The sequence below is a fragment of the Macrobrachium nipponense genome, chromosome 44 (genome assembly GCF_015104395.2).
Source record: "Macrobrachium nipponense isolate FS-2020 chromosome 44, ASM1510439v2, whole genome shotgun sequence".
Taxonomy (NCBI): Eukaryota; Metazoa; Arthropoda; class Malacostraca; order Decapoda; family Palaemonidae; genus Macrobrachium; species Macrobrachium nipponense.
This window is the reverse complement of record NC_087221.1, coordinates 33760892-33888531: the sequence shown is the minus strand read 5'-3', so window position 1 is coordinate 33888531 and position 127640 is coordinate 33760892. Positions and strand designations below refer to the sequence as shown.

The 127640-nt window shown below is 40.9% G+C and overlaps 4 protein-coding genes across 5 annotated transcripts; 3 read left to right on the top strand and 1 right to left on the bottom strand.

Moving 5' to 3' along the window:
* Positions 1-7153: 7153 nt before the first annotated feature.
* LOC135204165 (ribonuclease kappa-like) lies at positions 7154-19149 on the top strand. Its single transcript, XM_064234208.1, is given in 4 exon segments — positions 7154-7347; positions 10525-10587; positions 10589-10648; positions 19054-19149. Coding segments are annotated over 4 exon segments (288 nt in total). The 5' UTR covers positions 7154-7278.
* A 292-nt stretch (positions 19150-19441) lies between these two features.
* On the bottom strand, positions 19442-45211 carry LOC135204164 (ATP-dependent RNA helicase DHX33-like). 2 transcript variants are annotated; one of them, XM_064234206.1, is made up of 5 exons: positions 45058-45211; positions 25667-27226; positions 25264-25428; positions 23458-23594; positions 19442-20558 (listed from the first exon to the last, which is right to left on the bottom strand). In XM_064234206.1, the coding sequence occupies exons 2-5, from the start codon at positions 27221-27223 to the stop codon at positions 20306-20308; spliced, it is 2112 nt and encodes a 703-aa protein (XP_064090276.1). In that variant the 5' UTR covers positions 27224-27226; positions 45058-45211; the 3' UTR covers positions 19442-20305. The 2 variants fall into 2 exon arrangements, with proteins under 2 accessions (XP_064090276.1, XP_064090277.1); XM_064234207.1 differs by lacking the exon at positions 45058-45211 and adding an exon at positions 44964-44983.
* Positions 45212-46364: 1153 nt separating this feature from the next.
* LOC135204162 (translation initiation factor eIF2B subunit beta-like) lies at positions 46365-77918 on the top strand. The gene is made up of 8 exons (XM_064234205.1): positions 46365-46521; positions 58216-58302; positions 58849-58945; positions 60214-60428; positions 61576-61732; positions 67807-68001; positions 75978-76156; positions 77505-77918. Exons 1-8 carry the CDS (start codon positions 46487-46489, stop codon positions 77575-77577), a joined length of 1038 nt encoding a protein of 345 aa, XP_064090275.1. The 5' UTR covers positions 46365-46486; the 3' UTR covers positions 77578-77918.
* Positions 77919-104770: 26852 nt separating this feature from the next.
* Positions 104771-108594, top strand: LOC135203959 (golgin subfamily A member 6-like protein 25). The gene is made up of 5 exons (XM_064233888.1): positions 104771-105204; positions 106050-106353; positions 106567-107278; positions 107319-107652; positions 107874-108594. The coding sequence occupies exons 1-5, from the start codon at positions 104771-104773 to the stop codon at positions 108592-108594; spliced, it is 2505 nt and encodes an 834-aa protein (XP_064089958.1).
* The last annotated feature ends 19046 nt before the right edge of the window (positions 108595-127640 follow it).

The window sequence follows — 127640 nt, the reverse complement described above, 5'->3', positions numbered from 1 at the left end:
TATGGTAACACTACGCCCTGGGCTTTAGATAGTTACGCTATGTGTAAATTTTGGGTAAATGAAAGGATATCTGGGTGAACATTTGCAACTGAAAAGTGTTTTAATAATTTACTGTGTGTGAATTACACCGTTGATATTCGAAGTAGGATATTGTTATTATTGTTGAATGTAACTATCTAAAGCCCGGGACGCAGTGTTGCCATACGCAAACACCACAGGCGGGTAGACAGATGGAAAAAAAACCGAGTATAGATTCAAATTCTCTTATGAATAACGAAGGCAGAAGAGGCAGAGTGTCAAAGCGGGCATTACGAACGTCCTCTCCATATCGAAGTCTGAAAGCTGCAAGAAGGGGACATACAGAAAGGCGAAAAGAAAGGGGTAAAACTGCGAGAAAAGAAGAATGTTTCGTTGCAGAGTGAATATCTGTCGGTTGAAGAATAAGCGTGGAGGTGCATCGTAAAGGAGTTGAGTCAAGCAAGGAGGGGCATTATTATTATTATCAGGGGCGTAACTAGGTGACAATGGGCCCGTGGCATTTTCTTACAATGGGCCCCCATTACCTAAAAAAAAAATATATATATGCATATATATATATATATATATATATATATATATATATATAATATTATGGGAGAGAGAGTAGAGAGATTGATTTGATATATCGTAGAACTGGTAGGCATAAGAATTAAAATATAATATGCAGGCATTGAAATATAATTACTAATAGTTAATACATACATAGCTTAGAAAAAAACATCTAAATTATATATTCTCAATAATGAATCAGATGAATCCCCTTATGTAGGCCTATGCGGCCGTTACATTATTGCATAATTACGATGCCTATAAAATAAAAATAAACAGAACTTGGTCCAAAACATCTATACCATCATTAAATAAACAAATATACCTTATACCTTCTAGAATTCTTTCTTCCTTGCTTTCATCTCTGCAAATCTGTCAATGACTTTACTTATGTTCAATTTACGTGCAGTTCCTTGTTCAACTGATGGAAGAGCTAGTCCTTCTAATCTTTCCTGTGCCATTGTACTTCGCAAATAGTCTTTAACAAGCTTTAGTTTGGAGAATGAACGCTCTGCACTCGCAGTTGTGACTGGAATAGTTAAAAACAATAGCATTGCAGTGAAAACCTCAGGGAAACTGGCTGAAATATAATGATTTTCTATGATCAACATATTAGCAAGGTCCTTAATACTTTGCTTATTTCTCCCTTCAGAGCAGATCTCATACTGGGAATTTCCTGTGAATGTTTCTGACACATCGTTGTGGTATTTTTTCACAAATCATTAAAATATAACGGTAAGCAGTAGCCTACATTTTTTTTTTTTACGGCCATGGGCCCATATCCCTTGGGTCCCTTGGGCCCCTTTCTGTGACTCTACGTCCATGGGCCCCTTTAATCATTATAGGCCCTGGGCCCGTGGCAGTTTGCCACCTCTGCCACCCTATTGTTACGCCTCTGATTATTATTATTATTATTTTTTTTTTTTTTTTCTTTTTTTTTTTTGCTTTATCACAGTCCTCCAATTCGACTGGGTGGTATTTATAGTGTGGGGTTCCGAGTTGCATCCTGCCTCCTTAGGAGTCCATCACTTTCCTTACTATGTGCGCCGTTTCTAGGATCACACTCTTCTGCATGAGTCCTGGAGCTACTTCTGCCTCTAGTTTTTCTAGATTCCTTTTCAGGGATCTTGGGATCGTGCCTAGTGCTCCTATGATTATGGGTACAATTTCCACTGGCATATCCCATATCCTTCTTATTTCTATTTTCAGATCTTGATACTTATCCATTTTTTCCCTCTCTTTCTTTTCAACTCTGGTGTCCCATGGTATTGCGACATCAATGAGGGATACTTTCTTCTTGACTTTGTCAATCAACGTCACGTCTGGTCTATTTGCACGTATCACCCTATCTGTTCTGATACCATAGTCCCAGAGGATCTTTGCCTGATCGTTTTCTATCACTCCCTTAGTTTGGTGCTCGTACCACTTATTAGTGCAAGGTACCTGATGTTTCTTGCACAAGCTCCAGTGGAGGGCTTTTGCCACTGAATCATGCCTCTTTTTGTACTGGTTCTGTGCAAGTGCCGGGCATTCGCTTGCTATGTGGTTTATGGTTTCATTTTTCGTATTGCACTTCCTACATATGGGAGAGATGTTATTTCCGTCTATCGTTCTTTGAACATATCTGGTTCTTAGAGCCTGATCTTGTGCCGCTGTTATCATTCCTTCAGTTTCCTTCTTTAGCTCTCCCCTCCGTAGCCATTGCCAGTGTCATTGCTGGCTAGTTCTTTAGTCTGTCTCATGTATTGTCCTTGCATTGGTTTGTTGTGCCAGTCCTCTGTTCTGTTTGTCATTGTCCTGTCTCTGTATATTTCTGGGTCTTCGTCTACTTTTATTATTCCTTCTTCCCATGCACTCTTTAGCCACTCGTCTTCACTGGTTTTCAGATATTGCCCCAGTGCTCTGTTCTCGATGTTGATGCAGTCCTCTATGTTTAGTAGTCTTCTCCCTCCTTCCTTTCGTGTTATGTATAGTCTGTCCGTATTTTCTCTTGGGTGTAGTGCTTTGTGTATTGTCATATGTTTCTTGGTTTTCTGATCTATGCTGCGGAGTTCTGCCTTCGTCCACTCCACTATTCCTGTGCTGTATCTGATTACTGGCACTGCCCATGTGTTTATGGCTTTTATCATATTTCCGGCGTTGAGTTTTGACTTGAGTATCGCCTTGAGTCTTTGCATATATTCTTTCCTGATCGTGTCCTACATCTGTTGGTGTTTTATATCCCCTCCTTCCATTATTCCCAGGTATTTGTATCCAGTCTCATCTATGTGTTTGATGTTGCTCCCATCTGGTAGCTTTATCCCTTCAGTTCTCGTTACTTTGCCTTTTTGTATGTTGACTAAGGCGCATTTTTCTATTCCAAACTCCATCCTGATGTCCCCAGATACAATCCATACAGTCTGGATTAGGGTATCTATTTCCTTGATGCCCTTACCATACAGCTTGATGTCGTCCATGAACATCAGATGGTTGATTTTGTTGCCTCTTTTCTTGATTTGGTACACGGCATCCATCTTCTGTAATACTTTTGTCATGGGAATCATGGCTACTACGAAGAGTAGTGGGGACAGTGAGTCGCCCTGGAAAATCCCTCTTCTGATATTAACCTCTGCTAGTCTTATTCCTGAGCTTGTAAGTATTATTCCAGTTGCGCATTGTATTTTTGAGGAAGCTGATGGTGTTTTCCTCTGCCCCATATATTTTCAGGCATTCTATTAGCCATGTGTGTGGTATCATGTCGAAGGCTTTCTTATAGCCTATCCATGCCATGCTTAGGTTGGTTTTCCTTCTCCTACTGTTCTTCATTACCATTTTGTCTATCAGGAGCTGGTCTTTTGTGCCCCTACACTTCCTTTTGCAGCCTTTCTGTTGGTGAGGGATAGTGTTTGTGTCCGCTAGGTAGTTGTATAGCCTTTCACTGATGATACCCGTTAGTAACTTCCACATTATGGTAGGCAGGTGATAGGCCTGTAGTTACTGGCTATATTTCCCTTACTCTTGTCTTTTTGTACTAAGGATGTTCTTCCTGTGGTCATCCATTTGGGTGCATGGTGATTTGAGATACAATGCTGGAGTTGTTTTGCTATTCGTGGGTGTTGGGCCTTGAAGTTTTTGAGCCAGTATCCATGGACTTCATCGGGACCTGGGGCTTTCCAGTTTGGCATTTTCTTTAGTTGGTGTCTGACTGTGTCTGTCGTGATCTCTGTGAATCTTTGTTTTATTCTCCCTGTTTCTTCTTCCTTGACTTCCTGGAGCCATGTTGCATGTTTGTTGTGTGATACCGGATTGCTCCATATGTTTTCCCAGAGTCTCTTACTTGGTTCGGCTTCAGGAATTTCTTGGTGGTTGTCTTCCCTCTTAGTTGGTTGTATAGTCTTTTCTGGTTGGTTCCGAATAGTTTGTTCTGTTGGTATCCCTTATTCCTATTCATGTACCGTTGGATCTTATGTGCTTTGGCCTTAAGCCTCTGTTTTACATCTTCTATTGTGTTGTTTAGTCCCCTCTCTTGTACTTTGTATTTTTCGTTGAGTTCCTCCCTTGTTTTCTTGCTTCTTAGCCTTTTTTCTGCCATCTCTTTCAGTTGACACAAGTCTTATCTCATCACCATGATTTGCTTTTCCAGGCGCCTTTTCCAAGGTGGTTGCTGTTTTGGTTTCTGTTGGGTTGGTTGTGCTGGTAGTGTTGGTGTTCGAATCCCCATCAGTTCTGCTACTAATCTTGCTCCTGCATATGCCAAGTTATTTGTTTCTGTGATACTGGTGGTGTGCATTATGCCCACTATTTCATTGACCTCACTTGTTTTCTCCCTTAATTTCTTGGTGTTGTAGGCTTTCATGGAGGGGATCTTTGTTCTTTCTGTATCTGGCTCCATCCATTGTCTAATCTTTTCTACCCATTCCGTCCTCTCTGTTACTTCTTCGGTGTTTCTTCGTGTGTCGTTGTTTGATATCTCATCATCCCTGTCGTCTTCTGTGGTATCGTCTCTCAGTTCATCTTCGTGTAATTCGTTGTCGTGTGACATTTCCCTTTCCAGGTCTTCTCTTTCTGTTGGGAAGAGCCGGTTCTTTTTCTTTATGTTCCTTACTTGGTCTGCCAGCCTCTGCTCTGTTTTGGGGTGTTATTCCTCTCATTCCAGATGTTGACCAACCTTCTTCTATATCCTCTCTCCGTCGGGTTGCTACTGATGTAGCATCTCCATATTTCCTAATTTTCTTCTCTTGTCCATTTCTTCCTTTGGTTTGCTTCTATAGCTCCAATCTCAGGCTGTTGGTTACTGTAATTGTGGTGGTCAGTTGCTGGATGACGACCTCCAAGTACCTGACCGTTTCCCCCTTCAATTGGGTTGAATACCTGGCTGCCGGACGAAGCTCCTCTGTTGCCAGAGGTTCCATTTACGTCGTTGTCGTTTATTCCTTCATTTCTTAACATCATTGCTGAGTTTTGCTATTTAACCCATAGCTGGACCCTACCCCATCAGGGATAGGTACTCATTTACAGCTGAGTCGACTGAGGAAATTATGGTAAAGATCCTTTCCCAAGGAATCAACGCCGAGGAGAGCGGTCACCCATCCAACGACTGACCAGCCTCATTGACGACCTAACCCACTCTGCCACGGCGCCACATATTATTATTATTATTAATTATTATTTTTTTTTTTTTTTTTTTTTTTTTTTTTTGCTCTATCACAGTCCTCCAATTCGACTGGGTGGTATTTATAGTGTGGGGTTCCGGGTTGCATCCTGCCTCCTTAGGAGTCCATCACTTTTCTTACTATGTGTGCCGTTTCTAGGATCACACTCTTCTGCATGAGGCCCGGAGCTACTTCAGCCTCTAGTTTTTCTAGATTCCTTTTCAGGGATCTTGGGATTCGTGCCTAGTGCTCCTATGATTATGGGTACGATTTCCACTGGCATATCCCATATCCTTCTTATTTCTATTTTCAGATCTTGATACTTATCCATTTTTTCCCTCTCTTTTCTCTTCAAACTCTGGTGTCCCATGGTATTGCGACGTCCAATGAGTGATACTTTCTTCTTGACTTTGTCAATCATTATTATTATTATTATTATTATTATTATTATTATTATTTATTATTATTATTATTATTATTATGTTCAGAAGATGAACCCTGTTCATATAGAACAAGTCCACAAGCGTCAGTGATTTGAGATTTAGCAGAGAATGTGGAATACGAGAAGAGTGTACAAGGAAACAAACTATTGAACGCATAAATGAATGGTTTAGATACGTATCGTTACCAGAATTGCAACGTATTTGTTCAAATCTCGCGGATTCAAACATGGTCGTTTGGTTTAGATGCAAGCGTATGAAAGAAAGCCTCTTTTTGTTTAAGCTTAGGAAACCAATGCAGATAAAAAAAAGATCTAAATCTCTCCGTCTGTGTGAAAAAGAATGAATAGATAAAGAGAATTTTGTCAATATCGCTGACAGATGAGTCTTCTTTTAAAACAGAAGAGTGATTAAAGGGTTCAGGAAACGGAAGGCAAACATATTAACATTGTAGTTATGAATAATATGGAGAACTGAGCGGTCTGACTTTCGAAATAGGGATGTTCGCATAGTATCAATGACGACTGGAATTATGACGTACAAAACTTGCCCCTGGAAAGGCAGCATGCTACTAAGCACTGAAAATGAAGTATATTTTTGAAAATTTGCTAAGTAAAAGGAGAATAAAGACCTTTGCAGGACTGATGGATTGGAAAAATTGCTGGTACAAATTACATACATTCCACGGGATTGTGTGCAAAAATGGCGACTTTATCTGTTGAGATGAAGTAGAAATACATGGGTGAGTATTTGTTAACATGCTTCATTACTGATAAAATCAGATAGAAAATTAATTTTAAACACATTAACACACACATTATGTGCTATTAAGTCATTACCGTGGACGATCTCTCTTATTAGAATTAGTTTTAACTTAAAAACTTGTGCCAAGCAAAATTACAAAACACCTTCAAAAGGTGTCATTTTAAACTTATATGCAAGCACAAATATTGAAGGCACTTTATCCTAATGAATAGTCACTATAAGAAATTAATATAATGTTTTGTTCTGTTTTGAAGATAAACCTTTGGTTGATCGTGTTGCTTTTACGTAGACGAGTAAGTCTTGCTTATTTTTATTTTTTCTCGCAGCTTGATTCCTGTGCGGTTATCTAGTCTCCTTAGGTATATGTTTATTTCCACCTGTCTGGGGAGTCCCTGCTCAGTTTTAAGAGTGGTTAGGTGCTGCTTTCTGAATAAAGAAAATGTCAATTGCTTTCACGCTTTCCATTTCGTGCGTCACTCATTCGAGATATGCCTTGGGGCACCTTTGGTACCAGACGACCTACAGAAAAAATGAAGAAGAACTGTCAGGTGACATCTGTGTATGAAATGCTTATGTAGCAAAACTACTTTTAAAATGAATATCTTATTTGTGTATGACTGTTGACCTTTGTACTTCTTATTTTTCGATATAAGGTATTAATTATGATGTAATGTATGAAAACAGGCTGTGTTTGTTCTCAATTTTAGGGGTAATTCTTCAGCGACTGTAGATTTTGTCCTGATCACAACCAAAACAAAACAGTGGTCACGGGATATGTTCGCTCAGCTGATTGCTGTGGAAGTATAGATTCGGGGAAAGTCTTGAAACTAGTGTCTAGTATCTCTACTTTCAGAATGAAGTTTTGTGGACCAAAGTGTTCGTTATGCTGTACTATTTTAAGTGTCTGGGCCATTGTCCAGTTGGTAAGTAGCCAAGACTAGTTATTAAATTATAAGTTACTCGTACTGTAGCTTAGTTCAGCAACTAGGTACCTTCGTAATATTCTTAGTCTACTGTGTTACTTTACGTCTAAGGTAATGTAATAATTCAGGAACCGTATATTTTTATGACAGGTTGTAATGTGTTTTAGACATTTTGGCCATTTTTATCAGTGCAAACCCCACTTTTCTGGACCTTGCACTCAAACCTGACCAACAACTTACCTAAGTCACTAAGGTACAGGGATGTAACCTAATGTAGGGTGGTGGGTTTTTATCTGGCCAGGGGCTCTGCTCCCCCTTAAACTTATCGATAAGCTGATTCACAGTGAAATGTGCTTAAATTTTGTACCCCTTCCATTTTTGGTAATTCTAAGCCCTCATTCCGCGGTAAAGTAGACTATGGCAGTTGACGTTTTCCATGTTATTTTACCTACTGAACAAGAATTTAAAGTAATATTTATTCGGACGACTGTAATTAACCCCCAGGGGCCAGTACTAAACACGGCGAAATACATTGAACGCCCCAATCCCTAGTGGATGTCGTATCCGCGGTTACGTTCCTTGCAGTCCGTGCAGACTGCTTCTGTAGAATTACCCTGCAAGAAACATAACCGCGGATACGACATCCACTAGGGATTGGGGCGTCCAATGTATTACGCCGTGTTTAGTACTGGCCCCTGGGGGTTAATTACAGTCGTCCGAATAAATATTACTTTAAATTCTTGTTCAGTAAGTAAAATAACGTAGGAAAATGTCAACTGCCATAGTCTACTTTACCGTGGAATGAGGGCTTAGAATTACCCCATTTTTTACTGTGAGTACCTAGGGTAAAAAACCGCATGGTACAGCATGTACGATCAATGTGTACAACCCCAAGAAAAGTACATTATAACGCGTCCTGACACCGGAGTAGAGGTCTTTAGCTCAGTTTCTCACCATGTCAGGACGCGTTATAATGTACTTTTTTGGGGTTGTACACATTGATCGTACATGGTCCACCCCTGTACCGTGCGGTTTTTTACCCTATAGTGCCTCCTCCTTTGTAAAACATTTTAACAAGAGCAAAAGATAACCTAGTTACTAGTATGAGGATAAAAACCTATATATCTTTATGTTGATATACTTTCGTGGAACAGGGACCATTTGAAACTTGGAAAAATCTTTTGAGTTGTGGTCTCAACCAGTAGGCTTATGCATAGACACATTAGCCCTCAGTATGCACATCGTTGTGTGTCATTTAACTTCATGATATATTACCTACCTATTAGCCTAGCCTAGTTATAACCTTGAAATCTAGAATTAGGGGTCAGTTATGGGTACTCAATGGAAGCTGGAGTACCAAAAGCCTTGTATATAATTGTTGGTTGTTTAAAGTGCATCCTGAATACAGTAGTGGTAGGAAAAATTAAGTCTTTGCCAAACACACCTGTTTAATGTTCAGGCTGACTATTTTCTGTTTGATGCATTTTTTACCATTATAATTGAAGCAAACCACAGTTTTGTATTATACTGTGTTTGTCAATTTCATACCATATTTTATGAATATATAATATAATTTTTGATTGGTTGTCTAGTATTTTATGCACAGTTTTGTATTATACTGTGTTTGTAATTTCATACCATATTATATGAATATATAATATAATTTTTTATTGGTTGTCTAGTATTTTATGCATTGTTAACCATTATTATTGGTGCAAACCACTTGTATTTTGCTTCCCCAGCACCTTATATATAAAAGTTACTGTGGTATCCAGTGGGTAACTATTGTTTTCTTTTTATGGAAAAACCAAAAACAAGTAGATTGCACTAGTGAGAATGGTGTAACATGTAACATACGTAAATCACAGGATAAGTTGCCAGAAAAATATATGGTTTATGTCTATCTTCTAATCAGTTGAAATCTTAGGATACATCAAAACCTTCCTTACCTTAACCTAACCTAGGGCACCCACACTGAGAAAGTCAGAGGGTGGATTCTTGCCTCCCCTCTTTGGTATTGCATAGTATAGTTAGCATTTTCCTTACTTTTTGTTATGAGTTTTCTTAGAGGGCACACTTTTGTTCTTTTTTCTAGTCCTGTTAGTTGTTCCTCTTGCATTATTCCCAGTAATTTATCAATGAAAAGGATTGCCTCCAGGTGGAGAAGCAGTTTATCCACATATGCTCATCATTAGCAGTACTTAGTAAAGGCAAGAGGTGTTAAGCTGAATTGGCCTATACGTATCAGGTATTAAGAAAATTTGGGAAGTCAGAGAACATCGTAGTGCCTGTAGAGTTGAGATTCTATTGTTTCATCTAGGTCATTGCCTTCAGACTAATACCAGTCTCTGTATTCCCTCTTGTTTAATAGTTTGATTAAATTAAGTTCAGCCTCTACCTTGCAATTAGTTCAAAGATTTAGTGAAGTAATTTCATATTGCTATACATGCTCATGAGGCATAAGATGTCTTGTTATATGTCCTGAATTATATTACCTTCATAGTAATTACAGATTTATATTGCTTTATATCCACTTTTTCCTATGATTGTCTCACTAGGTGGCCTCAATATTTGTTGTCTGATGTGTTATTGTATACTGGCCACTACTCTGAAGTCTCTTCCGTCTTTTCAGCTAATCATGTAATATCTAGCAGGCCACCATATCCCACACACAGTATATTTTGTGGACGTCACTAATACATTAACTGCTTCTGTATTGGCTGCTCCATTTTTTACGTGATTTCTGCTATCTTAACCTTTAATGAGGCACATCTGTTACTTCCTTTGATATTGGACCCCTACTTTTTTCACAGTCTTTGCTAGATAAGAGCTTCAAGATGCCTGTCTCCAATGCCATTTCATGATAAGAATAACGTAATGAGGGGCTTCATAACTTCTTGTAATGTCTTCAATTTGTCATAAGGACGCTGTAGCTTAGAACACAACTCTGATCTGTGATCTAATAGCATAACTAGTGGTGACAGTGAAATTCCTTAAATTTTGGATGTTGCTTATCCAGTATGTCATAAAATTCATACATGATTCTTGTTACAAGGCTGTAAAATTATCACAAGAGTTGGAAACAATAAATGGAAGGAAATTATAATAATGTTTTATTTGATTATCTATTTTGTGACTAATATTTCAAGTTTTTTTTTTTTTTTTTCATTTTTTCAGGGATTTATGGCCTTGTTCTTTGGTATTAGATCACCAGCATTCATTGAAGACTTGTCCATTCCTGGAAGAAGCAGAACATGACCCCAAATCATTCCTAGAGGCTATGGATAAATCTTATTATCAGGTAAGAGCTGTAGATAAAGACATGGATGAAACCAAATTTTTAACAATTGAAATTGGCTTGGCCAGTTATTTTCTTCAAGACACTTCTCCAGTGAATTCTAAGTTACCTCCTTTCATGTCTCCTCAACATTCTTGATATAATTAAGAATGATCGTTGCATTCTAAAAGGTTTATCAAGCATTTTTATTATTTTCTAAATTTCCTTACATCAAATGCAGTCAGGTACTGCAGTAAAATTTGCTTGAACTTCACTTTGAGTAGTAACCTGATGCACAATTATTATTATTCATAATATACTTACGTACATTCTTGAGGTTATTATTCATATTGAGTTTATGTGTATATTTAAAAGAAACAAGCCAAAAGGCCATAAACTTTCATATTACAATTCCTCAGAATAGAATACCCATTTGGGAAGAAAATAAAAAGAAATGAAAGATAAAAAGGAATGGAAATACAGATATACTATGTATACATACACATTAAGTAACATCAGTTAAAACCATGCAATGCATTTAATGTAATACACAATAATAAATCAGTAACAAATTAATATACTAATTCCTGCATATCAGAAATAACGAGAAACACTCCATTATTATGCAACTGAATAGAATTTATTTTACTTGCCATACTCTGGAAGCATAGTACAATATTTACTCCTTTTTCTGTACATATCAGACAATACGTACCGATTGGTTTTCCCTGTCTTTGCCAAAATCCCAACCTGTAGTTATAAAATGCATTATGATTAATGACCACTCCACAGATGGTCTCAAGCCAATGAAAATTAGGTGATTAAGTTTGTTAGATAGGTCATAGGGTACTTGTAAAAAAATTAATACGCAATGCCAAATCTAAAAGTGAATTCTTAATTATCATCATTCGGAGGATGAACCCTGTTCATATAGAACAACCCCACGGACCATTGACTTGAAATTCAAGCTTCCAAAGAATATGGAGTTCATTTGAAAGGAGTAACAGAAGATAATAGGAAATACTGAAAGAAGAGATCAGTTATTAGAAAAGAAAAAATAAATTAAACTTTTGAATATCATTAGATCACAAATAGTTCTTTTCTGTAGGATGAGCTTATGGAAAAAATGTTTAGGTGTCTTGAAAATTCTGTACAGTGATGATGATCTGGCATAGTCCACATCCTACTGGTAATACCATTGCTTGGGCTTCTTTATATCACATGATCCAGCACAAGTAATGGCTTACCTTATTAAATCATGCCATGAAAAGGACAATGGTATGCATTGCCACTGGCTGATTTGTAGGGCTGGTTTAAAATTATTTTTATAGTTACTGATTTGCATAAATATTAATTTTCATACAATCAACTTACCTGTTCAGATATATACCATAGCTAACGACTCCGTCGTCCCCGACAGAAATTCAAATTTCGCGCCACTCGCTACAGGTAGGTCAGGTGATCTACCGGCCTGCCCTGGTGGCAGGACTAGGAACCATCCCCGTTTTCTATCATATTTTCTCTGTCGCCGGTGGTATCAACATTGTTGTTATTACCTCCTGACTTAGATTCATTTTTCAACATTTGATCAACGTTTCGGCTTTTGGTGACGTATTTGGATCGTGTTTTGGCATTCGCTACTGTGGACTGTGTTTGGAATAACTCTTTTGGATTTTTCTCAGTATGTCTGATTCTAATGTGAGTGTGAGAATGTGTGTGAATGTAGGCTGCAGGGTGAGGATACCGAAAGCTTCGGTTGATCCTCTCACTGTATGCCGTAAATGTAGGGGGGTTCAGTGTTTCTGCTATTAACACTTGTAAGGAATGCGAGGGTTTGAATGCAGAAGAGTGGAAGACTTTGACTTTGCTTATTTGAAGAAGTTAGAGAGGGATAGAGTTAGACGACTAAAAGGTGTGAGTTCAAGGCCTATTGAGCCTTTCACGGATAATTCTACAACCCTACTACTGTAGATTCTCCCTATAGATCTCATTCTCAGAGTGTCTTTTCGGATTCGGCATCGGAAATCGCCAATCTGAAAGCGACTATTAGAGACATGAAGTCCAAGATGGCTGACTCGAAAGGTAAGCTAGTGATAGTGAACATTTTAGTGAAGTGAGTCCTATCAGTGTTGTGGAGGGGGCGTTTGATCGTCCCTGCGGCGCTCCCAGCCTAGACCTCTTCCAAGCTCCCATGCCCAGGAGGAGAAGGAAGTCGAAAGCCTTAAGGAGGTCGGTGTGGGGAATCCCCAACGAAAAAATCAGACGTCCCTTCAGACTAGCTCTGCTTCATGGCAGCCAGCTCAAGGGGTCGCTATAGGAAAAGCGTTCCTTCGCGAGTGTCTCTGTCCTAAAACTCCCTCTCCCTCACCTAAACGAGGGTGGAAGGAGTCGAACTTATCGAGACCGCTGAAGCGTCATATGAAGCAAGACATTGATTCGAGCCCAGAGCGCTTCTCGGATGACGCCCCGTCTGCTATTAAGAAGGCGAAGGTGGCGTCAGCGTCACCTGACGCTTATGAGGAAGTTACCCCATCATGCTTCTTCCCCGAGTGATGACGAGAGGCGTCATGCACTAGACGTGGGAGAAGCGTCAAGAAAGATAATTATGGCGGTTCAGGAACAAACTGTCATCTCTTGTGGGAGTTTTAGCGCCCGTCGGAAGGACGTGACGCTTCCAATTAGAAGTCTCGTCCTCTCTCACTGCTCGAAGAGAGAGTGTTGTAAGACAAGAAAAACGAAAGACGTCTTTTAGAAGTGAAGCGTCATTTCAAGCGAATCTGAGACGTGACGCTCCATCCAAGATTGTGACGCCGAGTAGGACGCCCTTAGAGAGCGGAGCGTCTTCCATACGCGAAACGTCATCAAGACGTCAACAAGAGACGTCATACATGACGCTCGGAGACGGGAAGCGTCCATACAAGACGTCTTCTACAGTGCAAGAGAAGCCGCAGGTTGTGACGCCTTCCAAGTCTATTCAAAACGGGGAAAAGGAAAGAGTGTCATTCCCTTAGCCCCTCTCCTATCAGGAGTTTGTTCTCCTCCAGAAGAGGAAAGTTCAGAAAGGAGAACGGAAACTCAGATATATCCCGAGTTGGAGGAAAACTCGGATGATGACGATCATGGAAGAGAGGCTTGTCCAACTATAAGGTGTTGACTACCCCTGCTTCTTGAGGAATACGGAGACGAGTTGACTCCGGCTGGCTCCTCCTTCTCCACGCTCGCTCTTTTCTAGTGCGAAGGCGAAGAAGCCCTCGTCTTTTCTGAAGATGAAGCCCATCATCTCGATGAACGGGCCGGGCTTTACACGCCTTAGACTCCTGGATGAAGTCGAGAAAGACTTAGTCAGGACAGTATTTTGCATGCCTCCAGCAAGGTTAGCTGGGAAAAGAGGCATATGGTACAAGACGGGGGAGAATATGGGTATCGCTCTCTCCCTTCTACAACAGAGGCAGATTTTTCGACGTTAGTTGACGCTTCAAGGCGTCCAAGTCTCAATTCTGCTCGAATTACATGGAGTATTTCAGAACTGGATCATCTCCTCAAGGGACTCTTCCATGTATTGGAAGTCTTCAACTTCTTGGATTGGTTCCCTTGGGGTGATGTCCAAGAAAGCTCATGATTCAGAGGGAATCGAACTGAAGCCCTGTTTTATGCATTTTGTCTTGCATCGACAAACCGCGGTACAGGATGGATCTTTTGAAGTCTCTTCATTATTTGGAGCAGGTCTTTTAAAGAAAAGGTGGACGGTGTATTGGCGCCTTCTTAACAAAGGCAGTCTCGCATGCTCAGAGGGCAGCTCTACTGTATGCACCTCTGTCTGACTATTTGTTCCCTTCTCAGATAGTGAAGGACGTGGCTCACTCTTTAACTGAGAAGGCGACGCAGGATCTTCTGACGCAGTCGGCTAGGAAGAAGAAACCTGCTTTAGTTTCTGACAAGAAAGAACCCAGCACTTCTATGCAGCCCTTTCGAGGTGGTCCGATCTCCAGACCTCCCGCAAGAAGGAAGGCTCCAGAGAAGAGAGGTAGGTCCGCCTTTCGTCCCTTTAAAAAGGGAAAATGAAAAATTTCTCCTCCACAAGCACCAGTAGGTGCCAGGCACCTGCGACGCTCCCAGGCCTAGACCTCTTCCAAGCTCACGAGCTCAGAGGAGAAGGAAAGTCGAAAGCCTTAAGGAGGTTGTGGGGAATCCCCAACGGTCAGACGTCCCTTCAGCTAGCTCTGCTTCGTTGCAGGCGGCTCAAGGGCACTATAGAAAAAGCGTCCTTCGCGAGGGTTTCTCGTCCTCTCCCTCTCCCTCACCTAAACGAGGGTGGAAGGAATCGAACTTGTCGAGACCGCTGGAGCGTCATATGACGCCTGACATGGATTCTAGTCCAGAGCGTTTCTCAGATGACTCTCCGTCTTTTAGCAAGAAAGCGAAGGGGGCGTCAGCGTCACCTGAAGTGTACGCGGAAGTATCTTTTCCTTCTTCCCCACCGAGTGATGACGAAAGACGTCATGCACTGGACGTGGGAGAAGCGTCAAGAAAAATCATTATAGCAGTTCAAGAGCAACTGTCATCTCGAGTGGGAGTTTTAGCGCAACGTCGGAAGGACGTGACGCTTACCAATTAAGAAGTCTCTCCTCTCTTACCTGTTCAACGACAAGCGTCATACAGACGGGGGAAACGGCTAAACGTCTTACAGAAGCGTCTAGTGCGAGAGCGAGAACAGGTGCTTACGAGAGCTTCGTAACGCCAGAGAGACGTAAGACGTCTTTTAGACGCGAAGCGTCATTGGAAAACGGAGCATAGACATGACGCTCCGTCCAACCATTATGACGCCAAGTAGGACGCCTTTGGAGAGCGGAGCGTCTCCAAGCGCGAAGCGTCATCGAGACATCAGCAAAAGACGTCCATCCATGACGCTTGGCAAACGAGAAGCGTCATGTAAGCATGAAGAGTCTTCTAAAAAATTCTAGAGAAGCCGAAGCTTATGACGCCTTCCAAGTTGTCTCCGCAAGAAGAAGAATGTTCGGAAAGGAGAGCGGAGACGCTTTTAGATCCCGAGTTAGAGGAAACTCTCGATGACGAATATAGTGGAAGAGAAGGTCTGTCTAACTAGAAGGTGTTGACTACCCTTCTTCTTGAGGAGTACGGAGACGAGTTGACGCCCAACACCACCGCACTTGCCTACATTCGGAAACAGGGAGGGACGCACTCCTCGTTCCTTTACGAGCTTACGAGAGACCTATTACTGAGACGTCTCACAGGAACATCTCCCTGATGACAAGGTTCGTACAGGGAGTAAGGAATGTGAGGGCGGACAGGCTCAGCAGGAGGAACCAGGTCCTTCATACAGAATGGACTCTACACGAGGAAGTGTGTCTCGATCTCTGGTCTCTGTGGGGAACTCCTCATGTGGAGTTCTTCGCAACATTCAATGTTTCAAAAAAGGTCCCAGTGTTTTGCTCGGTCGTGGAAGATCCAAGAGCACTTATGGTAGATGCCTTCCTGCTAATTGGTCTCGAGTAGACGTTTATGCTTTTCCCCCATTCAAAATCCTGGGGTTAGTAATGAAAAAGTTTGTGGCGTCAAAGGAGACGAGGATGACGTTAATAGCCCCCTTTTGGCCGGCCCAGGAATGGTTCACGGAGGTGGTAGAGTGGATCATAGACTTTCCAAGATCCCTACCAGGAAGGACGGATCTTCTCATACAACCGCACTTCAAGAGGTACCATCAAACCTCTCCGCTCTCGCTCTGACTGCCTTTCGACTATCGAAAGACTTGTCAGAGCGAGAGGCTTTTCTCGCGAAGTAGCAAGCGCGATCGCGAGAGCACGCAGAACCTCCACTACGAAAGTATACCAATCGAAGTGGGAGGTATTTAGAAGGAGGTGTAGATCCAAGAATTTGTCCTCCTCCACTACCTCTATGCGGAAATTTGCGGATTTCCTGCTATTCCTGAGAGAAAAAATCTCATCTAGCCGTATCCACAATAAAGGGATAGAAGTATGCTCTCGGCTGTATTCAGGAACAGAGGATTAGATCGGGCAGATAATGAAGATCTCCACGATCTCATAAGGTCTTTTGAGACTTCAAAGTCTAAGGAACCAGTACCTCCGAACTGGAACCTAGACGTAGTTCTAAAGTATCTGTCATCGGAAAGATTCGAACCTCCTCATCGGGCATCGTTTAGAGACATTACCCGAAAATGCCTATTCCTATTATCTTTAGCTACGGCAAAGAGAAATTAGTGAATTGCATGCTCTTGCAGGATGAAGTTAGGATTCAAGGAAGACTCAGCGGATATTTGCTCGTTTAAGTTTAACGACCCTGTTTTTAGCGGGAAAACGAGAATCCTACGAATTCCTGGCCTAAGTCATTCGAAGTCAAAGGCATGTCGAGTCTCGTAGGCAGAGAAACAGAGAGGTCTCTCTGCCCTGTTAGAGCTCTGAAGTTTCTACCTTCAGAGAAAGCATCAAATGGGAGGCTCTAGACAAGGTCTTTGGTGCGCGGTAAAAGACCCCACAAGACTGATGTCCAAGAATGCGCTGGCATTCGTTGTAAGAAACGTCATTACAGACACTCATAAGGCCTGTCCTGACGAACAGTTACAACTGTTGAGAGTAAAAGCTCATGAAGTGAGAGCTATAACGACGTCTCTCCTCGTTTCATAAGAATATGTCGTTAAAAAACATAATAGATACGACATTTTGGAGATGCAACTCAGTATTTGCATCTCATTACTTGAAAGACGTGCGTTTGTGACATATGAGAAGTGTTTTTCTCTAGGTCTTTCGTATCGGCCGGATACGATTCTGGGTACGGGAGCCGACACCAATCCTTAAAATGTATATACTTTTCTTCTTTTTGGATATGGTCGAGTCTCTTCGAACAATAGAGGACTTAGGCTAGCACGGGCGGCCGTCTATGTTGTTCAGTAAGAGAATTCTTGTCATATCCAATTAGTTGAGTATAATTTTTTTTTGAAAATTATGTATGTGTGCGTAGTGTTTTGAGTTACGATTGTTGTGACGAGTTCGGCGGGGGATAACTCTTAAACAATCTGTAGTTCTAACATATGGTTAGGATCAGGTGGTCGGGATTGGTTGTGTGCTCCTTCATAAGGTGTATTGTCATATAAGTGGATCAGCACCCATTGACAAAGTCCTTTTAGGCTCTGCCGAGTAAGTGGGTAAGACCCCATCGGCAGACCCACAAGAACTCTTGCCATAGATCATATATCTCGCTAAAGTTTCTTGAGGTGATGCAGACTACTGGCAAACACCCACGAAGTCTACCACCTATCAGGTAGGAATCAAGGTTTTTATTTATACCTACAACATATGTTGTTTACCTGTCTATTCCATATAGAAGCTGTCTCTTACCCTCCACGAAGGGTGCCATCAGCTATGTATATATGACAGGTAAGTTGATTGTATGAAAAATGATATTAAAGTTTCATACATACTTACCTGGCAGATATATACAATTAAAGGCCCACCCAGCCTCCCGCAAGGAGGCAGACAGGTGGAAGAGAGAAAATATGATAGAAAACGGGGATGGTTCCTAGTCCTGCCACCCAGGGCAGGCCGGTAGATCACCTGACCTACCTGTAGCGAGTGGCGCGAAATTTGAATTTCTGTCGGGGACGACGGAAGTCTTAGCTATGTATATATCTGCCAGGTAAGTATGTATGAAACTTTATTGTAACATAACAATATCATTTTGCTTATTCAAGCAACAGTTCTTGGACTCCATTTGCTTAAAGTGTGTTATGTAATGTGATATATATGGAGGTAATTTTATATACTCGATATTCAACTTTACAATATGTACATTATATTTACTAATATGTACACTGTTTTATTTATGGCTTAACTCTAACTGGATGAGATGGTAAGTTAGTATCTTGACAGTGTTTTCAGTAGTTAGTTATTCATTTGAGTGTTTACAGTAATTATTTACCAGGATCTTCTTAATAGTTACTCATTCTTTCCCTAATTATACATTATCAGTTAAACTAATGAATTTTAATTCACTTCAATAAGAAGAATTCAATAACTTTTCATATTGAACTATAGAGTAATTTAAATTATTCCAAAAGGGCAGTGCCTTCATTCTATACTGAATTTCCTTTGAAATTTTACTGGTTTTTAAAATTTCTTAATGTCAGTAATGCCAGATGTTTGCACGTAAAATAGTGTTTATTTAGGTGGTTCGTATCGTTCTCTTACATTTATGGAAAATAATTCAAGGCAAATGCAGTATGCCATTTTGTAACTAGTAATTTTTGTATAATTTTGTAATAGAAAATTTTTTATTCAAGGCAGTCATTGCCTTCTTTTAATTTTCTTTTATAATAAATTTTTTAACCAGGTATGTAAAAAACAGTATTTTGAAACCAGCTGGTGTTCCAGATATAACTAATTTCCTGTCTTCCACAGATTGCAACAAATTGTGGGATTGCTGCTGGATTGTATGGTGTCACTTTGCTAGTCATCAGGAATGGCAGTCGGTATCTTAATAGCAAGAAAGCGTAAATTTTTCAATGATGCCTTAATAGGTCTTAATAGGGACTGGACTCGTTGGTTAATGCTATTTATTTTTGTCTCTTTAAATTATATTTGCCAGTAGTAGTCAGAATCCCTGAAATGTGGCAAATGTTGGAATTTCAGGTTTATGTACAGTTATACAGATTTAATTAAAGGCTACAAATTTTGATGGCAAACATTTGAGTTTGCATGAAATGGTTGAACAATTTAAGCACCAGTTTTACTCGTCTATTAAGGGCTACAAATGTAAGTCTTTTCTTACATACAATTACCAAGAATGGTTGTGTTTTGAATAATAGCCAAATCATAATTTCTAAGTTTAAAAGAACTTTAATTAGGGACAACTGCAAAAATATTTAGTTTATAAACATGATTTCCACCTGTTTTTCGGTGTTATGTTAATGGTGATGTATATACATTTAAGTTTAGGAACATATAAGGTTTTAAATGTTATGAAAATTCTGGGAATGTTTGCTTACCATGATTGGAGTAAAATACATTTTAATGAGCTGCATATATGTTTATACATATATTAGCACCTTTTTACATTCCTGTTATATATATGTAAAGTTTTATAACTCATGGCTTAGGCAAAATAGAAATCTAAACAGCAATACTTGTTGTTTCAAATCCTTAAACATTTTTGCCTCGTTGAACTGGACCTCTACGTACTTTGCATTCATCATACCTGAGTAAATTATCTTGAAATACGGCAGTTTTACTGCAGTATTACATGAATTTATTTGTTGCAGGAATGGCTTTTAGTCTTGATAAATACATTATTGGTACAGTTTGGTATACGTGGATATACCAAGAATGATCACTATGAAACAAACGATGAGGTATGTAAGTACTGTGTACACAGCATACTATTTTATCATTTTACAAATGAAATACTGCTGATAAAAAATATTAGAAAAAGTTATTGCACTGCTGAATGGAACCTATGCATAATTTAATATACCTCAATGTGAACATAAAAACATTTGGTGCAAACAGGATTGCCTGCAATTCATGAAAATATGAATGTTAATTTCATATAAATATAGTACAATGTATTTACACCTACAAAATATAGCCATTTATAAAAATATAAATCTATCAAAGATAATAACAGCAACAGTGCTAAATAATTAACAAGGCGTTATTTTTTCATGTGCCTCTTTCTGAAATAGTCAGGTGCAACCTCATAAAGCCAGTCGGCATCCACTGTTGAGTTGATGTGCATGTACGCTTTTCCAGTATGAACCAGTTCAGTGAAGAGCACATAAGCTGGTTTCCCTCCAAACAAGACAGAAGCTGGATGAATCGCACATTCTTGTTTGGTACTGAGAGTTAAGTACTTTCCATCCAACTGCAACTCTGCAACACTGGTAAATAAACCTGCTACCAAACACCTGTGTGAAAAAATTTACTTCTATGAGCAAAATTAACATGAAAAACTACATTATATTTAGCTGTATGGATTTCTGATAAAGAAATGTTATCTTACCCTGCTGAAACCGTTATGAAAGATTACCTACTATTAATGGGTAACAATTCATGAATCAATGTTAAAAATATTAGTTATGCTGAATGCTTAGGTTCACAAAATAACTTAAAATATTTGACAATAGAAGATATGATAATTGCCCTTCTACATCACACACAATGTGATGAATACCTAGTAAAATTGTTAAATGCTACATAACATGAAATAGCATAACTTGTCTGGTAACCACTAATAACAAGAGACAAACTTCTGCCTTTACTTTTTTTTCTATACTTATTCATAAATCTTCTTGTTCTGGTGTTAATACATATCTTACCCAAGACGTTCATACCAGCTAGTTATCACTAATGCAGGATATGCAACCATTCTGAGATAGAAGCCAAAAGGGTTGCTTAGAAACAGAACAACATTCAGCAGAATCAAGTCCCTAAAATACATAAGAGATCCTACATAATTATAGTAACTGCAATACAGCTAGTAGTAGGTTACAACCATCAGTTTGATTCTTATATGAAACATAACATACCTAATTCTCCTAAGTAGCAAATAAGCATTCACACTGTTGTGTTTTAGATTCAATAACGTAGAGTGGATTTTGAGTTTTCTGATGCCCATTCCTTTTTACTGTTTTTATTTTATTTGCAAACAAGATAGGTGTTCACTTCCCCACTTTGTTATATTTATGGCTCCAAAAGAGAAGCAGGGTATTTTGTGGCAGACACTTCATTCAGAAAAGAAAACAGCTACTGTGACATCTGAAAGAATGTGGAAAGATAAGGGAAATATAAGACAAAATGTGTTAGTTGTAAGATTCTGTTACCAAAAACAGAATTAGCATATTTTTTGTATCAGGTATGGATAAAGTACATTTAAAAAAAAGAGAATGTAAGTTTCAAGTCTTTATATCTGATTATTTTTGCTGAAGTGAAAAGGAAGTTGTATCAATTTTTTGTTTGCTGAAATGAAAAGGAAGTTGTATAGACAGTTCAATGCAAAGGTAGGTGATGAGAGTGAGGGAGTAAAATTGGCTGGAAGAAAAAATCAGTCATTTTATTATATGGGGGAATAAAAGAATTGTGAGAGGAATGAATGTTTATATTCTGATTAAAACTAAGTAAGATGAAGCGTATTATGGAAAGAGCCTGGAGTGGGCACAGTATATACCTATACACTTGAAGAGTTGACAATTCACCATCTTCTAAGCTTTACAGAAAAGGTCTTCAGTGTTCTAAGTTAATGCAATTCATAGTATAGCCATCAAGGTAATAATGCCTTATATTAACAGAAAAATACACAGTAGTACCTCAGAATACAAAATTAATCCATTCCAAGGCGGCCTTCGTAACCTGATTTTTTCGTATCTTGAACCACATTTTACATGTAAATTGCCTAATTCGTTCCAAGCCCTACAAAAACACCCCAGTAAATTATTTCCAGGTTTACAACACATGTTCTAGGGTTATTTATACATACTTGAGTAATATTCAATTGCATGTAATGTTCAACCCCATTTTTACTGCATATATGTATTAGGACTTTAGCATATGTCCCTTAGCAATAAGCCTAGCCTATGTTAGCAGTTGCTACTGTAGCCTAGTCTATGATTCTGACATCTAAACCTAAGAAGCTAAAAGCTTAGAATATGCCAATAAAATGTATAAATAATCAGTATGTACTCATTTCAAATAATTATTAATTAATCATTAACTATAATACACAAACAAACAAAATAAGCTTTCAACCTTTTGTTCACATTCAGCACTACGAGTACCGAACGATCGCCAAGCAACCACTTTTACCTAGCACACAGTTTAGTAATCATAAATTTTCATTATCTCTCTTCAACTACTGAAACTACCAAACAGTATAATAACCATTCATTTCTATTCTTTATTCTATCCTTACCTAATGGAGATACCGAGTTACTGACAGCTATAATGAAACATATAATATTAAAACAGAAGAAGAATTCTAGAAAATATTTGTTGGCTTCAATGATAGCAGTCTGATTTATTTTATATTTTATGATATCTAATTCCAATTTTTTTATTAAATGTACTGCATGTACCCATTTCAAATAATTATTAAGTAACCATTAACTATAATAAACAAACAAACGAAAAAAAAGCTTCCAACCCCTTTTGTTTACATTCACAATATGAGTAGCGAACGATCGCCAAGCAACCACTTTTACCTAGCACACAGTGATCATAAATTTTCATTATCTCTCTTCCACTACTGAAACTACCAAACAGTATAATAACCATTCATTTCTATTCTTTATTCTATCTTTACCTAATGTTTTTTTTTCATTAAATGTATTGCATGAATAAGTTTTTCAATTTACAGCATCCTTTTACCAATAGAATACATAGAGCACATGGGGTAGATGCTGACCAATAGGAGAGCAGGATCTTACGGCGGTGACTAGCATCAGAACCAATGGAAGAGCGGGAGGATGGTGGCGAGTCTACTCAGTTGGCGGTGCTCGAGTTTTAAAATTGTTCTCGGTGGTCCGGGCGAATCTTGGTACTTTACAATAACAACCTTTCGTAACCTGAACTATTTTCGTATGTAGAGCCAAAAAAATATTTGTATTTGCTTTCGTAACCTGAATTTTTCATAAGCTGGGACTTTCGTAAGTTGAGGTATCACTGTACATACTTTAAATAACATGATGCCACTGGCTGAACTATGCCTTACCTTTGCCACCCCCTTGTTGATAAAATGTTACAATGATATTGTTAAAAAGCACTAATAACTAATATGCAACATAATACCATAAATAAATTACTATACAGTACCTGCGAACTGGTTCCAAGTTTTGCTGACAGGAAATAATTGGAATATTACATCTCTGACAGACTTGCACTAGCTGTTTGCGAACCTCCACAGCATAAGTCAGATTTCGAAAATTCAAAAAATTTTCATGGCACCACATCTGGAAAAAACAAGAGCACTTTTGAGTTTACTTACTTCAAATACTTTAACAAATGGCCACTACTACAAAGCAATATAACAAAGTCATTCATGATTAAATATGGAGTATTAAACATGGTGAAACAATTTTACAGTGCATTTGAATTTTCCTTATTTCAGTATTATAACAACAACAATATCAACATGCTATACGTAAGTTCTATATATTCAAGTCATTTGATATCTTTTAGTCTATTAAAGTTTAAACTGTTAGTGTGTGTGTGTGTGTGTGTAAAATCATCAAATAATAATATACATTGCATTTGAGAACACAATGTTGGTTCTTTCAAGTGTGTGTGTGTGTGTGTTTCATTTATTTTTTTTTTTGCTCTTGGGAAAACAATGTTGGTTCTTTCAAAGTTTTTTTTTTGTCTTCTTTTTCAAAGAAACATCTGCGAGAATTAGACCAAAGAATCATCCTTATAGAGCTTGACAAAATGGCTTGTTATTAAATAAGAGGTGATTACCAAAATGGTTTTTATTACATGAGTGGTGAAAACTGGAGTAAAATTAAAGAAATTTGACAGTTAAGCATGAAGATGCCTAAGGGAACAGATAAAAAGAAAAAGGCAGAATATAATCCAGCTGGATTTCAAATCATAGAATCTTGGATTAAATTACCTGGAGATTTCTATTCTGTCCTCATACCATGTAAATCTCTTTAGTTATACTAGTCTTAGTTCTTCAAAAATTAACTTTTATAAAGTTCCAACGATTCCTCCAATCTACCATTTTCAAATCTGAGAATCTATGATTATCTGACTCGATACTCCTCCATTTTATCTCTATGCCATGTAATTATGAAGTAGTTCCAACCATTCCTCCAATCTACCATTTTCAAATCCAAGAATCTATGATTAACTGACTTCGATACTACTATTCCATTTTATCTCTATGCCATGTAATTCTCTTTACTTCTGTACCAGTCTTGGTGCCTTAAAAAAATAACTTTTACAAAGTGAAGTTTTAGCCATTCCTACCATCTACCAATTTTCTTGCCTTTCTATTGCTTCAAAAATTTCATACTCCTTTTACTTTATATAAACTGGTGACAAAAGCTACCACTAACATTCACCTATAACTTTCTGATGCTTAAGAAAATGCAGATCACATGTTCGTTAACACACATAAAAGTTCTTTTTGAGGTAGAGAGGAAGGAAGCAGAGATGGGACATGTGTGGTGGATGACAGGATATGCTCAACCCAGGAAGAAACAAGTGGTTAACACTCATCTTCAAATGGAACATTGCTGTAAACATAAAACAAGTTCTTTCAGATAGTTCCCTAGAAATGATCTAAAGAGCAAAAAATAGACTGATATTCTTGTCAATTATATCATGAATATATCTGCATTAAAAGTAGAGAATTTCATACCATACTTACATTCCTCTGACTTTAAAGTTTCATAAGTTTTCCCTCTTCTTTAAAAGTTTAATCACTGCAGATAAAATTAGTAAAGAAAACTCTTCAAGAAATTTAAGTATAAATGGAAACTAAGACTAGACATATCCAAATATACTACTCATAATTCTTCCACATCTCCATTCACTTTGTTGGTTCAATATAAATAAAAATATTCTTAAATTGAGATATTATGGATCAGATAATTTCCCCAACATTTATATCCTCACCTTGCTTTCCTTTGCACTTTTAAAAGCTCGGAATATCTTCAGCAACGTGATGTGGTCTCCTTCCACAGAAGAAAACTTCTGACGAACTTTCGCTGCAAGATCCTTCTTCCCACTTGGATTGACAAATATTGTTTCACTTGACAATACAGCTATAATGGTCAGTATCTGAACCATAATAATGAAAAAGGAGAATACTGTCAATCTACCTTGGTAAAATTACACAGGTAAGAATTACAATATAATAATTAAAACAATAAAACCCATAAACAGAAGTTCAAAACAGCTTACTGGTATGTAAAACTAAATACTGTAATGCTTATTGGAAGGTGATGACTTGCGCTATAATAATAATGCCAATCAAACAAAAAACAAACAAAATTAAAATCAAACAAATTGAACTAACCTCATCTGTACATCCATACTCTGGACCACTAAGAATCGTCTTTGCATATCGAGGTTCAAGGGGAAATTGTGCCATTCGTCTCCCTATTGGTGTAAGTTCCAAGGCAGGAGAAGTAATGACACCACCAATCAATGCTAATTGTTCAATGGCTTGTTTTACACTATCTATACTAGGTTTGTCTATAAAGTCAAAATTCATAACATTTTTCACACCAATTGCCAGCAACTGCAGTATAACACTAGCCAAATTTGTTCTCAGTATTTCAGGAACAGGATTGATGGGCATAGCTTTGAACTCTTCTTGTGTATAGCCTCGATAACAGAATCCCTCAGCTTCCCGCCCTGCTCGACCAGTTCTCTGCCATGCTTGTGCTTGAGATATTTTTTTAATTTTGAGAGCATCAAAGCCACTACTTGCATTATAGGAACGAATTTTTGCTCTACCTGAATCCACAACATATTTAATGCCTGGTATTGTTATAGATGTTTCAGCAATATTTGTACTAATAATAACCTTCCTTTCTCCTTGAGCGGTCTCTCGAAAAACGTCTAACTGTTGATGTGATGGAAGAGCTGCGTACAGTGGATAAACTCTTAATTTAGGATATTCCAAAAGGCTGGGGTCTTTTGCAATTTGTTTCAAGCTATAGACAACTGAATCAATTTCTTCCTGACCTGTTAAAAAGACTAAAATGTCATGCTGTGCTGGCGCTTCCTTGTGGATTTGAAAGATGGTACTCATGCAGGTCATTACATAATCGTCTTGTTTTTGCCTGGCATAATACATTTCAATTGGATACTGCCGCCCCTCTAAGTATAAAACTGGAGCTTTGTTAAAATATGTGCTAAAATGATCAACATCCATTGTTGCAGACATGATGATAATTTTCAGAGGTTCCTTCCCTTGGACCTTTCGAGATCTCTGGGCATCTTTCACAATACCAAACAACACATCAGTACTTACAGTACGTTCATGAGCCTCATCTAGAATAACCCAGCTATATTTGGACATCAGAGGGTCAGATATTGCTTCCCTCAGTAACATTCCATCTGTCACATACTTCAGTTTTGTTGATGGTGATACTGCCTCCTCAAATCGGACAGAGTAGCCAACTAAACCACCCAACTGGGTATCCATTTCTTCTGCTACTCTCTTGGCTATACTGATAGCTGCAACACGTCTGGGTTGGGTGATACAAATTGCACCCTTCCGATCCCATCTTTCTTCATGAATGTATTGGGGAATCTGAGTTGTTTTGCCACTTCCTGTTTCACCAATGACAATGACACTTTCGCTCTTTTTCAGCTCCTCAAGCAATTTTGAACGGGCTGGAAAGATTGGAAGTGAATGTCTCTGCTTTAAGATCTTCTTCATCTGATCTGGACTTTTGACAGGACTTTTAACACCAGCCTGATTTGGACTTGAACCATTCTGCCACTTATTTTTACCAAAACCATTATTATTCTTCAGAGGAGATTGGGAGCTAGCACCTGCAGAATGCAATGCAAAACTCTCACTCTTTGCTTTCTTCAAAGGAGGCTCTTGGAAGCCTGCCATGTTCTGCAATAAAATGGGCAATGTTAGTTAACCTTAAGCAGACATAATTTGCTTGATACATGTTAATAAAATATATGGTGCACACATAGCAAAATGTTCTCAGTGGTTTGAAATTACCTTTAATATCTCATAGTAAATAAATATATATAGTCTTACATACACTTATTCCAGACACTGATTATGCATGAGGCAAATACCAAACATGCAATAGAGTGACTACTTAATAATTAGCAGTAGCCCATAAAGCTCACAAATAACAGCATGAATATGGTACAGCAACACTACTGCAATCATGATCCTCACACTCAAATAGTATATATCTCCTGGTAACATTGGACATGAATTAGAATTCTCACAATATGGAACACATTACACAGAGGTCTCTAAAAGGATCTTAAAAAATTTCAAATAAGGACCATCGTGAGGAAATTCTAATTCTCATAAGATATTTTCATGAATAGATCACAACAGCAATTTCAAGATTATGATGATATAAAAGTTGTATATATACTGCTATTTGTTATAACATGGAACATAAATTTCTTTTGGTCACTGTTAAAAATTATGCATACTTAGCCCATTTTTGGAAGAACATAAAGGAATTTACAATTAAAGACATTTCTAGTGTATGTACCAATCACATTCACAGAAATCTGCAATAGCCTGCCAAGAAAGTTAAGCCATAAATAATGTAAGGTGGACTATGTCATATTGTGATTGGATCTTCCATAGGACTTATTAGTTTAAGGCATAAAAATATGACATTGGCTAACTCACCAACTTGCATAGCCTAGGCCTACCTTCTGGCTTGCACCACAAGCAATGCTCAAAATCAACAGATTTTTTATAATTATGATATTGTAATGATACAATTAAGTTTGTTCATACTTACCTGGCAGATATATATAGCTGTATTTTCCGAAGTCCGACAGAAATTAAAAAACTTACGACACACGTAGTGGGAGTCAGGTGGTTAGTACCATTCCCGCCGCCTGGGAAGGCGGGGGTATCAGGAATCATTCCCATTTTCTATTCATAATTTTTATTTCCACTGTCTCCTGAGGGAGGTGGGTGGGTACTTAATTATATATATCTGCCCAGGTAAGTATGAACAAAACTTAATTTGGTATCATTACAATATCATTTTTGTTCATGAAACTTACCTGTCAGATATATATATAGCTGAATCCCACCTTTGGTGGTGGGAGTAGACAGAATAGAAGATTTTAGGAAATATATATATGCAGATAAATGATATCTTGATTCCTTACCTGTTAGCATAGCTGACTTCGTGGTTACTGCCGCGTAAGTCTGCTTGTGCTATTAGAGTTGCCAGCGAGGTAGAGACCTATATAGCTGGTGCACTCAAGATGATCTGTCAACGGGGGGGCGTGACCACGATGTGACTAGACCATTGACCATACAATGAGGGCAACGAAGTAAAAAACCACCTGGCCTAGTCTACCAAAGGTATACCACTAAACTAGACTAAAGAAGGGAGATCCGCCTCGGGCGGTCAACCCCACAACCAAAAAACACACACAATTAAAAGCTCATCTAACCACTAAAGGAAAGGATGAGTGCTACCTTGCCCCTAAAACAGTGTCTGCAGCGACGTATGGTCCAAGCGACGAGCAATGTTCGTATGTCGCTTTCACCTCCCGCAGGTAGTGTGAAGCGAACACCGAGGTTGCTCCGCCAATATGTGGGGCACTCAAAATGTTCACCTGAGTGCCATATTTCTGTGAAAGGAAAGCATCGAGGTCGAAATAGCCAGTCACCTCGTGGGCAAAAATTCACTTTCAAAAGCTTCATGTCACTATCACTACATGTGGAATGAGCTTCCTTAATGGTGTCTCTCAAGAAGAAAGAAAGCGCGTTCTTTGACATGGGAAGATCGGGCTTCTTAACCGAGCACCACAAGTTGCCCGAAGGTCCTCTACAGTCCTTCGTTCTGTCTAAATAGAATTTGAGAGCCCTGACAGGGCACAGGACTCTCTCTGGCTCATTACCCACGATCTCTGTCAAACCCTTGATTTCAAATGTCTGGGCCAAGGGTTGGACGGGTTTTCGTTCTTTGCTAAGAACATAGGGCTTAAAGAACAAACCGCATCAGAGTTCTTAAACCCAACATACTTGCTTATAGCCTGGATCTCACTAACTCTCTTCGCCCGTCGCCAGAGCAGTAGAAAAAGTGTCTTCCTTGTAGGTTTCTAAGCGAAAGAACTAAGTTGAGAGGTTCAAAATTACTGGACATCAAAAACTTTAGAACAATGTCTAAATTCCAAGAAGGGACTCTTGGTTGAGGTACCTTCGAAGTCTCGAAAGACTTAAGAAGATCATGAAGGTCTCTGTTGTTGGCTAAGTCCAGTCCTCTATGCCTAAAGACTACAGAAAGCACACTTCTGTAGCCTTTTATCGTAGGCACCGCTAAGCGAACTTCATTTCTCAAGTAGAGAAGGAAGTCTGCGATCTGGCTCACAGAGGTAGAGGTGGATTGGAGGAAATGTCTTTCTTCCTGCACCAGCTCCGGAAAACAGCCCACTTGGATTGGGGTATACGGCAATAGAAGAAAGGTCTTCTTGCCGTTGCGATTGCTTTCGCCACTGGTCTTGAAAAACCCCTCGCTCTGGCCAACTTCTGGATAGTCCTGAACGCAGTCAGACTCAGAGCGGGGAGGTTTTTGTGATACCTCTCGAAGTGGGGCTGTTTGAGTAGATCTATCCTTGGAGCAGAGTCCTCGGAAAGTCTACAAGAAAGGACATGACCTCTGTGAACCAGTCGGTCGCTGGCCAGAAGGGGGCGATGAGAGTCATCCTCGTTCCCTCTGATGCCGCGAATTTTCTTATTACTTCCCCTAGGATCTTGAACGGGGGAAAGGCATATACGTCTAGTCCCGTCCAGTCCCAAAGAAGGCGTTCTACTGCTACTGCTCCCTGGGTCTAGAACTGGTGAGCAGTACAGCGGGAGTCTCGTTGTCCTGGAAGTTGCGAAGATGTCTACGAGAGGACATCCCCATAACTTCCACAACCTCTGGCATATTTCCTGATGAAGGATCCACTCGTCGGCAAAGGAAGTTGAACCTTGTCGACTGAGCAGATCGCACGGACGTTTTCTACCCGATATGAATCTCGTCAGTATAGAGACGTCGTGTGCCTTCGCCCATAACAGGATCTCCTTTGCAAGGAAGAACAGGGATCGAGAGTGGGTTCCTCCCTGTTTCCTGAGGTATGCCAGGGCTGTGGTGTTGTCCGAGTTGATCTGCACCACATTGCCGGAGACTTCGTTTTCTGAAAGAACTGGAGCGCCAGATGAACTGCTGCCAGCTCCTTGAGGTTTATGTGCCAGGACACCTGTTCCCCCCTCTCCAGGTGCCTGACACTTCCTTCCCCCCAGTGTTGCTCCCCACCCGTGGAAGACGCGTCGGAAAACAACACTAGGTCGGGGTTCTGAAGCTTGAGGGAAAGACCCTCTGCGAGCTTCAAAGGGTCGGTCCACCATCTTAGGTGTTCCTTTACCTCTTCTGATAACACCAGAATCGAATCCAAAGTGTTTTGGTGCTTCCAATTGTCGGCAAGGAAGAATTGAAGAGGTCTGAGGTGCAACCTTCCTAGGGAAACAAACTTCTCCAGTGAGGAAAGTGGTCCCAGCAGACTCATCCATTCCCTCACCGAGCATGATTTTCCTTCCCCAGAAAGGTGAAACTTTGCTTAGGCAATCTAGTTGTAGCCCTGGGACGGAAAAAGCCCGAAAAGAAACCACTGAGTCCATCTGAATCCCCAGATAGACTAAAGACTGAGAAGGGGTCAGATGTGGACTTTTCGAGGGTTCACCAGAAGCCCAGGGACTTCGTTAACGACAAAGTCGTGTGAAGGTCCTCCAGACACCGGTCTTTCGAGGAGGCTCGTACGAGCCAGTCGTCCAGGTAGAGAGAGATCCTGACATGGAAAGATGAAGCCACCTCGCAATGTTCTTCATCAGTAGGGTGAATACCATGGGAGCAGTGCTGAGTCCAAAGCAGAGAGCCCTGAATTGAAACACTTTTCCTTTCAGGACAAACCGCCAGGTATTTCCTGACTGGGGGTGGATGGGGACGTGGAAATACGCGTCCTGGAGATCTAAGTGCCAAAAAAAAAAAAAAGCCATCCAATCCCCCGGTCTCAAGGCTCCCATCACTGACTGAGGTGTCTCCCATCGTGAAACCTCTGGCTGGAATGACAAAGAGGTTCAGGTTGCTGACATCGAGTACCGGTCGCCATTCCCCCGCACTGCTTTGGCACCAGGAACAGTCTGTTGTAAAATCCGGGGGAATTCAAGTCGGAGACCTGTCCAAATAACGGCGTGTTTCACGATCATCTGATCTAACAGATCGTAAAGCACTTGTTGCTTTTCTTTTTCCCCGATAGGAAGGAGACATGTCCCTGGGTGTCGTAGACAGCGGGGGTGGTTTCAGGAACGGGATCCGGTAACCCTTCTTTAAGATGTCCACGGACCATTTGTCCGCACCTCTCTCTTTCCCCAGGCTTGCGCAAAAAGCTGAAGCCTGGCTCCACCGGTGACTGAAGGACTTCTGCTTCACTTACTTGTTCTTGGCCAGTGCCGTGGCTCTGCCTCTGGAAGTGCCTCTTCCTCGAGGGGCTGGTCTCGAGGAAGAACTACCTCGAAAGGGCTTCGATTTCTTGAGAATCGAAACTCCCGAGGACGAAGGAACCGCAGGTCTCCTGAAGATTGTGCGAGGAGATCTTGCGTGGCCTTCTCCTGTAGACTGGTCGCAATGTCTTTTTACCATAGCTTGGGGGAAGAGATGATCCGAAAAAGGAGCGAAGAGCAAGTCTGCTTTCTGTGACGGAGAAACAGATTTCGCTGTAAAATTGCAAAACAGGGATCTCTTCTTCCAAGAGCCCTGTGCAAAAGTGAGCTGTAAGCTCCTCCGAAACCATCTCTGACGGCTTGTCCATGCACGACATTACGTGGACAGCTCCCCCAGGACTAATCGAGTCGGAACTCCTAGACTTGGCATCCAGAACCTCCCAAACACCAATCTAGAAAGTTGAAGACCTCTAACGTCCGAAAGAGGCCTTTAAGGTGGTAGTCCATTTCCGTAGTAGACCATGAACTTTCGAAGAGGACAGGTGAGACCTCCTCGAGGCATCCACAATGCTGGCGAAGTCTCCTTGGTTGGGCTGACGAGGGAAGTCTAATACCTACGTCTTCTCCCGTCTCATACCAAATGCCAGCCTTCCCACTAAGTCTCGAAGGTGGCAGGGCAAAAAGAAGTCTTTCCCTGAGACTTCCTTTTCTCCATCCAGTCATGGACCTTACGAAGAGCCCTCTTAGTTGAAAGGGACTTCTTCATCCTGACGAATGCCGAGACCTTGTTGATCTTGGACGAAGAAAGTTGTGAAGGAGGAGAGCGAGGAGCTTCCGGGTGAAACGTCTCTCCAAACTCTGATTGAAGAAGGCGGGTCAAAACCTGGTAGTCGGAAGAGACTGCCGAAAAAACCAAAGGTTTCTCATCATCCACTGCAACCGAAGCGTCACTAACCTCTGCTTCCGACACAGGTGAAGTTGGAGGCAAATAGGCTGGACCAAGACTAACTGGTCTAAGTTTCCACGAGGCGCGTTGCTGTGAAGTGGAAGGTAAAGCTGACTCATTAATAGAAACTCCGGTCGTATCTCTAAGACCTGGAGCAACTTGCAAAGTCTCATCACAAACAGGTGGGAGGCGACGAAACTCCACATCTTCGTCCACCCGAGCGTCCGCTGGCGCACACCTGGCGTCCACTGGCGCACCCTGGCATCCACTGGGCGCATACCTGGCGTCCACTGGCGCACGCCTGGCTGCAACTAGCGCGGGATTGGCGTCCACTCGCGCGCTGCTGGCGTCCGCTGGAGGCGCACGCTTGGCGTCCACTGGCGTGCGAATGACATTTACTAAGGCGCGCTAACATCTCGTGGGGGGCGCGCTCTGCTTTCCGCCTGGTGCACTCTTAGATGCCACTGGCGTTCGCTTGGCTTCCGACCGAGCGTCAGGAACGTGGGAACTTGCACGAGTGTTCACGCAAGTATCGAGCTCTCGCACCGCAAGCTTACGAGCGGGTAATACCGCTTCATGCGCCGAGCGAGCAAAAATCCTCTTCACCTCTCCAGAGAGCCGCTGGGGAGTCGCACGAACTCTAGCAGGCGAAGAAAGTGGAGAGATAGACGAGCGAGGAGAGGGAGAGGGAGACCTTCTAGATCTCTTCACAGGCAGACGGTCTCCTTTCTCCTGGGACGTGGTTGCGTCCCTTCTTAGCAAGAGCATCAGCAAGCTGTTGCTGCAAAGAGCGCAGGATCTTCTCAGTAGGAGAGGATTCCTTGTCAGGTGACGGGCTGATCCTGTGAGAAGGCGAGGGGCGAGGGGACGCCTTCTTCCTTCTCCCAGAAACTGCCGTAGCACGCGCTCGAGAGCGACTGGGGGGGCGCTCAACAAAGTCATCATCCGATGAACTCCTTACGCTTCTTCTGTGGCGGGAAGGCTGCGAACACACTCTCAGGCGATGATCGCCTCTCGAGAGCCAAAACTGGACGGTGAAGCGTCACGGATCACCAAAACGCTCCTTTTTCAGCGGGCGTGAAATAGAATGAGAGCTCCACCCTTTGTGCGGGAGGAAGCCTCTGAAGAAGAGAAACACTCTTTCAGGAGGCGTGCACGCTCCTTGGCAGTCTGTGTAACGTCAACAGATACTGCCGAAGGCACGTCAGATCGGTGGGCGTTCCCCGTAACTCCCTCCTGCGGCTTTCGACATGCCCTCTCCCTGAAACCTGGGAGTCCGTCCCCCCCCGGCAGCAGGATCCCCCCCCTAGGCCCCCTAGAGGCGAAATGGGGCCGATCTGACGCACCCCCTCCACCGAACGAAGGAGCCCTGTCACTGCACTTTGCACCTTCACTTTTGCCTTCTAAGGCGAGCACTTTAGATTCTAAATTACGAATCGACTCTAAGATAAGTGTAAGGGTATTACCCTCTACAGACACTGTTTCAGGGCCCGAAGGCAACACTACAGGGTTAGGAGTAGTGATTAAAGGAGGGTTAGTAGGAGAAACATGATATTGTTAAACTACAATAAAGTTTTGTACATACTTACCTGGCAGATATATACTTAGCTATAGTCTCCGACGTTCCCGACAGAATTTCAAATCTCGCGGCACACGCGACAGGTAGGTCAGGTGGTCTACCTTACCCGCCGCCTGCTGGCGGATGTACGAACCACTCCCGTAAGCTTGTCAGATTTTTCTCTTCCACCTGTCTCCTGAGGGGAGGCTGGGTGGGCCATTAATCGTATATATCTGCCAGGTAAGTATGTACAAAACTTTATTGTAGTTTAACAATATCATTTTTGTACATGAACTTCCCTGACAGATATATACTTAGCTGATTGGCACCCTTGGTGGAGGGTAAGAGACAGCTCAATAATACAGGTAAGACGGGAAACAACTAATGTTGTAGGATATAAAAACCTTGGTTCTCACCTTTTCAGGATGAAGACTTCATAGATACTATCTCTGAGTCTGCATTGCCTGGAGAGCTACAGCTAGGACGTGACCTGATGCTGAAAGACTCTCGGATCTACCACTGGGATATGTGATCCCCTATTGTGGTAGAATCCAAGTCGGATGCTGTTAGAGGGACCTTGTTCCGCTTACCTAACAGATCCTTACCACTACCTCTGCAAGGAGCCAAAACCCACCAGACCACCTAACCAAAATACAAAGGGTTAATATTACGACAAAAAGAGGTGCCTCCTGCAACCTCTTTCAGACAACCAAAAACAACAATATAAAATATAGGTAACATAATAAAAAATTTACACAGGATAAGTTTCAGCTCCCTGCCCCAGCACCGAATCCGCCGATACGAAAGGACCAAGGCGAAGCATTTATCATATGTGATTTTTTAACTATCACCGTAGGTGGTTAGGTAGTGGTTTGCGAAAACCGATTGGCATCTCCAAAAAGTCGCCTCCATCAAGTTCCGCACAGACATATTTTTTCTGAATGCAAGCGAAGTTGCGATGGCTCTCACCTCGTGAGCTTTCACTTTCAGTAGTCTAAAAATGATCCTTCCTTACCAGGCTAACATGGGCCTTCCTCCTAATAAGGCTTCTCAGAAAAAAGGAAAGAGCATTCTTCGACATGGGCCGAGTGGGGGTCCTTTACGGAGCACCAAAGCACATCTTGATTAGCCTTAAGTGTTCCTTCCTCTTAAGGAAATACTTCTAATTCTCATAGGGCAAAAGAGTTCTTTTCAGGCTCTTCCCTACTAGAAAAGATAAACTACGAACTTCAAAGCTCCTGGGCCAAGGGCGTGATGGGTTTTTCATTCTTTGCCAGGAAACTTGGAAGAAATGAACACACCATAGAATCTTCCTTAAACCCTACATTGCCCTCAATAGCTTGGAGCTCACTCACTCTCTTAGCTGTAGCTAGGGCCAAAAGGAAGATAGCCTTCTTCGTCAAATCCTTGAAAGAGGCTAACGCCAGGAGGTTCGAATCTAGACGATCCAAGGAATTGTAGGACTACGTCTAGATTCCAGTTTTCGGTACTACATGAGGACGCTTAATGGTTTCAAATGATCTAATAAGATCATGCAGGTCCTTATCATCGATATATTTAAGCCTCTATGCCGAAATACCGCCGCCAACATACTGCGGTATCCCTTAATAGTTGACACAACCAGATGACATTCTTCTTTGAGGAAAATAAGGAAATCCGCAATTTGGGTCACAGAGGTACTGGAAGAGGAAATGTTCTTCCTCTTGCACCAACGTCTGAAGACCATCCCACTTTGACTGGTATACACGCAATAAGGTGGAAGGTCTCCTCGCTCTTGCGATTGCTTTAGCAGCTGTTGCTGAAAAGGCCTTTCGCTCTGACCAAACTTTGGACAGTCTGAAACCAGTCAGACTGAGAGCGAGGAGATTTTTGTGGTACCTGTCGAAGTGGGGTTGTCTGAGTAGATCGCTCCTTAGCGGGAGCGTCTTGGAAGGTCCACCAACCATTCCAGTACCTCTGTGAACCATTCTTGGGCCGGCCAAAAGGGAGCGATTAAGGTCATTCTCGTTGATCGGACTCTACGAACTTCTTGATGGTTAGCCCCAGGATCTTGAAGGGGGAAACGCGTAGACGTCGAGTCCCCCGTTCCATTCTAGAAGAAGAGCATCTATTGCTACTGCCTCTGGATCTGATATCGGAGAGCAGTAAGGATCCAGCCTCTTGTTCTTTGACGTGGCAAAGAGGTCTATGTGTGGCCTGCCCCATAACTTCCACAGGCTCTGGCATACATCCAGATGAAGGGTCCACTCTGTGGGAAGGACCTGATCTTTCCTGCTGAGGAGATCTGCTCTTACACTTCCTTTCTCCCTGCACGAACCTGGTGAGAAGCTTGATTTCCCTCCTCTTTCTTCTGCCCACAGAAGAAGGTCTCTTGCTGTCTCGTACAGGGAGAAGGAATGCGTCCCCCCCTGTTTCCTGATGTATGCCAGAGCTGTAGTGTTGTCCGCGTTGACCTGCACTACCGATCTTCTGACTTTGGGCTCGAAAGCCTTCAGAGCCAACCACACAGCCATCAACTCCTTTCTGTTGATGTGCCCAGGCTACCTGGTCCCCCACCCAGGTACCTGACACTTCGCCTGGTTCCCAGAGTTGCACCCCACCCCATGTCCGACGCGTCGGAGAACAACACCAGGTTGGGGGTCTGTGATTGAAGAGACAGTCCCTTCGCAAAGAGGTTGGGATCTGTCCACCATAACAGATGTTTCTTGATGTCCTGGGATAACGACAGGGAGAACGTCAAATCCTGAGAACGACGACTCCAATTCCGATGAAGAAAGAATTGGAGTGGTCTCAGGTGCAACCTTCCTAGGGAAACGAATTGCTCCAGAGAGGAGAGCGTCCCCAGCAGACTCATCCACTCCCTCACTGTGCATACTTCTTTCCCTAAGAAGGTTGTTACTCTCTCGAATCCTCGGGCTATCCTTTCCTGCGAGGGAAAAGCCCGAAACTCAGAGAGTTCATCTGTATCCCGAGATACACACACTCTTGCTCGGGAATTAGTGATGACTTCTTGAAATTGACGAGAAGTCCCAAAGCCTTCGTCAATTCTAAAGTTACTTGTAAGTCCTTCAAACAACGATCTTCTGAATTGGCCCTTATTAGCCAATCGTCGAGGTACATGGATATCCTCACCCCTTTCAAATGAAGCCATTGAGCCACATTCCTCAAAATCCCGTGAACACTTGAGGGGCCGTCGAGAGGCCGAAACACAGAGCCCTGAACTGAAAAATTTTCCCCCCCATCATGAATCTGAGAAACTTCCTCGAGGAAGGATGGATCGGTACGTGGAAGTAAGCGTCCTGTAAATCCAAGGAAACCATCCAGTCCCCCTGGACGAAGTGCTGCCAGCACTGATGAAGGCGTTTCATCGTGAACTTCTTCTTTTCTACGAAGAAGTTCAGGGCGCTTACATCCAACACCGGTCTCCATCCCCCCCTGAGGACTTCGGAACTAGGAAAAGGCGGTTGTAGAAGCCCGATGAATGATGGTCTGTCACTAGTTCGATAGCCCCCTTCTCCAGCATCTGATCTACTGCTAGATGGAGAGCTTGATTCCTGATGGGGTCTCTGTACCTGGCCGTCAGTTCCCTTGGGATGGCCGTCAAGGGAGGTCTTTCGACGAAAGGGATGAGGTAACCTCTCCTCAAAATAGAAAGGGTCCAAGGATCCGCCCCTTTTTGGGCCCAGACTTCTGCAAACTCTAAGAGTCTGGCGCCCACCGTTGATTGAAGGACTTGCAAGTTATTTGGGGGCCTTAACAGACTTGGCGAAAGTCTTACCCCTTCTTGAAGGTCTACGACCTCTAAACGTAGAGTTTTTCTTGATGAAGATGCCCCTCGAAAGGGTTCTCGAACACTTGCCTTTTCCTTCTTAGCCTTGGTAGGGAAAGGAAGGGCGAGGTTTGCGTGCCGACTGTGCCAAAAGGTCCTGGGTGGCTTTGGCCGAAAGTGACCTCGAAATGTCCTGCACTCGATGTTTCGGGAACAACTGAGTAGACAGAGGGGCAAACAGCAAAGAAGACCTCTGAGCATGGAGACCCGACTTCGTTAAGAAGGAACAATAAACCGACCTCTTCTTCACGATCCCGGCCCCATAAAGGGAGGCGATTTCACTCGCTCCGTCTCTTACCGACTTGTCCATACAAGACAAAACACACATAAGATCTTCTGGCGAAATTGACTCTGGCACTTCAATTTTCTTGGCTAGGACTCCCAACGACCAATCAAGGAAGTTAAATACTTCTAGCACTCTAAACATACCTTTGAGCAAATGATCCAATTCATTCATTGCCCAAGTCGTCTTAGCAGAGTTAAGGGCAGTTCTCCTTGTCGAATCTACCAGTGCCGAAAAATCCGAATCAGCCGAAGACGGAAGACCCAATCCTAAGGGCTCTCCTGTTTCGTACCAGAACCAGCGCGTCCTGATAACTTCGAAGGAGGAAAAGCGAACATCGTTTTCCCCGCTTCTTCTTTGGAAGCCATCCAGGAACCAAAACTCCTCAGTGCCTTCTTCATAGAAAGAGTGGCTTCATCCTCACACAAGAAGAACTCTTCGCTGTCTTCGCCGTTTGAAAAAAGTGAGTGAGGAGAAGGAGGAGCCGTTAGGAGTAAGGGAATCCCCAAAACTTGTAAAAGTAGCTCTGTAAGCTTCTTGTAAGAAGAGACAGGCGCAGAAGTGTTCGGTTCCTCATCCGAACCTTCTAGGACGTTCTTGTCGAGGCGCGAGAGCGCGGAAGATCCTTAGGTGACGAAGGGATCCTAGCAGGAGTTGAGCGAGAGGTTGGAGAACGCCCTCTCTTAGAAGAGTTCACATCCACTGGAGAACGATGAGAAGATCTGGGAAGTCTACGATGAGACTCCCTCTTCGAGGTATACGGAATCTCAGCCGAAGGAGAGGTAGGGCTCCTACTCCGAGAATCCTCGGAAACATCCACAGGGCGCTTACGAGGAGGCGAGCGCCTACTATACTCTATGCGCCTATCCTGAGGCGAGCGGCTGCCAGGGGAAGAGCGCCTATCGAGAGCAGAGCGCTTGCGCGGCTCTCCATACCGTCCAGTTGCGTACGATCAACGGAAGTCCGACTGGGAAGGCGAAATGCGCCTACTAGGAGAAGGCTGCTTGCGAGACTCTTGACGTCTAAACAAGAGGGTAACCATTCAGGAGAAGGGCGCTTCAAAACTAACGAGCGCCTACTTGGAGAAGGGCGCTTCCGGGATTCCTGGTGCCTACCAAGAGACAAACGGTCAGGAGAAGTGCGCCTAGAAGCGGAGAGCGCCTACACGGAGAAGGGCGCTTGAAAGACTCTTGTTGTCTGCCCCTAGGAGAATAATCAGGAGTATGACGCCTTAAAAGAGACGAGCGCCTACTAGGAGATCTATGTGCAGTAGGCTCTTGGCGCCTACCTTGCGGGAGCGGCTAACAGTAGGCCGTCTATCATGCACACGACTCCTACCAGACTCTAGATGCCTGTCAGGAGAGAAGTCACGATCCGACACTCGAGGAGAGTGACATCTGGAAGAAGAACGCCTACTTGTATAAGGGCGCCTTCTATAATCTTGAGGCTGCTGAGGAGAAGTCTCAACGCGAGGGAGTTGAAGAAATCGCGTGATGAGCAGGTGCAGTGCGCTTACCGGAAGCGGGAATCCAATCTGGAGAAAAAAAACTTCTTTCTCCATAGAGCGTCATACCGATGTTTGGCGCCTTGAATTGAAAGAGAGCCAGGCGAGCGAGGGCGCTCACGAGCGAGTTGAGGGCGCCTCCCCGCGAGCGAGGGCGCTCACGCGAGCCCCCACCTTCATAACGAAACCTCCCCATATGAAGGAGAACGATCCTCTGAAGAGCGGTGCCTAGATCTCTTGATCGGAAGAGAAACGTCCTTCTTCCTACGTGATCTAACTGCTAGAGAGTCTGCTAGCGCCGTGATCTGAGCTTGAAGTCCCGCGAGTACTCTCGTAGGAGAATCTTCTAATTCTTCCTCGGAAGCAGGCGCCGAGCGCGGAGCGCGAGAAGAAGAACGATCACAGGATTTCTTGGGTTTCTTCGCCTCCACCGACGATTCTTCCGGGAGAAAACCTCCGGACTAGAAGCCAAAGGACTGCAGGGAGCCTTCCAAGCCCTCTTCAACGGGCGCGACGCATCCGGGGAGTTCCAACCTCTCTTCGAGAGGGGAGACGACGAAGAGGAGAAGCAATTGGCGTAGGAGCTCCTTCTTGTAGCGATCCGAGGCAGCCTGGGAGCGTACTTCAGGATCTGCCGAGGGACGCCTGACCGGTGGGGGCTCTCCCTAGCCCTCCTGCTGGCTTTTCGACTTTCCTACTCCACTGGAACTGGGAGTCTGGAAGAGGTCCTAGGCCTAGAGGCACTAAGGAGCCGGTCAGAACGTCACCCTCCACAACACTGGGGACACTGCACTGATCACTAACACTCTCCTTACCTTCCAACTGACGAATCTTCTGATCCACAGAACGATTCTTGGCTTTCAGAGCTGCCGCCTCCGAAGGCGAATCTCCGGCTTCGGTGCGGGAGCCGGGGCTGCAACTTGGGAAGAAGGTTCTAATTCTACGTTAGTACTATTAGGATCCACATCCAACTCACTCATTCTAGATCTGCTAGAACTTCTAGAGGAAGCCTTACGCACTCTATCACGTTCCAACTTCCTAACATAAGAAGAGAGAGCCTTATATTCTTCTTCATTCAATCCCTTACATTCACTACAAGGGTTAGCAAACGCACAATCATTCCCCCATCCCCCGCATTTCATGCAAACCGTGTGGGGGTCTACCGAAGCTTTCGGCAACCTCACCTTACATCCTTCATTCACGCAAACCCTAAACAACACCGAGTTTTAACTACCGATTCTAGATCAGACATCGTTAAAGAAAATCAAACTCAAAATCAAACCGGTCCAATCAGCGTATGCCAAGCCAAACAAAGCGAATACGTCACCAAAAGAAGTCCAAATTAACTCCAGGCAAGCGAGAATCGAAAAACTATCGAGAGGAACCGACAACAGTTGTTATCGTTCCCGCGACAGAGAAAAATCTGACAAGCTTACGGGAGTGGTTCGTACATCCGCCACCCAGCGGCGGGTAAGGTAGACCACCTGACCTACCTGTCGCGTGTGCCGCGAGATTTGAAATTCTGTCGGGAACGTCGGAGACTATAGCTAAGTATATATCTGTCAGGGAAGTTCATGTACAAAAATGAACTTTCTGCCGTTTACCTGAAACGCTCCTGGAGGAAAGACCTCCTTAACCTATCCCATTTCCAAGCTTACGCAGATAGGACTCATACGCTCTCCATCCAGAATCAGAAGACACTCACATTCCTTGCAGCGACTTTCATACATGCAATCATGCTCTCTGCAACTCTTACACAAGTATGAGGGTCTACTGATGCTTTCAGTAGCCTACCTCGACAATCACTCTTGGTACAAAACCTGGCGCTAGCCGAACTAGAACCAGACATCTTATTTAAAGAGAAATCAAGCCCAAATCAATCAAATCCACAATTAACGTGTGCCTAGCCACCGATCCAAAAGTCAAGATACCAAAAAATCAAAAAGGGGTACTTATAGTAGCCAAGTTTCCTAAATTCGAGACGGAGGTGCTGAAAACTGTGTTTACAACACCGGCGACAGAAAAATTATGAATAGAAAATGGGAATGATTCCTGATACCCGCCTCCCAGCGGCGGGAATGGGTACTAACCACCTGACTCCCACTACGTGTGTCGTAAGTTTTTTAATTTCTGTCGGACTTCGGAAAATACAGCTATATATATATCTGACAGGTAAGTTTCATGAACAAAACAAAATTTAAGGTGACCATTTTGCACATAAACTGGTTGTTCAGAAGGATAATGGTAGTAGTCTTCAGTTTTACATATCAAATTATCTCACCTGTAGAATTACCAGACTAACTTTATGGATGCATTAAAATTCAGTTTTACATCTCAAATTATCTCACCTGTAGAATTACCAGACTAACTTTATGGATGCATTAAAAGAATTGGTTTTTCTCTGCATGGAAACAACTGGTAAAATTGAAGAGTACTACCGTGGCCTGGTTCCCAAAAATCACCAACAAGAATATTTATTGCTTTTTGTTTATGATTTTTTTATGACTTTTGTTTATCTTTCTGGTATTTGCCAACCCTTGCTTATGTTTTTATGTGCATCCCCAAGGGCGTGATACTAGACACAGCACCCATTTTGCACATAAACTGGTAGTTACCAAACCAGAAGGGTGAGGTAGTAGTCTTCAAGTTTACCCAATTGGTCTCCCCAACTTAGGCTACCCGACTGGAATATCTACCACTTTTAGTCCTAGTGCTTATGTTTAGGCTATATCTTTTATTCATATTTATAGCATTTACCAACACGGTTTTATGGGGCAAGTGTATAACAATGGGATCAAGTTCTGCAGATGAAAACATTCGTAACCTTTCCAAGAATGCAACCAGACCCTGCTGCCTTCCTAACTAAACTCACTTAGGGTGCCATGATCTGACCTGGTTGGGCGAGTTGTGCACCGGAGACCATGGCCTAAACCTTTATTCAGAGGTTGTCCCATCGTTTTGCAAACTACCCATTTAATGTTTTACGTTCATCGCCAAGGGGCTACTACTTAATCAGAAAACCCATTTTGCATGTAAACTGGAAGGTACATAGGCCATGGTAGCAGTATCAAGTTACCTTTGGCTGGGCATAAACTATGCCTACCTAGTCAAACAATAAATGGGTAAAATGCAGAGAAAGAGGTCACGCATTAGGTACTAAGGTAAAATACAGAAGCAGTCCGCACGGACTGCAAGGAACGTAACCGCGGATACGACATCCACTAGGGATTGGGGGCCGTCCAATGTATTTCGCCGTGTTTAGTACTGGCCCATGGGGGGTTAATTACAGTCGGCCGAATAAATATTACTTAAAATTCTTGTTCAGTAGGTAAAACTGTATAGAAAAACCCCAACTCCCATAGTTTGGGCCGCCGTGGATAATTACCCTAGATCTACCTAAAATACCAAATAGCTGGCCTCTACCAAAGCGTGACCACCTTACCGAAAATCAGAAATTATAGCCTTAATTTGTGACTTGGGAGAAAGAAAAAAAACTTAGTTTGAGAGGAAAGTAGAGGTCTTGAGGTGTTGCTTCGACAGACGCTGGCTCTTGACAGATGTCTATCCTGGGTTACAGCCAGGACGTGTTAAATTACTTTTTCAGGAAGGTGGTCGCGCTATGGTGGAGGCCGGACATTCGGTATTAGATATACCCTAGTAGGGGGGTCAAGCCTCGTCCAGGTGAAAATTGTCTAAGGTTAGGTTCGGTAAAGGTACCTACGACTAGTTAGGTTAGGTATATTCTATTAGAAATGCCGGTATTATTACAGTTTCAACCATTATGGGAAATCTATTATATTGATATTTTTCCCGAGTAAAGCATGTGATAACAAAACACTTCTTCTCAATACATTATTGTCGCTAATGCATACTTACAGAGAAAAAAAAAGATTAAGTTTTTACCTCGAATTTTTCCTAAGTCGGGAGAGGTGTTTCCTCTACGGTAATGTTTACTTTTAATGAGCCCTCTAACTTACTTTCTTACGCAAACAAAAGCAGTTCCAGTTACTCATTATTGGCTGAGAGGTGTGACATCGTTATGACGTCATGGGTTTCATAACCAATTACGAATGACTTGAGTCGAAAACTAAGTTTCACTAGCATTTCAGCGGAGTAATAAAGTTACCTGTCTAGTGTCCACTGGTATCCTTGTTTGACTGAATACTCGAATAATGAAGCAAAAAACGGCATTTTGTCTTCCTGTACCTATGGCAGAGGTAGTGGCTGGCCCTTCTGGCATTAATTTTGACAGACCTTCGATTTCCTACCGATTGTTTGCAGTGCAATGTGGTCGTCGGGTACCTGGCCACTTCCTACTTTAAGTTGCATGTCAGGGAACCTTGCATCCGCCCCCCCGCTAGGCCTAGGTAGGGGTACAGGGCCCTAGGTAAGGTTAGGTGGTTGTATTAGGTTCGGTAGTGCCCCGAAAATCACTGTGGCCTTAAGGGGGGGTCGCAGGGGGGCGGCCCACCCCCCGCTAGGCCTAGGTAGGGGTACAGGGCCCTAGGTAAGTTTAGGTGGGTGTATTAGGTTCGGTATGCCCCGAAAATCACTTTTCTCCTCCTACCCCCACCCAAAAACCCCGTTTCCCACTGGGATCCCCCATAATTGAAGTAGTAGTAGGTTTATGCTTAGATTTTGTGTGTAAGAGTAACTCTGTTTCTTTTTTATTCATTTCCTCATGTTTCTATGCGATGTGCAACACCAATCTGGTCGTTTTTTTGCCGTTTTTCGTCGTTAATACTTGAAAAACGGGTGCGGCCTTCTCCTGGACATTTACCTTTTTCTGGAAAAAAACTTTTTTTTTTAACTCCAATTACATAGTAAATCTCTAAATCGGATGGTTTGCAGTCAAAATAAATGTTAAATCCGTTGGAACTAGATTATTTCTGATGCAACAAATATATTTTTATTCCAGTTTTCCCATAATGGTTGAAACTGTAATTTTACCGAAATGCCTACCTATACCTACAGCTGCCTGACCTTCCAATCTCTATTCGCTCCATAATGACAACCTGACCTTAACCTACCGGTAGACAAGGGAGGCCACACGTCACAGTCGTCGTCCGTTTCTGTTAGGTTTAGGAGGAAACAAATTACTATAAAAATACGCAAGCAACTTACCGAATTAATGATAAAACACTTCTTGTTTCACCTATGTTCAATTTTACAACACTTATCGTTTCATTTATGCTCGATTTGATGAAACTACAAATTTAAGGGGTAAGTAACGTGGTACAATTGTGCAGAGCAACCCTTGTTGATGTACCTATGTAAACAGAAACCATAAGGTTACCTCAGGTATTATTGACAAATCAATAGTGACTTGGGTTGAAGTTCATTAACAGCGTAATAAATGACGTCCGTGTGATAAATTTGATAAATGAAAATTGGCTATTCACTGTCCTTTTCTTATTGTTTATTGTTGTTTTTTGCCTTTCATTGTTTTTATGCTTACTGTGTTTTTTACAGTTTATTCTGTAGGGGTCCCACTCCAACGATGACGCTCTGCGAGACCTGCAAACACAGGTTCATCACATGATCACATGCAAAACATGCAGACACAATCTGTGAATTTTCTTTGATTATACGGCGTATGGAAGTTTTGGCACATGTTAGCAGATAATATTATTTTTAATGGAAAACTACCAGGAACCAAATTTAAATAAAGTTCTGGGTATTTGATTCTTCAGTGAAGACTTTAAATGGTAGTACTCTATAAGGCTGCGAAATATATAGAAATATGATACCTTGCTTCCATAGTTCAGCATACGATTATAATATATAGGTATAGCACTGAGTGTAAATTGCTTTCTACTTTCATCGTGTAGTTGGAAATAATGAAAGACCACTCTCATAGCCATTTTCATTGTTATTTCCTTTAAATATTAAGAGGTACAGTAAGCTTTCAGTTTCAGCTGTTCTTTTTTGTCAGCACATACTTGCTAATCTTTTACTGCATATTTTTCACATTTAGCCTATGTTGCAGGCTTTTTTTAAATTTAATTATGCGTATCATGTTAATTGTTTTGTGTATAAGGTGGTTTTTATCGCTATTTTCCATTTACAGCACGTCAAATTGCTAAATTTGATTCGATCATTGGACCTATAGATTACCAACTAAAGAAAAAATCAAACAGTCTGACTGGCGATAAATTCATATATAATTCAGAGGTGTATTGAGAAATAATCCAGAAATAGAAACTAACCATCAGTCCATCATGTTATATGGATTAAACACTAAATATAGAGAGCCGCAACATGGCCAGCATCACAAATAAATTAAAAGAATAAATTGAATAGCGAATGAACGTATAAAAAATATATGGTATTACAAAGAGACTAAACTTAAACTAGCACAAGAAAAGGAGGAATCGACAGAGCAAGGGAGCCGTTTGAAAGACAAATTTCATCTACTATTACTACTAATACTGTATTGAACCTATCTTCAGAAAATGTTAATTTTGACCATAGTATCGTGTGCAATACTCTTTGCTTGACATATTTAAGGAATTAATATTGCTTGTAGGCGGTATTCTGATTAATTTTAACGATGGACGACGAATTTATCGATAAACTACGTTTAGAGTAAGTAGAATGTGCAATATATACTACCTATAGTAGGTAGGCTACGTACTTACCTACTAGGCTACCTAGTCCTAGGTAGGTAGCCCTAGTATCCGAGAATGTAGTGTTAGGAAGTTTAGGTGGGCCTAGACCAAAGGCTGCTTTTACCTGACTTAACTTGAGGGTAATTGAATCACGTAGTGCTTTGTCTAAAGCTGATTTTTTTTTTTTGAGGAGGAGGAGGAACAGTATTTTTACCCTATTTGTTAACCTTTCCAATCTTGGGGGACCCCCAGAGGGAAACCGGGTTTTTTGGGTGGGAAATGAATGAAAGAATTAGCAATAAACAAGGCCACCAGCTAACCTAAACAAACCACCTAACCTAACCTCCTAGGTAGTAGGAGCTGTATCCTAACCTGGGGGGGGCTTCTCCCCCCCCCCCTGTGATCCCCCCTTACACAGCCATATTAAATATAAAGACAGCCTAAAACCCTTTGTGAACTTACTTAGGTTGGAGGGTCAAGGTGAGCTGCCATCTTTAACCTCTTCATTACCGAAAGTTTGTTTGGAGGTAGGTGGGTACCACCATTCAAGTCTACTATACCGCACCGGGTGCATAAAGGTGGTACGCATAGTACCACCAAAACTCCTCTTTTCAGATAGGGACTTCCAATCATTCTGTAATTTCGGTTTGAAGAGTTTGGAGCAAAATAAACAGTATGACACGATGCCAGACGTATGATGAACCCAAAAAAATAGTATTAGGTATTACTGCTTATAGTAGTGTGTAGGTGACAGATGAACTGCATCTCAACAAAAAATCACAAAACCAGACAAGCGTAAACATGTAACAACTTCTACCCAAGTAAAAAATCAGTTGTATCATCATTTACTGTATTTATTTATTTATTTATTCACTTATTACATTTTACAAATAAAAGATATGAACACCAGATAAATGAAGGTAGAAATAAAGCCTTATAGTAACTTTATATATAAAACCAAACCAGAGAAAAACGAAAAAGCGATTTTTTCTGAGGACAAGAAACTTGAAAAACAAATTAGTTTAGTACCCCTGATGCCCCTAAAGTTGTTTTCTGTGATGAAACTAATCTTAGAAAACGTAGAAAATGACATCGACCAATTTTTGAAAGATATACTATAAAATTTGCAATTTCCATATTTATTGGCGGGGCTTTTGCTTTAGTTTTTGCTCTTTTTTTTTGTTATTACGTGCTTATTTACTGTTCTATTTTGATAATACTTTATGTGCATGTTCCAGGTGCGATATACCAACATTCTGTAAGACCGAATTTCTATTCAAGATCGTAGTTTTCCTCACGACCACCAGTGTCCTTGTACAAGGGACACTGAGTTTCACATTTTTTTTCATAAAATCATTTATTTTCCTTGTAAGATGATAAAACTAACAGAGAATATGCGTTATTATAGTGCTAATAATACCTGATAATTCATTTAGCCTGTCTTGATTAGTGTATTTTGGCAAATATTTTTACGATCGGCACCCCTCCAAACTGGAGTCACTACCGAGAGATTCAGTTCGGCAGCGAAACGCAATGTTACATTCTGCTCACCCACCCGGTAAAGAAGGGGTTAAGAATGCATGGAGCCTATGATCCAATACTTTAAATGCAATTTAAAATAAGCAATAGTATTAGTAGTATGAACTCCAGTGTGCAGGTCCACAAAGTTCAAAGAGTGGTTGACGACTTTACTCCTTTAAATGAAGAAATCCCTCCCCTCATTTAGGCAATCGTATGCCTTCCAACAGTCCCCCCCGGAGATGATGGTAGTGCCGCGGGTTTTCTATACAATCCCTTATCACTGTGAAAAAGTGTCACTTTTTGTACATGAACTTTCCTGCCAGATATATACTTAGCTTACTCTCTGACGTCACGACAGAATTCAAAACTCGCGGCAAATGCGACAGGTAGGTCAGGTGATCTACCCCACCGCCGCTGGGTGGCAGGCTGTCTGAACCAATCCCCCTTTCCAGTCATAATTTTTCTGTCGCCGGTGTTGACTACATCTGTTGTCGATACCTTTCGATTTTGAATTAATTACTCGTTTTCGCCCTGGATTGTTTCAACGGACTTTTGGTGAAGTACCTGCTCCTTGGCTTGGCATTTGCGATTTGTGGACCGTTTTTGGATTATTCTTTTGATTATTCTTGGAATTTCATTATGTCTGATTTGGAAATTAAGAAATCAACTATGTTCAGAGTTTGTTCTGTACCGATTGTAAGGTGTGGCTACCGAAAGCTGCGGTAGACCCTCACACAGTATGCATGAGGTGTAGGGGGAATGACTGCTCATTTATTAACCCTTGTAATGAATGTGGTAATTTGAATGAAGAAGAATGGAAGGCGCTTTCTTCTTATGTAAGAAAGCTTGAGAAGGACAAGGTTAGGAAAGCTTCATCTGGGAGTTCTAGTAGTCTCGCGCTAGCGAGTTTGAAGTTGATAACCCTGTTGTAGACGTAGCGCCTTTACCAGTTTCAGCCCCTGCTTCCTGCACCGAACCGAAGATGCGCCTTCGGAGGTGGACACTATGAGAGCCACTATTCGCAAGCATGGGAGCTGAAAATTAAAGTGCTAGAAGGTAAGAGTGATAGCAATTTGTGCAGTGATCCCAGTGCAGTGGAGGTGCGTCTGATCGGCTCCCTAATGCTTCTAGGACCTAGACCTCTTCCAGACTCCCAGACCCAGTGGAGGAGGAAAGTCGAAAGCCGCAGGAAGGTTAGGGAGAACCCCCACCGGTCAGGCGTCCCCTCGGTAGCGCCTGAATGTTCGATCCCAGGGCTACCTTGGATCGCGCCAAGAGAGAAGTCTTACGGCAATGCTTCTCGTCTTCGCCTTCTCCTTCGCCCAAACGTGGTTGGAGCTCCTCGGAAGCTTCTCGGCCGTCGAAGAGAGCCTGGCAGGCTTCTTCCGCGCTCCCCTCCAGCCCTGAAGTTTTTTCGGAAAATCCTGGATTGGATGTCAAGAAACCGAGGATTTCTTTGGAGTTTCGCTCTCCTAGTAAGGATCGAGCTGCGTCTCCCGTGAAGGACTTTGTTAAGTCTCCTACACGTGTGTTGGCTAGTCTGCAGGCGCAGATTACGGCTCTGGCTGACTCCTTGATTGTGAATGCTGGTCGTAGGAAGGACGTCTCGCTCCCCGGTAAAGAAGTCCAGGCGCTCTTCTCCAGGCTTACGCTATTCGTCAGTAAACTGCCCTCTCTCCAGGAGTGGATCGTAGTACGAGGCGCTCATCCTGCGGACTACTTTTATCGTTCTTTTCTCCGTCGGACAAGGGGCATGCTTCCCGTAGACGAGCCTCTCCTGGACAGGCGCTCGTCTCGAGACAGGATCTCTCCCGCTGGCAAGACGCCAGGAGCCTGGTAGGCGTTTTTCTCATGGTAGCCGCTCTCCTTCAGGCTTTCGCTCTCCTGTGACCAGACGCCCTTTGGTAGACAGGCGCTCTTCTCCTGTCAGCCGCCCTTCGCTTAGCAGGCACCAAGAGCCTGGTAGGCGCTCTTCTCCTTCAAGGCGCGCTTCTCCCGATTTTCGCTCTCCTCGAGTTAGGCGCAGGGAATCTGTCAGACGCTTCTCGCCTGGTAGGAGCGCTCGTCACCAGAGATTCGCTCTCCTCGCAGCAGGCGCCAAGAGCCTGATAATCGCTTCCCGCAGGACAGGCGCTCTTCGCCAGGCAGCCGCTCTCCTTTAGACAGGCGCCAGGAGCCTGATAGACGCTTTTTCGCCTAATAGGCGCTCTTCACCTAATAGGCGCTCTTCGCCTAATAGGCGCTCTTCGCCTGATAGGCGCTCTTCGCCAGATTTTCGCCCTGCGTTCGTTAGGCGCCAAGAGCCTAGAATGCGCCCATCAATCCTGACAAGAAGGAGTTTTCAGGCAGAAGCTCAACGGAAGTTATCAACTCCCCGGTTAGATGTCAGAGTTCTTCCAGACATTCTTCCAAGGATGGACTCTCGGCTGAGGACAAGACAGCCTTTCATCGTAAGGATCGTGAAGGATCTTCGGCGGAAGAAGAACAGGATCCCTCGGAAGAAGAAATTCCTAGGATTCCTCCGTTTTCTTCATACAAGCGGTTGACGGACCTGTTGCTTCAGGGAATTTGGAGACGCCCTTTCCTCTGTCGCCTCCCCGCCCTCGCCTCTTTCGTTATTTTCGACTTCGAAAACTTCGAAGGTTTCATCCTGTGTCAGGATGAAGCCTGCAATCTCCCATGACAAGGGAAGGCCGCCTTAGAGGGAGGGTTTGTTTTTGGTGAGTGGGCTTCTTTCGAAGGAAGAGAAAGGGAAAGACGGTGTTCCTCTTTCCCATTTCCCCCTCCTTCTAAGCTTACTGGGAAACTAGGATTCTGGTATGAATCGGGAGAACCCTTGGGCCCCCCTCGTTCTTCCATCCTCGGCAGACTCGGACTTCTCTTCACTGGTGGATTCCTCTCGACGCTCTGCCCTCAGTCTGCTAAGACGACATGGGGATGAATGAGCTTGACCACCTGTTGAAGGGAATGTTCCGAGTCCTGGAGGTGTTTAACTTCCTAGACTGGTCTTTTGGGCGTTTTGGGCACCGAAGAGCGCAGACCCCGGATTCCTTTCTCCTGAGGATCTTATCAGTGTTCTCACGTGTATGGACAAGGCAGTGAGGGATGGATCGAGTGAAATAGCTTCACTTTTCGGAGCGGGAGTGATCAAGAAGAGATCTGTGTACTGTTCGTTCCTGACGAAATCAGTATCGCATGCTCAGAGAGCCTCTCTCCTGTATTCTCAGCTCTCTCCTCAACTCTTCCCTAAGAAGATCGTTCAGGATGTTTCTTGTGCCCTTTCAGCTAAGGCTACACAGGACATGCTAGCCCAGTCTACCAGGAAGCCTCACTCTTCTTTCCAAGCTAAAACCAAGAGAGAGACTCCAGTTAGGCAGGAGCCCTTTCGAGGAGTCCCTCCTGCCAGAGCTTCTTCCTCTAGAGGATCTAGACCCACTAAACGAGGGAAGACCTTCTCTAGATCCATCAGAGGGAAGAAGTAGGATTCAAGTCCTCCAGACATCAGTGGGTGCCAGACTTCTGAAGTTTTGCCGACGTCTGGGCCCAGAAAGGGTGCGGACAACTGGTCACTCTCGATTGTCCGCAAAGGCTACCTCATTCCCTTCTTATCAAGACCTCCGTTGACGACGACTCCGAGGGAGTTGGTAGCCAAGTACAAGGACCCCATCATGAATCAAAGCCCTCTCTCTAGCAGTAGATCTTATGCTGGAGAAGGAAGCGATAGAACTAGTGAAAGATCCTCATTCTGCGGGTTTTTACAACAGACTGTTCCTAGTTTCCCAAGAGCTCAGGAGGATGGAGACCGGTTCTGGATGTAAGCGCCCTGAATGTCTTCGTAGAAAAAAGGAAGTTCGCCATGGAGACAACTTCTTCAGTGTTGGCGGCTCTTCGTCCAGGGGACTGGATGGTGTCCCTAGATCTTCAGGACGCTTACTTCCATGTGCCTATCCATCCTTCTTCACGGAAAGTTTTCTAAGATTCATGATGGGAGGGAAGATCTTCCAATTCAGGGCCTTGTGCTTCGGCCTTTCGACAGCCCCCCCAAGTTTTCACGGGTTTAATGAAGAATGTAGCGAGTGGGCTACATTTGGAGGGAGTGGGAGGGGCGTCTCTCTATCTAGACGATGGCTGATCAGAGCAAGCTCACAAGAAAGATGTCTGGAGGACCTACAAAAGACACTGACTTTAGCAAGTTCGTTGGGGCTTCTGGTGAACTTCCAGAAGTCACAATTAATCCCCAGTCAAGAGCTGATATATCTGGGATTCGGATGGTTTCTCCGATTTTCGGGCATATCCGTCACCAGAGAGGATTGCTCGTTGCCAAGAGAAACTAACGACCTTCCTAGAGAAAAGATGCATGCACAGGAGGGAGTGGATGAGTCTGTTGGGGACACTTTCCTCGCTGGAGCAATTCGTTTCTCTAGGAAGGTTGCATCTCAGACCTCTCCAATTCTTCCTTTACCGGAACTGGAGGTGTCTCTCTCTAGACCTGGAATTCTCCTTCAGGATATCAAAAGGAATCAAGAAGGACCTTCTGTGGTGGACAGATCCTCTCCGATTTGCAGAAGGTCTGTCTCTGTACATGCCAAAACCCGAACCAAGTATTGTGGTTTTTACCCTTCCAAGAGGGAAAAGGGGTTCCGAACGCCGTCCCGGAGACGGGTTGGGGTGCGACCCTAGGGTCAAGAGAAATGTCAGGCACCTGGTTGTTCCTTTGCTTCACTTTCAGCGTGACGGGGGGGGAGGAAGAAACAGGTGTCCTGGCACATCAACAACAAAGAGTTGATGGCAGTGTGGTTGGCGTTAAAAGCCTTCGAGCCCCACGTCCGAAATGCTATAGTTCAGGTCAACTCGGACAACACCACAGCCTTGGCTTACATAAGAAAGCAGGGGGGGACACACTCTTTCTCCCTGTACGAAACAGCGAAGGACTTGCTGTTGTGGTCTCAGGCAAGGAAGATTGTTCTCCTCACCAGGTTCGTACAGGGGGAGAAAGGAATGTCAGAGAAAACGATCTCCTGAGAGGAGGAATCAAGTGCTCCCCTCGGAGTGGACTCTGCACTCAGAAGTTTGCCAGGGACCTGTGGAGGTTATGGGGCCAGACCTCTTATCGACCTTTTTTGCGACAGCAAAGAACAAGAGAATAGACCTCTACTGCTCCCCGATCTCGGACCCAGGAGCAGTGTCAGTCGATGCTTTCCTCCTAGACTGGCGAGGTCTGGACGTCTATGCTTTTCCTCCATTCAAGATTCTGAGTCAAACACTCAGAAAGTTTGCGGCCTCGGAAGCGACAAGGATGACGCTGGTAGCTCCATTCTGGCCGGCCCAAGATTGGTTCACAGAGGTACTGGAATGGCTAGTGGACTTTCCAAGAGCTCTTCCACAAAGAGTAGATCGGTCAGACAAACCCACTTTAGGACAGGTATCACAGAAACCTCCCCGCTCTCAATCTGACTGGCTTTCGACTGTCAAAAGTCTTGTCAGAGCGAAGGGGTTTCAAGCTAAGGCAGCGAAGGCTATCGCATCAGCTAGAAGGGGGCCCTCTACCCTTAGGGTCTACCAGTCGAAGTGGGACGTCTTTCGCCGTTGGTGCAGAAACCAGAAGCTTTCCTCTTCCAGTACCTCTGTGACCCAAATCGCAGATTTCCTGGTTTTTCTCAGGGAAAAATGTGGTCTTGCAGTTTCGACCATCAAAGGATATCGGAGCATGTTAGCAGCGTGTTTAGGCACAGGAATTTAGATATCTCCAACAACAAAGATCTACATGATCTGCTAAGATCTTTTGAAAACTTTGCAAGAAACCCTCGTCTCAAATTCCGAGCTGGAACCTGGACGTGGTTCTTCGTTTCCTGAGGTCCTCGAAGTTCGAACCTCCCCAGTCATCTTCTTTCAAGGATCTTACGAAGAAGGCTCTGTTTCTTTTGGCTTTAGCATCTGCCAAAAGAGTTAGTGAGCTTCATGCTCTAGAAGGAAGGGTAGGTTTCAAAGGAGATTCCGTGATTTGTTCCTTCCTTCCTTCTTTTCTAGCTAAGAACGAGAACCCCTCAAATCCTTGGCCAAGGAGTTTTTGAGGTTCCAGGCTTAGCTCCCCTGGTAGGGGAAGAGCCAGAAAGAACTCTTTGCCCTGTGAGGACTTTAAGATACTACCTCCAGAGGAAGAAGTCTCTTAAAAAGGGCATTAAGGACAGACTTTGGTGCTCTGTTAAGGATCCCAGTAGACCATTGTCTAAAAATGCTTTGTCCTTCTTTATTAGAAGCCTCGTGAAGGAAGCACATTTGGCTTGCGGTGAGGATCACTTCAAGCTTTTGAAGTCAAGGCTCACGAGTAAGAGCCATTGCGACGTCCTTGGCTTTCAACAAGAATATGTCACTCCAGAATCTGATGAAAGCAACATTCTGGAGATGCAATTCAGTATTCACGAACCACTACCTTAAGAGACGTCAAGATTACTTAACGAGAAGTGCTTCGCGTTAGGCCCGTATGTATCGGCGGATTCGGTGCTGGGGCAGGGAGCTGAAGCATATCCTTTGTAAATTTTTTCCCCTATTGTTTGTGTTGTGTTTTTTATGGTTGTTTGAAAGAGGATGCGGGTAGGCATCTCTTTCTATTCGTATTGCTAACATTTAGAATGGTTAGGTGATCTGTTCGTGCTAGAGCTCCCTGCATTGGTAGTGGTCAGGCTCTGTCATTTAAGAGGGCGAATCCCCATTGACATGATCCGACTTGGATTCTACTGAGTAAGTGGATATCAAATTGCCCTTCGGTAGACCCCAAAGAGTCTTTCAAGCTGTAGGTCACGCCCTCGCTGTAGCTCTTCAGGCTTTGCCAGACTAATAGGACAGTAACTATGAAGTCTTCAGCCTTATCAGGTAAGAACCAGGTTTGTTAGTATCCTACACCGATGTTGTTTCCCCTTTTTCCTTGTTACCTCTGTCTTTTTTTTCCCTCCACCAAGGGTGTCAATCAGCTAAGTATATCTGGCAGGAAAGTTCATGTACAAAAATGATATTGTTATTTTACAATAAAGTTTTGTACATATTACCTGGCAGATATATACGATTGATGGCCCTCCCAGCCTCCCCTCAGGAGACAGGTGGAAGAAAAATTATGACTGGAAAGGGGGATTGGTTCAGACACCTGCCACCCAGCGGCGGGTGGGGTAGATCACCTGACCTACCTGTCGCATTTGCCGCGAGTTTTGAATTCTGTCGTGAACGTCAGAGACGTAAGCTAAGTATATATCTGCCAGGTAAGTATGTACAAAACTTTATTGTAAAATAACAATATCATTTTGTCCCTACTTTCTTTATAATTAAAATAACAATTGAGGCAATTGATGTCAAAGTACTAGCCTAGATGGTAAATGAGAAACCGCACCAGAAGTTGAAAGTTCATGCGTCTCCATGGCTCTCAAAAGACTGAAAAATTAGCGGTGGAAATTGCGTGAAAAGTGTCGAAAAGTGTTAGTTTCCTAGTAAAACTGTCACCTGATCAGGTATTCAAGTCACATGATTCTAGCTTTGTTAAAATGCTAGTCCCAAGTAAAATGTGGATTATCATCATTGGTTAAAGACTATGACGTTTCGGTGACGTCTTGCTACATAGAATACAGTTGATGATGTAATTATGACATAATCTATGTTTTTAACGTAAACGAACAAACAAGAGCTCAGTCTGAAGAGGAATTTGAGAGTTATGAAGTCGAGGGACTTAGTTTTTTTCCGGTGTGTCAAATTTAATTTTGATTTTTAAACCACTTCTAGACCTAGCGCCGCTTAGATTTTATATATCAAACGAAATCTTGGACTTCTCTCTTTTAAGTGAAAGTACTTAAATTTGATAACTTGCTCACAGAGCTATTGTATAGAATTACCAACTTTGAGTTTAGCCTGAGGTCTAGCTGTCTCTGTAATACCGTAATACTTTAACGCCATGTCATATACCAGACAATTTTCCTACAGGTTATCTTGTGTGTGTGTGTTTTTTTTTTAAATTTATTTATTAGGCTAGCACCAACCATTAGCCTACAGCTAAGTGAATACCACTCAGTATTTCTGTATAAGCATTCCGCATCGTTCGTCCCTGCGAATACGAAAGCCACCAGGAATTGGGTCGTCAAATGCATTTTGCCGTGTTTAGTACGAGCCCCTGGGTGTTAATTACAGTCATCCAAATAAATATTACTTAAAATTCTTGTTCAGGAGGTAAAACTGCATAGAAAAACTGCAACTGCCATAGTCTAGGCCGCTGCATATAGATCTACCTACCACTCTTTATTGTTTCCCCTTTCACCCAAGCGTATGCCTGATAGGGCTAATTATTGTTGATCTTTTGGAAACTGTTTTTTTTTTTTTCTCTCCAAAACAGGTCAGAAATACGCAACCCCAACATTATCAGTTAAGAACATTCACAGATTACCTATGTTTCAATTTTAAATTGTATAAATACTAGGTAAGTAACCTACAGCATTAGCTAAAATGTAGCAACAACAATAGTAATGGGCTTGCACTTTAATTTTCACTTATCTTAGGTGCTGATTTATTTCTGACCAGAGGGACCAAGCAACTAACTCAATGTTGACTGCCCTAAAAGGCATATAGCTCAGCAGTCCCCAGTTATGGAGGAGTTCCATTCTCGGTTTGTGCTGATAAGCGAAAGCTGCCATTAACCGAAACTCTCTGATTTATGGCGCCGATAACTGGTTAATGGCACCCCGGTTAGGTATATTATGGCACCATAACTCTATTATTGGTGCCATAAATCCCCGATTTTGTGCCATAAGACTGGATCACCATTAACAAAGTCCACCGATAACCGGGGACTACCATCATAATCTAAACCAATCCAGCCACTGGGGAAGCCTTGACCACTCAGGCACACACCCATTTCCAAGGAATTACTGTACAGTGGACCCCCCGTATTTGCGTTCTCCGGATTCGCAGACTCACACATTCGCGGCTTTCTCTTGGGAACGTTTCCCCGCATTATCCGCGGAAAATTTGCACATTCGCAGTATTTTTCTATGAGAAATATCCTCAAATTCCTGTTTTTTTTTATCAATTTCATCATAAAATGCACTTTTTGTGATAAAACTATTAAAAAAACCTGGTATGAAAATTTATAGTGGTTTTTCTTTTAGTTTTAACTAACAAAATAGGCTGTTTTTAGCGTTTTTAATGGGGTTCTAAATATTCGCAGTTTCTAACTATTCACGGGGGTGGTCTGGTACGCATCCCCCGTAAATACGGGGGGATCACTGTATTTGCCAGTGTATTAGACACACTTTTTTTTTTTAATATAAAAAAACTGGCCTGTATTCAATGCGGAAATACTATGGATGGGAGACCGAGGGCCATATGCTAGGCTAGGCTAGCCTGCAGTGAGCATACTGGGTAGGCACAAAAATTGTTGCCAACGATAAAACTGAAAAACAAACCTAATTATTACAGAAAATTGTGTTACTAGTAATAGAATACTATTGAAAATAAGCTGAATTATCAGTCTGTTATCAAAAACTTACTAAAAATTGCTTATGATACGTTGGGAGTTAACCTGTCAGCCATTTGCAATGAGTGGATGTAAACGAAATCATAGCGCTGCCTTGGTTGCCCATCACAGTACACATAAACGTTTATTTGTGGTAAATTTCATACAGAGTCCAGTCTTTATTCCAGTATACTTTCATAATATTGTATTCCATGCACAGAATCATACTTTTTATTTTACAAAATTACTGAAATATCCTTCAATAAATGTATGATGAAACATACTAAAATTGTTTTTTCTAGCAAAACATTGCTGTAAAATAGGGGTGCATCTTAAACACCAGCAAATACTGTAATATCTATATGTATCCAACAAAATTAGCATTCCTAGGTCAAAGCATTAAGATTTAGGTCTCATAATGTGGATTTAATGACTGTCATTAGTAGTGAGCAGGAAATGGTTGGCTGTGACTGTCATCTTAAACCTGTATTGCATTTGTAGGTACTTCTCAGGGTGTATGCATTGTTGGGTTGTGGTTACCTTGCTGGTGATTGCAATACTGGATTACTTATTCAGTCATTTTTTTAATGTCATGAATGCTTTACATATATAAAAGTAGGGATCTAAACATCATAATACAGGATTTTTATTTCTTCAAACCAGGAAGTTTGAGACTGAACAGGTCAAAGCTGAAGAAAGCTTGGAACTGCTGGAAAAGATTGTTTCTGATGGTCAGTGGGAGACAGGGAGGTAAGCGTATAATATAGATATCTGGTAAGCCATTAATAGTTTTTTTTTCGGTTGCAGCAGTACTCCTTGAAAACTTCTAATTTATATTTATAGACTATCAGGTCCTTTGTGACATCTGAATTTCATATTTTCAAAAATTGAAGGTATCTTAGAGGAATGGTGTAAAACTGTGTATTATCTACCTTAATGATTCAGTAGCAAGGAGTTCATATATATTCAATGACAAATTTCATTTTTTTATTAGCTATTCAGTACAAGGATAAATTATAAACACTGCTGAGGGTTACATTTCTTTGCATTTAAATGGTGCCACAGATCAGTGTAAAAGAGATTTTGGTGCTGATCTGAGGGAAATTTGTCAATGAAATATAATAATGGATGCCACATCTAGCGACTTGATTTGTTACCCATTTCAATTTACTGTTTTTTAAAGTTATCACATAAGTGAAAAGCTGGTTATTTTTATTAATTTGTTTGAAATATTGTTTTTCAAAATTATATGAATTTATTACAATATTAATAAAGGAAATTCCTTTTTTATTTTAGCCAGTTGCTGAATTTGTTACGTAATGTAGGAACAGCAGTCATGGCAAAGATGCCATGGGAAACCACTCCATGTAATATGGTACACAGAGTCATCAAAGTAAGCATTCTATCATTTTTGCAACAACAAACATGTTTTAACTGATGCATTTTGTCATTTGTAACTTAAAATATTCAGTCTTCATCCTGTTCATACAATGGGGAAACCTCATTATTTTACTTGTGCAACAAGTACTCAGGAGATGAAGTCACATTGGAAAGGAAAAACATTTAATTTCATCCCACTTTAGTATATATCCCCCAAGGAAGGAATCTCCAGCTCAATGTGTCATCAAGTCCTATTCACAGGAACAAATCCTTATGATTTTCCCCAAGAGAATTTACAAGTAATTTATTTAGGAGACTGTGTATTGTCTTCCTCTTTGTCATAGGACAGAGGAGGTTGTTAGTGATTATAGTTGAGGTACGCACTGGAAACACTGTTACTAATGAAGTCAGTGCCTTCAGGAATGGTGAAGTGTGAGCAGCTGCTGAAGAGATCAGACAAATATGGTGGCATGCGAAGTTCCCAAGGAGACTTTACTGTACAGGGTGGTAGATATACCAAATATTCTTAGTAATTTCTTACCAGAGAGGCAGGTCTTTGAAGAGCCTTATCCTTGAATCACCAGAACTTTCTGTTGATGAGAGATATGTTCCTCATCAATGAAGGTAGATCCTTAGAGACAATATTTTTGTTCAGTTAAGGAAAGTCCAGGAAGGTCCAGAAAATGTGACAGGGTCTGGGGAATGGACTTTGTATCACTGTTACAATGAATAGAGTACTCTTCCAGTAATAAACTAAAACCGATTATGTAAATATACTGTAAGGTTATGGCATTTCTCACTGGATAGAGATCATCCTATGAAACTGAAGTACGTATAATGTTATTAGTACTCAAAATGAATACATTCGAATTATAATGAGACCATCTTGGTCCCATAGCCAGCTTGATCTAGGAAAGTCAGTAAAGAAATATCACACAAAATCTTGTTCTTAGAAAAGAGGAATGCATTATAATAAAATTATACTTTATGTCAAAATTTTTTGATAAGGCTGAATCCTTAAGGCCAATTTCATGAGATCCTGCAAAAATATAAGTTTGTTAATTTTATTTTTAAATTACTCTATAATAGTAATAATGATGTAGATAAAGGTTTGTATGTCAGGAAAAATTTAGTCTTGTAAAAACTTTTTATTGTGTTAAACTTTTCTTTCATTGGTGTAAAATGGTCATATGGTTTCTTGTTTGTTTAGGAAGAGCTTTAGTGTCAACAAGTTCTGTATTGATCATTCAGAAACTTCATTTATTTAGAGAGTTTTTTCAGATTGTTATTGATGAATACAATGCTTGTCGAGGAGCATGTGATGGTGGGGGTGGACATGGCGTTTCTCAAATGGTGTTTGGTGGTCACATAGTTTCTCAGCTTATGTTTGGTGATCCCACAAGTGGAGATCTTCCCGAGTGCATGGAAGTATTCCCAGAGCTGAAAAATAGAGTGCTTGAGGCTATTGCAGAACATAAAGCAGAGATTGAACAGAGGTGAGTCTAGAGTCATTAATATTATTCAAACAACAAAGGTTAACTCTCTATTTTGATTAATACATGGGTTTTTAATCTTTTTAGATGAAATTTAGCCTTTTCAGCGAGTAAATCTGCCCTTATGAGGGTCATGTTTTGAAGACTCCTGCATATTCATGTATTATGCAGATCCTAAGTTTTACACATTAGATATCTTCTGGACTTCTAACTGTGAGTGGATTTTATGATTGTGTTTAGGTCAGTTTCACAGTATTTGCACACTCATAATGCTATAAATGGAAATTAATGTAGTTTTCAAAGGAAAAAACAAGTCTAAACTCACATGAATTGCAACAATTTTATATGGTATCTTTAATGAGCCCTGGACCACTGTGCTTGATGTTCAAGGCTTCAACAGTAATCTAGAGTAAATTTTTAATTGATGTAGTTAGTGAGTCATAAAACTGGAATAGAAAACAGAGGCTATTTATTAATTACTAGTTTCAAACACTTTTTCCACTGCATGTTCACTGTGATTGGATGACTCAGAGTATATACACTTCCCTTGGTTAGCTTAGAGTGATTATCCACAGCCTGTGTCATTAGAGTATCATTATATTTAGATTAAAGCTTGAGACTTTTATCCTCTATGCAAAGCTTCTTTCAATAGTGGTTTGTTGTCCCTGACAAAGTTTGTCAGATGTTTTCTTGATTAGAACTCTTTCAAGTATGTCAGTGGTAAATTTGTAACTTTTACATTAGTCCTGGTCACAATCCTATTTCTTCTCATCAAAGATCTTTAGAGTAGGGGACCAGTTGATTAATGAGTCTCGCAACATGAGGGTATGAGGGAATCTTGTAGAGCAAAGGCCATTTTGTGTAATGTATCATATATAAAATAAGTATAGAGGTGTCTGTATTAAGGGAACATATATTTTGTTTTCATTTTCGTACATGTGCAGTGATATTTCTGCTGGTTTTATAGGCAAAAGTCTACATTTTCTGGGTACAGTATTGCATGAATATATTTGCATTTTCCACTGTTTTATGATTAAAGAAATATGCCATGAAATCAAAGTTTTATTTTTTATAGCTTAGAATACAGAAGACATAGAAGCTGTTATGTATGTGCAGATTTTTTTCTAATACAAAATTTAATTTTCTACAGCCAGTCATTGATTGCAGAACAAGGAGTAAGCAAGATTCATAGTGATGAAGTAATTATGACATGTGGAATGTGCCCCATGGTCCTCGCTTTTCTCACAAAAGCTGCAAAGAGACGGAAGTTTCATGTTATTGTTGCAGAATGTGCACCCAAGTACCATGTAAGTTCAGATTATTTTATTTGTGATGAATCTTACCCACTGTTAAAGATAGCTTTGTCTTTGCTGGCACAGGTGTTCAAAATGAAGGAGATTGCTTGGCTGACCTAAATTAACATGTTCTCCAAAAGGTGTCTTGAATGTTTAGTTCTTGTCAGTGTTCTTGAAATCATTTATGATGGTAGCTGGTACAGTATCCCTGTGGGTGCCAGGTGAATTATTAATACAGTGTAACAAATGTGTACCCAGTTTTATGAAGGTAAATTTTCAACAATTAGGTTAAGATATAGTAAATCTTAATGTGGAATACTAATATATATAGATTGTTTGATGTGATTTGTATATATTCATGAGTTCTTGAGATTTATAATTTGTTCCGACACGTAATACAAACCCTCAGTCCTTTGCATAAGGAATTACTTACAGCACCAGCTGGACCCATCATAAGATTCTAACAAGGTAGTTTGGTAGTAACTGCTTGTCCAATGGTCGGGAGTCCCGCCCAACTGGAGGTAAACATATTACTTTGCTTTCGGCCGCTGTTGGATGTAGACGTGTGTTCGCCTCTCTGACCGCCATCATCGTGAGATTTTCTTATGGTTTCATCAACGAAGCTGTTATTTTCAACTTTTCCTTGTATATTACTAGTGTGTGTGATCACTGTAAGTACTTATTGTTTTTTTTTTTTTTTTTTTTTTTTTTTTTTTTTTTTTTTTTTTTTGTGGTTTGCATCGGCAACCAGATAGTGTCATGCAAGCCCACGAAGACAAGAAGCCCCCTTGCCCCCCATTCAGCCGGAGAGTGTGCCCTGGTGTGGAGGGCTGTAAGTGTGGGGCCTTTAGGTCCACTGATGTTTTGGACCCCCATGTATTGTGCGCACAGTGCCGAGAGCTTGAGTGCTTTCGGGCCATACCATGTGATTTTTGTGTTTCCTGGTCGGAGGAGCAGTGGGAGCTCTATGAGAAGAGGAAGAAGCCATGTAAAGTCGCCAAGGTGTCATCGGAAAGCTCTCTCCCGACACCTTTGGTAGCTGACACGTCTTCCTTCTCCCCTCCTAGCCAGCTCCCGCGTATGGCTCTCTCCCTTTTGGGGACGTGTCCTGTACCACCTCTTCGTTTGATCTGTCAAGCGCAGAGGAAGTAGCGCAACACCCCGACCTTGAACTGTACTCGGGGTCTTCGGTCCGCTCAGGATGGGATCTTTCCCCCCTTGAGTGAACAGGACCCCCCCCCCCCCCCCCCCATTAACCCAACTGTCTTCCCCAGGTGTGTCTGCCTTCGCAGACACACAGGGGCTGTTGCAACATCTGTCTGCCCCAGTGACACATGGGACGGTGATGACGACTACCACCACCCTGTCAACACCAGTGACTACAGTGACCCCCTCAGCCGTTGTACAAGCCCCGCTGATGTTTGTGCCACGGAAGGAGATAGTTCCTTCGCCGCCTGGTTTTGCTGTCCTCGCCCCGGTCCCTGACTTTGAGTGCCCGAAGAGCTCCCCACTTGACCACCCACCAGTTCCTGTGCCTGTTCCTGCTGTCTCCGTTCCTGCCCGTGGTTGGGCTGCTGCTCACTTCTGCAGGTTCCTCCGGACAGGTGCAGTTGGGCCATGTTGCTACCGCAACTGCCCCAGCTCCATCCTGGATGGAGGATCTGTCGGTTGTCCTGAGGAAGCTGACGAAGAAGAAGTCCAGGAAGAAGAGGAAGGTGTTGTCGTCTTCTGCTGCCTCTTCCCCTTCGACTTCCAAGGCCCCACAGCTGAGGAAGAAGAAGGTTGCCTCCCCCAACCCCAAGAAGTCTCGCACAGAGACTTCTAAGGGTCTGTCCTGCTCTGGTGGGACAGGTGGATCTTCCGCTGGTCCTCCTGTTCCTTCGGGAACGGGGCCCGTCTCTTCTTCCCCAGGGAGGAAGAAGACGGGGACCGTAGTAGCTGGTACCTCTATTCCTGGTTCCAGAGGTTCCACCTCCAGACCAGGAACCGTCTCGGCCATTCGCTCGGGAGCGTCACCGCCACGAGAGCCTACGACCCTGGCTCGGTCCTTGGACCTAGCAGGTTGTATGCCCAAGTGGTTGGAGGAGACCACGAGGGGTCTGGTGAGGTTCTTCCTTCTGAAGGAAGAGTGTCACGAGAGGTGATCAGCCTGGATGGAACTGACGGTCTATCGCCTCAGGACGTGATCACCCCCGAGATACAGAGGTCCTTCGCTGAGGTCATCGCTCTGATTTGTCAGCACAACGACCTCGGGGAAGGATCGGTGGTTGCTCCCTCCGAACCTCCATCGAGGTTGGAGTTGTTCTGGGGACCTAAAAAGGAACCCAGAGTGACGGTGGGTTTACCCCGATCCACCTTGGCCGACAGTGTGCTGGGCCAGGTTGACGCTCTTATCTCTGGACAGGAGGGCTCGCTTAAGTCCAGGAGGTCGGACAAGCTGCTTCCCCCTCCTCTGCCTCGCCAGCGGTGTTTCCATGTGCTATTGGTGTACCCGTTACCAACCAAGCAGGTTGACCAGGAGATAACTAGGCTAATTCCAGAGGTGCCTCTCCGTCACCTGCTGGCTGAAAACCTCTGGTTTTCGCAGCAATAGGCATCGGCCCTGGAAGTGACTGCCATGGCAGCCTTCCAAGCAGTCACCTGGCTGGACCTGTGGCCCCTCATAGTGTCCAGAGTTGCAGCCTCTTCGGGAGTTATCGTTCCTGAGGAAGACTTGGCGTTCGGGAGACTGTGCCAGTCTGGAGGTAGGGCCATCTCCTACCTCGCCCACCAGACGGCCAACCCGGGGGCCAACCTGGTCCTGAGACGTCAGGACTCTGTCTTGGCTCAGGTGACCAGGGCGGCCGGTCGAGAAGTAACACTGGGTCTACGGAATGGACCGTTGCTGGGTTCCTCCTCTCTCTTTCCCAGAGAGATGGTGGACGCTGCGGTGGAAAAGCGGCACACTGATGACAGTGACCGCCTAGTACACCAGGCAGTCTCAGAGGCTTCTGGGCAGCCTCGAGCAACTGCAGACAAGCCTCGAAGCTTGGCTAGCTCTTCCTCTGCTTCCAAGACACTACCTTCGTTGTTGAGGTTGAGAGGAAAGACCCAGCCTTCGTCTTCTGCTTCGAGAAATGAGCGTCAGCCCTCCTCCAAGCCTCCTACTCCCGTGGGAGACCTGCCAAGCAGAAGCCGAAGAGAGGGAGATGCTAGGGACGGCGTTCCCCCTCTCCTGCTGCCAGAAGTTGGGGGGGCTGCCTGGCAAGCCATTGGGCAACTTGGCAGTGCTATGGAGCTGAGACCTGGGTAGTGGATGTTCTTCGGGAGGGATTCCTACTACCCTTCGAGTCGTGGCCACCCCTCACTTAGCACCCGGTCTGTCTGCAGACGTACGTTCCCGGTTCTGCCAGGGACGTAGCACTTCAGGAAGAAGTCAAGACCATGCTGAGCAAACGAGCTGTTGAGATCGTACGAGATCAGTCACCGGGTTTCTGCAGCCGACTCTTCCTAGAGGAGAAGTCTTCAGGGGGCTGGAGACCGGTGATAGATCTCTCTCCCTTGAACCGATTCGTTCGCCAGACTTGATTCAGTGCTTGATTCCATCAGGGAGAACGACTTCATGCTTTCGGTGGACCTGAAGGATGTGTATTTTCAAATACCCATCCATCAGTCCTCCAGGAAGTACCTCCGCTTTATCCTCGACGGGACGGTGTACCAGTTCAGGGCACTTTGTTTCGGTCTCTCAACTGCCCCACAGGTGTTCACACGAATGTTCACTCTGGTGTCGGCTTGGGCCCATTCGGTCGGGATACGTCTGATGAGGTATCTCAACAATTATGCCACGATCTGGGAATCATGGTGAATGTCGAGAAGTCAGATCTCGAGCCCAAGCAGAGGATAAAGTACCTGGGCATGCTGATCGACACGGTAGCAGCACGAGTCTTTCCCGCAGACTCGCAGATCAGGAGGTTCAGGGAGGCAGCCAGACGGTTCCTGTCTCAACGGGAACAGTCAGCTTAGCAGAGGCAAGTCGTGATCGGTCACTGGAGAAGTTAGTCCCTCATGGGCGTCTTCACCTGCGGTCTCTTCAGTGGAGGCTAAAAGAGTGCTGGTCACAGGCACGGGATCCTCAATCCTTCCTGGTTCCTCTCACGGAGGAAGTAAGGGAGGACCTGGCCTGGTGGCTAGACGACAAGAACGTCTTAATAGGAGTGCCCCTATGCACTCCCCCTCCGGAGACGCTGTTGTTCTTAGATGCATCGACCAAGGGTTGGGCCGCACACCTGGAAGAGTTGCTGGTTGCAGGAGTATGGAACCATAATGACAAGCACCTTCACATCAACTTCCTGGAACTCAAGGCTGCGTTCCTAGCACTCCAAGAGTTCCGGGAACGACTGATGGGACACTCAGTGGTGTTGATGAGCGACAACACCACGGTAGTGGCATACGTCAACAAACAGGGGGGCCTAGTGTCCCTCCCATTGCACCAGTTGACGATGCAGGTGCACGAGTGGGCCGCAGCTCACTCGCTAGAGCTATCAGCCAGATACATTCCAGGCAAGAGGAACGTAGTGGCAGACGAGCTCAGCCGCCAGAATCAGGTGATTGGGACCAAATGGTCTCTACACCCAGACGTGGTGGAAAGGCTCTTCGACCTGTGGGGGCGTCCAGTCGTATATCTGTTCGCCACCCGGCACAACAGAAAACTCCAGGTTTTCTTCTCAGTTGTGCCGGACCCATGGGCAGCTGCAGAGGACGCGTTCCAGCACCTGTGGGGCAACCTCATAGTGTACACCTTTCCCCCGTTCTTCCTGATTCGCAAGGTGATCAACAGAAGTGGACTCCAATGAAAGACAAACCCAAGACCGTATATTTGGCTCTTACATAGGACCTAGTTCTTGCTTGCTATTCATAAGAAACACGCTTGCCTCCCTCTCATGAATTGGCCCAGAGGTCTGACCACTGATCTTGCAGTGCACACTCCGATCAGTTGGACAGAGGCTAGGTTCCCCCCCCCTTTGCTCTTACGACCGGGGAGGGAACCCAGGTTGGGTGAACACCAGTCTGTTCACATGACTCAGATTCCACCCACCAATAAGCGAGTCTTCCTTATGTAAAGGACTAAGGGTTTGTATTATGTGTCGGAACAAATCACAATTTTGACTTAAATTGTATTTTTCCTAACTCCTTGTGTAAAGGACCTCAGGTTTGTGTAGTTAGGAAGAATACAATTTAAGTCAAAATTGTGATATTGATAATGACACACATAAAGTAAATATTTTTTTCATATGAGTGTTAGTTTGTAAAAAGTTTTTCACTAGCATTTATAATAAAAGAATAGATTTTTATTTTGACACGCTAGAACTTACGGCATTTATCTCGCAAATATAACAAATAGTATGATTTTTTAGTTATTTGCTCACAGTTCTGTGGATTTATTAAAGTCTTCATAGATGGTGGACATGTCATATGTAAGTTTCAGCTTCTTATTAATAGAGCACTTCATAATGGATGTCTTGCTTGGTTGCTTGAAGAATTCCTAAGTAAGTTTGAATGTACCATAATTTATTACTTGTTCTATTTAAGTTTGACTTTGATAAGTAACACAAGAATTTGATTGACTATTTATTTATTCATCTGTTGTGACTGGGTATTTCACACGTTGGTGTTGTACATATATATAAATTATTTATAATAACTTTTACAGTAAGACATCAAAATGTTTTATGATGGTTACAGTGTGACAGCTGAATGATAGAATATAATGGATTGTCTGATTCTGGACAGATAGTTATCGCTTGTCATCTGTCCTCCTTGTTTTCTTCCCACCTAGGTTTCTAACTTCTTTAACTGTAATATATGGAAGTGTAACTAACTTTTGTAATATATGGAAGTGTAACTAACTGTAATATATGGAAGTGTAACTAACTTCTTTAACTGTAATATATGGAAGTGTAACTAACTCATCATGTTAAATTATTTCATAGTTGAAATACACCTGTAATACCTGTAGTAATTTAATAATAATAATAATGTGTTTTTTGCTCTTTTGACATCAGTTTTCATTCTTGTATACTTACATACATTCCTATTAATTTGTACAGGGTCACAAGATGGCTAAAGCCCTTTGCTCCGCTGGTATCCAAACTACACTTATCCAAGACTGTGCAGTATTTTCCATGATGTCCCGAGTGAATAAGGTTATCATTGGCACCAAAACAGTTCTTAGTAATGGAGGAATCAAGACCTTTGTTGGTGCTGCACCTTTAGCTTCAGCTGCACGATTTTATTCTGTACCAGTAAGTTATAGTAAACTGGATTTTGTTCCATATAGTTATATTAGTAAAATAAATATATTGAGCTTATATGAAAGGCACATGTTAAAAATTATTTTGCCTTTTAATTAATATTAAAGGATTAGAATTAGTACTGAAATTATGAGTTATATTTTGCTGTTATTGTGTTCATCAGTGCTTAAATTCTAATTTTAAAAGTTGGTTTTGGAATAATAATGAATTTTACATGCCATTGGTTAAAAATGTAACCTTAATAGTTTTGAGTGATATACTTTACTGGCCAACTGCATGTAAAGTTTATATCAAATACAGTTTGTATTTTAAAAAATATTAGAAAAAAAAATTGTCTGAAATATCATGTGGTTTCTAAGCTTTTCTACCTATTTAGGACAGAAATCTTTAGTAGTAAAAAAAATCTTGAGAAATTTTAATTGTTTACTCCAGTTCTTTATAGATTATGTATTATATGTAACTATCAGTTGATTTAGATAAATGAGTTTCACCTCAAAACCATCAATGACTATAGCCTGATTTCTGGTGTTCTCAAATTTGTCATGTTAGATGGACAGCCTATGCTGTCACACACTTTCAGAATGCTATCGTTTCTGACCCTTAATGGATACAGTAATTTTATCTGGTCAGTTGGTTATAAACATCATTTGTCATTGTCAGGAGAAATATTTAGGGTGTGTTTGAAGTTTCTTCAAAAAGTAAATTGGTACTTGAGTGGTAATTCTTTGTTTATAAAAAGGTTCATTGACATGTAAAAGAAACTTTACTAACTTTTGTGTAATCTATATTTTTATACATTCAACTTACCTGTCAGATATATACATAGCTATTACTCCGTCGTCCGACAGAAATTCGAATTTCGCGGCACACGCGGCAGGTAGGTCAGGTGATCTACCCCCCCGCCGCTGGGTGGCGGGAATAGGAACCATACCCGTTTTCTAATTCATATTTTTTCTGTCGCTTGGAATGTAAACAACGTTTGCAGTTCCTCCTGATGGATTTTCGTGTTTCATCGCCATCGATCGTCTGGGCTAACTTTTACAGGGAAGTAATGGATCTTTGGTTCGGCATACGCTTTTGTTAACTTTTAGAATTTTTTGATAAAATTAACTTCGAAAATTTAGAAGATTAGTGACGTGTAACTACCGAAGTTTTCGGTAGACACTCATCCACTTTCACGAAAGTGAATTACGTATACTTTCATGAAAGGGAATTACTTATATTTATTCATTAATACAAATAAGTGTTAGAGTTTGATTGAGGAAATGTATATCTTTCTTCCTAGTTGGGGAAGTCAGAAAAGTAACTATCCTTTAGAACCTTTATTAGCTCTTGTGTTAACGAGCAATTATAGTAGTAACAGTACTAGTAGTTTTTGCATCCTCATCACCTTCTTACTCCGCAGAATCTACAATATCATATTTGCAAATTGTAGACTTTGGATATAGTTCAAATGCGAACTCTTAGAACGTAAGAAGTGAATATAGTGTTCCCCCATTACAATGGAGGGTGCGTCTGATCGGCTCTGTCTTGCTCTCAGGTCTAGACCTCTTCCAAGCTCACAAGCCCAGAGGAGAAGGAATGTCGAAAACCGTAAGGAGGTTTCAGAGAATCCCCACTGGTCAGGCGTCCCCTCGGCAGGTTCTGTAGAGCGTCCCAGACTGCCAGGGATAGCCATTGGAAAGGCATCCTAAAACAGTGTTTCTCCCTTTTTATGCCTACGGTTCCTCGATGGATAGAAGAACTTCAAATGAATGAAATTGGCGAAGATCCTCGTATAATGCCTTCTGGTAGAATTATTCAAAATGAGAATGACATTAATCGATCCACCTTTCGGAATCAGGCGACGATTTAGCGCCTTCTAATATTAGAGATCATTCGATAACATTTGTGATAAAGTCGTTGTTCGAACATTTTTTTTTTCGCAACTAGACGACAGCGCTATCCCATGGGGGTATGAAATTGTTATTTCAACATAAAATTCCCCATCGGTGCATTTTTAGATATAAATCTATTATGATGAGAACAATTTAGATTGTTTGTCAATCGAATGAATTATATGGATCTCGTTGAGTGATAAAGCATATATGTATGACTTTTAAGCTTCTAGCTCCTACCATGCTTAGGACAAATCGCCTTAGGACTACGGTATGGCAAGGCATAGACACATACCGAAATTCATGCTATAATGGTCAAGTGAAATCCTTACAAAATTTCCTAAATTATACGGTTTACCTTAATGTAACAGTATTATAGAGGATTCTATTACGCTAGAGTATGAGTTATATGATGCTATCGTGTCTTCGAGAAGTGATCGGAGAAGCATATCTTTATTGGTGGATTGAGAGTAGGATAGAACATTTTTCTTCGTGTTAGAAGAGGTTTCCATGAATTACCAGTACCCTTCTAGGACTTTCCTAGGAAGGAATAGGTTTAAAAGAATTGTTTAGACGACACCTGTTTAGTTTCTAGACTTGTCGAAGTCTCGTTAGCTTAATTATGCTTATATAAAAACTTCCTGAAGTTCGATAATAATTTATAAGATTCCTTTATTTAATGGAGTAACTGGCAACTCTGGAAAGGGAAGGCCGGACTGCTTTCGCTTTGAAGACCAACGCAGTCGCAGTACCATCTTGTTCTCAGTCGAGAGAGGTCGTTTACAGCTCTCTCTCCTGCGGAATGGGATAACTAACTGTATCTCTTCCCTACATTCGTGGTCTTAGCCTCGGATTGAGGGAATACTGAAGCTATCATAAATAAAATAGTAGTCTGCCTTTTGTTAGGAATCTTTCAATAAGAAGGATATTACAACCTTTCAATGCTGTTTACCGTAGGTAACATGATTAAAGGATTCTAATGCAGCAGAACATGATATTATTTAATGCACTCATACGTACAAAAGCATGGCTTATTAGAATACATACTTAGTGAGAAGAGAGATGTAATAGAGATTCACTTCAAGACTACGGTATGGTTAAGTCTTTCGAGAAAGGACGCAACCGTATTTAGAATCGGATATTGCGCAGAAGTTGTATGAGTCTGATGGGAAACATTCTTTTAGTGGGAAATGGTTTCCCTGAATGGATTATACTACGTATATAAAAGATTTTCATAATAGGAACGGAATTAACATATGAAAGGATGTCGGGTACCATAAAGACACAGATGTTCTGGCACATAACAAAGATAATTAGTAGGAGGCGCCAGCCTGGCGCAGGTTGCGCCATCCTGGCGCAAGTTGCGCCACCCTGGCGCAAATTGCGCCAGCTTGGTGCAATAAGCCTAGAGCACCATCCAAAATATTTCTCGTTTGAGCGAGTTATTAAATGAAAGCAATGCAAGAATTTGCGAGTCCGTGAGAACCTCGATTGACGATAATAACTGTTAAAGTATGTCTAACATTTATTGCAAAGAGTTGTGAGAACCTGCGAGAAGTCTTCTTCATAGATCTCTTAGCAAGAAGACGACGAACAGTCTTCCTGTAGACTGCTTCCTTTTCCTCAAACCATGCCATAAGGAATCATAAGCGCCAGCCAGACGCCTGGCTCTAACTAGAAAATAATTAGTTAATAGATATACCTTAGAGCAAATTATGCTTTCCTACATAGAGCTGGGAAGTTACTCAGTCCCTCGCACTGGAGTGGTCCTTCTCGTTCAAAAAAAAAAAAAAAGGGGGGGGGGGGGATACGGAAGAATTAACCGAGGAAAGAATAATTCCCCTTCCGATATACTCGTATTAGAGGAAAATTGAGAAGAAACATCCAACTATGGAAGTACTGTAGAATTATAGGATTCTTACAGCACCTCTTCTTATTTTGATATCGAGATTTCCTGACCAAGGTTGCAAGTAATAGGCCATAAAGGCTCCAGCCAGGCTTTAACCAGGCGATTGGCGCCAACCAGGCGCGAGCGCCAGCAGGCGCAGGCGTTTCGCCAGGCGCGAGGCGTCACCAGGCTGCGAGCGCCAGGCTTTAACCAGGCGGCGAGGCGTCAGCCAGGCGCGAGGCGTCAGCCAGGCGCGAAGCGCCAGCCAGGCGCAAGACATCAGGATCTCCAAGAGTTTCCTCTTTGAGAACTGACACAAGATCAGTTTTTTCCTGACAGGGACACAAGTTGTCGCACAGGCGGCCGTGGCCCTTGTCAGGATTAACTGAAATTGCGGAAGTCTCTAACAAGAACAGACTTCTCATGTCAGGTAATATAGTGGTCGCGTGAGCGACTTCTTTCCTGGCAAGAGGAATTGTTTTGGGAGAAACTCTTTTTGCCAGATCAACCCTCTACTGACAAATATTCTAGATATCGCACAGGCGAACGTAGTACGTGTCAGGATAAGTGGGTTCTTCTGCTTTATAGACCTTTACATGGTGAAGAGAACTGATATCTTTAGAGGTCTCTCGCTTTCCTCAACCTTATGAGACAAGTGATAGAAAATATATCGGACTCATAAGTTAATCTGGGTGCAGGTTTTAGAAAGACCTTGGCAACCCCTTTTTTATTGCACGTTTCGGCTAGTCCCTTGAACCATGCAGCTCCTCTTTCTCCTCTTTCATTGTTATTAACAGGATGGTATATTATCCTACTCCTATGTAAACATATAACAAGGGAGACCTTGTAATGTTTTGGTACTGGAAAAGACTCGTAGGAGCTCTCAGTATTGGGTGAGAGGCGCTTTCAAGTATCTGAACCGTACATTACGGCCTGATGTCCTAGGATAGGAATCTTGAATGATTCTCCTCGATCCTTGATCAGTTAGTAGGAGAATAGGATAATAATAATTTGTTTTGCAGAATAACGATGATAGAATTTTTCCATTCTCTCGTTGCCCAGGCACGAGGACAGGAAGAAAGAATATAAGAGAGAGGTAGCAATATACGCCATCTTTACGTTATAGAAAGGGGGAATAAAATTTAGTCTTTTTCCCCTAAAAGATAAACTCTTTACAGAATGTAAGACAAAGGGCGTCAAAGAAAGAGAAGATATATGTTATGCCTCATTTTAGACTTAGAGAGGTTGGATTCTCAGAGGTCACATTCTTCTCACAGCAGGTTTTGGAAGTCTTTTCCAAGACAGTCTGAATATTCTTTCAGCATCTATTTTAAATGGACCTTAACAACCTATCCACTCTGAGTCTGTCTGCGTGCAGACTGACCAGAATTGGACATGAATGAGAGGATGTTTCAAGGTAAATGACAGTAGTCATGGATAAGATATATAATTACTGCAGATAGTGCTTGAGGGAATGAGGAAACTGTCCTCCTCCGATACCTCTGTGAACCACATAGCGGTTTTTTCTTCCCTTTCAGAGGGAAGAATTACCTTTGTATATATCTGCTATCAAAGAATGCAGTAAAAGGCTATACTCTGTCTCTATAAAGGGAATTGGAGATAGCAGAGCATTAAGATTTTCGGAATCTTACACAATACCTCTATACGACAAGACTTGGAGATCTTATAGTTACAATGGGATCCTATTTGGGCCTCAGATTCCGTGTTCTGACAAGATGGAACTGCTGCTCATCAATGTTTCTCTTGGTACTAATCGACCAAAAGGACGAGTGAGATTTTGGGCTTGGAATCTGGAATCAAATTCTAGAAAGACTCGGCAATGGGTTCCTGCCGGCATGGTATGTTTGGCAAAAGAACTATAACCTTTTATTCCTGGATCAACGCTTTCAGATAAAGGATTCGTTGTCCAGGCAATGTATTTACGTTGGTATCTACAAAAGAAGATAAGGTTTAAACGTTTGCTGACAGAGTCTTTGGAATACGATGAGGGCTCAAAACTACTTCCCAGAAGGTTCGAAGAGATATATTTAAAGAGCTAGAAATCGGGAATCCTCCCAATTTCAGCTCAGAGTCTCCTTAAACTTCCAGGCTCTTTCCCTGCCTTCGTGCAAGGATAGGGAAGATTTTGCAACGAGAGAACTCGTCAACATGTAGGAAGAGTGCTCGTTAGCAACTGAAGTATCAAGTATGATCCTCCTCGGAGGAAGACTGGTCTCTCGGACTATTAGATTTCCTATCGTCTACTGGATGTAGCCGACTAAAATTACCTCCCCTTGTTGCAGATTCGGACAAAGTAGCGCCAATCAGGCGCCAAATGCCAAACAGGCGTAAAGACGCCAGAGCAAGACAGTCCAAATAAACACTGTCATTGTCTGATGAGGAGAAGGAGTAGGCCTCCAATCTGGCGCAGATGTGCTAGAGGCGAATAAATCAGGCAAATAAAGTGTCCGAGGTGGACATCGCCAGTTTTCATCGAGAGACTTAACAAGCTCAATCTCCAGCAAGTGGGGAGAAGTCAGCCAGGCGCGAGGAGCCAGCCAGCGCGAGGCGCCAGGCAAGCAAAGCACCAGCCAGATGCGAGGCGCCAGCTAGGCGCTAGACGCCAGGGCAGGCGCGAGACGCCAGCAGGCGCGAGGCGCCAGCCAGGCGCGAGAAGCGCCAGGCAGGTGCGAGGCTCCAGCCAGGCGCGAGGCTCCAGCAGGCGCGAGGATCCAGCAGGCGCGAGGGCTGCAGCCAGGCGCGAGGCTCCAAGCAGGCGCGAGGCTCCAGCAAGCGCAGAGGCGCCAGTCAGGGGCGAGGCGCCAGGCTCTAGCCAGACGCGAGTGAGGCGCCAGCCAGGCGCGAGACGCCAGGCAGGCGCGAGGCGCCAGGCAGGCGCGAGGCGCCAGCCAGGGGCGAGGCGCCAGGCAGGCGCGAGGCGCCAGCCAAGCGCAAGCCAGGCTCTGGGCTTCATCCAGAAGAGATCTGTTGCAAAGAAAGCCCTGGTCTTCTTTGGAAGAGTGGAATCTCTAAAGCACTTCTTGAGTAACTTGATGTTTCCTTCAAACAGCTAAGAATTAAAAGCGCTTGAAGTGCGAGCTTTTAACAATTCTTGTTCTTTCCATAACAGTATGTCGTGAGAGTCATATTAGCTGTAATAACGGGAGATGCAACTCTGTGTTGACTTCTCTTTGCACGAAGGAGATCAAGTGGGCCTATGAGAGATCCTTCTCTCTTTGTTATACGTGTCCACGGATGCGTTGCTGGGATAGGGAGCCGACACTGATCCTTAACTAGTGAATTGAAATTTTTTTTTAATTTTAACATAAGTGTATTATTTTCTGGGGTTATTTAAAATGAGTTTGGGGATAGCTCTTTTCAAATTAAGCACAAACCCTCGTGTTAGGATCAGGTGATCGGGATCGGTGTTGTGTTCCTTAAATTATGCCAATAGGCATTGGTGTATTGTCATGTAAGTGGATGAGACCCCATTGACAAATGACCACTAGATTCTGTCAAGTAAGTGGATAAGACCCCATTGACAGATCTACAAGAACTCTTAGCCATAGGTCACATCCTCGCTGAGGCTCTTGAGACGAAGCAGACCACTAGCAATAGCTAGGAAGTCGACCCTTCGTCTAAACACATAGGAACCAAGGTTTTATTTATTTATTACCTACAACGTATGTTGTTTACCTGTCTATTCAGTAATACCTGTCTTTTACCCTCCACCAATGGTGTGAATCAGCTATGTATATATCTGACAGGTAAGTTGAATGTATAAAAATGATATTGTTATGATACAATAAAGTTTTATATATACTTACCTGGCAGATATATACAATTAAATGGCCCACCCAGCCTCCCCTCAGGAGACAGCTGGAAGAAAAAATATGAATTAGAAAACGGGTATGGTTCCTATTCCCGCCACCCAGCGGCGGGGGGGTAGATCACCTGACCTACCTGCCGCGTGTGCCGCGAAATTCGAATTTCTGTCGGACAACGGAGTAATAGCTATGTATATATCTGCCAGGTAAGTATGTATAAAACTTTATTGTATCATAACAATATCATTTTTATTGTTATACGTAATTTCTTAAAAGTCTCTTATTTACTGGTTTACTATATGTGTCACATTAGAAGTGTTATTTATAACAAATATCTCTGCATTAGGCCTAACTGATTGTTTTATATGTTCTCAGCTTTATGTTTGTACACCAACATACAAGTTCAGTCCCATAGCCTATGAGGAGGTAAACCACTATGGAAGTGGAACGTTAATTCTTCCAAAAGACTTCAACTTACCTTCCTCCATTAATGTTGTGTCTGCTCAGTTTGACTATGTCCCTCCAGAAAATGTAACAAGTTTCATCACAAATAAGTAAGTAGTCAAAATTTTCTTTTTCAACATAATGGATCATACTACATACATTCATGTTTATGTTGACTGGTATAAACCAGCATATTTTTGTAATTATTGATACCATTAAAAAATATTTACTTCTCAGTTACCTTATTGCATGATACAACAGGGAACAAGAGTTTTATTTTGTTGCCATGGTAAATAATTTATAGTTTAATGTGGTGGTAGTTTTGTTGTGACAAGCAACCTTTGTTGCAGCTTTTAGATGGTATACAATATACCATAAAATCCCATGAACTTGAATGAGAAGGGAATTTGAATTGTTGATGGTCCCTTCGAATAACACTGATTTTATCTGTATATTCGCCCAAAATGAATACTGTATGAAAAAAAAATTTTAAAGCAACAATTCAGATTTGATATAGATTTTGGCAGAAGTGTAATGCTTTTAATCAGATTTTTTCATGTCAAAATGTCTTTCTTATAAACTGTCTCTTTCCTTCATATTTAAATCAGTATGTAGTTACAGCATTGGAATGAAATCGGAAGAGTATTATGTTCAAATTTTCGGTATAGAACAATGCTGTACTAAAAGTGGACCATATTTATATGTGCATTACAGTACAGTATATGATATAATATGCACCTCAGTATGCTTAATATTCACAGCGGTAATATCACTACAGGTATCCTGTATGATTCAATACTACATTATGTTTTATTGTTTATTGCTAAGTACCTATACTTCTCTGGTATTTATGTTTGAAAGAGTGCCTAGGTATAAGTTTTTTGTGGTATACATAAGGACCAGAAGCTGTAGAAAGGTGAATCTTGTGTTTCCTTAAAATTCAGTACTAATTAGTCAATAACATCCATATTGTCAAGTCGTATTACTTGGGCTACCTTTTGTTGTTCTCACAGCATCAATAACCTCGTTGTTGCAAGGCCAGCAAGAACTAATTAATCAATTTTGTTGTTTTCTTTCTTTAGAAATCCAATTTCTAAGGTCAGATATCCACAGTGCATAATTTCAAAGACTTTTGGCTAGTCATCTTAGAATAATATAGTATAGATGTATATGATTGTTTGGTAAAAAATACCATGTAAGTATGTATTTTAAAAAGTAAATCATAACAGACTTAAATGAGCTGTGTAACTCTGCTTTTCTGTTTTAGCTGTTGGTGAATCAATCATTAGGTTTCTATTAAATTGAATTGCAAAAAAATTTAGTTTTTTTGTGTTTTAATCATTGTTAGAAAACTGCCATAATCTGAGGTTGGACAAATGTTAATGTGTGCAGGTATTTTTTTTCAAACTATTTTGAAGTAAATGAGTTTCATTACTTACTAAAGTTGTTCCTTTGCAGCCGAGGAATCGCTCCATCATATGTTTATCGACAACTGAGTGAACTTTATCAACCTTCGTCTTATGATTTGTAGTAAATTTGATAATGTTTCTTTCTATTATATGTCTACGTCTTATTTGCAATAAGAAGCAGACAATAGCTGTACGAAGTAAAGATCTTTTATGCTTTTTGGTTAAAAAGTTGTACATCTGTTTAGGTGATGAGAAGTATTTCAGAACAGTTTAATGGTAATAGCATTTCTGATAATCTACCCATTTGTAAGAATTGAAAAAAATTGGTTTGTTTTCTTAGAATTTATAACACATACTCGAATTTTCCTCTTGCTCATTGACAAAATGAGAGTCATAATCATTTTAAATCTTCAGACTGTATTTTTATTACCATTCTGACAAGTAATAAAGTTCATAGTTTTGATTTTTTGTTTATCCTTGCATTCTTAAGAGTAAGGCTTTGAAAATATATATAAGTGGAGGTAAAACGAAAGATCAAACCTTTTGCATTAATGTAAGTTTTTACTAAGAGGAAGATGGCTGATAATTTGCCTTTGATTCACCAAACTTTGTAGCACCAACTTTGTTTTGCATTATACAACCTCAAATCTGCAGGAATAAATGCAATACCATTTCATTCTTTGGAAAGATGAAATGGTATAGCATTTAGGTTGATTGGAACTAAGTACGGTATGTTCCTAGCATGAGTAAAATGAAAAGTAGTTACATCACTGTGATTCACCTCTGTGGCGCGATCGGTATGTTCTTGTCCCCCACCTCGGTGGCTACAAGTTTGATTCTCAGGTATTCTACTTAGGTGTGAGAGATGTGTATATCTGGTGATAGAAGTTCACTCTCGACGTAGTTTGTTAGTCACGTAAAGCCGTTGGTCCCGTTGCTGAATAACCACTGACTGATTCCAAACAGTGTAAAAACACTAACTTTATTATAGTAAATGTGAGAAAAGGTCTCCAGATGGATGGTATTAGGAAGTGAGAGAAATATGTTTACACAATACTTATCATTGTTGCTAGGTCTCTCATCTGCAGGGGAGTAAATACAGAATTAAAGATTAATGCACAAGTGAATCTTTTAATACAAGATGCAATTGGAGTGATGTCTGAAGTCATTGTAGATTTTTCTTGGGGGCAGGTGGGCCAAAGGTTTAGAACTTAACGTATGGTTATGGTGGCGAGTGAAATGACCCCTATTAGCTGGGGTAGGGTGACCACTGTAACGGGCCTCCCATCCCCCCCCCAATTTTTTATTTTTTTTTTATTTTCACATTTGAAGCCATATAAAATCCACCTTGGATTTAATTCTATTATTATTATTTCAAAGGCTAGGTGTCCAAACCAAGTCTTGGAGGGGCCACTTTCCACAGCCAAATGATGCCCCTGCCTGAAGTGAATGCAGTTCAGAACTAGTGAAGTGAATGTTTTGAGGATTTATTAAATGTGGAAGGTGGAATTGAGGCAGAGCTGAATGATGCGAGAGTGATGAGCATCAGAATAAGTCTAAAGCGCCTCAGTGGCGTGGTTGGTATGGTGTTGGCGTTCCACCTCGGTGGTGGCGAGTTCGATTCTCTGCCATTTCCAATGAGGAGAGAGATATGTGTATTTCTGGTGATAGAAGTTCACTCTCGACGTGGTTTGGAAGTCACGTAAAGCCGTTGGTCCCGTTGCTGAATAACCGTTGGTTCCATGCAACGTAAAAACACCATACAAACAAAACAAACAATAAGTTTGAAAATGCTTATAGAAGGGCTTTAACAATGTAAGAACGGTAACTTAAGGCTGAAGAGTGGAATGACACCAAGAGTTGATGGCATTACTAAGAGACTACAGTATGGTGGTGATAATTTGACTGAAAGGCTGACCAATATTTGTAAAGTATGTTTCAACGAGGAGAATGTTAAAAGAAAAAATTGGTTAACAATTATTTGTTTAAAGATAAATGTGGTTAAAGGCTACTACAGTGCACTGTAGGCATTACTTGGCAGCATGTCTTCAGCCCTTAGCTGCAACTTCTTTCCTTTATATTGCTGTAGTACCTCCTTTCATATTCTCTTCCATCTTACCTACTTCCCAACCTCCTAACAATTGATTCATAGTGCAACAGCAAGATTTTCCTCCTGTTACACCTTTCAAACCTTTTACTGTCCATTTCCGTTTCAGCGTTAAATAACCGCATAGGTCCCAGTGCTTGGTTTTTGGCCTAAATTCTATAGTCAGTTCAGTTATAAGCACATATATAGGATTACTTAAGTTACTCTCACACTTTGCCAGTTAAAGGACAATGTATAATAAATTGGTGTTCCTGTAAATTTGTATCCTACTCACCATGTTCATATCATCTTACAAAAAACCATAAGTCTGTTAAGAGTTCAACACGGCGGTACAAGTTAGAGTGACTTCAATATAGGTGGTGCGAATTTTTGTAGTATATCGTACCGGGAACGGTGATGGTAAGATTTTGACAGAAAGTAAGACAGTTGGCAGCATAATTGAAAAGGGAAGAAGCCTACAGGTACAACACAAATGGAGACACACTACATATACGTAAACTCAAATATTTAACACTATAGATACCAAAGATTACAGTGCTCAGTAGATGTACACGCACGTACATGCATTGGGTGTAATGGGAAAAATCTTCTTTTAATTATTAGTGATTTATTTAGGAATTGATTCATCATCCTTCTCTTATATCTTTGCACTGCTGTTGTAAAAATGATTGGAACTGTGAAATGTTTTCGTTTTTGTTGTGGACACGAGTGTGGCAGTGTAGCCAGTCCCTTGTTTTGTTTTCTTTCGCTTTGAGTATGTGAGTGCTGTCCTGAGTATTTCGTCTGCATTTTGGTAACGCCAAAAAGACCAAGTAAGGATCACGAATGCTTTCATGTGAGGAGAACGTCAACCGGTCCATCCTTCATTTTGGCTATTTCACCAAGTTATTAATACAAATGATTCTCTCTCCCTTGCAAGGGATCTAGTCCAGGAGTTCTGAAGACTAGGTAAATTAACCAAGTCCATGAGACTAGGCCTGGGAGAAATTTGGCATGATGTAACAAGTAATAAAGAAACAAGCTGAGTACCAGGAATTTTCTTCAATACCCCTAAAATGGAAATCAGCACTTCAGTTGCCTCCCAGTGGGAAGACATCACCTGGCCTCATCAGTAATAAGACCCATACACACAAGGAATATCATGTAATAGCAGGTAGGAAAGGCCTACCCTATTTCCCAGGAAGCGTAAACGTCAGTCTTCATACCCACCGTGTCAACTATGACACTACCATTCTCCGACCCCTGTCTCCAGGCAAGAAGACTGACAACAGTGCATATGTATACTAATATTATTATTCTTATTCTCGTATCTTAATGTCATGGTGAGGGAATAATCCTCCCGTGACATGGGTACGTTCATTCATACATAAATACAAAATTAGTTCACATACGAAATTACTATATTATAAGCATGAATACATGCTTGTGTGAATTTTAATATTGTGCTTATGTACTATGGTTATGTTAAATGTATGCCTACATAAACTAATTGTGAATACTTATTAATGTGCGTGTGTACGCTCGCGCTCATTATGTACCGAAAGTATATTCAAATTCTTCGGACAAATTGCTGACTCAAAATAATGAATAGTACTTACTGAACAGTTCCATTTATCATAATTTCGTAATCCATATTCCTGCTTGCTTTACCACAAGTTTAAATTAATTTAAGAGTCTATTTTTTATAAGAAGTTTGATTGATGGTCGGATCAATTACAAAACCTTAGACATTTTTATACTGAACTGCTTAGGTCTAAGAGGTTCAGTGATGAGCAAGTGCAACAGTCAGTGCGAATTGATGGTGGTTGGTGTGAGTGAATAACATAGGTCATTAGGATCTCGTCTTGGTTGATTTAAGTTAAATTTAAACCATTCTCTCCAAAGTGCAAGACTGCAGCAGTCCTTTGGGAAGTTTGGTAAGTATCGAGAAGGCTATCAATTAATTTTCCCCGTTTAGATTTGTTAATTCTTTAAAGCTAGTTAGAGGGTGACGAGAGCTAGGCTACTTCGGCGATCTATGACCCTGACCAAACACAGGTTTTATTAGTACTATTACTAGGTCATCATATGTTTATTCTAATGACCAGATCTATTTATGCGTGACTAGATTTACGCGGTAATTGCTTGTTCCTGCTTGATTTGTAGCCGGCATTGTTGTATCCCTAGACCTAAGTTTTTTTTTTTTTCACGGCAGAAAAGAGGTCCAAGTTTTGTTTACGGATTACGTCTGCCAAAGAGATTAGGTTTTTATTATGGTTATATAAAACTTGGTTATCCTTCTGTCAGTAACTTTATAGGTAAACGTTTCTAACACCCCGACCACGAAAGAGTTTGTGTTGAGGATGAGCGTCAGGTGATAAATACTTGGTCATCCGAACCCTTCGTAGCTTTCTTTACCTTGTTTATTGACCATTCCGTCTCTGGGGTATCCGGTTTGGAAGGAGATAGACTATAGCTTAGATCATTCTGTCAGAGGTAAAGCATGCTAAAATACTGACGTGAGAATTCATTCTTAGGGGGTATACCAGATCCTAACCATGTACAATCATGAAGGCATGTATATATTTAAGAGGTGCGTCGAAGGCCCACGCCGGCTAGGCCTATCGTACAATTCATTTTCGATGTTAACGGCATCCATTATTCATATATTGTTGATAACTTACGTTGGTAGTAAGTTAATGTTCTGTAGATGTATTTTACTATTAAGAACCAGTCAAATATATTTGTTAATTTGGTAGCTTGTTTATTATACTACTTTCAAGCATGTGGGTATATCTGTAGTCCAGCGGTTCGGTTTATACAAAAAATTATTGACGTTGGTATTTTTTTTTTTTTTTACAAGTTTTAATAAAATGTATTATACGTTTATACGGCCGTCGTATTCTTTCTGGTTCATTTATCGTATTATTGTTGACGGAAGTAAAGTTGAACGTGCTTGTTACATTTTTGCAGTTACCAGCACTTTTTTTTTTTTTTTTTTTTTTTGTATTATTTATTTATTTATTTTTTTTTTACACTTGACTATTGACTGGGTGAAAGGACTCGGACAGAGGATCCACCAGACCGAATAGAATAGGCTGCTAAGCTTAACCAAATGAGCGATCGTTTCCTTCATTTTCACAAGAAAGACTAACTTGCACGTTTCAGTGCAATGACCATGTATAATGAAAAATGGCAATTTTTCAAGAACCAGTTGATACCGCATTTTCACAAGATCGCAATCCCAGTTCTTTCCCGAGAAACACCTCAGAATAAATGGTTGAAAAAAATGCTTACTCCTTTAGCCCAATGGCCATCAGATTTGATAGAGGGACTTTCCATATCCTCCTCATGCAAATAAAGTACACAGAATGTGTTCGGATAAGGCAAAACTAGAATACAATTTTTTACTTTTTTTATTTTACGTGTATGTAAGTGTAATAATTTAAACTATATGCTGGCGATTTCGGAATGTCAACACAAGTGCAGACTAGACCAAACAATGGCGCTTCGGTATATTATATATCGATTGTTAAGAAAACATTTAATTTTAACTCCTCAACAAAGAATGGAGATGTGTGCGAGACAATTGATTATAATGTAGGTACTCGTTGTTGAAGTGCGGATCATTTTGACATATTGACTCGTTTCAACCAGTGAAGGAGTCACAAATGGGCTGCTACAATAGCCAAATGGTTTGCCTCTTCAAATTGGTACTTTGTTCCTTCAAGAGGCATTCGTATACAACGACGCACTTGTGTGCCTTTATTGATTGCGAGGTGACACACGTCGGAAAGACGCAGTCTTCGATAGTGTCGAATCATTCGCACTTTAAATTAAGTATGCGTCACAGAGCTCTCACTTCTATGCGGTGGAATTAGAATTGAATACTTTCTTCCCCCTAGATTAACATATACCGAAATGTCACCGGTTGGCTCTCTAGTTTAATGAAGTTGACGCGCCATGCAAAGCATGCAATCCATTTTAATGTCTATGAAGACAACGTTTGCTCTTAAAACATTGATAAAACTAGTTATTTTAGCTTTTTGTGGCCGGCGTTGCGTTTGGTTTCCGAAATTTGTATATACCCTTTGCAGATTTGAAATTTAAGTTACTAACTACTATACAATAGTAAGTGTTACTTTAAAACTAACCTTGATAAACTGTTTATGACATTTTTAACAACCATAAACGTTTGCACAGAAAAGCTAAAAATGTAAAATTTCCAAGATTACGCTGTCATCTACAGTTATAAAAGTTCTCTATATTTTTCTAATTCCTTTTTTCATGAGAAAAGTTATAATAGTTTCCCTATATTCGTTCCATCAAATGGAGGATGGATACATATTCGGGGTTAGTTTTCATTTTGCTAATGTTGCAGTTCAACACAGAATGGAATGAGCAAAAGTAGAAATATACTGAATTATAAAACTGTTGCTGTTCGAGATTAGGGCTGGCCGTAATTAATTGTAATAGTACAACAGTTTCTTGTCGTATTTATATGGAGGCGACGGTAATTAGACTGTGTTGGTATGCGTGCCATGGGGCAAGACCATAGATATCCCGTCTATATCTATGGGCAAGAGCTTAAGGAATGTTCTCTGGCGACGCTCCCACGCAAATTGGGATGGAGGTGTGATGGCAATTCTCTAGAGCTAGACCATTGGCCCCTTTTCCTTAAAATCTCGATGACCGTTCTACGGGACGCTTCGTTGACCATGGTCTTGGCGGTTGTTATCGTACCTCGTTTCCAGCGTGGTTTCCCGATACTCGTCAGCAGAAGGAAATTCAAGGAATGTGTCCTGCGTTATGTTAATGGTGGGCTTTACTTTAGAAGATGGAGGAACTTTCTAGGAAGCATCGTCCTGACAGATCGGTCTAATATTCTGCTCAAAGCTGGGACCTTCTCTGTCGTATAATAGATATCATCATATATATAGATATATATATATATATATATATATATTATATATATATATATATATCTTACGCCATCTCGGTAGTGCACATCTTGAAAGCGAAATGCAATTTGTATCAGTTTCTTTGTAAGTCACATCATCAACACTGACAAGGGATTTGCGTTGAAGGAAAAAAAATGTAACATGGAAATTATCGACGAGCCTTTATGGTATTTCATCATCGTAACCAATCATAAACCTTCTTAAATTCTCAGTTTATCAGGATTCTGATAGAGTATGGGACCCCTCAACGAAAAGAGAACAATGGAAAATGGAAAAGGGGGGGGGGGGGGGGGGGCTTGTCCGGCGGGGATGGGATCGTGCTGTTGGAAGGTTCCGAAGAGGTGGAGGCTTTTGTCTTTTTTTTTGTTCTGCTTCATTTAAAGGTCACCGGAGGGAAATAGACGATGCTTCATCGATTTTGAGCGAATATCACCTTTCATTTTTTTTTTTTAAGTAGGCGCTGTTTGATGTTTTGGGACCTAGGTGGTTTGTCCTTTGTTTTACACTCTTTCCTATATCTGCATGTCTGTGAGTCTATCTTCCTGTATTAAGATGTATCTTTCTGTCTATCAATCAGTCTACCTATCTAATATCAGTCTTTCTATCCATCTATTATGTTTATATATTATGGAGTCACTACAGAGATAAAGTTAGCTGGAAAAGACTACGTATACTGTTAACTAGGCTGTTTTGTACAAAATGGAGCAAGGAAAGGAAGCCCGATTACTATAGGAATTGGAGAGCATGACTAAGCTTCAGTTTAAACTTTTGAGTCTGCTCGTTCAGAAAAGGCTGCAGAAAGAAAATTATCGAAAGACGAACAAACCATTTTAGAAAAGGCAGGAGATGCACATTTCAGATATAGGTCTATTTATGTTAGACATTGTGCCGCAGTGTATAGAATTTACAAATCCATTTCTGATGGAAACCTTTGTGCATTACGAGGACTTTGACAGCGTCAACAAGCCAATATTAGTCTTATATGTAGACGAGATAGTGATGAAGAGATATTAACAAGGCTTGAACATGTCCTTCACACGACCCCTGGCCACTGGCCAGAGAAAAGCGCTTGATAGTATCAACTGGGCTCCCGTGGACAGCAGAATAGTTGAAGGTCCCACTCCCAAACCTACTATCTAGGGATACATCTCTGTCTCGCATGTCGAGGAGACTGACCAACCAAGAACTGTTTGTAGCAGGGACGCAATTAATGGACTACGAGAGAAACAGCGCCCCCCTCCAGCATCTCAACGTTCTCTCGACTTCTTACATATTAAAAAAGAAAAATCTGCGAAAAATTTAGTGCGAAGAATTATTTATACCTCCAACGCTGAAACACCTCCGTGACCTTCGGATACCATTGGAGGATCACCACCCTACCCACTGATTTGGGTAGAGAGAGAGAGAGAGAGAGAGAGATATTTTCGTTCCTGCTCGATCATCAACATTCCTTTCCCGGCTTTTCATCCCCACTAATCTACATTCCAACACTCTGACTAACACCCGAATTTCTTCCAGAATTTGTCTTAGCAACCCCTGTTCTGCATGTTGTATTCATTGTATACTGAAATGAAATTCTTTCTGTTTTGAAACTTCCAACCTAGAAATACTTTGAAACAGAATTTCACTGAAGATTAGAAAAAGACGTTCTATCTACCAGCTTTAAAGAAGGAGAAAGAAACTATTTGCTGTTAAATTATATGATATATATATAGATATATATATATATATATTATATATATAATATATATATAATATATGACCTGATTTCGGTCATTTGTGGGTTTGGGATATGAAGGAAAAACGGGAGAGATAATTATATGTTAACATGCATGCGATGTAGGACAGTAAAAAATAATATTCGAGGAAACGTTTAACACAGGTGGCCTTTACTTATGATTATTCCAATAACTAGACTAGTGCGCACAACCGGACGGCAGGTTGGACTGTTATTCACACTACATGGCCATAGCTACACGTCTTTGTGGCGCCGACGGGACTGACTGCGGGGCACTCGTCTTGACCCTGTCTATACAGTATGGGACCCGTTGTTGTTTAGATGGCCATATGCCAGCACGGGCTCTTGCTCCTAGAGCAGCTCGTAAGAGCGGGACTCGCTAACGACCTGATTTGACTGAACGGCGGCCTGTTTCAAATGCCCCCTTCACATGGCATCGTTATGCCAGAAGCTGATTGGTTATTCTGGCACCATAGACACAAGGGCCAATCAGGAAGGGATAAAGAGATGCGTGGCACTCTTTTGAACTACCCAAGCCACGCCAACTACTAACGTCTTGGGCGGTTGTTTTGTGTTGTTGCAAATACAAACAGTATCACTTATAACGGTTGCACGGGACTTCAGAATATCACGGAAAGGCATATTCAAAAGTGTATCGAATCAGCTTATAAATAGTATATATACGTATATATAATTGCATGGTTGACTGAAATAGAATCGAATCAGTGTATGAACACAGTAAGAGTGGTAGCTAAATGAATAGATTAATGGTTGGCGGACAGGAAGGAAGATGTGACGCATTGCTGCATGGTTAAGATAAGGTTGGAAAACCCTTCGTATTCTTAAGAACATAGGTAATAAAGAATGAAAGTAGATCAACGCAAAATCTAATAGGTTAACCTTGATCATTGACATAACTTTATAGAAAAGTTTATCGCAGACTAAAGGTTAAAAGTTGAAAAAATGTAGAACAACACCAGAGACTAAAGGGTTGACCGTGATAGACCTATGAGACATCGTCGTTGAAAACTTTGCAGCAGCCCCGCGCCCTACCCTCCCCCCACCCCCACCAAAATAATAATAATATTAATTCTTCAAAACGAGCACACGTACAAAGCTGAAGTAAAAATCCATTTCCCCGACCTGGAAATAGTTACCTAACTTTCGACGAATAAGACAGGGAAACTGTTAGACCAATCGGAAAACAAAAGCCATCGTCATGGAAACAATGATCGCTATAGCAACAGTTTCAAACGAGCGCCTCTGCTCTCTCTCTCTCTCTCTCTCTCTCTCTCTCTCTCTCTCTCTCTCTCTCATATCAGGGAAATTTCAAAATCTTATTAAGGAAGCCGTTTTTACTGTAATGAACCTGTAATGAAAATCAAAAGATGAAGTTAGGCGGATTCGTATGTCAGAGTTCAGTAAACTTATCAAGGGAAATATCACAAATAATAAAAGATGGACAGAAAATTACGCAAATCGAGAAATTAAAAGAAAATAGAAAAAGAGCGGAAGAATGAGAGTGAATGGCCTGTAGCTCAGTAGGAAGCAGTTGTTCTATCTTCTGAAATCACTGTAGGTAGTCCCATAGATGTGGAAGCACCACAGCGGCGTGGTTGGTGTGGTATTAGCGTCCCACCTTGGTGGTCGCGGGTTCGATTCTCGGCCATTCCATTGAGGAGTGAGGGATGTGTATTTCTGGTGATAGAAGTTCACTCTCGACGTGGTTCGGAAGTCACGTAAAGCCGTTTAGATTCTTTGCAGCGTCTCTTCGACCTCTAGCTGCAACCCTTTCATTCCCTTTTACTGTACCTCCGTTCACATTCTCTTTCTTCCATCTTACTGTCCACCCTCTCCTTACAATTGTTTCACAGCTCAACTGCGTGGCTTTCCTCCTGTTACACCTTTCAAACCTTTTTATACTCTCAATTCCCCTTTCAGGTCTGAATAACCTCATAGGTCACAGCGTTTGGAATTTTGGCCTAAATTCTATATTCCATTCCTATCCTCTTGAAGTAAACAAGGCAGGGATCAAAGAAATTGGGAGAGGGAGCAGCCAAGTGAGTGCTGTACTTTGCAGAGAAAATATGGGATTTTATGTGCTTAATCGTTGCTCGCGGTCAATGCAACTCCAGGGTGGGTATGTTAATGTCATTGTTACATGGCTGTCACGGACAAAGATCCAGGAATATTGATATGGGAGGGACCTCCGATGAGATGATTGACAGTTGGTTGAACCCTGTGGAGGAAGTGTGCCTCAGTGGTGTTGGCGTGCCACCTCGGTGGCTGCGAGTTAGATTCTCCGGCATTCCATCGAGGAGTGAGAGATGTGTATTTCTAGTGACAGAAGTTCACTCTCGACGTGGTTCGGAAGTCACGTAGAGAAGTTGATCCCGTTGCTTAATAACCACCGGTTCCATGCAATGTAAAAACACCATACAAACAAACCTGTGGAGGAAGGTGGGAAAAATGCAAACAACAAACGAGAATGTTTTGCGAAATGAATAATAATAATAAAAATACGTTGCCGTCATTTTTCATTGAAGGAGACTGGTGCATCTTTTCATTGTCTTGTTATCTTGTCAAAGTCAAGGTGTTGTCAAGACATTTCACAACCGTAGCAGCTGGGAAGAGAGTCGATGACTTTTCTTTTTTATCTTTTATTAGAGAAAATATTCAATACTTTACAATTTTAACATGACTTGGTAAAACTAGTCGTCACTTTGGATATTTAAGATTCCTGAGCTTCAACGCTATTACTACTCTTGCGAGCGATATTAGTGACATTTCTTTCAATTCTCCAACTAATGTGGCCACTCACATTGTCACTGACTCCGGCAGTACGTAGGAATTTATCGGGAAAACGTTTTCGCAAATTATTTTTCGATATATTTATTTACCCTGGTATCACAACTCGTGCATTCATCGACGTCTTATTATGAAATAATTTTTATCGTATTTTAGCAAAAGTTGTCTGGTTCAGTGAATCGATCGGTCGCTACAAAACAAAATAAGGCCTTTATGAGAATCTAGATTTGACTAAGGGAAATATGTCGCAGCCCTTAATAATTCGTTTGCCTCTTCATGCGAAGTTCTATAGACGCATTCAAAAGGGAAAGGGAGGGAAGCAAGTGAACAGGGAAGATACAAAGAGAAAAATAATTAAGTTTGAAGGAGATCTAGAAGTAATGCCCATGCACAAAACGAAAGGAAGCGCTTTGGTGGCGTGGTTGGTATGGTGTTTGCGTTCCACCTCGGTGGTCGCGGGTTCGATTCTCGGCCATTCCATCGAGGAGTGAGAGACGTGTATTTCTGGTGATAGAAGTTCACTCTCGGCGTGGTTCGGAAGTCACGTAAAGCCGTTGGTCCCGTTGCTGAATAACTACTGGTTCCACGCAACGTAAAAACACCATACAAACAAACAAAACGAAAGGGTTAAAACATAGGGAAGAAACCCCGTGGATAAAAGTGGGAAGAACGAGATAAGAAAGCAGCTAGGAATAGGAAAACCCCGTGGATAAAAGTGGGAAGAACAAGATAAGAGAGGAGCTAGGAAGGAAAAACAGTCAGCGCAGAAAAGAAGATAACGACTCGGATGGAGGATGAATGAACTGGGCAAGGGAAAAAAAAGCATGAAAATGAGTCAATAGTTGAGGAAACATGGAGTAAATGCTTAATGAGAAGGAAGTAAATACTACGAGTTAAATGGTAACGGGAAAAAGAGGTACTGGGAAAGAAAAAGTAAAAAAAAAAAGAACGAAAAGTAATCCTCTGGTTGGTTTTGAAAACAGATTGGCACAACAAACGACGGAAATAACTGAGAATAATTTGAAGTGAGCTAAATGGCGAATGGATAGGCCGACAAATAAATAAAAGGGGTTAGTATAAAAGATAGGAGAGGGAAAACTCGCAAAGTTGAAGAATAGTGTGAAAAAGAGAGGAACAGGTTATGAGATATAGAAATACGGTTTTTATTTTCATTATTCCGTTGATGATCAGTAACGGTTCATCCATCAATAGGATTTATTTGCTGGAGTTAGTAACGAAAAGAGAAAAAAAACACACGATCATTAACAAATTACTATCAGTGAGTCATTCAATAGCAGCCTGTTGGCACAAGGCGACGGGTAAGGTGAGACAATTACGTGATTACGTACAGCCAGGAACAAGTGCGTAAAACGAAACCGACCCACACAGTTTTCGTCGTAATTGAAACTCGGTCGATATAAGGTAAACTATCAAAAATTAATAGCGATGTGGCGACTTATCATCCAATTCACTTCGTGTCGAGGATGGGCGGGTTAGGTGAAGAAGACCTTGTAGATGTACCTTGTGTTTACTTAACTATGTATGCGGAGAGAGGTTATCATTGTTATGCGAGTCCATTATCACGGTTTTCTATTAAGTTCTATTTTTAGACATAGTTCACTCCAGATGCATAAGCTGATCAGTCATTTTGTTTCGTATTTTTGCTCTCTCTCTCTCTCTCTCTCTCTCTCTCTCTCTCTCTCTCTCTCTCTCTCTCTCTCTCTCTCTCTCTCCGGAAGAAGGAAATATTACGTTTAACAATGAAAAGGGGCCCAGTAGTCCATGGTGGGAGTAGCTTTTCGTTACCCCCGAATTGGAACTTGATTTTCGAAAGGTATTAATATATTTTAATGACATAATAAAATTTTTTCATATAATCCATAATGAAATTACTTCATATAATCCATATATTTATTTGTTTTTGTGTGATAACGATATTATGGTCCGGGGCTAGTCTCTCTCTCTCTCTCCACGGTAGCTGCAAGGCTATAAAAGTATACTGAATACTTACTATAACCACGGCAACTGGGTGGCCACCAATTTTAGGTTTGTTCATCGTTGGAGGAGTGGTTTACGTGCTCGCCTACCGATTCGGTACTCCGGAGTTCGATTCCCCGCTCTGCCAGCGTGGATTCAGAGGAGTTTGTTTCTGGTGATTAGAAATTAATTTCTCGATATAATGTGGTTCGGATCCCACAATAAGCTGTAATCAATTGATTCCTAGCGAAGTAAAAATAGCTAATCCTCGGGCCAGCCCTAGGAGAGCTGTTAATCAGCTCAGTGGTCTGGCTAAACTAAGATATACTTAACCAAGGCTAGGTCAAAGCTTCGCAACGACACAGCGTTCCGCCTACCCTCTCTTATATCACCATCAATCTTAAGAAAGATACACTCTCGCCTGGGGGGGTGGGGGGGGGGGGGGGGGGGGGGGGGTTATATATAGAGAATGTCGAAGGGCTTCACTCTCCATGAAAGGGATCGAAGAAAATGGATATTAACGTCTAGGCTTCCACTTTTCTTTTATCACTTTATGGACATCAATAATCCCCAGAATGCTCATTTTGGCGATTTCTTCCAATGATTGCCAAGCATTGGAATTCTCTCCCTGCTTCTGTTTTACCTGTTTTGTACAATCGTCCATCTTTAGCAAGCATGTACCGAGGGCGGGAAGGGTGTGGGGGATGGGTGGGTGGTCGGGCCCAAAATTTCTGGAAGGCCATATTTTCTGTGACTATCCTTTTCTTTGGAATGTACTTACAAAGTAATACATATTAATCTTTTTGTATTTTTGGCTAGTTTTTTTCTATATAAATTTTGTTATTAAATATTAACATCATTCTTTAGTAGTAGGCAATACAGGAATGATAATAGGAATGTGATATATATACTTATATATGCAATGACATTTTTAGAAGAAAAGGTCCAATTCTTGGAAAAAAGACCCGCCCCCCATATAAAAAATATTCTGGGTACGGCCTTTTTAGTGAGTTTTTTTTTATTTTTTAAGGTCAGTGGCCTGGGTGTCCTGACGACCTTTTGAAGGCCAAAAGGCTTAAGAGAGGAGACTCGAGACGGAGCAGACAGGCGGCGTGAATGATTATATCGCGTTTCCGCCCAAGTGGACACAACACCTCATGACCTTGGGGAGAGCTAGGCCTAATTGCGAACCAAGAGGCCTAAGAACAGGCCAGAGTGACGCTGTATCTTCCTAAGGACCCGTCAAAGGAGTAGTCCTATAAAAAGTAACTTTAAGTAGAGTTATTTGACAAAGCAAAGGTTGTTCGTTATGAGATAAAATGTGGGTTACAGTTACATTTGTAAGAACTTTATTAATTCCGTAGAGGGGTAGTGCCGTCAGTGCACCTCATTCGGTGCAATGTAAGCATTACTTAAGAGTTTTTGCAGTGTCCCATCGGCCCCTAGCTGCAACTACTTTCATTCCTCCCGTCTTACTGTCCACCCTCTCCTAAAGGTGCGTTCACACGGTCGAACAATGTCCGACGGACAAACATTATTACCAATTAACAATTGTCTGCCGGTCTTTGCCTTGTGAGCAGAGTAAAAACAGTGGTATACAACCTCATCTGGTACCACAGTTTGTTGCCAGATCTACTTCCATCGTCTCAACGCTTATGACGTCATCCTGCTTCGCCTATGATATGGTAACAATGTTTGTCCGTCGGACATTGTTCGACCGTGTGAACACACCTTTAATAACAATTGTTTCATAGTGCAACTGCTTTGAGGTTTTCCTCCTGTATCACCTTTCATACCTTTCACATACAATTTCCGTTCCAGCGCTGAATGGCCTTAGTTGCCCCAGTGCTTGGCATAATGCCAAAAATCTATACAAATCAAAAAGAACTTTATTTAATATTTTTAGAGTTGTTAGAATTTTATTTTCAGATTTATGGAGAACTGCGAAAAGACCGACCCGTTCTCTAGCATTAGTAATAACCCTTAAAAGGAGTTAGAGCAGCCAGTGTACATCAAATGATGCACTGTAGGCACTACTACAATGTACGCGGATAAGTAACATTTTTTTCAGAAGTTTATAATGGATTGTATCAAACCGAAATTCCAATCTTTTCCGCAGCAGGCTCGAACAAATCACATTCGTTTTTAAAATGCTTGAGGTCTTAAATGATTATAAAACATTTCTTGCAATAAAGGAGCGTTTGAAAGCAAATTCAATTGAACATCTATAGAACGTTCGGCAAGACTGAACGGCCACAATTTAAATGCATGGGTTTAGTTAATCACCTCAATGGCGTGGTCGGTATGGTGTTGGCATTCCACCGAGGAATGAGAGATGTGTATTTCTGGTGATAGAAGTTCACTCTCGACGTGGTTCGGAAGTCACGTAAAGCGGTTGGTCCCGTTGCTGAATAACCACTGGTTCTGTGCAACGCAAAAACACCATACAAACAAACATTGGGTTAGTTTTGATTGAAACTTGAAAATAGTCATCCGCGACATGTAATCGCGCAGCATTTCATTTCAAAAGGATCTTGCTTATTTGCTGAAAGATTTGTAATGCAAACCACGAAGGAGAAGTTAAGTCTCGCTTATTTTTGCCTTGTGGCTATTGCCCACAGTCTCACACATGTTCATTAAACACGTGCACGGGGGTAGTAGTACACATGTGTCAGCAGAATACGTGGGTGACGAGAAGTTGCGTGAATCTGTGTAGTAATTATCGATGATGAAAATCCCGATCGCCAAATGAAAATATAGATTATGAGTCATTTCGCCCACGTGTTGGTACAGTGACCATAAAAGTGGTAAAACACAAAAACAATAATCGTGATCTTTCAGTTTGAAAATGGAGTTTTTTGTACGTTTTCTTATCCTTACGGGGGCGTCCTGAATTCAAATGTGTTCATTCGGAATGTGTCTGTCAACTGCCATACTTGACAAACTCTGCAACTCTACTTCATAACAAATGGATTTTTGTAGCCATCTTTTATAAATTTCTGACCAGCATGAGCCTAGTTTTTTTTTTCCCCTTTTTTTGCCTAGTCGAATGCAAACTGGGAATTCCCCGATGTGATAGAAGTTGAACATAAAATTACATAGGAACATGGGTTCAAAGATGTCCTCAGGGTAATATAGTCTCAAGGCCATAAAATTTGATGGCATTAGTCCTTTACTGGATCCAAAATCAAGGACACAAAAGCATCCTTCTCAGGATTCCATAAACTTCTGTGTCCACTCAACCAGTGATCCTCGTTTGAACTAAAGCATTTCCCTTTTAGGGTGTCTTTTAGGCTGATTGTGGGCATGCATCTATTAAAGAAAGTACGGGATAAATTTTGTGCAATATTTCGGCAAAATTGGAGTACGTACGTACTCAAAACTGTTGAGTTCAGGTTAACAGCACTTTCTCACATTTTACACGATGGTTTTAGTAGTCCTAGTTGCTCATAATTTTGTGCTGTACGATGAGAGGACTACGCTATTTATGTTGTCCTAATTAATAACTTCTAAAAGATGTAATGGAGCACTGGGTTGTTAGTAAGAGAAGAATGGAGTTGCTAACAAAGGCGCAAGATTCTTAAAGAGAGAGAGAGAGTTAAATGCTATCACCTTAAACCTCTACTCCTACTCCACGAGTTCCATCTCCCATAAAAATCGATAGAACCCGAAATCGATCACTCATGGGAAAGACTAGTCAGACCAACGAAAGAAGGCTATAGTTGTGTGGGCAGGGTGGGGGGAGGGGGATGGGCGGGAGTGTTGTTGTTAAGGGGGGTGGCAGTAAGAAGAGCTAGCGCGATCTATTATGCAGTAAGACGTCGCTCAGTACAACTGAGCTTAATCAGGATGTTCCACAAGCTGACTGATGATGGCTGGGAGGTTGTAATACTTTTCCTCATGCGTGAGGGAATTTTCCTTGCTTTGACTTCAAGGTGTTATATGGTAGTTTGTTGTGGAAATTTTGTGTGTGCGTGTGCGCACGTGCTCTTATAGCGTTCAGAAAAGGATGATTAAAATGAGAACCGCAAAACCATTCGATATTAATTGTTGGGGGCCGGAGGAGCCTGTCTTTAAATCTTAGATATTCTTTATAATGATGATGATGTTGGTAATCCTGGTTTAGGGTACGCGCGCTTTCGTGAGCTTATACATAGCGCTTTGATGAATTATCTCCGAGATAGTGGGCGTTAATCCATTCCTTACTGTCATGTGATTACATGTCCTTTTGTGTACACTTGAAGCGAGTGCTCGCGTTCGTAATTTTGTCCCGGGGTCTCTTCCTAATTTGTCTCTCTTCTCCCTTCTTAGCTATGCATTGGCTCTCCATGATTTAGCATCCCTTCCTACGTTCGAATTATTGGTGTCTTCCAGGCAGATAGCTACTCGCTGGATTTATTCCTTGCTGGATTCTCTGGTCAAATTATTATCTCTTGCGTCTAATAGTTATGAGTTATTATTATTTGAAACTTGGTTTCTTTTCAATTTTCTTATAATCTAGCCTCTTTTAAGTAGAGAGATTATAAGTCGAAAAAAATATAGGCAGAGAATTCCTGAACTTGGTAGTAGGTGGCATTATGCAGTGACTGAACAGTGTTCGAGCACGTACTATTCTTTACGAATATGTCTTGTAACGATTATTGTCTGTGGCTATCATTGCTGGTCTTCAAGTCCGCATGAATAGCACCGCCGAGTTCATGAACAAAGCTGCAAAAAAGAATATGATTTGTGAAGAGTAGAATCGTTTGTATGTGAATGGGTAGAGCAAAGGGTACTTGAAGGATGTTCATGATAAAGCAAAAGTGAAAGAATAGGGGAGATAACAGATCACTGAGCGACGTCTCAGGTATGAAAATGGACACCGCCGACTACAATAGATTAGGCCTTCCATGAGCGGTGAGGTTGACGACAGAAGTCTGGGAGATATTGGAAGCAATGTCATAAAGGTCATCAAGAGGCTTCTGAAGGAGACGGGAGTGAAGTGGGATATAGAATTCTCAGTTGATCCTGCCTTACAAAAACTAGGCTGATATTAAGAGAGAAAAGCCGTGTGTCTTTATTTCTCCTTTTTAGGAATAGTGCTCTTGTACATGATGCTTCTCTTGACAAGGTTGAATCCAGAGTAATTTGGTTAATATGTGAGAGTCTTCACAATCTGTGTTAACCCTCTTTTGTGGACCACGCCTCTTTGTCACTTTTACAGATAACGTTTTTGTCACTGCCGTGTTGAGTTCATACAGAAAATGTCTGCACTTTGATAGATGTTTAATAGCTGAGAGATCATAACATTACATAAAATGGGTCTCGGTAATCTGTGAGTTAAGTTTTTCCTTGACTTTCTCGCTACAACGTCCAATGTTTTCCCTTATGAGTAGGTATGCGTTGTTTCATATACCCTCTAGTCTGTGAAGAGGTTGCTCCGCTGCTTTCTTCGAAGGTAACGCCCTTTTACCCTTCCTTTATTATTTTAGGCCCTACCAAGGCATGGGGCTCTTCGTCCTGCCAGGCTTCTTAGTGAAGAAGAACAGAAGAAGAGAAACGAACGATAAACAACGACGACTTGTTAGCTGACAACCGTTGCCGGTCTCAGACGTCCGGTTCGCCCAGATTAAGACGAAGATAGTAGATTCCTACGGCGAGCCCACACGTACACCCCGCGGGCAGTCACTCTCCCACAAACTCTCATAAAAGAATAAGAGAAGAAGAAGAGCCTCATAGTTCAGCCTATTTGTAGTGACTGTTTACCTCACGTAACGAATATAGCAACGCGTAGAATATACGAATGCAAATGAATAAATGATCATCATAGATGATTTGATGTTTGTGTGCTAGCGTGATCGTGCGCATATGTGAGACTACAGGTTCGTGTCTAATTTTCTCCATTATTCCATGGAGCGTAGCAGTAAAGCGTAAACAGACCGTTGTATGGTATAGAATGTAGGTACCCTGTAATGCATACTAGAGAAGTAAAAAGTACATGTACTCTTGCTTTGTTCACATAGGCGTGAGCACGCGCATTCAAGTAATAGTTTGTATTCGTGTAATCCTAGCGAAAACACAAAGGTGTAACATGTTGCATGGAACTATAACCAAATATTAATTTTTGAGAGATGATTAAAAAACCCCATCGCAGATAAAAACTTATTTTACAGTTTTTTTCTATCACGGCGCTCTATACTCTTTTGTTTGTTTATTTACTTAAGGAGCACTCAAGCGTCCATTTGACATACGAATCCACTTGCCATTCCCATCACTGAAGGTGTAATTATTCTGGCAGTTAATACGTTGATTTAAACCGAGTAAGTAGACCGATTTTCTCCAGGTATTTGTATTCTAAATAATTAGATATCCCTGAATCGGATAAGTTGTATTTTAGTACTGTAATTCTCGCTGGAGACTCAATTAACCTCGTATATCATAGGCTCTCGCACGTTATAGAATTATTAATGTACTCTACTTAGCTGCAGTCAGTTCACACATGCTGGGTACGAAATTAAAACACAAATCAAAATAGCTGATAGACTTTGCTACTGTCTGGGTCAACCTTAAATAACATTTTATTTACTTATTTATTTTTTCCGAAAAGTTTTTTTTTTTCTTTTTTTTTCTTTTAACGACAAGCATTCGACTCAGGGTGTCACTACTTGGCCGATGTTGACGTATGGCTAGGCATTAATTATTTGTGAGCCGTTCACTGAGAAGGTCGGGTTGGACTAGGTCATGCCATATTTCAAGCTCTCCCCCCCACCCCCCCACCCACCCCCCCACCCCCCCCCCCACCCCCCCGAGAGATGACGCCAGTGGTTTGTGTAGGTTCTGTTTACAGCAACGACTGTTTCTACTAATTATACTAAGTTAGCGACCGTCAGTAATGGAAAGATTTCCATAGATCCTCGTATGTACACACACACACACACACATATATATATGTATATATATATATATATATATATATATATATATATATATATATACATATATACATATATTACGATTTTCTCCCTTTTAGATTATGTTTTTTGACAACATTTCCGACTCCGAAAACTAATCACACATTTATGATTTTTGTCTTATTTGATCGTGAAATTTGCCTGGTTGTCTTGTACCACAACGGGAACCGTCAGTCCAATTATATTTGTGCCAAACCAAATTCAAAGAAACTCTTGTGCAAATCCAAAGAAACTCTTGTGCCAAAAATTCAAAGAAAATCTTGTGCCAAATCTAAAGAAACTTGTGCCAAATCCAAAAGAAACTCTTGTGCGTAAACCAAAGAAACTTCTTGTGCCAAATCCAAAGAAACTCTTGTGCCAAAGTTCCAAAGAAACCTTCTGTGAAACCTAAATTGCAAATCCAAAGAAACTCTTGAAATTGACCAATTCCAAAGAAGAACTCTTGTGCCAAAACGTAAACCAAAGAAATTCTTGTGCCAAATTCCAAAGAAACAAAATCTTGTGCCAAGTTCCAAGAAACTCTTGTGCCAAATTCCAAAGAAACCTCTTGTGCCAAATTCCAAAGAAACCTTGTGCCAAATTCCAAAGAAACTCATGTGCCAAGTTCCAAAGAAAAATCTTGTGCCAATTCCAAAAAGAAACTCTTGTGCCCAAATTCCAAAGAAACTCTTTGTGCCAAATTCCAAAGAAACTTTTGTGCCAAATTCCAAAGAAACTCATGTGCAAATTTCCAAAGAACTCTTGCTGCCAAATTCCAAAGAAACAAATCTTTGCAAATCCCAAAGAAACTAATTGTGCCAGTTCCAAAGAAAACTCCTTGTGACCAAATTCCAAAGAAATCTTGTGCCAAAATTCCAAAGGAAACTTCTTGCTGAAACCTTGTGCCAAAGTTCCAAAGAAACTCTTGTGCCAAATTTTCCAAAGAAACTCTTGTGCCAAATTCCAAAGAAAACTCTGTGCCAAATTCCAAAGAAACTCATGTGCCAAATTCCAAAGAAACTCTTGTGCCAAATTCCAAAGAAACTCTTGTGCCAAATTCCAAAGAAACTCTTGTGCCAAATTCCAAAGAAGCTCTTGAGCCAAATTCCAAAGAAACTTTTGTGCCAAATTCCAAAGAAACTCTTGTGCCAAATTCCAAAGAGAAACTTTTGCCAAATTCCAAAGAAACTCTTGTGCCAAATTCCAAAGAAACTCTTGTGCCAAATTCTAAAGAAACTCTTGTGCCAAATTCCAAAGAAACTCTTGTGCCAAATTCCAAAGAAACTCTTGTGCCAAATTCCAAAGAAACTCATGTGCCAAATTCCAAAGAAACTCTTGTGCCAAATTCCAAAGAAACTCTTGTGCCAAATTCCAAAGAAACTCTTGTGCCAAATTCCAAAGAAGCTCTTGAGCCAAATTCCAAAGAAACTCTTGTGCCAAATTCCAAAGAAACTCTTGTGCCAAATTCCAAAGAAACTCTTGTGCCAAATTCCAAAGAAACTCTTCTGCCAAATTCCAAAGAAACTCTTGTGCCAAATTCCAAAGAAACTCTTCTGCCAAATTCCAAAGAAACTCTTGTGCCAAATTGCAAAGAAGCTCTTGAGCCAAATTCCAAAAAAGCTCGAGCCAAATTCCAAAGAAGCTCTTTAGCCAAATTCCAAAGAAGCTCTTTAGCCAAATTCCAAAGAAGCTCTTGAGCCAAATTCCAAAGAAGCTCTTGAGCCAAATTCCAAAGAAACCATTACTGCTTTACTTTTCTTTATTTATTTATTTTTGTTTAGCATTTTCATTTGGTTTCAGTAGGAAAGATTTGACAAATCCCTATAGTTTTTTTTTCTAAAGGTTATTTTTTTTTACTTTTGGTCAGAAATCGATTTTTTTTACAATAAAACTGCTTTTTGTGCTTTATTTTGCAAAGTAGTTTATGATAATGAAGTAGGCAGCAAAATGGAAGTGGGGAAATAATATGGGTCTATGTTCAACTTGATGTATTAAGTCAAATTAGTCGCTGATCAAAGAACGAATTTTGTAACTAGGTCCAACATCTGATCTTCAGATTCTTTCGCCTTTTGTTTTTTTCGGAACTAAAATGATTCAGAAATTAAGGAATTGCCTTAAACGTATATTCAACGAATTCTCTTCTGTACATTCTGTTTGCTTTCTTGTGACTATGTCGGTGTGATTACATAGTACTGTAGGAGTGCAGGACATTTTTTTTTTTTACCAGCATTCTTTAAAACTACTGTAAATCAAGTTGCCGGTCCTTCACAGAATTGTACGTACAAAGAATTTCTAGTCACACAACATGGATTCCCTGGAAAATTACTTTGTGGCTAATCAAAGGTGTTTACTTTTGTTCTGCTACTGAATTGGGACTGAATGTAGATTCCAGTTTGATGAATGGTCGCTAAACCGCATTCAATCAAAATCATTCTTATTATTTTGATGTTCTCAAGTAATGAGGTAATTGTGAATTGCATATTTACATCCCATTTTTAATGTGTTACAAGGAGTCTGACTTTGGAAATTCTCAAAATATTTTCGACGTTCGGGAAGCTGCCTCATGACACACCGTGAATCGCCAACCCAGTTTAATCCTGCTTTCTATGGGCCTTTGAAAGAAGCTGTTCACACCCACGGTCTAGGTACACACCGAATGCATCGAGTGACGTCACCTCGCGTCGAGTCAAGTCTCAACAAATAGAACTGGACCTATTTTTGACGTCAGTCATAGTGAGTCTAGTGCTATTTGGCCTTGAATAGAAATGGGGTCGTTAGGCGTTTTCCACTTTTGTTTTTATATTGCATTTCAGTATACGAACGCAAGTTATGTTCTAATAAAATTGTACTTTTTTATATCTTATTTTCACTTTTGTATAGGATAAAATTTAATATAATTAAATTTCGATTTATTTTTTCTTTGTATCCATATGATATGAATTTAAAATCTTAAAACTTACCTATAGTTTTTTAAGATCTTTAGGTCGAGTATGTGGAATATTACGTATAATATATATATATATTATTATATATATATATATATATATATCTATATATAGATATATATAAATATATATATATTATTTCTCTTGATGTCTCGGCTAGTTCGTTTAGAATTGTAACTTTTAATTAGTCATCTTGTAAAATTCAATAAAAATGAAACTTGCCTTAGAAAAATGGTCATTTTTTCCTCAGTTCTAATTGCCCGCCTTGCCCGCCTGTAGATAGTATTGTTTTTCTTGTAGACAAAAAGGTAAATAAAGGAAAATCCCCAAATTTATTTTAATAGATAAAATTAAAAAAACCCGCATGGAGAGAGAGAGAGAGAGAGAGAGAATCAGACATAATGGATACGTACTGCAAAAAATCCTTGAGAGAGAGATTTCAGCAATTTATAACATCAAGAGACAAGGCACAGTTGAAAATTTTTCAGAATATTTCCTGCTATATTTTGATTAATCGAAATATCTCTCGTGGAATATAGAAAATCAACGAAAAATCGAGAGAGAGAGAGAGAGAGATAGGAGAGTATATGAACTGGGTAACATATTTCAGATGTGGATTCCAGTTTGAAGAAAATGTGGCCTTATCTGGCCTTTGGCAGCAGCTGTATTTGGGACGTTTTTGTCCAGATGTTGTGCGAAATACGGAGAGAAGTCTAATGCAGGAATAGTCATCTTGTTTACTGTGGATGCCTATTCACTGGTGGGGTTCCTCCTGACTACTGATGATGGAGCTGAACAGCCCAAGGAAAAGGAACTGAAAGAGAGAATCGCGGCCTTGCGGGACACCATCCAGTGCCAGAGAGAGCAGCAGGAGAACTTGGGCAGGATAATTCTCCAGCTGCAACAGAGGTTCGACTACCATGAAGAGATTCAGAAGGCGGGCGGAAGGGAAGAACGCACTTGTGTGATCCAGATCACTCAGGAGGTGTTGCAACAGCAGGCCTGGCAAGAAAGGGCCCACTCGCTTGGAGCTGAGACGTTGTTTCTGAAGGAGAACAATCAAGAGAAGAGGGAAAAACAGCAGCTGGAAGACAAGATCCTCAAGATCACAGAAGAAAATCAGCAGCTGATGGACAGCACAAAGGAAATGGGGCAGAGAAACGATGCCCTATGTGAGAAGATAAGGGAACTGACAGTGCAGTTGGCAGAGGAAAACTGCCAGGTTGGGAGGCGAGAGAAACTCCGACAGAAGGAGAAAGACCTGCTGCTAAAGACCGAAGAATCGGCGCGGATGGCGAGGCTCGTCCAGGAACAAAAAGACAAACCGAAAAGCGCGAATCCGTCAGGAAAGACGTCGAGGTCAGGTTCCAGAAGGAAGTGGAAGACCTCACGAAGGAAACGTGTGGACTCCAGTGTGAAGTTGAGGCTGCGAAATTAAAGAGGAACGAGCTGACATGTCTTCTAGAGGAAGGAAATCGTCGCCTCAAGTAGCTGGAGAGGAAGACCGGTGTCCAGGGCGAACGGAACGACCAGCTGAAATATGAGTTTCGAAAGCTGCGAGGAGCGAAGGAGAAATTGGTTTGCAAGCTCAAGAACCTGCAGGGGAAATACAGAGCCTGGAGAAGGATCACTGGAAACCGCAGGAACAGTTGTCCATCTTCAAGGAATGGCGCAATCAAGTCTAAGCTAGCCTCACGAAGACGGGTCAGATGTGAAACATTTGAGGAGAATGTTTGTTGTAAGGAAAGTTTGATGTTTATTTGTAATAACTTTGCTTTGTTAATCCTTGAAGGAAATTGAAGTCACAGGGAAATAAATATGTTTTCTTAAGAGTTTTATTGATTCCTGAAAGGGAAAGGAAAATGAGAGGATTGTAGAAACGGTGAGGAAAATGAGAGGATTCGTGGAGTGCCAGGAGAAGGAGGAGAGGATTCAGAGAAGATTCGTGGAGTGGCCAGGATTGACGGAAGCCAACAAGGCTTCAGAGAAGATTCGTGGAGTGCCAGAAGGAGGCAGAAGAGATCAGAGAGAAAAAGGTTCGTTGGTAGTTCCAGGAGAAGAAGCAGAGGATTCAGAGAAAGGAGTTCGTGGAGTTGCCTTAAGGGAGAAGGAATTCAGATGGATTCAGAGGACAAGATTCGTGAAGAATGGGCCATGGAGTACGAAGCAAAGGCTTCAGAGAAGATTCGTGAGTTCCAGGAAGAAGAAGCAGAAGGATTCCAAGAGAAGGATTCGTTTGGAGTTCCAGAAGAAAGCAGAGGATTCAGAAGATTCGTGGAGTTCCAGAAGAAGAGGTTCGAGATTGCCGAGAGATTCGATTTCGGAGTTCCAGGAGAAAGGCAGAAGGATTCCAACGAGGAATTTGATTCGTGGAGTCCAGAGAGAAGCAGAAGATGGAGTTCCAGAGAGCATTTCGTGGAGTGAGTGCCAAGGAGACCGAAGCAAAGGCTTCAGAGAAGGATTCGAGGAGTTCCAGGAGAGGAGCCAAGAGGATTCAGAGAAGAATTCGTGGAGTTCCAAGGATGAAGACGAAGATTCAGAGAGCAGAGATTTATTCGTGGAGTTTCCAGGAGAAGAAGCAGAGGATTAGAGAAGATTCGTGGAGTTTCCAGGAGAAGAAGCAGAGGATTCAGAAAAGATTCGTGGAGTTCCAGAGAAGAAGGCGAGTTCATAGAGATGATTCGTGGAGTTCCAGAAGAGGACGAGGATTCAGAAAACAGTTATTCGTGGAGTGCCAGGAGACGAAGGCAAAGCTTCAGGAGAGATTCGTGGAGTTCCAAGAAGAGGCAGATGATCCGAGAAGATTCAGAGAAGATTCGTGGAGTTCCAGGAGAAGAAGCAGAGATTCAGATATTCGATGAAAAGATTCGTGGAGTTCCAGAGAAGCAGAGGATTCAGAGAAGATTCGTTTGAGGATTCGAAAAAAAGATTCGTGGAGTGCCAGGAGACGAGCAGGATTCAGAGAAGATTCGTGGAGTTCCAGGAGAGGAAGAGGCAAAAGAGATTCCAAGAAGAGTTGATTCGTGTTCCAGGAGAAGAGCAGAGGATTCAGAGAGAATTCGTTGAGGTGGCCAGAAAAGAAGAGCAGGAGTGATTCAGAGAGGATTCGAAAGCTTCCAGGAGAAGAAAGCAGGAGGATTCAGATTTTTTTAAAGATTCGTGAGTGCAAGAAATTTATTCGTGGAGTTCCAGAGAAGAAGCAGGATTCAAAAGATCGTGGATCGTTGAAGTTCAGGAGAGAAAGCAGAGGATTCAGAAGAAGAATTCGTGGAGTTTCGAGATTAGAAGATTCGTGAGTTCCAGAGAAGAAGCAGAGGATTCGAAAAGATTCGTGGAGTGCAGGAGACGGGAGTCCAAGCTTCAGAGAAGATTCGTGGATTTTCCAAGAAGAGCAAAAGAGTATCAGAGGATTTGATTCGTGGATTCCAGGAAGAAGCAGAGATTCAGAGAGATTCGTGGAGTTCCAGAGAGAGCAAGATTCAGAGAAGATTCGGTTGAGTGCCAGAAGAAAGGACAAAGGATGATTCAGAAGATTCGTGGAGTTGGCCAGAGAAGAAGCAGAGGATTCAGAGCAGATTCGTGGAGTGCCAGGAGAAGAAGCGAGGATTCAGAAAGATTCGTGGGAGGTTGCCCAGGAAGAAAAGCAGAGGATCAGAGAAGATTCGTGAGTTCCAGAGAAAAGTCAGAGGATTCAGAGAAGATTCGTGGAAGTTCCATTGGGGAAGAAGGCAAAAGGAGTTAGATTCGAGAAGATTCGTGGAGTTCCAGGATAAGAAAGCAGAGGATTCAGAGAAGATTCGTGGAGTTACAGTGAGAAGAAGCAAGAAGGATTCAGAAAAGATTCGTGGAGTTGCCAGGAGAAGAGCAGAGGATGCAGAAAGATTCGTGGAGTTGCCATGGAGAAGAAGCAGGAGGAATTCAGAGAAAAGATTCGTGGGAGTTCAGGAAGAAGAAGCCAGAGGATTCAGAAAAAGAATTCGTGGAAGTGCCAGGAGAAAAGCAGGGATTCAGAAGAAGATTCGTGGATGTTCCAGGAGAAGGAAGCAAGAAGGATCAGAGAAGATCGTGGTTGGAAGTTCCAGGAGAAAGAGCAGAGGATTCAGAAAAGAATTCGTTGGAGTTTTCCAGGAAGGAAGAAAGAAGCAGAGGATTCAAGAAGATTCTAAAAGTTGGAGTTCAAGGAGAAGAAGCAGAGGATTCAGAGGACAGATTCCGTGGCGTTCCAAGGAGAAGAAGCAGAGGATTCAGAGAAGAATTCAGTGGAGTTCCAGGAGAAGAAGCAGGAGGGGATTCAAGAAGAAATTCGTGGGAAAAGGGGGGGGGGTTCCAGGAGAAGAAGCAGAGAAAAATTAAGAAAAAGGGGGGGGATTAGTGGGAGTTGCCAGGAGCAGAAGCAGAGGATTCAGAAGAAGATTCGTGGAGTGCCAGGAGAAGAAGCAGGAGATTTCCAGAGAAGATTCGTGGAAGTGCAAAGGTAGAAGAAGCAAGAGGATTCAGAAAAAGATTCGTGGAGGTTTGCCCGGAGGGAAGAAGCAAGAGGATTTCAGAGAAGGATTTCGAGGAGTTCCAGGAGAAGAAGCAGGAGGATTCCAAGAGGGAAGGATCGTGGAAGTTCAGGAGAAGGAAGCAGAGGAGTCAGAAAAGATTCGTGGAGTTCCAAGGAGGACGAAGCAGAGGAGAAGAAGAGGATTCCAAGAGAAGGATTTCGTTGAGTTCCAGGAGAAGAAGCAGAGGATTCAGAAGAGGATTCGGGGAGTTACCAGGGAGGGAAGAAGCAGAGGATTCAAAAGAAAAATTCTGGAGTTCCAGGAGAAGAAGCAGAGGATTTCAGAAGAGATGGGGGGGGTTCCAGGAGAAGAAAGCAGAGGATTCAGAAAAGATTCGTGGAGTGCCAGGAGACGAAGGCAAAAGGCTTAAGGAGAAGATTCGTGGAGTTCCAGGAGAAAGAAGCAGAGGTTAGAGAAGATTTCGTGGGAGTTCAAGGAGAAGAAGCAGAGGATTCAGAGAAGATTCGTGGAGTTCCAGGAGAAGAAGCAGAGGATTCAGAGAAGATTCGTGGAGTGCCAGGAGAAGAAGCAGAGGATTCAGAGAAGATTCGTGGAGTGCCAGGAGAAGAAGCAGAGGATTCAGAGAAGATTCGTGGAGTTCAGGGGAGAAGAAGGCAGAGATTCAGAAAAGATTCGTTGGAGTGCCAGGAGAAAGAAGCAGAGGATTCAGAGAAGATTCGTGGAGTTCCAGGAGGAAGAAGAGAGGATTCAGAAAAGATTCGGTGTTCCAGGAGAAGAAGCAGAGGATTCAGAAAAGATTCGTGGAGTTCCAGGAGAAGAAGCAGAGGATTCAGAGAAGATTCGTGGAGTTCCAGGAGAAGAAGCAGAGGATTCAGAAAAGATTCGTGGAGTGCCAGGAGACGAAGCAAAGGCTTCAGAGAAGATTCGTGGAGTTCCAGGAGAAGAAGCAGAGGATTAGAAAAGATTCGTTCCAGTTAAGGAAGAAGCAGGAGGATTAGAAAAGATTCGGTGGAGTTTCCAGAGAGCAGAGAAATTCAGGAAAAGAAGATTCGTGGAGTTCCAGGAAGACGAGGCAAAAGCTTCAAGAAGAAGGGACTTCGTGGAGTTTTCAGCGAGAAACGGAAGCCAGAGATTCAGAAAAGGATTGCTTGGAGTTCAGGAAGAAGAAAAGGCAGAAGGACTTCAGAAAGACGGTTGGAAAAAGTTCGGAGGAGACGAAGCAAAGGCTTTCAGGGAGGGGGAAGATTCGTGGAGTTCCAGGAGAAGAAGCAGAGGGATTCAGAAAAGATTCGTTGAGTTCAGGAGGAAGAAAGCAAAGGCTTCAGAGAAGATTCGTGGAGTTCCAGGAGAAGAAGCAGAGGATTCAGAAAAGATTCGTGGAGTGCCAGGAGACGAAGCAAAGGCTTCAGAGAAGATTCGTGGAGTTCCAGGAGAAGAAGCAGAGGATTCAGAGAAGATTCGTGGAGTTCCAGGAGAAGAAGCAGAGGATTCAGAGAAGATTCGTGGAGTTCAGGAGGAAGAAGAAAGAGGATTCAGAGATTCGTGGGTTCCAGGAGAAGAAGCAGAGGATTCAGAGAAGATTCGGGAGTTCCAGGAAGAAGAGCAAAAGAGGATTCAGGAGAAAGATTCGTGGAGTTCCCAGGGAAAGAAGAAGGCAGAGGGATTCCAAGAAACGATCGAGGAGTGCCAGGAGAAGAAGGCAGAGGATTCAGAGAAAGATTGTGGAGTTCCAGGAAGAAAAGAAGCAGAGGATTCAGAAAAGAGATTCGTGGGAGTCCAGGAGAAGAAGCAGAGGATTCAGAAAAGATTCGTGGAGGTTCAGGGAGGAGAGAAGAACAGAGATAGATTCGTGGAGTTTCCAAGGGAAGAAGGCAGAGGCTGCAGAAGAAAAAGATTTTCGTGGAGTTCCAGGAGAAGAAGCAGAGGATTCAGAGAAGATTCGTGGAGTTCCAGGAGAAGAAGCAGAGGATTCAGAGAAGATTCGTGGAGTTCCAGGAGAAGAAGCAGAGGATTCAGAAAAGATCGTTGGAGTCCAGGAGAAGAAGCAGGGATTCAGAGGAAGATTCGTGGAGGTCCAGGAGAAGAAGCAGAGGATTCAGAAGAAGGATTCGGTTGAGTGGAAGTGCCAGGAGAAGAAGCAGAGGATTCAAGGAGATTCCGGGAACTTAGTGGGAGGAGAAGAAGCAGAGGATTCAGAGAAGATTCGTGGAGGTTCCGGAGAAGAAGCAGAGGACAGAGAAGATTCGTGAGTTCCAGGAGAAAGAAGCAGGAGGATTCAGAAAAGGATTCGTGGAGTTCCAGGGGAAAGAAGAAGAGGATTCCAGAGGAAGATTCGTGGAGCCAGGAGAAGAAGGCAAGAGAAGATTCGTAGGAGTTCCAAGGAGAAAGAAGCAGAGGATTCAGAGGAAGATTTCGTGGAGTTCCAGGAGAAGAAAGAAGAGGATTCAGAGAAGATTCGTGTCAAAGAAAGCTTAGAGACGGAAGCAAAAGCTTCAGAAGATTCGTGAGTTTACCAGGAAGAGGAGCAGAAGAAATTCAGAAAAGATTTCGTGGAGTTCCAAGGAGAAGAAAAGCAGAGGATTCAGAAGATTCGTTGCCATTCAGTGCCAGGAGGGGACGAAGCAAAGGCTTCAGAAAAGAGATTCCGTGGAGTTCCAGGAAAGAAGCAGAAGGATTTCAGAGAAGATTCGGGTGGAGTTTTCCAAGGAGAAGAAGCAGAAGATCAGAGAAGGATTCCGTGGAGTTTCCAGGAGAAGAAGCAGAGGATTCCAGAGAAAAGATTCGTGGAGTTCCGGAGAGAAGCAAGGATTCAGAGAAGATTCGTGGATGTTTTCCAGGAGAAGAAGCAGAAGGAATTCAGAGAAGATTCGTGGAGTGCCAGGAAGAAGCAGGTTCACAGAAAAATTCGTGGAGTTCCAGGAGAAAAGAATCAGAAAAGATTCAGAAAGATTCTGGAGTCCAGGAGAAGAAGCAGAGGATTCAGAGAAAAGATTCGTGGAGTGCCAGAGAACGAAGCAAGGCTTCAGAAAAGATCGTGGATTCCAGAGAAGAAGCAGAGGAATTCGAGAAGAATCGTGGAGTGCCAGGAGACGAGCAAAGGCTTCAGAAAAGATTCGTGGAGTGCCAGGAGAAGAAGCAGAGGATTCAGAAAAGATTCGTGGAGTGCCAGGAGAAAAAGCGAAACTGACCATCTCCCGAAATATATGGGTGGCTTACTTAACAAGCACCACTAATTGCTCGTTAGATTTTGGATTCTAGATCCAGTATATGAGATACCAGATGAAATTAATATATAATATTACTGCAGACTCTACTGATTATAGATTGACCCAGATGACAGACCATTTTGGAGGGTGGGTTCCCTCTGACAGACGCACTGAAAAGGGGGGTTAATTGGATCTAGATCCAACTTAGGAGATACCGAGCAAAATTTACACTACAAAAGCACTGCACATCTAGAATACTGTGGTTGTAATGAACAAACGTTTTAGTGGGTGGTTACCCACCCCCTGACAGACGCCTCACAACGAGTGGGGAGGGGGAGGGGGGGGAGGGGGGGAGGGGGGAGGGGGGGGGGAGACAGGATCTGCATCTAACATGGAGATACCAAGTAAAATCTGTACTATAATAGTTCTGCACATCCTAGAGTACTGCGGTGGTAATGACAGACATTTTAGTGGGTGGTTACCACCTGACAGACACCCCACAACGAGTAGGGAGAAGGGGAGGGGGAGACAGGATCTCCATCCAACATCGGAGATTCCAAGTAAAAGGTAAAATTTTTACTACAATAGCACTGCACACCTAGAAGCTGTGATGGTAATACCTAAATTTTAGGGTGGTTTGCCCCCTGACAGACGCCCCACCATGAGTGGGGGAGGGGGAGGGGGAGACAGGAGCTGCATCCAACATTGGAGATACCAAGTAAAATTTGTACTACAATAGCACTTCATATCCTAGAATGCTGTGATGGTAATGACAGACATTTTAGTGGGTGGTTACTCCCTGACAGACACACCCAAACAAGTGGGCAGGGGGAAGGGCAAGCCCTGATAATGAATGTCTAGATTAGTATAGTGGGCTACTATTGACCCGTATTATACATTATCGTGATATATTTAATAAATATTTTTATCCTTTCTATATCCTTTATATTTATCTAACAGTGTTTTCCAACCTTGGCACTTTGAGGAACCCCTGAGACAATTTTCCTCATCCCAAGGAACCCTAATACACACACACACACACACACACACACATATATATATATTATATATATATATATATATATATATATATTATATATATATATATATATATATATATATATATATATATATATATGTAAGCATTTGTATTAATTACCTTTAGTAAAACAGAGGGAAAAAATCTCTGTCACGATATTTCACCGATAAAATAAATTATAGGACTACTATTTCTCACGCCATGTTTAACGAAAAATATATACTTATAAATAACAAATGATTAAATAAAACATGAATTCTTACGGAACACCTGGCGATCGTTCACGGAACCCTAAGGTTCCGCGGAATCCTGGTTGACGATGGCTGATCTAACACAAAAATTATTTATTTGTTTCATATAAATAACAGTCATCTGTAGGCCCATAATAATTCAGTCATCATATTATTTTGTCAAGCAAGCAACTGACTTCAATTATAGTAGGGGTGCCCGGGGCTAGTTGGCTAAAGGGGTAAGTTGGCACTCAAAAGGATTTTAGTTTACCAATAGATGACTCTTATACATATACTGTGTAATTGCCATGTCGTTCCTCAATTACCAGCAAAATTCTATTAAGATAGAACGTAGGAGCTCGAATTTATGAGACAGTTTTTTATTTTGATGGTAGTAAGTAAATATTTTAAATTTTTCTGTTATTTGCTATAACATCTATACATTCATAAAGATTATTTTTCAATTTTAGCATAGTTTTCCTTATGGTTTAAAGATTCTATACCATTAAAATTATTAATTGAAGGCTTCTTGGTGTGGACTGGTAAGCGTTTTCGTACCAAATGGTAGGGATGGGACAAGTTGGCACACGTTATTGATAACAATAGTAAGCCTATTTATTTATATAATTTACGTTTTGTTTCTGGATTTTTGGAAGGATAATGAGATTAGTGTCCTATCATTTCATCCACATTGTTCTCACAAGTTGCAGCCCCTGGATTTTAGTGTTTATAGACATCTGAAGAAATGTGTTAACAGGGCATGTGATTCGTGGATGACTGGTAATCCAGGATCAAGTATGCCCATCTGTGACATTCCTGGTAAAGTTTCCTCGGCTTTACCTCTAGCTGTATGCCTTATATTTTGTATTTTGGAAATTCAGAGGGTATTTTTGCTATTTGATTTAAATGCAATGTAGTAATTTTCTTTTAATTATCAATGTGCCAACTTACCCCATAATGTGTGCCAACTTACCCCGTGGGGCAAGTTGGCATGAAAAGTCATTTTTTTCTAAAGCTTATTATCTTATGTTGAAAGCAAACAACAATTATTTTCCTCTATGATAAAGACGAATGTTAATATTTTTCAATTGTGGTAAGAATTTTGCAAAAATGTTTGTTTTATATTCGCAATAACCAAAATGGTAAAAAGTGTGCCAACTAGCTCCGGTCTCCCCTACTCGCTTTAGCTTTGTTTACGAGATGAAAATTAATGTAGCGGTGGTTGGAAGACTGGCACTATAAAGTAGCATATAAGTTCTTATCATTATTAGAATTATTGCTGTAAATTGTCTATGTACATAACATTTGCTATATAGAGTTACGCATCCATTAAATAGATGGTAATACATATGTAATATATACGCTATAGTCAGGGTACAGATCATAATCATTGCGCTATAGCCTACTCGGTTTGTTTTATCGAAGCAGGACTGCCTTCTTTTGGTTTCAACTGACTTTCATGCTAATGAAATCATGGATACATTTTTGTATTATCAGTTTTATGAATGAATATTGTTGTTATTATAGAAGATTTTTTTTCGGCTGGTGTAAAATTCGTCAGATATAATACACCTGGCTGAGGAAGGACACAGAGGATCTCTGTTTTTTAAACAATCTCTCTACACACCAAGTTTTTTCGAACATTTCCCTTCTCTCAAGAAGATTATGAATAAATACAAGAGCAAACTAGACAAAAAAAAAATAATCACCTAGCATTAATGTAAAGAAAACAAGAGAAATGAAAAATTAGTGTGATTGTCAATTTTTTCTATCGTTAATGTTTAATGAGTCAGTGTTTAGCGAACTGTTAGTGTTTAGTGGGTAAGCGTTTAGTGAATGTTTTTGAGTAAGTGTTTGATGAATGTTTAGGGTTTAGTGAATGTTTAATGTGTCAGTATTCAGTGAATGTTTACGGAGTCTTTAGGGTTTAGTGAATGTTTTGTGAATGTTATTGAATGTTTGTTGTGTAAGTATTCAGTGAATGTTTTGTGAATGTTAAGTGAACGTTTATGAATGTCTTGTGAATGGTAGTGTTTAGTGAATGTCTTGTGAATGGTAGTGTTTAGTGAATATTTAGTGTGTAAGTATTCAGTGAGTGTTTAGGGTTTTAGTGAAAGTTTTGCGAATTTTAAGTGAGTGTTTAGTGAATGTCTTGTGAATGCTAGTGTTTAGCAAATGTTTAGTATGTAAGTGTTTATTAAGTTTTTAATGAGTGGATGTTCATCCACTGTTTAGTATTTAATAAATATTTAGGGTTTGGTAAGCATTTAGTATTTAATGAGTGCTTAGGGTTTAGTGAATGTTTAGTGTTTAATTAATGTTGAGGATTAAGTGAGTGTTTAGTGAATGTTTACCGAGTGTTTGTGGTATAATGTGTATTTAGTAAATTTAGTGTTTTAAGTGTTTAGTGAGCATTTTGTGTATAGCGAGTGCCTAGTGAGTGTTGGGTATTCAGTGTTTTTTGTGTTATTGAGAGTGTGTGTGAGTGTATCTTAAGTGTGTGTGTGTGTGTATAGTGAATGTATGCAAGTGTGAGTGCTTACTGAGTAAGTGCATTGTGAGTGTTGGTGTTTAGTGATTGTACTACATTACTGTTTAGTTAGTGCTTCGCTACCATATGCAAAGAAAGTCCTGTATTTACACAGGAACCATTTATGCTTGACACTGCTTAGATCCAAGAGCCGATGCTTAGGCCAGACCACAATGGTTGGAGTGCTTAGGTGTGTTTTCGTAAGGTAATTTTTCTCTGTGAAATTGGTCGAATAATAATAACTAATAATAATAATAATAATATAATCTAATAATAAATAATAATAATAATATGATGATGATGATGATGATGATGATGATGATGATGATGATGATGATGATAATAATAATAATAATAATAATAGATTAAAAAAAGTAATAGTAATAAAATATAGTACTAAGAGCTGGACCGAGACCTTTCAATATGGCCTTCCGAAGTCACTCTCGGCTGGGAGATCGCTACTCCAGTGATTGACGCCCTATGCCTTGCACACAGCTGACGTATTTGCACATTCGGTTGTCCGATTTTTATGACTGTTGGAGACGCATTATAAATCATATTAACAATGGTAATACATTGGAACAGGGACATGAGGATATAATAATGATGTTATGCCTGTCTACTGGATATAATGAACAAATAAAGAAAAAAATATTACTAGGGAGAAAATTAGCCGAATAATGGTCGTCAAAGAATGTATTGAAACACATTACATAGGCTGCCTGTGGTGCGTGCCGGCGAGAAGTTAAGAGACAAACGCACTCAAGCTCGGCTTTAAACATCAAAACTGTTGGGTTATCATTTTTATTTGAGTTTAGATTTTCTTCCCTGAATATATATGGTACCTGATACTTGGTGATAGTGTACAGATCAATTTGAGTGAGGCAGCCGAAAATAAGTGGACTATTAGATAATTGACATGATATTATAGGCCAACTTAATTTGGGAATCAGGAGCTCCAAGTTGTATGATCGTCAACTTCGGGAGGGGGAATAAAATGGGGGAAAATGTCTTAATCTTTATAGTTAGCTTATCCTGAACAATTCATTCACATTTCTCTTTATGATGGGACTTTGGTCTTAATATCAATCGAATTCCCATATCCGATAAAAATTTCATTTCATCCACACGAACCAACAGCAACTAAAGAACAATTCAGTTATGGTAAGACACGTTGGGCTACGAACCTCGACATGGCTGCAGTGTCCTAACTATAGGCAAGAAAATTAAATGACAAAGACGCTATTAAAACGAGAATACTTATCTTGCATTTCTTTTTTAGAGGAATTGAGAGTGGCACCATATGACTGGTTTAATTATTCAAAAAATGGCTCAGCACACATACTTGTAGCTGTTGCCACTTGTGACCCCCTCCCATTCAGATAAAATACTTTGTGTGAAGTAATAACTCCAAACCAAAGGATAGTGCTAATATTATATATAGTATATATACACACACACACACACACACATATATATATAGATAGATATATATATATATATATATATATATATTATATATGCATATACATATATATATATATATATATATATATATGTATATTATTATATATGATATTATATATATATATATATATATATATATAAGAAAAGATATACTATGCCACGAAGGAAAATAAATAACGGAGTATCCACGAGATCTTTCGACGTTCAAACGTCCTTTACTAAGCAGATGAACTGACATACATGAGGAAAAAGACAAAACAAGAAGATTCGTATAACTGACAAGATAGGATTATAAAGAGATTAGTACCTAGAATCCGACACACCTGGAAAATGAGTAACCTTCCCAAACAAGCATAAACAATGGGTGCAATTAAAAGTTTAAGGCAATCATCTCAGATACAAGGGCAAGATAATTAAAGGATTATAGGTGACAGCTATTCAGAACTTTGGTAAACAAAACCAAATTCACAATACATATTCGCAATACATGTTAGACATACATTACAACACAGATAACTCAAAGGCAACTAATTTTTATTTAAGTCTGTAATTATATCTTTGAGGTCATTCTTAAACATGTTACAAATACAAGGGTCTAAATGAAAAAGGTCACGACTAACATTGAAATTACAATGGAAAGTAAGTTGTATTAAAGCAGATTCTAAAAGATTTCGTGATAAGACATCTCTTGACCTTGCAATTATGAACTACCAACCCAATTTATTCAGTGGTTGTTTTCACTTAAATGAATGAATATTGCATTAGATGTTTGCCCAGTTTTTACAGAATATTTATGCTGGCTTAGCCTTACTACTAGGCCCTTGCTAGACTGTCCAAGATAAAATGAGGGACAATCCATACATGGAATTTTATATATTATGTTGTTGCTTTCTCTGGGGCCATTTTTTATTAACATTCCTTTTAGTGTGTTGTTATAGGAAAAGACAAGGTTGACATTAAAAGCTTTTAACAATGATTTAATGGTTTCAAATCCGTTAAAATAAGACAAACTGAGAATGTTCTTAGAATTTTCTTTCTGCGTGTTACCTACACTATAAAACTTTTTGTGGGCTTTATTATAACAAATATCTAATATATGTGAAGGATAGCATAAATCTTTCCCTATTTTTCTTATGTATTCAATTTCTTGATCCAAATATTGGGGACTGACAATGCACAATGCTCGTAAAAACATAGAAGAAAAAATTGATATTTTTATGTTAAGATGGTGGCCTGAGAAGAAATGAACATAAGTTAAGTTGTTGGTCGGTTTCCTATAAATACTGAATTTACATTGAAATGGTTCTCTATGTATCAAAACATCTAAGAAAGGGAGGGAATTGTCTTTTTCTAATTCTAGAGTAAACTTAATCGATGGTACCTGGTTATTTACTATGAGATTCAGGGTCTCTGTAACACGGTTTTTGCTCCTTGTCAAAGCAGCGCTGAATGGCCTTTGCTGCCCCAGTGCTTGGTGATACACCTAAACTTTATAAAACCAACCAACCTTGTCAAAGCATCGGATGTAGCTGAAAGTTTACATATGTATATTTTACAACCACACACAAATTTTGTCAGCATTATCAATAACCTAAACCCGATAGTTTTAATTTTTATAGAGTAAAAATGATCTAGCCGACGCCATGGCCAATGATTACGAGCCAAGAGTCAAAAAACATTCATTAGGTAAGCAAGGTAAACAAACACCTTTTGAATAAATGTTGCCCCGCCCATCCACCAGACAGAAATTCCATCGGCTCTGAAACCCAAAGACTTTATGAATGGCGGAACGATACATAGATGTGGGTGGGGTATCAGTGCTAGCGTAGTAATACTACTGTAGCAGTAGTGCCGCAACAGTATAGCAGTAATATACATGAATTAAACGTTTAGGCCAAAACTGCTGGGATCCTTGAGGATCATTTAGCTTCTTACAAACTACTCGAGAAATTAGGTTTTTTTATAGCCAGAAGTTAAATTTTCTAATCCAACAATGGCCATGGTAGCCTTCAGTGTTATCCTGAATTATAACGAGGCGAAAGTGGGTGGAGCCTCATGAAGTCATCATTCTGACAATAATTATTGGTGAAGGTTTAAAGCCAATATACGGTACCGGCTATTTTTTTTTTTTTTTTTTTTTCAGTAAATAGGTAGATAGCCAATAAATAAAAAATTGCTTGACATTGGATATAGCAGTTATCAAATCAAGCTTGTCTACTATGTTTTTAATATTACCCAACCTTCCCTACATCTTGTCAATCTGATTGTGACCTATAAAGTAGACTGTAATTTCTTGGAAACTTATTTTGGGAGTTAGACTAATAATCGAAGTGTTTTTGTATTTATTAACATATTTTGTTGGTTTGTTCATTATGACAATTATCAGTGGAGAGGTTTCAGAGTTATATTTAAATTTGTATGTCATTGTTGCCAGAGGTTTAGCCTTCGTTACGTATAGCCAATCATCCATCGAGAAAGAGGGAAGAAATGCTGTCATAAGGGCCCGTCTTCAAAAAAGGTCACTTTTACCTTATAAGTACCAAATTTATTCAACCTACGTAGTGCAGAATACACTTAAAATTTATGTGTTGATATAATATGTATTCTGAATAAGCGTTATATTTATGAAATGCATAGATAAAAAGTTATTGCGAAAAAACCGTGTTACAGAGGCCCTGAATCTCATAGTAATTTAAAGAGTAAATCATTTACATCAATACCGACAGGCAGAATTACTAAAATATCATCAACATAACGATACCACTTTACAGGAATATAAATGATATTAGGTAAGTAACTTTTTTCAAAGAATTCCATGTACAAGTTTGAGAGTAGTGGTGATAAAGGATTTCCCATTGCCATGCCAAATATTTGTTGATAAAATTCACCATTGAATATAAACTCACAATCACAAATGCAGAAACTCGTGAGTGAAATAATGTGACTTATAGGTAGAGGTAATTCATGCTGAGTTAGTTCATTACTAATATATTCTAAAATAGAGTCTATAGGAACTTTAGTAAAAAGTCCCTATAGACTCTATTTTACGTCTCTCTCTCACTCCCTGGAGATGTGTCCTCGTTTCACATTTCATATGCCATTCATATCTTTATCTATATTTATATGTGTCTGTCTATCTTCTTCTTCTTCTTCTTCTTTTATAATCCCTATCTGTCAGTTATATGAATCTTCTTGTTTTGTTTTTTTCCTCATGTATGTCAGTTCATCTGCTTAGTAAAGGACGTTTGAACATTGAAAGGTCTCGCGGATACTCCGTTGTTTATTTTCATTCGTGTCATATATCTTTATTTATGGATTTCATCACGTTCCTAGTATACATACATATATATATATATATATATATATATATATATATATATATATATATATATATATATATATATATATATATATATAAATGACAGTTATAACGAATCTTCTTGTTTTGGGGTCTTTTTCCTCATGTATGTCGGTTCATCTGCTTAGTAAAAGGACGTTTGAACGTCGAAAGGTCTCCCGGATACTCCGTTGTTTATTTTCCTTCGTGGCATATATCTTTATTTATGGATTTATCACGTTCCTAACTTTCGTGATTCAGTTATAACATACATATATAAGAATATATATATATATACATATATATATATATATAGTCATTATTAATAATAATATATATATAAACGGATTACGAAAGTTAGGAACGTGATAAATCCATAAATAAAGATATATGCCATGAAGGAAAATAAACAACGGAGTATCCAGCCGAGACCTTTCGACGTTCAAACGTCCTTACTAAGCAGATTGGAATGACATACATGAGGAAAAAGACAAAACAAGAAGATTCGTATAACTGACAGATAGGGATTATAAAAGAAGAAGAAGAAGAAGAAGATAGACAGACACATATAAATATAGATAAAGATATGAATGCCACATGAAAGGTTTGAAAGGAAACGAGGACACAATCTCCGGGGGAGCGAGAGAGAGACTATAGGGACTTTTACTAAAGTTCCTATAGACTCTATTTTAGAATATCTTAGTAATGAACTAACTCAGCATTAATTACCTCTACCTATAAGTCACATTATTTCACTCACGAGTTTCTGCATTTGTGATTGTAAGTTTATATTCTATGGTGAATTTTATCAACAAATATTTGGCATGGCAATGGGAAATCCTTTATCATCACTACTCTCAAACTTGTACATGGAATTCTTTGAAAAACGTTACTTACCTAATATCATTTATATTCCTGTAAAGTCGTATCATTATGTTGATGATATTTTAGCAGCTCTGCCTGTCGGTATTGATGTAAATGATTTACTCACATACATACACACACACACACACACACACACACACACACACACACACATATATATTAAATATAATTTAATATATATATATAATATATATATATATATATAATATAGTAACTTTTTTTTTGGCTATCTCCGCTTTTTCATTTTTTCCTTCGTGTCAAAAAAAGAAACCTTCATTTATACATAGCATCACGTTTTATATACTTCGTGATCAAGTTATTCTAATATATATATATATATATATATATATATATATATATATATATATGTGTGTGTGTGTGTGTGGTGTGTGTGTGTGTGTGTGTGTGTGTGTGTGTTGTGTGTGTGAAACTATAGAAAGTAGACCAAGCCTAGTAAGTCGCGCACATAGTATTTATATAGGTGATAGAATTAATGAAGTGAAATATTCCAAAACTACAATAGGAATTTTAAAAAATAACTCAGGCAGTAATTCCTATCCTGAAACATCCCAATATTTCTTGAATTTTTTGCCTTTTACATTTTATCAGGCTCACGATTTTCAGATACTTACCATATTTCTAATATTGATATTGCCTATGATAGATTTTGAATTATTTCAAGGTGTCCCATCTCTCCCTTTCATTCGTAGGTTATGCCTGTGAAGGGGTAACCACCCACTAAAATGTTTGGCATTACCATCACAGCATCCTAGGATGTGCAGAGCTATTGCAGTACAAATTTTACTTGGTATCTCCAGTGTTGGATGCAGATCCTGTCTCCCCCTCCTTCTCCCCCTCTCCACTCGTTGTGGGGTGTCTGCCAGTGGGTAACCATCCACAAAATGTCTGTTATTGCCACCACAGTACTCTAGGATGTGCAGTGCTATTGTAGTACAAATTATACTTGGTATCTCCGATGTTGGATGCAGAGCCTGTCTTCCCCTTCCCCTACCCCTCCCCCTCCCAACTCTTTGTGGGGTGTCTGTCAGGGGGTAACTACCCACTAAAATATCTGTCATTAAAACTGCCGTACTCTAGGAAGTGCAGTGCTATTGTAGTACAAATTTTACTTGGTACTATGATATTGGAGGGAGATCCTGTCTCCCCCTCCCTTTCCCCCTTCCCCCCCCACTCGTTGTGGGGTGTCTGGCAGGGGGTAACTACCCACTAAAATATCTGTCATTACCACCGCAGTACTCTAGGAAGTGCACTGCTATTGTAGTACAGATTTTACTTGGTATCTTCATGTTAGATGCAGATCCTGTCTCCCCCTCCCCCTCCCCACTCGTTGTGGGGTGTCTGTCAGGGGGTAACCACCCACTAAAATGTCTGGCATTACCATCACAGCATTCTAGGATGTGCAGTGCAATTGTAGTACAAATTTTACTTGGCATCTCCAATGTTGGATGCAGATCCTATCTCCCCCTCCCCACTCGTTGTGGGGCGTCGGTCAGGGGGTAACCACCCACTAAAACGTCTGTCATTACCGCCTCAGTATTCTACGATGTGCAGTGCTATTGTAGTGTAAATTTTACTCGGTATCTCCTAAGTTGGATCTAGATCCAATTAACCCCCCCTTTTCAGTGCATCTGTCAGGGGGAATCCACCCTCCAAAATGTCTGTCACTGGTCATTCTATAATCAGTAGAGTCTGCAGATATATTATATATTAGTTTCATCTGGTATCTCATATATTGGAGCTAGACCCAAAATTTAACGAGCAATTAGTGGTGCTTGTTAAGTAAGCCACCCATATATTTTCGGCAGAAGGTCAGTTTCACAGTTTACAAGTCTACTCCTAAATACCGCTAGGACAGGCGGGCGGCCCGCCACGTGTCCTGGGACGGGTGGGCGAGGTCCGCCATGTGTCCCGGGACTGGCAGGCAAGGACCGCCAAATGTCCTGGGTCAGGCAGGCAAGGCCGGCCACATGTCCCGGGACTGCTGGGCAAGGCCCGCCACATGTCCCGGGTCAGGCAGGCGAGGCCCGCCATGGGTCCCGGGACAGGCGGGCAAGGTCTGCCACGGGTCCCGGGATGGGCGGGCAAGGCCCGCAACGGGTCCCGGGACAGGCAGGCGAGGCTCGCCACGGGTCCCGGGACGGCCCGCCACGTGTCCCGGGGCGAGCGGGCGAGGGGAGGCAACAGGATCAGTCTATACCTATGAATATTTCATAGTATTTTCTTATATACCTTGGCTATTCCTGTGAATATTTTTCAGCATTTTCTCCAATACCTTGACTATTCTTGTGTATATATGTAAGTATTTTCTCAGATACCTTGCACATGATAATATCTTGGCTATAAGGAGCTGAAAAATCTTGAAAGTATCATGTGTTGATATATACACCACCGAGTTTCGTTCACCTCATAACATGATGAGTTCATGCAGGTCATCACAACAAGAGATGGAGGAGGCCCTCACACAACCTCCTCCGTTGCTGAGTCCACCCGAATATTACTGGATAAAGTTTACTTATGAAGAGCTAGATCTTAGGATATTCCTAAAAAAAATGAATGTACTCAAAACGAAGTGGTCTTTAGCACCACAAGAGCTCGCTTTTTTTGCAAAAATGAAAACTTTCGTTGTGGTAAAGTAATGGCGTGTCGTCTTGGAGTTCTGTTTGCAGCATGCATAGACTTGAAATGAACAAAGTATTTTATAGGTACTCTAGTCACTACGAATTTCGTGCGCGACACTCGCACGAAACCCACGAACGCGTGCGCGCGTACACAAACACACACACATTACACACACACACACACACACATATATATATATATATAATATATATATATATATAATATATATATATATGTATGTATGTATGTATGTATGTATATATATATATATATATATATATATATATATATATATATATATATATATATATATATATTATATATATAATACGTCGAGCGACAGGAAAATCTTAGTACTCAGTTTCCTTTTACGTCTCTCTCTCTCGCTTCCCAGAGATGTGTCCTCGTTTCCTTTCAAAACATTTCATGGTTGGCATTCATATCTTTATCTATATTTATATGTGTCAGTCTATTCTTCTTCTTCTTCTTCTTCTTTTTCTTCAAGCCTGTACGTATTTGGGGTCTCTGTTATGTGGTCCTGATCTATCTACTAGATGTATGTATGGTATGGTATGTATGTATGTATATAATGATATATATATATAATATTATATATAATATGCTTTTTGTGGGTGTAGTGTGTGTCCTGGTGTGTCCTATATATATATATATTATATATATAGATATTATAATATTATATATTATATATATATATATATTATTTATTAATTATATTACATGAATGCTGTAATATCTCAAAATCAAAATTCGGATCGCGGCTTGGAAAAATGGTAGGCTTCTTTTACAATATTAAGCAAAAAAAGATTCGAGGACATGCTGTGAACTCCGAATCAAATCAGACGTGTTTGTGAAACCAGCTCTAAATTAAACAAGCTTCGAACACGGACAGAAACTGCGCCATGTTCCCGCACTGGCACGCACAAAAGGTGCGACCAGTTTTAAACTTGCCTAACATTGGTTTCCGTAAAGTCACCTATAGCGGCTTTACCGTTGGGTCGAATCGTTTCAACATACTGGACTTCAGTTTCTTCTTGACCATATTCGATTTAGCACCCGCGGCTAAACTGCGATTCGTATTAACGTTTGTTGCTTTCGTCCAGTAAAAGGAATTTTAGACACAGTCTCGATGGATTCACGTGCCGCGTGACGTGCTGGTGTTAGGGCGATGTTCGAGGTTGGGTGTGGCTGTATGTACGTGTAGCATGTATATATATATATAATATATATATATATATATATATATATATATCTTTATATATAGATATATATATATATATATATCTTATATATATATATATATATATATATATATATATATATATATATATATATATATATATATTATATATATATATATATATATATCTTTATATATATATATATATATATATATATATATATATATGTGTGTGTATATTAACGTTTTCTACAGTACAGGGTGGCTTCGAGAATAAGACGAGAAGATAGTTACCATAGCTTTCCTGTTATTATTGGTGAAATAATGATAGTATTGATGCTAGAATTATTGTTAAAATGCGTTTGCAGAACAGTCGTTTTTTCAATACACACATACATACATACATACACACACACACACACATATATATATATATATATATATATATATATATATAGATATAGTTCTTTCTTGAATGGGTAAAGAAAGGTCTTCAGTTTTAAGATTAAGATAGCAATATCTCTCATACTTTCTTTTTCTCTCTCTTACGCACCCACATACTAGACACGTCAGCGACTACTTATATCGAAAGCAGAGGATATTTAAAAATAGCGTTTCTGTTACCAAGACGGCGGCTGGTACGGTAAATATAGATACGCAAATAAACGTTGGTGTGCAAATATGCAATTCGCTCTCTGCTTATGAGACATTTACTATATCTCACGCTATTATTGTAAAGGAACTTATAACATTGAGTTGGTAAGATAAGAAGTTTGTAGGCAATGAAAGTAAGTGCGGAAAGATACTTTATTTGTTTGTTTGTATGGTGTTTTTACGTGACATGGAACCAGTGGTTATTCAGCAACGGGACCAACGGCTTTACGTGACTTCCGAACCACGTCGAGAGTGAACTTCTATCACCAGAAATACACATCTCTCACCCCTCAATTGAATGCCCGAGAATCGAACTCGTGGCCACCGAGATGGCAGGCCAACACCATACCGACCATACCACTACGAAATACTCAGTCCTCGACGAGAGAGGGATTACTAATGAATAAGATCTTGAGATCGATATTGCAGTATTTCTACTGCAAGAATAAAAGGTCCGGAGAGGGCAGTAAAAGCATTTATGATGAAAGTAGTTCTCTCTCTCTCATCTCACTCTCTCTCTGTCTCTCTGATATATATATATATATATATATATATATATATATATATATATATAATATATATAGTGTATGTGGTGTGTGTGTGTGTGTGTGTGATGTATGTATATATATGATATATCTATATATATATATTATATATATATATATATATGATATATACATATATAATATATGTGTGTGTGTTTTGTTTTTTAATGGCTGTATGTTGCTGTGTATTAACATTTATATTCGTGTGTTTCTTTGTATAGTTATGCAATGGGCGTTTTAAGTATCCTTTTTTCTTGTAATAACATTTCCTCCTCCAATAATCATTATATACGTACACGAAGTGTCAATATTGAAACGAAGAAAAAAGATAATAAAGATAAAAAAAAAAGAAAGAAAGAAAGCAAACTCAAGACCGAAGACGTGAACCTTCAGTATCCACACACTCGCAAAACCAACGTCATTTTACCTGTCAGGTGTAAACGGTCCCCACCCCCTCTCCCTCCCACCTTAGGCCCATTAGCCTCCCAGAGGTAATGCATTCTTTACCCTCGTCCTTAAGAGAACCGTCGCAGTTTGTCTCCCTGTGTGTGTGTAAATTCAAGGTCTAGACCTAGTTTAAACTTGAGTAGCTTTCCGTCCCGAGAAATATCGGCCGGTTGTGGCGATATGCTTCTGCGGAATAATTCACGAAGTCATTTGTTTTTGGAGGAAGATGGCAATGATGACGTTGATTGTGGCTTGTGTATTGAGAGGCGTCGTTGTGGCAATCTTCTTCAAAGGGAATGCGTCATCACAACACCGAAGCGGATAATGCTCCTCCAGGGTAAATTTTGCACTATAGTAGATTCACATCAACCGTGCATTTGAAGTCTAGACCACAGTCCCCTACGACGCTCCTGATTGGCTGTTGATAAACCAATCACAGGGCTGGAATCTCTCGAGAGAGTTCACATGGGCAAGATGTATGTTCCACCGCTCCTTAGGGATACGTCTTTAAAAGTATCCGTCAGGAGTGGTGGAACATACATCCTGCTTATGTGAACTCTCGAGAGAGACTGAGAGATTCCAGCCCTGTGTTTGGCTTATCAACAGCCAATCAGGAGCGTCGTAAGGGACGGGCCTATAGACATCAAATGCACGATTGATGTGAATCTACTATATGAAGAATCATTCAGTAGGAAGTCGATGAAACCAAAGTGTGTTAGAAGTAAAGTCCAGAAATGCTGACGTATCATTTCAAGGAAATGCGTCTACCAAATAGTCATTAATTTCAAATGGAAAGAAAATAGGATATTTCATACGTATATGTTTGCGCTCTATCATCGAGTGAGAGACCCAGCTATAATTTTTCTTTGTCGGCCGTATCAGTGACTTATTAAGCTCTTACCCAGAATTACAGTATAAAGTGGATATCGGAATTAAAAAGAGCATGGTGTTATCACGTACATCTCTTATGTATTTTGCATAACCCGTGGCTCACTTTCCGTGTTCCGTTCTTCATCGTTTTCTAGGTATCCTAATGGCGCCTTCATAGACGGGCGTTTGCGATTATTGGTTTTTGTTCATTCCCGTGATAATAATTTATGAAAACGCACAAATAAACAGAAAGTATGCTAATGTAAAATGCCCAGAGTATCACAAGATTCATATTTGTAGTTATTCATGACGCTGCGTGGAACTGTGTTTTACGTAAAAGTTTGAGAGGTTGTTTCTGCGGAGTTTAGAGAATGATGGCCAACACTCGTAGGAGTTAGTTTCGAATGCAAGTTCGTTAATGGCATTCGCGATACAGAATTTGTCTATACTGTAACAGCATAACAGAACGAAATTACAGGTGACTGTACTACTCGGCTCGTATTCATACAATATGAACAGCTTACCAACCGCTAATAGCGGCCAGTCTTCCAAGTAGGCTACACTTTTCTAAGTAGTGTCCTTTTTATTTTATTTTTTCGTTGTTTTACAGCCGATTCTAAGTGTCGAGGAATGGGCTACACTTTTTTAAGTAGAGTGCAGCCAATTATAAGTGTCGAGGAATGAGCTACCCTTTTCTAAGTAGAGTGTCCTTTTATTAATTTTTTTTACAGCCGATTCTAAGTGTCGAGGAATGAGCTACACTTTTCTAAGTAGTGTCTCCTTTTTATTAATTTTTTTTACAGCAGATTCTAAGTGTCAAGGAATGAGCTACACTTTTCTAAGTAGAGTGTCCTTTTTATTGATTTTTTTTTTACAGCCGATTCTATGTGTCGAGGAATGAGCTACACTTTTCTAAGTAGAGTGTCCTTTTTATTAATTTTTTTCAGCAGATTCTAAGTGTCGAGAAATGAGCTACACTTTTCTAAGTAGAGTGTCCTTTTTATTGATTTTTTTTACAGCAGATTCTAAGTGTCGAGGAATGAGCTACACTTTTCTAAGTAGAGTGTCCTTTTTATTGATTTTTTTTTTTACAGCCGATTCTAAGTGTCGAGGAATGAGCTACACTTTTTTAAGTAGAGTGTCCTTTTTATTGATTTTTTTTTACAGCCGATTCTAAGTGTCAAGGAAGGAGCTACACTTTTCTAAGTAGAGTGTCCTTTTTATTAATTTTTTTTTTCAGCAGATTCGAAGTGCCGATGAATGAGTTAGCCTTTTCTTAGTAGAGTGTCCTTTTTATTTATTTATTTATTTTTACAGCCTCTCCTAAGTGTCGAGGAATGAGGTACACTTTTCTAAGTAGACTGCCCTTTTTATGTTTTTTTACAGTCGATTCTAAGTGTCAAGGAATGAGCTACACTTTTCTAAGTAGTGTCCTTTTTATTTATTTACTTTGTTTTACAGCCGATTTAAGTGTCGAGGAGTGAGCTACACTTTTCTAAGTAGTGTCCTTTATATTTATTTTTTACAGCCGATTCTAAGTGTTGAGGAGTGAGCTACACTTTTCTAAGTAGTGTCCTTTTTATTTATTTTTTTACAGCCGATTCTAAGTTTTGAGGAATGACCTACACTTTTCTAAGTAGAGAGTCCTCTTTATTTTTTATTTATTTACTTATTTATTTTTCACAGCCTATTCTAAGTGTTGAGGAATGAACGAGCACTAGTCTTCCACCTAGTCGTGCGCAGACAGGATTTTCCAAGTGTAGCATACCGATGACTAAAGTAACTTTTGATAGTGTACATTGAGCGTGTTCTCCACTTTTGGCAACTAGCAAAGGGGCAAAGATTCCAGACATCATTTTCTTTAGACCGAACTTCTTTTCTGTTCAAGAACGTGATTGTAATGGTGACTGTGAATTCAAAGGATAAGAATTTATGACAGAAATTAGGAGTACAACCTTAGTAGCTTTGGTGTGCGCTTTGCGTTTGAAGATGCCATCAGTCGGGTGAACTTCATGTTCGTGCGGTGTATATATATATATAATATATATATATATATATATATATATATATATATATATATATATATATATATATAGAACTGTATTATGTTTTGTATATATACTCTTGTAAAGACATCCTATGTCCATACTTTACCAGTAATCAGGAGCACAGAAGGAAGTGCTCGCAGTATATGGTTGCAACGTTAAAATAGTGTTTTATGGGCCTTTTATCTTCATATGTATATACATATATATATTATATATATATATATTATATTATATATATATGTATATATATATCTATATATATATTATATTTATATATGTGTATAGCGAAACTTTATTAACAAACCTTCAAACTGTGGAATCAATATTCCAATTTTTCTCACCTACACATGAGTTTTCCAGTGGAAGTATATAGTCGGCAGGCGAAACGTAGTATAGCCTGAAAAAAAAAAGAAAAAAAAAGCGCATCGATCGAACAGCAGCAGGAGCAGCGGACGGATAGTAAACTGTGTTCCATGCACAACCACGTGCTATCAAGACATTAGACTAACTCCCTCCTCCTCCTCCCCAACCCCCTCTCTTGGTACCCTCTAACCGCAGGGGTCCCCACTCCCTCCCTCGAACCTTGAGCACCTGTGTGCAACTAATGCTCTCGATTCTACCAACAGCGACTTGGTATTCCGCCTCAGAATGGACGACTTTCTTGTGATTTATTGTCTGCCTTGGCCGACTGTCACTTCTTTCCTCGCTAAAGACATACAACAAGGAGCCAATAATGATTAAGGGCCAATGGCAAAGTGATTGGTGCCCCTGGCAATAATGATTAGAGTCACGGGCACAAATTATTAGTACAGCCATTGGCAGAAATTATCAGTCGTGGGATAAATGATCAAAAGCCACTAGCAAAAATTATTAAAAGCCACGGACAAAAATACGTTAACTGGCAAAACTGATTAGAGCCATTGGCAAAAGGGATTACATCCACTGGCAAAGATTAGTAGCCACTGGCAAAAGGGATTAGAGCCATTGGCAAAAATTAATTATTAGTCTATGTTAAAATTTAGGAAGTGCTAGAATTCTTTTATCATTTCTCTTAATTTTCCCGTGACTTTTATGCTAGCTGCTTTACCATAGTCAGCATATGCATTTTTTTTCTGAGTATTTCTTGCAACAAGTGAA

Coding starts and splice junctions, on each gene's coding strand:
- LOC135204164 (XM_064234206.1), bottom strand. CDS start 27,223: ATGGCAGGCTTCCAAGAGCCTCCTTTGAAGAAAGCAAAGAGTGAGAGT. Junction 23,595..25,263: donor AAAGTGCAAAGGAAAGCAAG/GTGAGGATATAA, acceptor TGTTTTTTCCAG/ATGTGGTGCCATGAAAATTT. Junction 20,559..23,457: donor AACTTGGAACCAGTTCGCAG/GTACTGTATAGT, acceptor TTTTTCACACAG/GTGTTTGGTAGCAGGTTTAT.
- LOC135204162 (XM_064234205.1), top strand. CDS start 46,487: ATGGACGACGAATTTATCGATAAACTACGTTTAGA. Junction 58,303..58,848: donor GGTCAGTGGGAGACAGGGAG/GTAAGCGTATAA, acceptor TTTTTATTTTAG/CCAGTTGCTGAATTTGTTAC. Junction 68,002..75,977: donor CACGATTTTATTCTGTACCA/GTAAGTTATAGT, acceptor ATATGTTCTCAG/CTTTATGTTTGTACACCAAC.
- LOC135203959 (XM_064233888.1), top strand. CDS start 104,771: ATGCAGAAAGATTCGTGGAGTTGCCATGGAGAAGAAGCAGGAGGAATT. Junction 105,205..106,049: donor GGGGATTCAAGAAGAAATTC/GTGGGAAAAGGG, acceptor CGTGGAGTTCAG/GGGAGAAGAAGGCAGAGATT. Junction 106,354..106,566: donor GTGGAGTTCCAGGAGAAGAA/GCAGAGGATTAG, acceptor CTTGGAGTTCAG/GAAGAAGAAAAGGCAGAAGG.